This window comes from Gobio gobio (genome assembly GCF_949357685.1).
Source record: "Gobio gobio genome assembly, chromosome: 12".
Classification (NCBI taxonomy): Eukaryota; Metazoa; Chordata; class Actinopteri; order Cypriniformes; family Gobionidae; genus Gobio; species Gobio gobio.
In genome coordinates this window covers 12387509-12531687 of record NC_137105.1, presented here as the reverse complement: position 1 = coordinate 12531687, position 144179 = coordinate 12387509, and the positions used below count along the sequence as shown (strand labels likewise).

General features: G+C 39.0%; 3 protein-coding genes across 10 annotated transcripts in view; 1 reads left to right on the top strand and 2 right to left on the bottom strand.

The window, feature by feature from the left end:
- Positions 1-71875: 71875 nt before the first annotated feature.
- On the top strand, positions 71876-82829 carry hddc2 (HD domain containing 2). Its single transcript, XM_079830709.1, has 6 exons — positions 71876-71966; positions 72042-72163; positions 73274-73376; positions 73458-73526; positions 73627-73765; positions 82643-82829. The coding sequence occupies exons 1-6, from the start codon at positions 71922-71924 to the stop codon at positions 82777-82779; spliced, it is 615 nt and encodes a 204-aa protein (XP_079686835.1). The 5' UTR covers positions 71876-71921; the 3' UTR covers positions 82780-82829.
- Positions 82818-111960, bottom strand: tpd52l1 (tpd52 like 1). 8 transcript variants are annotated; one of them, XM_079830708.1, is made up of 10 exons: positions 111664-111948; positions 109945-109986; positions 109469-109492; positions 99128-99243; positions 98326-98474; positions 91395-91496; positions 89788-89833; positions 85991-86029; positions 84620-84680; positions 83429-84458 (listed from the first exon to the last, which is right to left on the bottom strand). In XM_079830708.1, exons 1-9 carry the CDS (start codon positions 111680-111682, stop codon positions 84669-84671), a joined length of 549 nt encoding a protein of 182 aa, XP_079686834.1. In that variant the 5' UTR covers positions 111683-111948; the 3' UTR covers positions 83429-84458; positions 84620-84668. The 8 variants fall into 8 exon arrangements, with proteins under 8 accessions (XP_079686832.1, XP_079686830.1, XP_079686833.1 ...); XM_079830701.1 differs by lacking the exon at positions 89788-89833 and having other exon boundaries at positions 83371-84455; XM_079830703.1 differs by lacking the exons at positions 85991-86029; positions 89788-89833 and having other exon boundaries at positions 83371-84455.
- Positions 111961-127011: 15051 nt separating this feature from the next.
- Positions 127012-144179, bottom strand: part of rnf217 (ring finger protein 217) — a 28110-nt gene continuing 10942 nt past the window's right edge. Inside the window, exons 2-6 of the mRNA XM_079830553.1 lie at positions 133685-133915; positions 133379-133543; positions 131701-131902; positions 129480-129551; positions 127012-127943 (exon numbers count right to left, since the gene is read on the bottom strand). Of these exons, the coding sequence (XP_079686679.1) occupies positions 127864-127943; positions 129480-129551; positions 131701-131902; positions 133379-133543; positions 133685-133915 (750 nt within the window). The 3' untranslated portion in view covers positions 127012-127863. The remainder of the gene's footprint in view (positions 127944-129479; positions 129552-131700; positions 131903-133378; positions 133544-133684; positions 133916-144179) is intronic.

The window sequence follows — 144179 nt, the reverse complement described above, 5'->3', positions numbered from 1 at the left end:
ATAACTGAAAACTACCAATTTCAACATTTATTTGGCTTTAAAAAAGAACAACTTTTAATTTAATTGAACTTAAAACAATCTTTACATAAACCCATTATAATAAATGTTATATTTACCCATGGCCTTCCCTGTTACACATAGTCTACACAAATAAAGATAAAGATTTGAATAAAGATATCAACACCTTTCATAACTGCATAAATGATCAATGAAATATAGATTAATCATCATTAAAGCTACAATTTTCACTGTTCCCGTTGTTCTTTGATAAACATTAATGCCAGACATCATCAGTGCAGCTGTCACTTTAAGATCGGCCGCTGCCGAACATGTGTGTGTGTGTGTGTCAGGGTGTCCCTCGATTAGCTTGCTAGCTTCCTAGGTGGTGAATCAGTATATCGTGTACATGAATGTGGCCGACTCCCTGATCAGTGCCCTGACTACTGAACTAGGGAGCAGATTGAGACACACCCACACAGACAGGACATTGACATACACCGCGTTCTCTTGTCTTGTCGCGCTTAGATGGTTTAAAAGCATTTACATGAATAAGAGGGTGATCATAAAAAGTAACGCAGGGCAAAAATGGATATAAAAACGGACGCTGCGTTAATTGCGTTACATTTTTTTAAATGTGTTAAACTGAAAAAATTAATTGCCTGTGTTAAAGCGTTAATTTGCCCAGCACTAATATATATACATACACATACACACACAAAAACAAAGCAAACAGAAAATATGCATGGCATTTCAGATTATATTAAATATTATTTACATATGCAGTATCTTTATATTAGATTTGTGAAAAGAAGCTTCACCCCTATTTATTTTTGCATTTCATCCTTGGCTTATAGAAAACAAGTGCTACTGATATCAGCCCGGGGCAGGACTACAAAACAAAAACCGGAATATGGCCTCCGCCAAGTCTGCTGACGGCCAGCGTGGAGCTAAAAGCTCGTCAGTGTCACCTCTGAGACTTCTAATAGCATGTGGCGAAGCAGGTCCAGACTTGGGAGGCAACTTAGTGCAAGCGTTTGTGGATGTCTGCGTGTGTTTCTTCTATTCCCAGGCAGGAGGAAGGATTCCTTTCATCCCAAGCATGCTTGCTTGGAGAAGGCGGGCGGCCCTGCCCCTAGGCCCGGCGAGAGGGGCCCAGCCCTGATGTGCCATGCTATCAGTGGTTCCCAAGGCTAGCCAGCCTGGGAAAAGCTGGGTGGACCCGTTCCAAAATCAGCATTACATGCATTATTGTTCTTACCCTCCCTGAGTCCCAAGCACACAATGAAAACAACAGCAACAGCCACAATCTCAAGCCCTTCTCTGAACACAAGGCTGCCCTTAGTCACTCGCAAACTGCCTTTTTAAAACCAAGTTAACTGCTTCATGGCAATGAACACAGTTGCCTGGGCAGCAGCTTCCTCAGCCTTGACTCTTCCTTGACAGTACACTGACCTGTTTTAGATTCAGGGCAAACAAACATTTGTCCTGTTAAATTAAAGTATAGTAAAATGGTTAGGAATACATGGGCATGTATTGCTCTTCAGTAAATTCACCTGAGAATCAGTGGCCGACTGAATCAACTGCTAAGACTAGTCTCTTTAATTTTTAAGTCTGTTAAAGGACAACTCCGGTGAGAAATTAACCTAGGGGTAATTAACACATGGTTACCGAGTAGATTGTTCTCTGGGATGCGTTTTAATGAAAATCGAATGTAAAGAGTTTTATCTCTAAAAACAGATTAGCTTATAACGCTAGTATATATCGCTAGTTAATACCACTAACAAGGCTCAAAATAGCCTCACACTTACACGGTACAAGTCGAGCCACGAACGCTGTGCTAAGCTGAACTTAATTCATATCGACCAGCTCACTTAGCACAGCGTTCGTGGCTCGACTTGTCGAGACTGTTTTCCAAGATGGCTCCTGTCTGTATCCGCGTAATGTACTGTCTTTATAAAGTATCTTCTTATTAAACTGTTTGTACACTTACAAAGTTATCAATGCTTCGGTTTGCATGTAGGGACCCTCATTATGCTACAGTGTGTGACACTATTTTGAGCCTTGTTAGTGGTATTAACTAGCGATTTAATTTGACTTATTCTGTGCCCCATATACTAGTGTTATAATCTGTTTTTAGAGATAAAACTCTTTACTTTCGATTTTCATGAAAATGCATCCCAGAGAACGATCTACTCGGTAACCATGTGTTAATTACCCCTAGGTTCACTTTTCACCAGAGTTGTCCTTTAATAACTTTATGTCAGTTACATTAAATCATAAATTGGTCTAATTTGATACCGAAAAGTAAGACTGATTGCCCCTTGGTCACACTAGTCTTAACATAATGGCCAAGTTTATGCAACATGTTCACAGGATTCACTTTTAAGCTAGTGTTATGATTCCTAATGAGGGAACCCTGCTTAAAAAAACAGCTTAAACCAGTCTAAGGTGGTTTTCTGGTCCTCAAGCCTGCCCATCTGGTCTGAACAGCTGGCAAGGGCTGAAAACCTTTCTAAAACTAGCAAAATCAGCTAGTTTTAAAGAAGTTTTAACAACGCCTGCACCAACAGAAGTAATGACTAAAGAGTAAAGAGATCATAATCTAGCTCCATCATCATTTCATGTTCCTCAAGGGATGCTCTTGTGATAAGTGAATGAGGTTTGCATGAATGAAAAATGTTTGCCAATCAAAAATAAACTTACTGATATCTACTGATCTTGCTGATCAGACACCAACAAAGATTTTAAGATTATGACTAACCTGATTATTTTCTTTGCTGCCTGGATTTGAACACAAGAAGGTTTCGTTTCAACGCCAAACTGAAACAATTAACCACTGAGTAAATAATCTACTTGTTTCTCATTGTTATCCAATCTGTCTAAGACAAATGGGCATCTGTTTATTTTTCCTGTCAGTGGAAGAGTGAACAGTCACAAACCGACGATATCCTAGGATTGTGGACTTCTGACTCCAAAGTCATATTATAGGCGCTTTATTAGTGTTTAAGGTCACAGAGAGACAAGCAAGTGCATCCTATATCAGGAAGCCTTGTGCGTCTCTGGAGTGAAATATTTGGCTTTTAGTCGGAGCGCCGGCCGTGAGTCGGAAATCCTGGGAAGCGAGTTCATGGCAGACAGGCTCCAGGCGTCGTATGGGCCAACGTTGAAGAGAATGGGTCAGAATAATAGGGCCCTTCCTGCCATTCTCAGATTCTGGGCAGTATTTCTGTCACGGCTTTCCATCGTACTGTGTCTGGCATTTTGCTTCGGCACCCATCAACACGCAGGCTACGCTCAGAATCACGCTAATCTGCACTGCAAGTGCCATCTGGCTCAACACAAAGTGTCTGTCAGAATTATGTCAGCGTCAGAACAACATCATTGTGGTGATTTTGCATGGCTATCAAGGGAGCGTATACTCATATAAACAAGTTTATCAGTCGTTATAAACTCTGCTATAGTGTGTACTGGTGAGGGTTTACAAAAAAACAAAAATTGCTTATATGGAGTGAGAACACACACAGACAGGTGCCCCTTCTCTACTTCCTGTCATATGACCTGAGCTTCCTGTCAGGATACATGAGCTAAGGAAGCCATAGGTTTCCCCCTTCTGCATTCAGCTCTCATTGTTCAAACATTGTTAACCAATTGTTATGCATCCCTTTTATTCACTGTGGCACCTTCGCTATTTGCACAACAGCTTTGTTTCCACTGTCAAAACCTGGAACCCACGGCTTTTGATACATTGTCAGCTATTCAGACAAAGTTCTGCTAAATACTAAAATAAATGAACATTGTGTGGCATTTTTAATGTCCTTACCTGAACATTTGATCCGAATACTCTAACATGCCACAGAAGTTCTTGTAGATCATTGTAATAAGTCAACGCTGAGTCGGCTTCGTATAGGGTTCCTACAGAAATACAAACATTTTCAGTTTTGTTCAGCAAACTCATCCATTATGGATAAATGTATTTATGTCATGTATTTTGTCAACAGCTTCATTTATTAATAGGGGGGGTGAAACACTCAGTTTCAGTCAATCTCATGTCAATCTTGAGTACCTATAGTCATATTGCATCCTTCATATCTCCGAAAAGTCTTTAGTTTTATTATATTTATAAAAGAAAGATAGGCTGTACCGAGTCTTTCCGAAAAAACCTGAGCGGTTGGAGGCGTGTCGTGTGGACGGAGCTAAAGAATGAAGAGCGCGAGCAGCTATTGCGTTGAGAGCGTCTGAAAGCTCTGACATCCTTAAACGTGGAGAAAAAAAACGTTATCCTAAATAAACCATGGAGATCAATCAGATTTAGCCATACATATATTATCCAGAATCAGATCTAGAGGCTGAAATTGAACAGGAGAAGCAGCAACGACGACTACAGCAGGACGTCTCAATGGTATGTACTGTAACTTATAAATGCTTAGCGGCTTGTCATGCTCGCGAGTTTTACAACATTTGTGTGTGTTGACTCGTGGTTTATGAAGATATAATTTGGTTTATCGACAGTATGCGATTTAATGTTAGCAGTAGCAAACGGAACGGCTTTGCACGTCAGACTAGTGTGTGTTTACATAGAAAAACAATGGAATAGTAGCGCATTTGAATGAACGAGTCGATAGCTAACAAATCGAAGACATTTGAAGCAGTTTTACTCATCGCCTGCTTCCAACATACGACCGTGAACCTTAATCGCTGGGACTGCTCCATCTTTCGGCATTAGACGAGCTACAAATCCGGAGTTGAACTGGGCCTTGTTTATAAACCATTGTCGCCGAAATGCATGGAACAGACAAAAATACTTGCACAACTCTGTTGCTGCTCCGGAAAAACAAACTCCATCCACTGTCCCATTAACGCTGGGTTCTTTGGGAAGCTGTGCAGGGTTGTCTTGCCCTGACAACCATAAACACACATCTTTGGTGACATTGTTGATTTCGTGAAGTCCTGTGACTGCAGCGCAGCCGGCTTCACTAAAGCGTTTGTGCTCTCGCTCTAGTCGCACACGCGCCCTTCCGGGAAAAGAGTCCGTACGGCCCTTACAAGGACATTCCGCCCTATCTGACGTCAGATATACCCATACGCGAAAAAAACTTTCCGAGACTTATGAGAAACCGGAAGGAGTATTTTTGGCACAGGAATACTCCATCAAACTTTTTTTTTAAAAACGTTGTCCATGTTTAGGATGGGAATCCAAGCCTTTAATAGTGAAAAAAGCTCAGTATGCATGAAACAGCATCCCCCCCCCCCTTTAAAACTGGTTTGGGATTTAAATTTTACGGAGCCCCGCACATGACATGCAGGAAAGAAATGGTAGGCTACATGCGCACGACTTAGCAAATCGAGGGAAATGCATGATTGTCGGATGAATGTGAACGATTTAGCAAATCGAGGGACATAAACAGTAAATTGAGGGGACAAAATTGTAAATCATCCGCATGATTTAGCAAATCGAGGGAACGAAATAGTATATCATGCACACAATTTATAAATCGAAGGAATTCATTTGTAAATTGTGCGCACTATTTATGTATATATTTTGCATGTCATGTGCGGGGACTCACACCCCAGATGAAGTTGAATTGGAATTAGAATAGGAATGACAGGAAGTGAACTTCACTGACTTGCAATTCAAAGAAATTCAACAAATTGCCTTGGCAAATGAAGTGTTCCCTACCCAGGATCACAAAAGTAGAAAATGTTTTTTTTAAATATCTATCCATCAATCCATCCATCCATCCATCCATCCAATCTAAATTTAATTTCAATTTCACTTTCTTACATTCATACAGTGACCTGCAATTCCATATGGTGTTTGCTACCTCAATTCAAATCAAATTTCCAAACCAATTAAAACATATTACACTCATATTAGCATTCTCAATTTATTAAATTCTGAATGTTGCACAACCCAGATTCAAATATTCATACATATACGGTACATGTATATTAAAACATATAAACAGTTCTCGCATTGCCACAATAGCTACTATTTTTCAATTTTTGAATTTAAGAGAAGTTATTTAAATGCATTGATGTTGCTGTTTGATGCCGAAAATCTTTCCAATTGCATCCAATTGCATAAGCAGTCTGGCTCTGCTCCCATATCAGTGGCTTCTGGCTAACTTTGCTTGCAGGGAAGCAGCTGCCCTGGACGCCCCCAGTCGGAGCAGACAGGCAAATGTGTTAAAGTAATTAACAGACAAGAAAGAGGAAGTCATCAGCTACACATTAAGTGACCTGACCACTGTGAAATCACTACTCTAGACGGCAGGATACAACCACAATCCGAGAAAGAGATATGCTTTCACACGTGGCACCAGTCAGTGAAGGCCAACAAGATAATCTTCTCTTCTACACTAAAAACAAACAGAAGAAAGGAGGGGTTTCCTCTTGGGACACCTGTGCTAATCATTACTGCTTTGTATATTATTATTTATTATACACATGGTAGCACTTTATTTTACAGTCCTTTTCCCCATGTACATATTTATTATAAATCTACCCCTAAACCTAACCCATGTAGTTACCTTATATTACCCAGTACTTCCACTGTAAGGACATGTGCATACATATTTATTATTTAACTATTTTAAAGTTGATATATAAGCCTTTTGAAAGATACATCGCCACGGTTAACCTTTATATGTGAAGGCAAATTTTTCAAAACATGAGCTTGTGCACAGTTTATCTTGTAAACACCTAAAAAAGTAACACTGTGAACTCAGTCTGGCCTCTGGGCAGTAGCCGCAGACATTCACCAATCTTCCCTTCAGTTTTAAGACAGGGCTTGAGGAAGCACAAGGCTAGAGAGAGATCCAGGAAAGAGCTTTCTGCTAATCTCTACCAGGGTAAGACCCCACAGAGCCAAAACATTGATATGGTGTGTCACTGCCTGGTGATAAACAATGCTGCATATTGTTGTTTTGGGCTGCACCCTCTGGTTCTTTATCAGTAAGCATCCTTCCACTCCCCATGATTGTGAAATGGCAATGGGTGTGCTACCGAGTGATGGACTTATATAATAAATGGCAATGAAGTTGATCATGGTTAAGAGAAATTCGTGTGACCTTTAGGGTGGATTTATCTGAAAAAGCTTAAGGCCCGTTCACACCAAGGAGAGATAACTATAAAACAAAGATATAGTTCTTAAAAATCATTCAAAATATAAAAGCCCACACCACAGCTATAACAGTAATGGCACTGAGAAAAGATAACATTGGAATCTCTTTGAGAATGCTTTTATTCCAGCTGATGAATGATAAAATGATTGAGCCAATGAGAATCCATTCTGCTTTAAAGAGCTTGAGCATTTAAAGCGGCAGACGACAAATAAACGCTAATATAGTTATCGCTATAGTTATCTTTATAGTTATTTGTTCTTGGTGTGAACAGGCCTTTATAGTGCAATAATAGACAGGAGCTGAAAAAACTGTACAGAAAATACAGACGAAATTGAGCATAAATGTATGAATCTGTGATCAGAATAAACGTCAATTCAAAAGTAATTCACAGATATACTTAAAAATTGAAGCAAAATATAAAATTGTGTTTGTGGATTTCTTGCCTGAGGCTGAGAATCAATCATATCATAAACTCAATCATATTATAAACTAAAGTTAGATCAAAAGTTTGGTGTCAGAATGTTTTTGTAATGTTTTGTCTTTTGTGCTCTCCAACACTGCATTTTAAAAAAATACAGTAAAACATTAATATATTGAAAAATGATCACAATCCATTCCATTTTAAAATATAATTTGTTGCTGTACATCTGTGTCACATGATCCTTCAGAAATCATTCTAATTCTAATGCTGATTTTGTGGTCAATAAACATTTTTTAAAAAATGTTGGAAACCATGATATATTTTATTCTGGATTCTTCAATGAGTAGAAAGAGATTTAAAAAATGCAGCATTTATTTTAAATATAAAACTTTTGTAACTACATGTCTTTACGTCACTTTTGATCCGTTTAATGTGTATTTTCTAAATAAAAGTACAATTTTCTTTAAAAATCTTACTGACTCCAAACTTTTGAAAGGTAGTGTACCTTAATGTAATGTTTGGACAATCATGTAGCATTAACAATTTGAATGCAATGAAAATGAGTAATGAACATATCTGTGGAAATCATCGATGAATCTTGAGTTTTAGTCTTAGGAGGACTGAGACGCTTATCTAAATATAAACTGGAACGCAAGAACTCAAACAGCAAATTTATGCTCAATTTACTTTTTGTACTGGTAAGGTAGGATTCTGAATGAAATAATATCAGATATCCTTCTCCAGCCACTATTTTCACATAATCACAGATTTTTAGGAGCTAAGATGAAAGGCAAGTTGGCCTGAAGTCCTGTCTGCGGTGATAATGAGTTTCAAGTACAAGATTCAAGAATTTCAGACTAATTTTGAACTAGCCTAAATCTGTGTGGGGTTTATTTTAGGTCTGATTGGCTGCCCCGTCATTGTTTTGGAAGTCCAGACACTTTGACTTATCAGTGCGAGCAGTTGAAAAGCAGTAGCGCACATGCTTGACCCCAGGCCCTCTGGCCGTACTGCTATCACCCGAGACAGCACTGTTGAATCTGGGGGAGAATGTGACAACAGCAGGCTCAGCTCGTCTTATCAAGCAGAGTGAGGGCCACCAGCTGACCATCCTCAGACCCCAGATCAGCAACACGTCTGCTAATTCTTCATACACCCTGCAGGGGAAAACCTGGACTGAGGGGGTCCGAGCCCTGGAAAATACCTGTCATCAGAAGAGCCGCGATCAGCTGCAGGAATCTTGCTACATTCACACCAGGAGAAACGCAGAGGGAGAGGTGTCCACGACAACTCCCAGATACTCTGCCGCTGTCTTTCCCACTGGCAGAAAACATACATGGACTTGTCACCGTATCAAAGCAATAAAATTGGTTATTTGTACAGAAACAGACATATAATCCTTATAACTGTAAGCCACAATTTAATTGATTTAAAGTGCATAAAGAAAAGAACAGTTCACCTATAAAGACAAGTAATCTGTCATTATTTACTGACCCATACGTCCTTCCAAACCTATTTTTTCCTGTTTAACAAAGTCCATATGTAGTAAGTCATATGATTGCTTTGAGGAACAGAAAATATTTCTGCATTTCAGTGATTTACAGTAGTTTATGTGCAAAAAGGCTGTACTGACATTGCTCCCACATACAGTTGGTACTGACTGCAAGAAAGCATCTAATTCAAGGGCCTAAGCTGGTTTTGGTGTAAATATTGTGTGGGTTTGTTGTTTGCATGCGTGTGCACTATATTTTGTAAATATACATAACACAGTCTGAAAATTGAATAAAGGCTACTCATAAAATTAAGGCTGATATAGTGGCCACTTATACAGAATCTTGCACAAAAATATTAAGCAACACAACTGTTTTCATCATTAATAATAATACGAAATGTGTCTAGAACACCATATCAGCATATCAGAATGATATCTGAAAGATCATGTGACACTGAAGACTAGAGCAATAATGCTGAAAATTCAGCTTGGCCATCACAAGAATAAATTGCATTTTAAAATATATTCAAATAGAAAACAGTAATTTTAAATTGTAATAATATATCACAATATTACCCCAAACATTTGAACAGTATATCAATGGCTGGTTACTTCACTCATGTGGCAATTCTCCACCCAAACTCTAGATATATTTCTAACATCTATTAATTCATGAACTTTCATTAGGCAGGAGGATAATTTAAGCCAAATTTTTCTTGCCTCTGGGTTGTGATGTAAATATTGTGTGGGTTGTGAGGGTTGATTGTTTGCTTATGTTTCAAGTATATATACCTCATAAAAGGAATATAGAAGCTAAACATTATCAACTTTAATTGCGCAAACTATTTACATGATAACTATAAAGTTTAGATTGTAAATGGCAGGTCAGTTTCCAGTTGATGATATCATTTTTGTCAAAAGACACTTTCGTCTCATTCATAAAGCCAGTGTCATCTTGGATGGAAGTGTAGTGCGCTACTGTGCAGAATGGCAACAGCTGTGGCTTTCATTGTTTGAAGGACACTCTCATTCTTCCTGTAATATAATGGTCAGCCTACATTACAGGTCAAGCTACTCTGGTCACTCTGGCTTTACTGCAGCAGAGGTTGGCGTTCGATCAGAGAGTTGGCTTCCAGAGAGGGTCAGTAAGGGCAAGTAGTTGGTGCTGACAGGAAGCTGGCAAAGACCACCCTGAGGATACATTGCCAAGCTGAAGAATGATCAATGGCTAGGAAGAACCGAACATATCAGCTTAATTTACATGATTACACTGATACTATACTCTTCTATTCAAAAGTTTTGGGTCTTGTTTTTGTTTTATAAAATTAATTCTACTATTCCACAAGGATGCATTAAATTGATCAAAAGAGACATTTAAGACTTTTACATTGTAACAAAAACAATCTATTTCAAATAAATGTTCTTTTGAACTTTATTCTGTATCTAAGAATCCTTCCCAAAAGTATCACTGTTTATACAAAAATATTAAGCAGCACACCGTTTTCAACATGCTAATAGGGCCCTATTTTATCGATCAGAGCACATGGTCTGAAGCGCATGGTGCAGGTGCACTTAGGACATGTCCAAATCCACTTTTGCTAGTTTAACGACGGAAAAAATGGACAGTGTGCCAGGTGCATGGTCCAAAAGGGTTGTACCTACTCTGTTAAAGGGATGGTTGATTGCCCCTTTTTTACAAGATTTAAAATAAAGCCACTTTTCCACCGAAATTACCCAGAACAATTTGTACCAGGAACTTTTTTTAAAGGAACTTTTTTTCCCCCAGACCTGCTACTGTCTGCGTTTCCACTGCGGTCTAAAGTACTGTGAAGATTAGGCAAATTAGTCCGGTGATGTAGGACTGCGCGCGACTTCTCCACCCAGTCAACAACGGACAGTAATCATTTTTGCGACACTGTCTTCAACAATAACAAGTGGAGGAGATTCAAGCAGCGCTGCTTTTGCTCGTTTACTAAAGAGGTAATTAACAAAACGGCGGAAAAGAGACAAGCACTGATACTAAAGCGTATTCTGAAAGCTCGTAAAGCTAAATTTAAAATAAGACAATGTATGTTATTATTAGCTATTACGGACATTGACCGTGAGATTGCCGAGACGAACGCAAGCCATCGGACAGAAAGAGCAAGACTGATATTTACTGAACGCAGAACGAACCTCGCAAAAGACTTTTAAAAATGCCGGTTGAAATAAAATGCTGCGTGGAGTCAACCAATCAGCATGTTCAGCGCCCAAGTCCCACCCCCGAAAGTTCCTGAACTTTGAAAAAGTACTACCTCGTGAGCAGGGCCGTTTGGAGGGGGAAATATTTACCCAGAACTTCATTTCAAGAGTTCACACTTACAAATAAGTCAGATAGAATAAATGGTATGTGTATTTGGCGTGCTGCCCGAGGAGAGGGCTCAGAGCTCGGTATTTGGCCCGAACCCAGAGTACTCCCCCCGTATCTCTGGTTAAGAAAGTAACCAGGTGAATGTGAGGAAGACGGGGTGGTGGAGGGATGCTGAAAACCTGTCAAGGAACTTTGTTGAGTTGACTGGGTATTTATATGATCCTCCACTTGTGCTGATTGGGTAGACATTTTGATTTCTGATTGCTGACAGCTGGTTGGAATGACATTATGATTGGATAGATCATTTGAACATGCTCCTCCCGAACTTTGTTAATGAAACATAATTTAGACCCTGGTTCCTGCGGTCGAAACACACCGAGTACCACCCCAAAGTTCCTAGTCCCTGGGGAAAGTTCCTGCGGTGGAAACTCGGCTTAAGTCTCTGATGTCCCCAACATGTGAAGTTTTAGCTCAAAATACACCACATATAATTTTTTTAATTGTCACTTTTTGAGGGTGAGCAAAAACATGCCTTTTTGTATATCCCTTTAAATGCAAATAAGCTGCAGCTCATGGGGCGGAGCTTCAAGAACTCCAGTTAGGAGCTCTGATAACCTCATGCGGACAGGCAATTAAACTGTTCAGCCTTTTATGTTTAAACCGGTGTTGGAATCAAGAAGAAATGACAACATGTAGAATGCATCAAGATGTTCCTGGATGGTTAGTTAATGAATTTATGTAGCTGATGTGGAGTTAACTATCTTCAAGTCATTGATTAGCATATTCTGTCATGCTAATCTCACCCCCTTTGTTGTGTGTTCCCGGGGGCAGGGTTTATGTAAACTTCAGGGTTAGTGATGTCACTAACCCGGGAGGAGTTTGTTGTAGTCCTTAAAAAGCGATTTCTGTAAAAGAAAATATCTCCCTTGGCTTTGAACTTTGAGTCTCGTAACTTTGCAGATACGGTTATGCTCAAACAGCAACATTACACACTAACTAAAGTTAAAAAAGTCAAATCATAATCAACCACCCCTTTTAATCAGGCATGGGTGTGTTTTGGGCGTAACATGCAATAAACCAATAAGAGTCTCATCCCCCATTCCCTTTAAAAGCCATTTGCGTAGAATTTGAGAGCGAAAAGACTGAACGCTTCCCCAGAGAGGAATCCTTTTATTTTTAATATTTAAAAATGTTTGTGTGCTGCTGCGCCAGGCCCGGTTCCAGAATCAAATCACTGAGGGTGCTTCTGAAATTACTGAGGGTGCTCTAGTAAATGTGCTCCTCCATAGCAGTGTACAGTGAGAAATGTATGATTATTTATTTACTATTCACTTTTACCAATAATTGGAATTTCACAAATATTTTGCTACAAATGGTCTATTCATCTATTTGTCTGCCTTTACATTGCTTTAATGCATTACTAGTATTTTAACACATCATCTTCCTGAGAACCAGAAAAAAAGGTTTTGTGAATTTAGATTTTTTTTTAGGTCATTACATTGTTTGGAGCATAAAAAAAACAAATGGATATTAAAAAAAAATCCTGTTATATGCTATATCCTCTGCTCTGTAGAGGACACCAGAACTATTTATTGAGAAAATGAAAATACTTTTTCAAGCTTTTTTTATCCAAACTTTGTATAAAGATGATTCTCAATGTTATGAAAGATAACAGAATAATTTGATATACAATTTTATTTTATGCAATATGTGTGTAAACATGGCCATATGCCATTCTCATTCTATGCAATGCATCTATACACTGTATTTAATTTGCATATTAATGTGTTTTGGGTCAATATGTAAATGTAAAAAGACGTGTAATAATATTTTCATAAGAATATCCAGACTTAAAACTGTGCATGTTGTCAGAGAAATTAGCTAAAATATAATTAAAACCTCTATTCTGGATCTCAGGAGGATATTTCAGTCTCGTGCAGAGTGGTATTTTTATTTAGATGTCACTTCCTAAACTTTGCAGCATTCGATTGGCCGTCGGTCCTCTTAGCAATAGTTTTATTCAATGAATGTAGCCTCGAAAGTGAGCCAAGATCGCCACGATCACTAAAATGCTGTTGCTTTGTCAGTTCATTGCGATCTCACAAAGCTCCGTTATAAAAATTAAGTTGTCAACAATAAATATCTTAACTACATCGTGTCTTGTCAATGAGAGGTTATGCGAGCCTGCATTAACTCAGCACTGCATAGCCCCAAAACGCTGCCGTTTTGAGCGGTGAGATTCTGCTCACGTTCAAGAGATCAATAACTATATCTGTGATTGCAATCATTGGCTACATTACTCACCGCTGCAAAAACACGCAGTAAATAGATGCATTTGACGCTCTCCAGAGGAAACAAATTTGCAAATCTGTTTCGCCAATATTATTACAGTATCAACTGAGGGTGATTTTGCTTGCGTTTGAGGGTGCTTGGCACCCTCTAGCACCCCCGTAGGACTGGGCCTGTGCTGCGTGTCCCTGTGTGTGTAACAAGCAGAGTGTACGTGCGTTGTGCACCCGCCTATAAATGCACATTGCTAACACGCCCTTTAAATAACACAAAAAAATACTGCGCTATTGACTTTAGACAAGGTTTTTGTTGGTTAATGGCCCAGTCGTAAGGGTAAGTCGTAATCGGTAAGCCCTGCCCCCCTTAGTTACTGTTGCTTACTCGGACAAACAAACGGAGTTGCTATATCTTACAAAGTACAGCTGTCAGTGTGAAAACCTTATCCCAAGATGTTTTTGGACACAGAATGTAGCGTATACTCCGTCCGAATGATGGCCAAACTTTACTGATGGTTTATGAAGTTTATTACATCGTTTTCCACAAAAAAAAAATCATTGTAAGAGCTGAACAAACAAACAAAGCATAAGTGCGCATTAACGTCTCATTCACAAACTCTCTCTCTCTAGCCCTCTCTCCGTGGCATTACCATTAACATACACAGCAAATTACACAAAACACTCACAGTAAACAAACATATACACAGACCTTATGCTTTTCGGGGGTGCAGTTAATAACTGGTGAACTTTGTATCTGCAAAACAACTCCGATAAACTGCGTGCGAGCTCTCCCTTTACTACCCGTAGACTGTAACACCCGTCAACATAGGAGTCCTCCTTATAAGACAGATAATGCAGACCTTTAAACATATCTCAACTCACAGAAATAAAATGGGAATAAAATAAATATGGTGAGAGATTAATTTGGAAGCGATGGTTTACAGATCTCAATGCAAACGGGAAAAGCCTCTTGTTACGATCGCAGATGATAACATCCAGGATCAACACTATTCATTTACCGCAGGGTAAGATTACATAAATTCACATTTAATCAGTTAAATATGGAGAGATGCACTGAAATGTAGACCTTCGTGTTTCTGACCTACACCGTTGCATGAGAACAGTTAGTTATAGTTAGCCGGTTTGTACGTTAGCAGGGAATTACTAACTTTAATAGTAACTTAATGAGAGTATGACAACCAGAAAATCCTCTCAGGATCCCTGGAATCAGTGTTGCAGTACCTCAGGCACGACGTCTGACCATTTTTGTAGCATAAGCACCATCAAAACGATGAGAGCTTCGGATTTTCCAATGTTTCTCTATGGCGCTGAAACCTAAAGAATAAAGATGTCCGAGTTCCGGTCCCAGCGCAACTGATACTCAACTGCCATTGGCTCATCGGCGTTCGATGGGAGGGGCTTACTGATAGGTCAATTGCCTCAAAATAACAACGCGCCTGAACACATCTTGTTTTCAGACCATTTGCTATTTAAACAACGTGGCGCTGGACGTGAAAATAATAACTGCGTCAGGCTGTAAGTAGCAAAAAAACTAGCAAAACTTGCGTTGCGCCTGGCGACACATTGCACCGGGTGTATGATAGGGCCCTAAATGTTTGCTGAAGCATGCAAATCAGCATATTAGAATGATTTCTGAAGGATCGTGTGACACTGGAGACTGGAGCATGATGCTGAAAATTCAGCTAACTATCACAGTAATAAATGACATTTTAAAATACATTCACATTGGAAACAGCTATTTTAATTTGGAACAATATTTCACAATGCTCTTCATTTGATCTTAAAAGGATCCAAAAATGATCTCATGTCATGTTATTTAGTAACAAAAATCTTTGGATAGATATTTTCCATATAATAACAGTTCATATGGCTCTCAAGCACCAATAACTATAAAAGCACCATAAAAGTAATCGATCAGGCAATAACTTTGTATATTGAATGGACCATTATTTCAGTCATTAGCCTTATACCTAAAATAAAATCTTGTATATGCCACAGGTTTGAGACGATGTCGTGTAAACTATCAATTGAAATGTTTGAGGGAAGTTTAGGGAATCCCTGCAACCCTCGACACTTCTTTGTGAATCTGATATGATAAATGACAAAAGAGAAGAAAGGGAAGCAAACCCTTGACAGGCTCTCACTGTCTGAGCTGCTCCTATCATAAGAGTCTCTCTCTCCTTCAGCCTGAATGTTTACTTTGGATTATACTGGATGCTTCCAGACCTCTGAGAACTCACATCCTGAGAGACAGGCTGATATGTCCTGTTGCACTCAAACACTCATACACTTCTCTATAGAACACCTAAAAAGCCCTCAGTAGCTAAACTAGCTGGATATAAAGCCTGTAAAACATGTAACAGACGCTTCGGCTAATCTTTAATGAAATATCCGTGATAATTAAAGCCTGTGTTGTTATGCATGACAGGTGCTGGTCAGGTCTTTCATGTGTGAATTATAGACTATAAAACAAGACATGAGAGAGTTTGTGTGATGTCACATTACTGGTATGAGACACATCTGATTTAAAGCATTACAAATATTATTTATGGCTTAAATAAAAAATTAACTACACTTGGAGCCCACTAGAAATGTATTTCATCTAGAATGTACTGAATTAACACAAATATTTCAATGATTAAAAAGATGCTGAAACTTTAAGCCAAACAAAAAACGATTACATACCAAAGTTGTCTATATGTGCCTCCTGTTCCATTAGTCGATCTCACTGGTGCGGCAAGAAATACATTAGCTGATTGGCTTGCCATCCCGTCTGCCAGAAGATAAACTGCATGAGAATGTAAAAATGACACATACTTAAAACAGTGAATGAAATAATAACAGTAACTATCTGCAAAAAGCATCCATCCATCATTTTTGTCTATTGTGTTGTTACTGATTACATTTCTCTCTATATATTTTTTAATAAATATTTTTTGGCCTGGTTTCACAGACAGGGCTTAGATTAAGCCAGGATTAGGCCTTAGTTCAGTTAGGACATTTAAAGTTGCACTGTGTAAATTTTAGCAGCATCTAGCGGTGAGGTTGCAAATTGCAACCGCCCACGCTCACCCCTCCCTTTCGAAGCACATAGAGAAGCTACGGTGGCCGACACAGGACAAAGATGTCATCGTCTGAGACAGCAGAGAGTAGCTAGCGCTCTGTAGAGCAGTTTGTCCATTTAGGGCTACTGTAGAAACATGGCAGCGCAAAACGGTGACTTCACTGTAAGGGGACCCGCGGTGTATGGGGATAGAAATGCCTCATTCTAAGGTAATAAAAACATAAAGGTTCATTATGTAAGGTCTTTATACACCACTGAAAACATAGTTACCATATGTATATTATAGGGCTGGACCAGAATATTCAAATATTCATTCCGTGGGTTGGTATTCGATTTTCAATTTTGGGATTTGAATATTTGTTTTTTTGTGGGGAGGGGTTTCTCGCAAACCCGGCATCCCCCTCGAAAAGGTTCTCATTCACGCATGAATATGTTTACACTATAAAATCTGAAATGCAATACTCTTCTTTTTTTACAATTATCTTATATATTATGCTGTTTTTAATAGGATGGACAGTTGAATAGTAACCCAACCTCGTTATACTTAATAAATATATTTGCTGCTTCTTAGCGTTCCCTGCAACTGAGTATTCTCTGTCTAGAGCGCACAATTGCATGAGCTTATACCTGAGCTTGCATTTTGGGTTAAGCTGGGTTGGTTTGACCTTGTGGAAAATAGAATTATAGAATCAAAATGTATTAGCCTTTTTACCCGTTAGGGACGTGAGAAAATTTTGTGCTTACTGTGCACTGTGCTGTGCGCATTTTAGTTTCGGTTTAGAATTAGTGCCAATTCGGAGGCGGTTTGCTTGAATGGTGGGTTCATTAGCCTATTATTCTTAAAAGAACACGCCGACTTTTTGGGACTTTAGCTTATTCACCATATCCCCCAGAGTTAGATAAGTCCATACATACTCTTCTCATCTCCGTGCGTGCCATAACTCTGTCTGACGAACCCACCGCTAGCCTAGCTTAGCACAAAGTAGGGATGGGCGGATCGATCCTAGAGTATCGATACTTCCGATACTGGCATTGTATCGAAAGTATCGATTCTCACATTGAAATATCGATTCTACCTGGGATTTATTTTAAACAAGTGATTTTAGAATATGTTTATAATAGTAGTAGGCCGTATAGTATATAAATTTACTTAAATATGAACGTCAGTGGGAACTATTTCTTCTTCCGCTGTGTCTGTGCTTATCATGTATTCATGTCAGCGGAACAGCGGTAAGCGCCACAATCTCTCAGCACACTCAGCACAAAATCGAGTGCATTGCTGCGGTCATGACTTGACTTAATGCACTCCAGTTAACAACGATGAAGCTTCATGTGACATTTGTCAACAAACAAGTCGCCATTGTGGCAATACCACAAACATGACAAAGCATATAAAAGTTAAACACCCTAAAGAGCACGAAGTAGTTGCTACAGCTGAGTCGAGCAGAGAAGGTAACACAGTCACGACCCTCATGATCTTCTGGCTTGAGGCAGAGTTCTTTAGCAGAATCCTTTCAGAGGCAGGCTACCAAGTGATGATTACATAAATCAAATTATTTGAATAAAATAGTCTAATCACGTTTATTTATATATGCTTTAGACCTATACAATACAGATTGTTTCAGATATGAAGATTAAATACAGTATTTCATGAAGAATATACTGATTATAATAACTTACTGGACATTTTAATTTAAACAGTAGGATTTAAAAAATTTTCATTAGCCTTTATCTTTTTATATTAGGCTACTTTTTGTTTATTTACTTTTAAAATTTGTTTATTAAATAAATTATAGTTTAACCTGGGAAAGATTTAGTAACATAAATTCTTTATGCCTGTAACACAGCCTTATGTATTATATTTTAGATGATTTCAGTGCAAATCACAGACATTCCTTTTCTTTTTTCAAAAGCAAGAGAGTTGATCAGAAACCGGTTCAAGAGGAACATTTTCATCATGCTCTTGTTCCATCACAAAAACTTTTTTGAGGAAAATTTTTTTGAAACATTATTTTACAATCATTGAAACTGGTTTGTGTGACGTTATATTTTTGTTATATCAATTGTTAAATGTTTATTTGATTAATAATGTTCAGTCCTTTTAAATAAATGTAACAAAAAAAGGAGTAATGTCTTTTGCTGTTTATTTAATATTAATTACGATGGCTTTCAAAATGCTTTATAAAATCATTCAAATTAAAATATTTAAAGTATCGGTATCGGTATCAGTATCGATATCGGCGATACTGGTCTTGAAAGTACTTGGTATCGGATCGAAAAGAAAATGATTGGTATCACCCATCCCTAGCACAAAGACTGAAGGACTACAGCAGCAAAGGAAGAACTTTGCTGCTATACCATGGGTGTAGCCGGCGCAATGATATTACAGCACGCTCTCTGTGCAAGCAGGTTGTCACGTTGGTTATGTTGACGGAAGTTAGCCTATTTTCAGGAGCTGGGTAATATCATGGTACGAGAGCAAAGTTCCTTGATCATTAAGCAGGAATGATAGTATAGTTCCTAGCCATATCGGTCTAGAAAATCGCAACTTTTCATTTTCCGTCGGTCTTAGTACACGATGTAACTATACACATCACAACATGTAAATAGGAAAATGTTGGCGTTACTTTGTCGAGCCGTTTACCTCCAGTCTTTGTGCTAAGCTAGCTGTGGGTGTGTCAGACAGAGTTATGGCACGCACGGAGATGAGAATGGTATGTATGGACTTATCTAAATCTGGGGGATACGGTGAATAAGCTAAAGTCCCAAAAAGTTGGCGTGTTCCTTTAATGAGAAACACAACAACAAAACAGTACAATGACAAACTCCCTTAAATAGGCACTTTTACATTTCGTGTTGTTGAAATAAAATCTTCCGCAATCATCTTGTCATTCAGCTCCTCACTCTCGTGATGAATGATATCTGACTCCTGTTGCTGGTCTGTCCTGAGACTTTATGTTTTTAATTGTAGTTAATCAGGGGCCCGTTCTTCGTACCTCGCTAACTCAGTTAGCTGGATTTGATTGTTGACGATTTGGCATGATCTTGGATTGTTTGGTTCTTCAAAGCTCATCCTGGACTTGCTGTCATAGCAACAGGTCCGTAAGCTTAAACCTACTCGGGAGCAGGCTTATTTCATGTAAACAGGATTAGATTGCATCTTGAGGTGATACTTAAAATCTGTCCCAGCCACTGCTACTTTATTACAAGAGTGCATTACTGAACCAGGGGCAATAATAATAATTTTAAATAATAATATAAAAATGTTATATTGTATATGTATATGAGAATGTATAATGTTGTGTATAATACTATAGACACAGCCACTTGATTGAGAGATTTATTTGTGATGGAATAATTACTTTATATAATTTTGTTTTTATTGGTTTACACACATGTTGTACAGTTAATCTGAGCCGTGCATTAAGTGATCACGGACATTATGGGAGTGGCTTGATGCAGCGCAAGAGAGGATAATTTGATCTTGACCCATAAGAAATTTAAATACTGTCACGTTACAAATCTGCTTCAAATTAAATTAAAAATTAAATTACAACATTGAAATAAAAATGTAAAGGGTGTACAAATACTGTATAAAATCGTGAATATAAATAATTGGTAATCATGTTTAAAAAAAAAAAAAAAACATTTATCATTTATCTATTATAACTTTTATGTTGGTTTGGTTTCCTTACAAAGGTTCAGAAATTCGTGGGGGTTTTGTGTGTAATTTGTCAAGTTTTTTGCCAGGTGGCTTTTTAATTATATGATGTCATTACGTTGCTGTCTTGACGCCAGCTAATCGCTGCAATGCTGATCGTGGTTTCGAGTATCGATGCATCTGCCCTCTTCAGGGAAAAAAAGAACGCTCAGTAATCTTAGATCATTTAATCCAGATATTTTAATCCAATCCGCAAGTTCGTTTGAAGAACCAAATTAGCCAGAGATCAGTTATCACGATTAAAAGATCTGGGATCTGTCAAATCATCTCAGATGTATTAAGCAAGGTACGAAGAACGGACCCCTGTTCTCTAACTGAATTATTTTTACTACTATAATATATCAAAATGATGGTAGGGGCGGTGCCGCAGTGGGCAAGTGATGTAACCGGTGTTATGCCTGAACACCGGTTACACCGACTATCGCAGCAAGCCCCATTATTATGAATCTAAATAAATCTACTGCGAAATATAGGAGCTTGTTACTGGGACGTTACAGACCTGTGTGTTTTGTATCACTAGTGCAGTGTCCTTTCTCGGAGCACATAAGCCCTGCCCATGTGAGGCGCGCCACTTCTCGAGATTCCTGTCTTTATTAGAGAGAAGAACATGTTCAGCCCCCTCCCTCCAAAGCTTTGAATATTCGGTGTTGAAGCTTCGAAGATCAAAAAATGGTATTTGGACCAGCCCTAGTATATTATACTGCATTTCTGTCAATAGATCCTCATAAATATTACACACTGCACCTTAAGTAGCTTTTATAAACGTGCCTTAGAAAAAAACATTACTGGTGTGCTTCTTGAGACAAAACAATGGCACTGACATATTTTAAGATAAGTCAGTGCATGTTGCTTTCAGTTCAAACATGCATTTTAGTCTGGGACTAGCTTAAGTCTTATCTGTGAAACCGGGGGGGTTATGTTTTTGAAACAAAAATATTAAGCAGCACAACTGTTTTAAATATTGAAAACAGAATTTTGACACTTGAGCATCAAATATGCATATTAGAATGCTGATTTTTGAAGGATCATGTGACACTGAAGACTGGAGTAATGATGCTGAAAATTCATCAGCTTTGCCATCACAGGAATAAATTACATTTGAAAACACATTCAAACTGTAATTTATTTTAAATTGTAATAATATTTCCAGAATATTACTGTACATAAGTATTAATTTATTTGTAGCCTTTTTAATTATCAAAAAAAAATACTTTTTTAAAATACTAATTTAATGGAACATTGAAATATTGTTTGCCAACACACCACTGAGAAACTGGCACAAAAAGTCCCTAAGACAGTGTAACAGTGCTCTCTGACCCTGTGTGGTGGTCTATGAGACAGAGGGGGTCAAAATAAAAGTCTAGATGTGGCTCTGAAGTTGAAAGTCTAAGGGGTGTCTGAGCAGCTCTGTTTGATGTAGCTCACCATGGTTGCTGCTGCCGCACGCCTGTGAAGATGTTTTTGTGTGATGGCAGCTGGAGACTCAATCGGGCTCTCTCTCTCAGAGAAATCTGCATGACCCATTCTGACTGAGGAAACACCGTTATGAGGGTCTTGACCCAGAGCTGGAGAATGCTGTGGGTTTGAGATGGTGACAGATAATGAGCACAGATCTTCTAGGGACAGTCTTCACTTAACAGGTTTTTTGCTTCTTATTTTAAAATGACAGGCCTATACAGATGCATTTTTACATCTGGCTGTCATTTATATATTGCATTCACAATATACATTTCCATGCATTCTCTGGGAATCAAAGCCATAATCTTGGCATTGATAGCATGGCTAACAATTTCTCTAATTTAAAAAAAAAAAACAGATTATATTATGTTGTTGAACTTTCAACGAACAGTTTTCGGTAACACTTTACTTATGTATAAATGCATTATATGGTATTTATATTGTACATAATAATACATTATATCTTTTCATAAATAATTGTAACCAAAGTTAAAATGCATTATATTTGCAGATTCTGAAATTGGTTGTTTGTCATGTGTTTTAATGCATTATAATTTATAAAGGTGTGTTCAATGAATAGATACGTTTTATAATGTATATAATAACTGTGGTTACAATTGTTCATGAGACTATACAATGCGTTATAAGGTGCATTACAAGGCATAATAACTGCATTATAAATACTTTTATAATGCATTATACATAAGGGCTTTAAGTAAAAATAAAGTGCTTTAAGTTTGAGGAAAAGTGTTGCCCAATTTTCATATTGCATTAATTAAAAAAATCAAAAATGATGTCTCCTTCATAATGTATAGGCTATTATATAGGAATGTTCCGAATCATTTCCTATTTCTTTCTATAGCCTACTTAAAGTTTCATATTTAAAACATGTCATTTTACAGCATAATTTCTTTGAAAAAGCATGATTGTCTCTTTCAGTCTGAAAAGTGTGCAGCTTCTATGCCACAATGAAAATACGGCGTAGACTAGCCCAAATCCCGCTCTTTGGTAAATATGGAAACAAGGGCCCGCTGAGAGAGGCCTGACCGACCGAGCGGCTGCTGCTGCTGCGGTGTCCGAGGCTGCAGCGGTCGGTGGTGCTGTTAACGCCGGTGAAGGGAGTGAGGCAGAGGGGGGTTATCGTCGCTCTGTTGGGAAAATAACAGCCCCAAGGTAGACCGCGGCAAACAGGAAGGGTGTGGACAGGATCCGAGCGCAGCTGCTGCCGCCGAGCAGCGTCTGTTCCCTCCGACTTTGATGTGTGGGCACACCGTGCTCTGTGCCACGAGATAAACACTCTGGGAGCGAGGAATTGTTTGTGTTACGCATAGCTCCGTAATGACATGCAGCCTGTGAGAAAGTCAGCTGCCGCCGAGTCGACAGCCCCGCGGGAAGCACGTGTGTAGACCGTCGACCCTGAGTTAATTGATGAGTGATGTCATTGATGAGTCATCGGTGGCTCCTTTATAACATAAATAATATTCAAAGATAGAACAAAATATTGTATCAAAATATTATTATTATTAGGTTTATTCCTCTGAAGCAGTTCATTTTCCGCTAATGTCACTTAGGGGCCATGCTGGCTTTTGGAAAATGTTTATCAATTTTCAATCATTAAAGGTCCCATGGCATGAAATTTTCATTTTATGAGGTATTTCAACATTAATATGAGTTCCCCTAGCCTGAATATTGTCCCCAAGTGGATAGAAATGTTGATCGGTGTAAACCCGAGTTCTGGCTGTCTCTCTCTGCCTTTGAGAAAATGACAGGCCAGACTAGCCAATCCTGAAGCCTCCTGGTTTGACGTCCAAGCAGGAACGGTTTCCTCCCTTTCCCCCGCCCAGAGAATCTGCCACGCCCATGCAAACGCTCGAGAGATCATTGCCTGTGAACGAGTGAACGCTGGCAGTTTCTCAGTGTTTGGATGTACAAATGAAAACAGAAGTCTTTCTTCAGTTCCTTCTGATCTGTGATCATTGATTTCTGATGTGTAGCTAATTATTTATTATTCGTGCACACGCTGCGGCTTCTCTCTCTCCCGACAGAACGGTGTTTTCGTGTTTTCTATCTTGTGAGTCAGTGTTTTGTACGTCCTCGTCGCGTCTATCTGTTCTAAAATGTGCATACAGTCTTTTCTGTTTAACATCAGCAGTAACATCTTTAGAGATAAACCTCACACACGCCGAAGCTCGGCCTTCAACATCCCCGACCCCCAGTACTGCATCTGGCCCACAGCGGAGGCACCAAACGCGGCGTGAGATTAAGCAGAAGGGGGGTAAGCGTGAGGGTATCTGGGCTAGGCTAGCCAGCTTTCCCCACAATAAACTGGATTACATTCGATTACTGCTGTTGTGTCTTTGTTTGCGCTGTGTAAGTTACTCAATGCGCATCACTGACGCTATTCATATGATTGGAACATATCTAGAAATAATGCTTTAATCAAACTTACTAACTCGTTCATCTCGCTGTAATGGTACATTGCATGTGCTACAAAGTTGGTAGAATAATGATGAAGAGGACTCGGTGTGACTGGGACTCGTGTTTATTCAGAACTCTCAGATACAAACACAATAAACTCGCGCTGACAGACAACGCTCTCATAACTCAGTAGTTACTATAAATAACTTTGTTAGCAATCGCTCCGTCTCCGTGATGTCCTGTTCGCGAACGAATCATTCTTTTGAATCGGTTCTTTTTAGTGAACCGAACCAGTGCTGATCCATAATTTACTAACTTTCTGACATGAGTGACAGCCCCTCTGACTAGAAATAAACTAATAACCTGAAGTATATTCTAGTAACTACAACAGTTCACCCTGAACTGAGACATGCTGAGAGAACTGATGTGAAGTGAACACAGGTCCATCTGTCTCTGGCAGACTCGTGCCTGCTCGTGCCTCGTTAAACCACGCCCCCTCCGCTCATTTAAAATGCAAAGATGTCAGCCAATCACAACAGTGGGCGTTTTTCCTGAAGTCTCACAGCAGACACGCCTCTTGAAGCAGGGCAGTCAGCCACAGGGCAAACAGCAGTATAGAAAAAATGCCTTTTATTTCTAAATTATGACATTTTATGATGTAAAAATCATACTAACAATATAAGTACACCTCAGGAAACACTATAAAATAATAGAAAAATGCCATGCCATGGGACCTTTAAAATAAAGTCCTGCCCTTCATTTCTCCTTGAGCCTGCAACAAAATTGCTGAGAATAAATTGGGTTGCTAATGACAATTCACATTGACTTTATTGTATTTAATTTTTGTTTTAATGTGAATGTAGTATTCTCAACTCTACTTTTAATACATTTTACTGTTTACATTCTGCAGATTTCAACATATTTTCCAAAATCACAGCAGAAACCTCAGCAAATTCCCACCTGGACCTGCTTGAAAATGTAAAAAAACAAACAAAAACAAAAACAAATATAATATTAACTTTTTCATTTGTATGGGATGGGGTAATGTCTTTTTACTTCACATTTTTCAAAAATTTCCTGTGAGGCAGGCGGTGTTGGAAAGCATCCCTCTTGTCCTCTCCAACACTCCATAAAGCATTACATTCACCTTGGGAATACTGGATGTGGAGAAAGACTTGTGGCATTGACTGGGAGGGAGGCGGACATTCTTCAAGGGTCTAAATAAAGTCTGTGAGACACTCTTTCTCATGAGCCCTGCATGTTGACTCATGAAGCATCAACAGAGGGCAGAGTGTGTGTGGCCTTAAATCAATGCTCAGCATTTGAAACAGAGTCTGTCTGACAGAAAACAAGTGACTGGTTTAGTGTTAGCAAAGCACTGCATGATCACATGGAAATGACCATATGAGTAGGCCTGCAGTTCTGCATGCTAGTGCTCTCTAAATGGAGGGTTGCCGGTTGTTTGGCTTCATCCCTCATTGGTCATCAATGGTCAGTTAGAGCACTGGCTTTTTAAATAGGCCCATGGGGTACTAAAAAACCTATTAGGAACAAGTCAGTTTGCTCAGTCAAGTACGTTTCAAGTTTATTTTAGTGGCACTTTGCACAAAATAGCACCTGAAATTCTTGAATTATTATTATTATCAATAATAATAAATGGTCACTTCAAAACCTTCAGAGCCTGCATGATTATCAAGGTCAAACTAAATTATTGTATGAGCTGTTTTATTTTTTATTCATATGAAGTTTGGAATTTTTACATCCTGATTTGTGTCCTTTCAATGAGCAACTTTATTTATTAATAACATATAATATATACTGTATATAATAAAATAATATACTGTATATAATATAATATACATTTAATATAATGTATGAATATTATTAAAATATAAGTGATGGATTTAAAAAATTAATTAAATGTAAAGAAATTAATAAATAAAATAGTTTATAATTTAATATAACTTAAAATTCAAAATGGGTAACAGAGTTGCATGTGTATGTATATATATATATATATATATATATATATATATATATATATATACATATATATATATATATATATATATATATATATATATATATATATATATATATATATTATATATATATATATATATATATATATATATATATATATATATATATATATATATATATATATATATATATATATATATATAATTATTAACACATTTTATTGACTCAAAAATGTAAAATGCAACCCTTTTACCCTTTCTGACAATTAAATAATTATATATATATATATATATATATATATATATATATATATATATATATATATATATATATATATATATATATATATATATATATATATATATATATATATAAAATGTAAGTGCTGTCAATTGATTAATCATGATTAATCGCATCCAAAATAAAAGTTTGTGTTAACATAATATATGTGTGTATTGTGTATAATTATTATGTATATTTGAATACACACATACATGTATATATTAAAGAAATATATGCATGTATATATATATATAAAATGTAAGTGCTGTCAATCGATTAATCATGATTATATATATATATATATATATATATATATATATATATATATATATATATATATATATATATATATATATATATATATATATATATATATATATATATATATATATATATATATATATATATATATATATATATATATATATATTATATTATGTAAACACAAACTTTGGTTTGGTTGCGATTAATCATTTGACAGCACTATATTCAATTCACACTGAACGCATTTGTGAAAAGTGCCTAATGTCTTTTTGTTTTACATTTAACTTTGATGCCTAAAGTAGCTACTTCATGTTGAATCGCAAACCTTATCAGTCACAGAAATGTAATGGTCAACATTTACTTACGGGGAAAAAACGGCGAGCCGTAATTGTGTTTTAATAAGAACTATACTTCGCTCATTAATTGTGGTCCGCTTTCCAAAGAGATCAGTGCATCAATGTCAGTATTGATGTCCTTCTTCAACACAATGTCTGTTTTATGCTGAACACAAGCTTTCCAGAGCCAGACCTTTCTTCCTCTGGCACTCTCCATTGTCATTTTCACTCTCTGGCTTGTGACACTTTTGCGGTCTACTGAGTAGACAATGGTTTTTTTGACCCATTGTTTGAATCTATTTATAAAGCGAGAGAGTGGTGAGAGACAAACAAGCTCTCAGGTCCCATAGGTATTGCTGTAACCAGTGCTTCCAAAGACGTTAGTGTGCCATAAACCTCTAATTAGGTAATTGTGAATAATGGAATATTGTGTTTGTTTTGATTAGTCACCATGAGTTCCCTGTTATTTTGCGGTATTGCATGGAACCAAGAACATGCAGCACTGGGAAATTGTTGAAGAATATAACTTTTTTTATAAAAATGTATTTTTATAATCAGCAGACAGATCATAAAGCACAATGGGAACCAACTGGCAAAGAAAAAAAAAAAGAAAAATGTTTTGTGGGTTAAAGCTCTGTAGTTTGCAGAGTTAAAAATGTTAAATATGATCTGTCAGACTTGGTTATACAGTATGGCACAAAAGCGATGCAGACAGCGGTGCCAGCGCAGGAATGGTTTCACAAGCCAGTGATTTGTTATTATAATGAAATCAGAATTATTCATTACAAATTACCATCGCAATAGGGCTTTTGGCTAGCTGCTCGCCATTTCCATATTTAAATCGGCCATATAAACCTAAATCTTATTGACAGTGCATGACAGAAGTGTGTAATTCGGTCACGTTTGATGAAGAAAAGCTCGATTATCTGAGTTCATGGACTACATCGCTGTCATTCAGGCATGTACAAAACCCTGGCCCACTTATAGAATGAGAGAGGGTGGTTCGTTTACGGGCACAATGGGCCAAGCCCGTCAGCGCGGTGCACAATTATGCAAAATCAACCAGCTACTTACACGACTCGGCCCTTTATTTGCGTGACCTCAGCGTGTCAGAGCATGCATTGTGGCGTTGCAACCCCACACGTTCCAGAGATGCAAGCAGTGGGGTGCAGGATGCAGAGTCTTAGCTCTTGCGCATTCCTGTGAGGAACGCAGGGGGTGTGGGAAAGACCTTGAGGTTGGATCAGCTGATTCATCCTCATGTTTTATTCTTGGTACAGTTTCCATTTGTGCTGGGGGTCTGGCTCCATCACACAGGGTTCAGCTCGATCAGAATATAGACAGTGTCTGCCATGACTTCTAAATTGCTTTGATTGTGCTCATGCAAATGCATGTAGCATCCTAAATAAAATGGCCTTTGTATGTTGGCCTGAGTTTCAAAGACTCGCTGAGAGATATACCGGGACCACCGCCACACTAATCAAAGCGAATCTCATAGAGAGAAGCCTGAACAAGTCAATGAGAGGGCTTAGCTGATCTCTAGTTCTTTTAAGGCGTTCAAAAATGGCCTTTTATTTTCCCCGGTTCGTAAACAAGCCATAGATATGGAGACGACGAAAGAGCAACGCCATAAATCAATTTATATTTTCACAAAATGTTTATTGAGTTTCGTTTCAAATTAGCATCCTTGAATTAAACTTTAATTAGTGAGTGAGAGTGTGACAGTGGAAATTAGAGCGTCTCAATGACGCACGAGAATAAGCCGAGGGAGTTCGCTCAAATGACTGCGAGAATTGTGTGGAGGCTAAGAATGTAATTATGCGTTCCATGAAAGAGAATGCTTGCGGTGGGTCAGTGATGACTTACTAGTCATTTAACAATAACCACTTTACTGCAGGAGATTTCTAAAAGATTTTTCAGACAGCACAAAGAATCCTGCTAAACGTACAGTAACAAAACAAAACACTGGCAGCTATGTCAAAATTACATTGACAACATGTATACCATTAACTGATATAAAGTTAAAGGACACCTATTATGCAAAATTCACTTTTAACATGGTGTTTGAACATAAATGTGTGTTGGCAGTGTGTGCACACAACCACTAGCCTGGCTCCGCCCTCCTACGTTCTTCCGCTCAATTTTCCTTTTCCTTCAGTAATCCCTCTGGGATTGCGGTATATTCTCTGGTTTTCTCCGGTCAAATTTTAACCGGTCCAATCAGTGAACAGAGGGAGTGGCTGAGAACTATGACGTTGATGTATGTCGTGCGCTAGTTTGAGATGACATATGTCACGACCAAACGTTAGCGATTGGTTATGGCAGATCCAGAGTGACTCTGGGCAGATCCAATAGTTTTAAATTTCAACAGAGTACCCACCTTCAAGGAAGTTAACGCTTGTCAATGGAGATTGGCCAGACTCTCTGTACAAATGAAATGTATGATAGTCTGGTAGGACCAGGCTACACAACCACCCTTTCACGAGTTCACACTTACAAATAAGTCAGATAGAATGAATGATATGCGTATTTGGCGTGCTGTCTGAGGAGAGGGCTCAGAGCTCGGTATTTGGCCCGAACCCAGAGTACTTCCCCCGTATGTCTGGTTTAGGAAGTAACCAGCAGAGGTGGGTAGAGTAGCCAAAATCTGTACTCAAGTAAAAGTACAAGTACTTACTGAAATATTTACTCAAGTAAAAGTAAAAGTAACAATCGTAATATTTACTTGAGTAAGAGTAAAAAAGTAATCGATGAGAAAACTACTCAAGTAGTTAGTTACTAGTTACTTTCGATCTGATTGATAAGCGAAAACCCTGAATTTCAGGCTACTTGGAGAGCTTTCACACACCTCTCTGTAACACTTTACAATAAGGTTGTATTAGTTAACATTAGTTAATGTATTAGTTAACATGAACTAACCATGAACAACACCTCTGTTCAGCATTAGTTAATCTTTGTCAACGTTAGTTCATAAAAATCCAGCTGTTCATGGTTTATTCATGTTAGTTCACAGTGCATTGACTAATGTTAACAATATTTTAATAATGCATTAGTAAATTTTTAAATTTACATAAAGATAAATAAGTGCTTTATAAGTGCAGTTCATTATTAGTTCATGTTAACTAATGTAAGCTAATGAACCTTATATATATATATATATATATATATATATATATATATATATATATATATATATATATATGTATGTATATATGTGTGTGTGTGTGTGTGTGTGTGTGTGTGTGTGTGTGTGTGTGTGTGTGTGTGTGTGTGTGTGTGTGTGTGTGTGTGTGTGTGTGTGTGTGTGTGTGTGTGTGTGTGTGTGTGTGATTAATGGTTAAACAGTGTAAATTAATGGTGTGCTGGGCTAACTAGAGCTCTTCTTAAAACATACTTTGTTCTTATATTTGTATAAGTATATAGGATATTCTTTAGGTAGGAATAAAATACAATACCGTTTTTATTTGTATGTATTTTCTACACTTCAGACAGGTGTCTGTCCGGATTTGTGTATAAATGCAAGACGTCACATTAGGCTATTCAATTTGTTTCGTTTTGTGAAGAAAAGGATATGTAAATGTGAAGATGAGAACGTTTATTCGTGGACGTGTGTTGTTTGGAGGATTCAAACGATTTGTCATTGCTTGCACAAGAGTGCATATGTGGAAAACACTCGGACAGTGTGTGAAATAGTATTATAATAAGGGAAAATTTCCCATAGTTACCAAATGACCGTTAATAGTGTTCAAATATAGGCATCATTGTGACACTTACCGCTACATGTTCTTTTCAGGGTGGAATTCTTGTATGCTGAGAGATGTCAGTTCGTTTTGGTGCACACAACATGCATCGCATTATGAAACTATTATTTTTGACATCTTGGAGTGAAAACATAGACTGAACTTGAGGCCACGGGCAATCTGCCTCCCGTAGCTCACACACATCTTCCTCTGCTTCGGCCATCATCTTCCGACTAAACGCGCGCTAATTATAAGCGGGTGATGCGTAGCAACCTCTCGCGAAGCAGCCTCTCCAACGTTTCGCGAGACTTGCGAAAGTCATATTCACTTATTTTAATATATATAATATAATTATTACCATTTGACAGTAACGGAGGAACGCCACCGAATGTAACTAAGTAAAAGTACAGTTTTTTCACAAGAAATTTACTTGAGTAAGAGTAAAAGTACCCATCTTTAAATCTACTCTAAAAGTACAAGTTACCCAAAAAATGTACTCAAGTAAATGTAACGAAGTAAATGTAATTCGTTACTACCCACCTCTGGTAACCAGGTGAGTGTGAGGAAGACGGGTGGTGGAGGGATGCTGCAAAACTTGTCGAGGGACATTGGTAAGTTGACTGGGTATTTATATGATCCTCCACTTGTGCTGATTGGGTAGACATGTTGATTACTGATTGCTGACAGCTGGTTTGAATGACATGATGATTAGATAGATCACTTGAACGTGCTCCTGCCGAACTTTGTTAATGAAACATCATATAATGGTAAAAATCCACCTGGCAAAGTGACGTCACATTTTACATGCCCCGCCCACGAGTGTTTATGGATACTGCCGTATAGAGACAGAGCGTATTTAGGCCACGCCCACACCAGGGGGCGGGGAACAATCCAACGCTCTCCATTGACTTTGCATTGCGTGAGGCTGCATCCTTGTCATTTCGGACTTATAACAAAAAACAGAACAATGTCTAAAAGCTGATATGTGACAAAGTGTACAGCAAACAAGCTAAAAAACACAGAAATAAGTTTTTATAAGCTGTCGACCCCAAAAAACGAGAGTTTAAGGAGACAAAAGTGGATAAAGGCAGTAAAATGTGACGCTTCAGCAGGAAGAATGGGTAAATTTTGGTATCCTGACACTGTGCAGTAAACATTTTGTCACTGTTAAGTCAAATATCCAAATGTCAGGTTTATATATTTCATTTCCTGTCGCTGATTACGTTCCCCTGTAGTGGGTGTACTTCTCAGTGTAATATAACGTGTCGCGCTCTGTCTCAATGGCCTGTATCCACTTTTTTGTCCTTAAACGCTCGTTTTTTGGGTCAATAGCTTAAAACAACTTCTGGGTTTGTGGTTGTGGGTTTTGTTTAGCTTGTTTGCTGTACAATTTGTCACATATCCGCTTTTAGACATTGTTCTGTTTTTTGTTATAAGTCCGAAATGACAAGGAGGCAGCCTCACGCAATGCAAAGTCAATGGAGAGCGTTCGATTGTCAGCATTCAAGTAAGAAATGTGTTCTTATTAAAGCTACTAAAGTTATTCACTAATCTGATAAGCAGTGAGTGATTTTATGTTTGTCGTTTGATTCATATTAACAGCGTAGCAATAGGTACTGTATATTACACTTTAGCACACAGATCTAATATACACACGGGACTTGCTACATACATGCACACACATAACCAACTGTTTTCATCTGAACGTTGTGTGTTTCTGACATAACCTTGTGTGCACTTGACAGTTTAATCGCAATAATACATTTGGTTCAATATCACTTATTGTGCTAAGCTAGGCTAGCGGCGGGTGCGTCAGACAGAGTTATGGCACTCACGGAGATGAGAATGGTATGTATGGACTTATCTAACTCTGGGGGATACGGTGAAAAATGTTTAACTTTTTTTTAATGTAGCTTTTTTCCCCCTTTAAAACAAAAATTAAATTACGAACATTTTACAGTACATTATTTTATTTAATTTCTTGAAAAGATAGAACAATGTTATAAAGGCAAAATTCATGGATTTAGTGAAATTGGAATTTTTCGAAAGAGCATCCATGTTTTGATGGCAACCATTTTACATTTTATTGTTACAGAAATGTTTTATTTACTATTAAAATAGACAGAATTGGGAATGCAAAATCAGTCTAAGAACAATTTGTAAATTCTATTATCTGCATGTTTAAACCACCTGCTCATGAACTCGTTTTAAATAAATTATTTTTAACCGCAAGGCTTGCTAAATGTAAACTGCCCTAACCACAAAGTCCCCTTGAAACTCTGGTGGTTAGCTCACATAACTAATGATCACATGACCGGGGAGTAGGTGAGCATATGCTCCCACCACCTGTTTAATATTTAACAGTGGGAACGAGGACTTTGAGGAAGCCCCATGGCATCTGCAGTGTCTGTGTTTCTGTGGTAACGTGATTGTTAGTGCTTGTTGGAAAGCGCAAGGCGGCACGTCCAACACAACACAATTAGGCTGGCCGGCAGCAGAGGAGCGAGCTAATGCTGATTATAATTACGTGTTGATCTCATCGCCTCCTCCTCCATCAACAGGCTCGTTTAAAAACAGATATCCGTTAGGATTGTTTTCACACAGAGTTCACACATCACACTGAAGTGATGATGTTGCACTGGACATTTCACTTTTGTTTAACACAAAGACATTCATCACAGTGAATTCAGGGTAACTGGGACACTTTTTGCCATTGAGCTGACTTGGGAAAATTGTCCCAATCACCCTGAATTCACCCTACTTATCAATTATTCAATATCGCCTGTGCGTCAATGATCGATCAAATATTTTTTAGCAAATAAAACGTCAAAATCATTCTCTATTCACAGATAAATTAGCGTTATAATAATTTTTGTTGCTGTTGCAAGAAACATATTATAAATAAATCATTTTTTAATGATTTCTAATATTCATTTTGGTAAGACTTTAGTTTATTAGCATGCATATTACTAGAATATTGGCTGTTTATAAAACACATATTCATGCCTTATTTTGCATGACCATATTCTACATTCCTTAATCCTACCCAGACTATCTAACTATTGATAAGCAGTAATTAGGAGTCTATTGTGAATAGGGCAAAGTCATGGTGAATAGTTATTTAATATTGAGAATTGGTGTGACCTAAATTGTATATAAAAATGGCATAAACATCATTAATAAATTAAAATAAAATATAACATTTATATAAAAAGGTAATATAATTTTGTATTATATTGTGCCTGTTCATATTAATGCAGACACATATACATGCAAATTAAACACACAATTTTTATTCATAAATATGTTTTAAATTACATATTTTTCTATAAAATGTAATATTAAACAAACTACATTTACATATTCTGTAATATGGAATATATATATATATATATATATATATATATATATATATATATATATATATATATATATATATATATATATAATTTGTCATTTAGGGTATGCTCAAAGAATGCATCTTTTTATCAACAGGTACTTCGAAATCTGATGTGATATTAGCTAAGGTTTTGTTTACTTATAAACTTTTGACTGTTTCTGATATCAGATGGCCACTTTGCATAACCAGGATGAAGTATATTTGCTTCACTGGAAATACTATCAGGTTGTGAAACATCTTCCACGGGGTCATTGGTTAGCAAGTCCGACTGGTAACCCAAAGGTTGCTGGTTCGATTCTAGTACTAGCAGGAAATTACCTTGAGCAAGGCACCCCTAATCGCTCCCCAGCTCCACAGCATAATGGCTGCCCACTGCTCCGGGTGTGTGTGTGTGTTCACTAATTACTACTCTGCTTCTAATGTGTGTGCACAAACTTGGATGGGTTAAATGCAGAGTACTTACTCCTAATGTGTGCTCCTGTGTGCACAAGGGTTGAATGTGAGTATGGGTTAGTTGGACGTCACATGTCACTTTCCCCATTTACTTTCATTGACAATGTTCTTTGAGTATGTCTGCACCGAAGGGTAAAAAGGGGTACAGTGAAGCATGAAGCAGCAGTGCAGACCATCAAGGAGCTCTACTAACAAAACTGTTCTCGTTTTTAACCCAATTCACTAATTCGGTGTTATGGTCAGTAAGACAAAATTTAAATTTTGTTGAGCACACCCCAAACATAGTCCAATCTCAGCTAAATTTGGTTTGTTACCATTTCTCCACGGAGCAATGGAAGAAGATGGCCTGGTCTGATGAATCATGTTTTCTTTTACATCACATGGATGGGTGGGTGCGTGAGCGTCGCTTACCTGGGGAACACATGCCACCAGGATGCACTATGGGAAGAAGCTAAGCCGGAGGAGGCAGTGTGATACTTTGGGCAATGTTCTGCTGGGAAACCTTGGGTCCAGCCATCCATGTGGATGTTACTTTGACACGCACCACCGAAGCATTGTTGCAGACCATGTACTTCCTTTCATGGAAACGGTATTCCCTGGTGGCTATGGCCTCTTTCAGCAGGATAATGTGCCTTGCCACAAAGCAAAAATGGTTCAGGAATGGTTTGAGGAGCACAATGAGTTTGAGGTGTTGACTTGGCCTCCAAATTCCCTAACAGTCCGATCCATGGAGGCCCCACCTCACAACTTACAGGACTTAAAGGATCTTCTGCTAACATATTGGTGGCAGATACCACAGCACACCTTCAGGGATCTAGTGTAGTCCATAGCAAAAGTGGGACCAATAGGAACATCATAATGTTATGCCTGATCGGTGTATATACAGGTGCTGGTCATATAATTAGAATATCATCAAAAAGTTGATTTATTTCACTAGTTCCATTCAAAAAGTGAAACTTGTATATTATATTCATTCATTACACACAGACTGATATATTTCAAATGTGTATTTCTTTTCATTTTGATGATTATAACTGACAACTAAGGAAAATCCCAAATTCGGTATCTCAGAAAATCAGAATATTGTGAAAAGGTTAAATATTGAAGACACCTGGTGCTACACTCTAATCAGCCAATAAACTCAAAACACCTGCAAAGGCCTTTAATGGTCTCTCAGTCTAGTTCTGTAGGCTGCACAATAATGGGGAAGACTGCTGACTTGACAGTTGTCCAAAAGACGACCATTGACACCTTGCACAAGGAGGGCAAGACACAAAAGGTCATTGCAAAAGAGGCTGGCTGTTCACAGAGCTCTGTGTCCAAGCACATTAATAGAGAGGCGAAGGGAAAGAAAAGATGTAGTAGAAAAAAGTGTACAAGCAATAGGGATAACCGCACCCTGGAGAGGATTGTGAAACAAAACCCATTAAAAAATGTGGGGGAGATTCACAAAGAGTGGACTGCAGCTGGAGTCAGTGCTTCAAGAACCACTACGCACAGACGTATGCAAGACATGGGTTTCGGCTGTCGCATTCCTTGTGTCAAGCCACTCTTGAACAACAGACAGCGTCAGAAGCGTCTCGCCGGGGCTAAAGACAAAAAGGACTGTACTGCTGCTGAGTGGTCCAAAGTTTTGTTCTCTGATGAAAGTAAATTTTGCATTTCCTTTGGAAATCAGGGTCCCTGAGTCTGGAGGAAGAGACTCAATCCACATTGCTTGAGGTCCAGTGTAAAGTTTCCACAGTCAGTGATGGTTTGGGGTGCCATGTCATCTGCTGGTGTTGGTCCACTGTGTTTTCTGAGGTCCAAGGTCAACGCAGCCGTATACCAGGAAGTTTTAGAGCACTTCATGCTTCCTGCTGCTGACCAACTTTATGGAGATGCAGATTTCATTTTCCAACAGGACTTAGCACCTGCACACAGTGCCAAAGAACAAGGAAAATCATATATAATATGTAAAACATTGAAATTAGGGAAACAAAAATTAAATTGTATTTTCTTTATGCACTGCCAAACACTGCATAAGAAAAAAAAATACATAAAAAATATAAACTTAATTTAAATTTTAAAAAGATAGGAATGCAAAAAGGGTGACAATCCTAATCAATCACAATCAAAAATATCATATTTTATGTTATAAATATACAGTGGTGGCCAAAATTATTAGAACACTTGGCATCTGGGAGTCGTCTTATTGGTAAAGTTTCCACAGTCAGTGATGGTTTGGGGTGCCATGTCATCTGCTGGTGTTGGTCCACTGTGTTTTCTGAGGTCCAAGGTCAACACAGCCATATACCAGGAAGTTTTAGAGCACTTCATGCTTCCTGCTGCTGACCAACTTTATGGAGATGCAGATTTCATTTTCCAACAGGACTTGTCACCTGCACACAGTGCCAAAGCAACCAGTATCTGGTTTAAGGACCATGGTATCCCTGTTCTTAATTGGCCAGCAAACTCGCCTGACCTTAAAGCTGCAGTTGGTAACTTTTGTAAAAATTTATTTTTTACATATTTGTTACACCTGTCATTATGTCCTGACAGTAGAATAGGTAGATAATCTATGAAAAAATCAAGCTCCTCTGGCTCCTCCCAGTGGTCCTACTGCCATTTGCAGAAATACACCGCTCCCGGTAAGAAACAACCAATCAGAGCCAGGAGGAGTGTCTTAGCAGTGTCAATCAAGCTTGTGTGCACGCTGATCACACCCCTCTCATGCACAGCGCGTACAGGCGTTCAAATTCAAGATTACCGGTGTGCCGCAGCTTTGCTTATGGCAGACAAACAATCCAAACTGCCAATTCCTCGAGTGGCACCTGCTCATAAAATAAAGATGGGTAAACGGAAAAAGACAGATGACGATGATAAAAAAAGACAAAAAGAAAGAATTAGATTGAGCCCGAATTAAAACAAGGGTAATTATCGGAGCAGCTTTTCCGAGGTGGAGGGAGCTACGTGTCCTGAAAGCATTAAAAACCGATGCAAAGTTAGCCACATTTCTGCTTGACAAGTAAGTAGCCTATCCCGGCTTCCTCTTCTCCCCGCCCGTTGACTCCTCGAAGTCGCTGTGGGTGTGAGTCGGAGCCCATTGACTCCCAGACTAGCCGCATAACATACAGATAATGTCACGCACTGTGCAAAGCAACTATTGAAACCTACTAATTCACTGGCTTGTCATGTTGCTGAAATAATGTACTAGCAAACCTTATTTGGAATTACATATCAATAGAATAATTACTTGCATACTGTAACGTTAGTTACCGTTATATTATCTTACTAGCTATTTATTACTTATAGAAATAGTGCAACGTCATATAGTTAGATTACATGTATTTCAAAATACGTAACGTTTTGAGGACCAAGTTTGTAGTCAAAGTATGGGCAGGCCATAGTCAATGTAAATCATATGGTTGATGTTTCGTCCGTACTAGTGAATGTGCCATAACTGTTTATCCGCCGTCATCGGTGGCCCTGCTACGTTCTACTAGCCTAGTTACTAGCCTGCGCGTTCACGGCAGGATCCGTTGTGATGGGGGAGGAGCTGTGGAGGGAGGGCTGTTGCGCAGCAGAGAGCAAGGGGGAGGGACCTGTGAGTTGTGCTCGTTCAAATTTTCAGGCTAAGTCAACGTTTTCTAAAAACTCCCTACTGCAGCTTTAACCCCATAGAAAATCTATGGGGTATTGTGAAGAGGAAGATGCGATATGCCAGACCCAACAATGCAGAAGAGCTGAAGGCCACTATCAGAGCAACCTGGGCTCTCATAATGCCTGAGCAGTGCCACAGACTGATCGACTCCATGCCACGCTGCATTGCTGCAGTAAATCAGGCAAAAGGAGCCCCAACTAAGTATTGAGTGCTGTACATGTTCATAATTTTCATGTTCATACTTTTCAGTTGGCCAAGATTTCTAAAAATCCTTTCTTTGTATTGGTGTTAAGTAATATTCAAATCAGTCTGTGTGTAATGAATGAATATAATATACAAGTTTCACTTTTTGAATGGAATTAGGGAAATAAATCAACTTTTTGGTGATATTCTAATTATATGACCAGCACCTGTATATAAGTGTGTAGAAGAGAGAGAGAGAAAGAGAGAGAGAGAGGGAGGAAGAGAGCTAGGTTTGCATTCTTAAATAACCGGAATCACGATCATCAATCCTATGGAAGCAAAAACATATTTGTGTGTTCAGTGCCTTACATCTGTAATTATCGACGACTTTCCAGCTCTGAACTGCGCTCAATTAAAACAAGCATCACATACAGCTGAGTTTATTTTTCCAAACCACAGATGAAAAGAGTGAGCAACTTTAACAAGTTACGGTTCTTCTGCCTACACATCCCCTTAAAAGCCATGAAGAGTGGTGAGTGTGACATGCTTTCATGACGTGCCTTCCCTATAAATGTGAGCCAAGTGCCCAACTAGAGACAAAACATCAGCTCTTGGCAGGTTACGAGGCTCACTGCAGTAAGTACCTGTGGGGGCAAGCGACCGAAGCTGAGAAAGCTAGTGTGAGTCCTTCAGGGCTCCTCTGCTTTGAACTGGGGTCCTGCCCACACCAGAGCTTCCTTCGCGGAGAGCTCTGACTCTGCCAATTTGGCATCTTCCCGTACTCACACTGCTCCGCATTGACAGCGAAATTGATTCTGGCACTGCGTAGTGCCACCTGCAGCTAGCCCTCTCCTCACCCATGCGCGGTGCTGTCAAACCAGTCTACTGTCACAGGCAGTGGTGCACACTTTTCAAAGAGTTGGCTGCAGATGTTAACTCAAGTGGGGAAACGTTTTTGTTTAAAATTATGATGAGGTTTTTGTTGCTTTGACAGATTCAGATCACAAGATGCTCAAAACGAGTGCAATTTGAGCTGAACTTGACACAAATTTCCAGGGAACTACAAGGGTCTCATAAGCTGTTTCCATCCAAAGTTGTGTATTTAACTTGTGCGCAAAAAAATTTTTGCAAATAAAGCACCGTTTCATTCCAAGAGAACAAAATTGTCACTTCCTAAATTGGCGCAAAATATCTGTAATAAAAATGGAAGTTGCTGCAATTGAAGAAGCCACCGTGGCACCCTTTGTGCCTCAGCGCGTACAGACGAAACACAATAAAATTCAGAGGCGTATGGCTGGTGTTTGGGTTTATACCAAACCATTTTGATAACAGACTTTGACTGAGGCATTTCAGAATGATCAAACCAACGTTTGAGATGCCGTGCAATGAAATTGGTTCGCTGGTCAGTCCAGTTATCCAATCAATCACATCATCTGCTGAAGAAAAGTCACATGATTTTTTGGGGATTTATTCGGTAAATGTGTTTCCATCGTTTTTGATGTCTTTAAAAGAAATTATATCCCTGACATCCCAAATAATCCATATTAGGATATCCCAAAGTCTGCATTAAAAAGGTGGATGGAAACATAGCTATATTGCTCTCCTTCCAATTCAATCTGTCTCAAAGAACAAAAAGATCAAAACAAAATAAGCATTGCGGAGCTTTGAATTGATGCTCTACAGAAGAACGATAAGGTTAATGGATAGACGTGCAGAACATCTGCCAGTCAAAGTTTCTGGGTCTGGGAAAGCATCCTCTATGAAAGGAGACCTTCATATATGTCACATCTCTCTGATTCCCATCACGTCTAAAATAGGAAGCATGAGAAGTGGCGGATATTGCCGTCTTTCATCTTTTCGAACAATACTGAATCTCTGTATGGGAGACAGCCTTCATGCCTTAATTGAATTACCATCCTGCCATTGGTCTGTGGGATACTGAATGTGCCATACTATGATGAGTCAGACAGTGGCCAACTTCTCCAACCATTTTCCCATGTCTCAGCGCAAGTGAATTGGCACAGGTCCTCAATGTTTTCCCCCTTAGCAATCAGAATTTTTTTGGTCAAGTTGGATGTGTTGAGTGATTGAGTTACTGAACATGCTGTATTTTCTGATCAGGCACCCCATTGGGAGTAGCCCCTTGTCCTCAAACATACGTTGGGTTACTAATAAGACTAAACATTCGTGCTGGAATAATGGGCCCTTGACAAGTAGATAGCATAACAACCACAGCAGACATTTCCTGGTCGGTCTTAAGAGCTCTGGTATTGCAGGCCAGCGTGTCTGGTTGCTGGGCATTGAGTGAGTTAAAAAAAAAAAAAAACCAGATTAATCTACCGTCTACACATTTCTGTCTGTCACTTATCTCTTATCAGAGAAGGGCTGGGTCTTTTCCCTTACAGGTTCACCAGATGAAATAATACTGGAGTGCTGCGGATTTTGGGTGGGGTGGGAGACAACGAACAAATGACTCTGATTCTATACACAGTAGCACTTACCAGCTGGAATCTCATGCACATCTGATGCAGATATGATATATCTTAGTTATTTGATGCATTTGGAGTGTTCGGAATGCTTGAACTTTATGAAAAGCATTCTTACAACAATATGGCAAATGTTTAGAAGCACTTAAAAAGAAAAAGGTGTGTCTGATTGTGAGCTGTCAAACAATTATGACAGCCCCTTCACCCATCTACACTCTTAAAAATAAAGATTCTTATAAGGTTATTTGGCAGGGTGTATGGTTCCATGAAGAACCTTTAATATCCAAAGAGCCTTTCCATTGCACAAAAGGTTCTTTGTACTGCAGAAAGGTTCTGTTTAGACTATAAAAAGGTTAGAAAAAATGGTTCTTTAAAGAACTTTGCACAAAACAGTTCTTCAGGGAACCAAAAATGGTTCCTCTATGGCATCATGTGAAAACCCCTTTTTGGTTCTTCCTGGCACCTTTATTTTTAAGGTTGTACCTCTGAACCCTGAGTACTTTGAACAAGGAAAACCATATAAAATATGTAAAACATTGAAATTAGGGAAACAAAAATTCAATTTTATTTTCTTTATGCACTGCCAAACACTGCACGAGAAAAAATGTACATTCAAAATATAAACTTTAATTTACATTTTAAAAAGATAGGAATGCAAAAAGGGTGACAATCCTAATCAATCACAATCAAAAATATCATATTTTATGTTATAAATATACAGTGGTGGCCAAAATTATTAGAACACTTGGCATCTGGGAGTCGTCTTATTGGTCCTGGATTTATTTTCCAAAAGGGGAATGACCGGAAACATTCTTCTAACTATTGCTGAAACTACCTGTGAAGGAAGGAATCTGCTGGAACATTGAAAATGATGGACTGGCCCCCTCAAAGTCGGGACCTCAACCCCATTGAGCACATTTGGGGCGAGCTGGAAAATAAACTGGACAGATCTATGATACATTCAAAGGAAAGCCTTTGACTTTAGTTGCAGAAGGCATGGGATAACATTAGTGTTGAAGTTCTCAGAGGAAATATATTGACACTGTGCCAGAGAGATGTGCTGCTGTAATTGCTGCAAAAGGTGAAAATACCAAATATTAAAGTTAAAAGTGACTCACTTCATCTGATATTTGATGGTCAGAGCAACCATCTGCATGTTTCATGAACATTATGAAATGAAATCATGTTTTGGAGGCAAAAAAAGGTTAATATTTTCAGATCTGTCAGATGTTCTAATAATTTTGGCCACCACTGTATATTGTTTATATTACATATTTGAATATAAAATGTACACTGGTAAAAATGATGTGTTGGATTTACTTAAAATATATATGCACCATTTTTGCATCACACTTTTTAAGTAAACCCAACTTGGAATAATTTTACTTAAATTTAACAAGAAAACCTTTGTTATATGTACTTAAATATTTGAGTTCACTCAACATTCTTTAATTAAAAATATATGTAACATGCAAGTATGTGCAAGTTGTGTTAACTTAACATTACTTAGTAGATTCTATCGTTTTACATATATTTTTAAGTAAAGAATGTTGAGTGAACTCAAATATTTAAGTACATATAACAAAGGTTTTCTTGTTAATTTTAAGTCAAATGATTCCAAGTTGGGTTTACTTAAAAATATATGCACCATTTTTGCATCACACTTTTTAAGTAAATCCAACACATCATTTTTACCAGTGTAATATGAAACAAATAACATATAAAATAAGTAAAATAAAGGTATAGGGATACTAAGAACAAAGAACACAATCTTAAATTTTGTGTCCTATAAAATAAAAAAAATAAAATAAATCATATATTGTTATATTTTTTATATGGCATTTTTATATAAATATATATAAATAAATAGATGTAATATATATCTAAATATATATATATATATATATATATATATATATATATATATATATATATATATATATATATATATATATATATATATATATATTTATAAATACAAGTAAAGCTTTATTTATTTTACTATAAATGTAATTCGTTTAATATTACATTTACTCATCTCCGGATTATTTTAAAGATTACTTAATTGCACATAACACAAACACTGAGAAAGCTTTGTGGCTTTGTGTCAACTCCTCTGGAGAACCAGGGATAATTGTATGTGATCTTATGAAAGAAAGTTATTCATTTTACAAACCAGGAGGAAAGTGGTGGGAGGTTAGTCAAACTCTTTTTTTCGTCTAATGAAAATCATCACAAGAGAGGTTGTTTGGAAAGCCAAATGGAAGATAACATATGGTTTAGGCCAGAAATATCACAGTGGATATTTTGTTGTTATTTGTGAACAGATTCTTTATGGATATTTGCTACATATGTGAAACATAAAAGACTAAAGGGATTAAGATTAAGTTAATGTATCTACTGATACCCATGTGTTTATTTCTGTAGGCTTTGGCTCTGTGACTTGACATAAAATACTTTCTAAGGGAAAGGCCCTAATGTAACAGACAACTGCCTGCACAGCAAGGAAACTAAGCTAAAGCAAGCAGCCCATTAACCATTTCCCCACTCATTTTCAGTTGGTAGCTTCATTTTAATAAACATTACAAAAAACTGTGATAAAGAAGTTGTGCACCATGTTGGAGAGTGAAGGTTAACACCCCTCCAATTCAACTCATTGCTTGCTGAGTCATTGGCCAAACCAACTAGCTGTTTTGATCATACTTTTTAACACATTGATGATTAAAAGTATATATTATTTAAAAAGGTTGGGGTTGATAAGATATTAAGAAAAAAAAGAAAATATAAAGAAAATATTAAGCAGCACAGCTGTTTTTTTTAACATTGATAATAATATAATAACAAATGTTTTTTGAGCAGCAAATCAGCTAGAATAATTTCTGAAGGATCATGTGACACTGAAGACTGGAGTATGATGAAAAGCTGAAAATTCAGCTTTGCCATCACAAGAATAAATTACATTTTAAAATATATTAAAATAAAAAACAGTTATTTTAAGTTGTAATAATATTTTACAATATTACTGTTTTTACTGTATTTTTGATCCAATAAATGTAGCAAAACAGGGACAGAGCTTAATTTAAAGTCTACACACACACACACACACACACACACACACACACACACACACACACACACACACACACACACACACACACACACACACACACACACACACACACACACACACACACACACACACACACACACACACACACACACACACACACACACACACACACACACACACACACACACACATATATATATATATATATATATCAACCAATCACATGGCAGTTGCTTCAATGCATTTAGGGGTGTGGTCCTGGTCAAGACAATCTCCTGAACTCCAAATTGAATGTCAGAAAGGGAAAGAAAGGTGATTTAAGCAATTTTGAGCGTGGCATGGTTGTTGGTGCCAGACGGGCCGGTCTGAGTATTTCACAATCTGCTCAGTTACTGGGATTTTCACGCACAACCATTTCTAGGGTTTACAAAGAACGGTGTGAAAAGGGAAAAACATCCAGTATGCGGCAGTCCTGTGGGCGAAAATGCCTTGTTGATGCTAGAGGTCAGAGGAGAATGGGCCGACTGATTCAAGCTGATAGAAGAGCAACTTTGACTGAAATAACCACTCGTTACAACCGAGGTATGCAGCAAAGCATTTGTGAAGCAACGACACGCACAAGCTTGAGGCGGATGGGCTACAACAGCAGAAGACCCCACCAGTACCACTCATCTCCACTACAAATAGGAAAAAGAGGCTTCAATTTGCACGAGCTCACCAAAATTGGACAGTTGAAGACTGGAAAAATGTTGCCTGGTCTGATCTGATGAGTCTCGATTTCTGTTGAGACATTCAGATGGTAGAGTCAGAATTTGGCGTGAACAGAATGAGAACATGGATCCATCATGCCTTGTTACCACTGTGCAGGCTGGTGGTGGTGGTGTAATGGTGTGGGGGATGTTTTCTTGGCACACTTTAGGCCCCTTAGTGCCAATTGGGCATCGTTTAAATGCCACAGCCTACCTGAGCATTGTTTCTGACCATGTCCATCCCTTTATGACCACCATGTACCCATCCTCTGATGGCTACTTCCAGCAGGATAATGCACCATGTCACAAAGCTCGAATCATTTTAAATTGGTTTCTTGAACATGACAATGAGTTCACTGTACTAAAATGGCCCCCACAGTCACCAGATCTCAACCCAATAGAGCATCTTTGGGATGTGGTGGAACGGGAGCTTCGTGCCCTGGATGTGCATCCCACAAATCTCCATCAACTGCAAGATGCCATCCTATCAATATGGGCCAACATTTCTAAAGAATGCTTTCAGCACCTTGTTGAATCAATGCCATGTAGAATTAAGGCAGTTCTGAAGGCAAAAGGGGGTCAAACACAGTATTAGTATGGTGTTCCTAATAATCCTTTAGGTGAGTGTATATACACACACTATATTGCCAACATTTTTGGGACGCCTGCCTTTACATGCACATGAACTTTAATGACATCCCATTCTTAATCCATAGGGTTTAATATGGAGTTTGCCCACCCTTTACAGTTATAACAGCTTCAACTCTTCTGGGAAGGTTTCCACAAGGTTTAGGAGTGTGTTTATGGGAATTTTTGACCATTCTTCTAAAAGCGCATTTGTGAGGTCAGGCACTGATGCTGGACGAGAAGGCCTGACTCGCATTCTTCGCTCTAATTCATCCCAAAGGTGTTCTTGCGGGTTAAGTCCAGGACTCTGTGCAGGCCAGTCAAGTTCCTCCACACCAAACTCGCTCATCCATGTCTTTATGGACCTTGCTTTGTGCGCTGGTGCGCAGCCATGTTGGAACAGGAAGGGGCCATCCCTAAACTGTTCCCACAAAGTTGGGAGCATGAAATTGTCCAAAATGTCTTAGTATGCTGAAGCATTAAGAGTTCCTTTCACTGGAACGAAGGGGCCAAGACCAAGCCCCGAAAAACAACCCCCACGCCATAATCCCCCCTCCACCAAACTTTACACTTGGCACAATGCAGTCAGGCAAGTACCGTTCTCCTGGCAACCGCCAAACCAAGACTCGTCCATCGGATTGCCAGACAGAGATGGTCACTCCAGAGAACACGTCTCTGCTCTAGTCCAGTTGCGGCGTGCTTTACGCCACTGCATCCGATGCTTTGCATTGCACTTGGTGATGTAAGGCTTGGATGCAGCTCCTCGGCCATGGAAACCCATTCCATGAAGCTCTCTACGCACTGTTCTTGAGCTAATCTGAAGGCCACACAAAGTTTGGAGGTCTGTAGCTATTGACTCTGCAAAAAAATTGGCGAATTCTGTGCACTGTACGCCTCAGCATGCGCTGACCCCGCTCTGTGATTTTAGTTGCTGTTGTTCCCAATTGCTTCCATTTTGTTATAATACCACTAATAGTTGACCGTGGAATATTTAGTAGTGAGTACATTTCACAAATTGACTTATTGCACAGGTGGAAACCCATAACAATACCACGCTTGAATTAACTGAGCTACTGAGAGTGACCCATTCGTTCACAAATGTTTGTAGAAGCGTCTGCATGCCTGGGTGCTTTATTTTATACACCTGTGGCCATGAAAGTGATTGGAACACCTGAATTCAATGATTTGGAGGGGCGTCCCAATACTTTTGGCAACAGTGTATATGATATTTTTTTTATATATTACCACATAAATATGCACTGCTTACTTATGAAACATGCCTTAAACACATCGGTTCTGCAGTAGACATCTGGGCAGCTCACTAATCTCAGTGTCCATAAAGGAAGGATATAATGGATATATGTTTTTTTCCACTCATTTTTGCTTTGACACTTCCCTCAGCACTTTAACACTTACAATTTTTCCACACACACACACACACACACACACACACACACACACACACACACACACACACACACACACACACACACACACACACACACACACACACACACACACACACACACACACACACACACACACACACACACACACACACACACACACACACACACACACACACACACACACACACACACACACACACATACACATACACATACACACACACACACACACACACACAGTGGTCAAACACTCTAATGTCCCGGTCTCTATGATGTTCAGACACTCACTATCTCTGTGAAGTCCTCCTCTCTCACACACACACAAACGCTCCTGTTTCACACACAACGCTCTGTGTGCACAGACAAAACCTCTCTCTTTCTGAGTCTCACATACAGCTCTCCCTTTCTTTAATCTCTCCAACCACCTCCCCCAAAAACACTCCTCAGCACGTACACACTCCGCAGACCTCCCTCAGAGCGTGTACTCATCTCATCTCTGAACTGCGTGAAAATAAGTTTGAAAGTAACTAAGTGGGAGAGATGGGAAAGGTGAACAGAGGATGGAGAGACATGAGACGAGTGGGACTTGAGCTGTGAGTGGCTAGAGAGAAATAACGAGAGATGCAGAGAAAGAGAGAGAAGAGGCAGGGCAACTGCAGGGTTAAGTGTGTCTGGTGACGGGAAGGGAGAGAAAGCTGTAGTAATGTTCAGTTCGCAAATTAATTGTTCAGTTGAATCAGTTGAACCGGTTCGCACATTCGGTCTGAATGATTCGGTCATGAAACAATTAGAGCAGTTGGTCACACTTTATTGTTTAAGTATTAATTAACTACGACTTTTGCCTCAATAAACTCCTAATTACTGCTTATTAATAACGTGTATGTTTAGGTTTTGAAGGGATGTAGAATATGGTCATGCAGAAAAAGGCATTAATATGTGCTTTATAAGCACTAATAAACAGTCAATATCCTGGTAATATGGATGCTAAAAAGCAACTAGTTAATAGTGAGAATTGGACCCTAACAGTGTTATTATTGTTATAACTAAAAATAAATCTATTAAAATTTTTGTTAATTAAAATAAAGATAAAATAAATGTGAATCCAAGCATTATAATGGCCATAAAAGTCCAAGCATTTGAAGTCCATAAAAGTGCATCTATGCGTAACTGCTCCACATGGCTCCGGGGGGTTAATAAAGGCCTTCTGAAGTGAATTGGCGCGTTTGTGTAAGAAAAATATCCATATTTAAAACTTTATAGACTAAAGTAACTAGCTGTAGTGGTGTGCGAGCCGACTTGCGCTAAAAGAGTAACCCCTGACGCTACATTTTGGAGCTGTGTGGAGCAGTTTTATGATGGATAGATGCAATTTTATGGACTTCAACAACGACCCATCAAGTCAATGCCATTATACACTCACCTAAAGGATTATTAGGAACACCTGTTCAATTTCTCATTAATGCAATTATCTAATCAATTAATCACATGGCAGTTACTTCAATGCATTTAGGGGTGTGGTCCTGGTCAAGACAATCTCCTGAACTCCAAACTGAATGTCAGAATGAGAAAGAAAGGTGATTTAAGCAATTTTGAGCCAGACGGGCCGGTCTGAGTATTTCACAATCTGCTCAGTTACTGGGATTTTCACGCATAACCATTTCTAGGGTTTACAAAGAATGGTGTGAAAAGGGAAAAACATCCCGTATGCGGCAGTCCTGTGGGCGAAAATGCCTTGTTGATGCTAGAGGTCAGAGGAGAATGGGCCGACTGATTCAAGCTGATAGAAGAGCAACTTTGACAGAAATAACCACTCGTTACACCATACTAATACTGTGTTTGACCCCCTTTCGCCTTCAGAACTGCCTTAATTCTACTCAATATTACATCAAAATTAAGTAATGTTAATAATTGTTTATGGAGCTGTCATTTGAAATCAGTGTCCTTTTCAGTCGTTATGTTATTCAGGAAAACAGCACTCTTGGTAATGTGACATTGCAACTGTATCATGTTATAAATATAAATAAACTCCACATTTCTACATTTTTACGGCAGTGTGTTAACTGAGTTTCTCTGTGTGAGCGGTGCACATATGTTTCGATTTCTCCTCGAGAGGCTGGGCGAGCGTCAACAGTTAGTTACCATCAGTTCATTATACATTATTATCATTCACTGACGATCGCAAATTACAGTAATGAATGCAGAATCATTCTTGCAATTGGGTGATTCCCTAGTTATTTTTGTTAATGACGTTTTATCAGGCTACTTGTCCGTCGGGCAAGTAAAATTCTCTTTCACTTGCCCCTTCAAAAAATCCACTTGTCCCGGACAAGCAGACAAGCGTTAATGTCGAGCCCTGGTAGCACGAGCTACTAAAGGTATAGGGAAAACATGACATGGATTTCAGGAGAAATAGGTTTTGTTAGTGTATAGTGTAAGGCCAGTTGAATGGATTTGGGAAATGGATCTGCCGGGATTTTATATTTTCGGAGCTGGAAAGAAAGATGTATTTGCAATCACATCCATATTGCCCGCATAATCATACAGTATGATCAAATATTGGGGGGGACAAATTGTCCTTCTTTGAATATTGGGGGGGACATGTCCCCCTGTCCCCCCATAGAATTACGCCTATGCTTTGAATTGTTTCATTGAAACAAACTGCTCAAAAGAACCGATTCACTGAAATTAATTGAACATCCCATACAGTGTAGAAAGGGGGAAGCAATGGCTTTCCTCCAGAACTCTCTCCTCCACCCTCTCTCAGGGTTGTTCTCATGGCTCTTTGGCCAGGGAGGGAGAGGAGCATCGCTGACTTTCTCGGCCCCTGTGCTACAACCACAGAGAGCTTTTTGTGATGGGAGCCCACGCCTGTCACTTGCATTCGATCCTCCCAGACACGCTGCAGTGGCGGCCTACCGGGGTCGCCCCCAGGGCGCTGATCAGGTGACCTTCCCACCGCGTTCACAACTCCTTCAGCAGCAGGAACAACAGCATGTCTCTAGAGGCAGGCACACATGTCTTTAACACACACACACACACACACACACACACACACACACACACACATCTTCCCTTTGTAGATTACAGCCACGTTCACAGATACATTAAAGCACACTCGCACACTTGCACTTGCACATGCTCTCTCTCTCTCTCTCTCTCTCTCTCTCTCTCTCTCTCTCACACACACACACACACACACACACACACACACACACACACTCCTCTTTCCCACGGATACACATTGTTCACTTCCCAAGCCTCATTAATTCGGCAAATACATGATTTATAAAATGAAGTACTTTCCATTTAAAAATCATGTTTAAAAATAGCACTGAAGCAGCAATTCCCAGCTTTGCACACCTTATATCTCCATCAGGCATCTTATGAGGAGCCATTACGTACGTCGGAATTACCTTCAATTTGTCTGATTTGACCATCTGGGATTCTCACTATCTAGATTGACTTCCTCCCATTCAACTTTGTTCTTTACTTCTATTCTTTGAAACTCTCCCATGTCCAGTGTGAATGAGTTACATGGAGGCACTATGTCTTGGCCAGGGCGCAGAGGGCTAAGGAGGGTCTGCCCGATCAATGAGCTTTCATGATAGACCTTCTTGGGCTGCCATGATCTCTCTCAGAATTGAGTTTCAGGGCATTATAGACTGTTGATATTGTCTTTTTATTGTCTCAGATGCTAGTGCTATACAGTTGAAATCTTATGAATGTCCATGTTTATGGAAGTTATAAATACTGCTGGTTATGCAGGAGAGATTTTGAGCACCTGATGTACATATTTTCATGATTTTGAACATGTCAGAAAAGTACATTGCAGCAAAATGTCTGCAGTGGAATAAATGCGATGATTGAGCTTTGTACTATTATCTGTGATAAAATATCAAATATTTTTTTGAAAATATGGGGGAAATGTTAGCATAACCCTAACCTAACTTAACCCTAACTCTAATATAGATTTCAGTTTAGCCTACTTGAAAAGTTCCCAGTAATTTTGTATAAGAATATAATAATGCCACAACAACAACAACAGCAACAACACACACACACACACACACACACACACACACACACACACACACACACACACACACACACACACACACACACACACACACACACACACACACACACACACACACACACACACACACACACACACACACACACACACACACACACACTCACTTGTACATCTATCTTTGTGAGGACATTCATTGACACAATGCAATCTGTAGCTCCTTATACCCTAACCTTAACTATCACAACTAAGTACCTAGTCTCAGCCTCACAGACCATTGGCTGATGGCACACTTTTCTGGAAACACTTCAGGAGTTTCGAAGTCGTCATCTGACAGGACAGATCAGACACTGACATCTGACAGGTTGAATTCTAGAGGATGTCCGCGAGACGTGTGCGTTCTTCAATGGTCAGCCTGGAAACAAATGCTGTGACGCCAAACCCACTCGTGGAAAATTTATGGGGACATTCTATATACACTCAAAAAAAAAAAAGGTTCTATATGGCACTAAAAGTGGTTCTTTGTCGTAATCATAGAGGAACCACTTTTGGTGCTATATACACCATATCTTAACATGTTCTGTATGGTAACGGTGCTATATAGCACCTTAGCAAAAGAACCGCTGAAGCACCAAAATTGGTGCTATACAGAACATAACCTCTTAACTGTCACATCCCTTTTTGAGAATAGTCATCAAAACTTAAAGGGCTGTAATTCAAGAATGCTTTGGAATATAGACCTACGTTTTGTTTGGGTCTTGTTTTAAAGAAGACACTCAGCAGATTATTGCTGAAGTGAAAGCATTTCAAAATATGAAAGTATGAAAAAGTTATGGAAGTTTAAATTTACTGTAAATGAAAAATACTGTAATAAATATTTTTATTTTATATAAAATATATATTTTACAATAAATGTTTTACTCTAAAATTACTATAAAATCAAAGCCATATGTCTAACCAAGTTGTGTTCCAAACTTGAAGTTGATATCACAAAAATGGAAGTCCCCATGAGATTTTGTTTAGGCGCTATACCAAAAAAAGCCACCGGGTGTCAGCCACATTCCATTGATTGTTTTTTTGATGCAGTTTCCTGTAAATTTCTGTCCAAATATCACTTCCATCACAAAACAGTCACCAAATATGGAACCTTGAGACTCAGACCTTTCCGACGATATGTGTTTTGTCAAGATTTTGATTATAAAGTAGTTCAAATACATTTTGTAATCCGAAACATAACGCCGCCCACTACGGGAGGAGCCCGCTAGAAGAATTTAGAGTACCGTTTCCATGGTAACGCAACGTCTGATTTCAAAACGGTTTTCACAGGATGAATTTTGAGTTTGTAAGCTTTCAAATGATACAGAATTTATGATAATTACTTAAATATATGATACGAAAAAGAGCGCTAAGCGCCACGGTGACAGTTTAGGGGTTAAAAAGTTTCCCCTATGATTACGAGCCAAGAACCATTTTTAGTGCCATATAAAACCTTTTTTTTAGAGTGTACATAATTATTTTTATACTGTACAAACTGTATATTCTATCCCCTAACCCTAAACCTACCCATAACAGAAAACCTTCTGCATTTTTTATTTTGTCCAAATAATGTAGGGTATACTTGGACCACACAACTACTTGTACAGAAGTTTATTGGTGTTCATATTAAGTTAATTGCTGGTAATTACTATGTCATATGTCACATTATTTTTCTAATCTTCTACTTTTTATATCCTAAGGACTTGAGAATACTATAGCAGAAGAGTAAATAGGCAAAAATACCACAGATGTACATATAGGAGACACTCTAACAACCACATAGCCACATGCTAAAAGCACTCAGAACACCATAGCAACCTCATGAAAGCATCCACAACCACAACAACCTAGCATTGTGACTGTGGCCTTTGCATGTGCATACACCACTCAGAAATGTCTATATTTTGAATATATATATTTGTTATATATAAAAGTGAATTTTGAGTTGCTATTGTTAAACATGTTTTCCCCACTACAGTGCACATTTCAAATGAAGCGCCCCCTATTGACAATAAAAAAGCAATGGCAATAAAAGAGGTCTGCACTTGCTTCATAAAACCTGCCAAGTTATTGGGTTCAGATTCATGTCAAAAATGTTCTTGCAGGCTGGTGTTTTAGGGCCAGCACAATGAGTCTGTGTGGCAGTGTGCTCACAGCACTTCCCAGTGTTGTGCTGAGCGATCCCCTCGCTGATAAACAGTGCCCTCTCCACCCTTACACGTCTCTATCAAGATCTGGAACCGCTGCCACTTTAGTACCGTTCCCACATTGGCCTGATGCATACGCATGCAACACACTCACACACTCCTCTTCAACATGTCCTTAGGAAATCCAAGGGAAGTTACAGTGCAGTTTACCAATGTAAAAATACCACTTTGTGTGAGGGTTTTATCACATCTTTTGGGTTTCTTCTGTGCTTTGGTTTATAAGATTGACTGGTTGGACTGCGATCTTAAATTGTTTTCAGGTTGTCTGCTCATAATACACTCCACTAATTAACATTTGATTAATAGTAAATCACTGCAGACCGTTAAAGGGGAACATTAAGCCCCTCGGGATGCACTGTGGTGGCAGAGTTTAAGTCCAGAATCATTGGGAGGTGGTTTGAGTGAAGAACAAGAGAAATGAGAATATTTCATGAGCTACATGTTTTTTTTTTCTGCCGCTGTCAGATCAAACATCCATGTAAATATGTAGCATAGTTCACACAAAAATGAAACTTCTGTCAGCATTTATCATCCAAAACTTTTTTTTTCCAAGTCAAGAGGTTCAGTGTTGTTTTGGACCTCAGTGTCTTTCATTGTATAGACAAAAATCTTTTTGTAATAATTTTCAGCATCATTACACAGTCTTCAGTGTCACATGATCCTTCCAACACATATGCTAATGAGCTTTTTCTTTGATGAATAGAAAGCTCAAAAGAACCGAATTTACCTTTTTATTTTTTGTAACATTATAAATATCTTTACGGCCACTTTTAATCAGTAGAACGCACCCTTGCTGGAAAATGCAATCCTGACCTTAACCCTAAACTTTTGAATGGTAGTGAAAATGTAAAAGCTTGTCACAGCTAAAGACGTTTTATATTCATAAAATGTTTGACATTTGTGAGGTTAGACTTCTTCCCATATAAATGAACTACAATCAAATCCTTAGGCCAACTTAATAAATAAAGGTCTAACGATGAAGAAGACCAATAAGAGAGAGTGGCCAAAGGGAAACATCCTAGTCAAAAACATGACTCTCATTACTTAAACCAATGATTTACTGCTGTCATATCAGGGTGGAGAAGTCTGGCTGGAGGGGAAAAAAAGTGTCGCCCTCTCATGAAAAATGGAGAGCTGTCGGAAACGGCGAGGGCGAGCAAGCAGTGCTGCGGGGTTGCCGGTGTGCAGCGCAGGGAGGAAGCGGCGCTCAGAGCCGCAGGGGAAAGGCTGCATCTGGTCGCTAATGAGCCGCTCACAGGCAGCGACGTTCTCATCAGCTCTGTTTGTTTTCACAGGCCTCTCTGTGTCCACTCCACGATTGTTTTGCTTGGTAGGCCCTACCGTCGTTCTCAGGCTCTCGGCCCCTTATTTATCAAGAGACTGCCCTGTTTTTTTTCTTTGCCTCGAGTTCATTGGGCTAAATATAATCTCTCTTTCCTTCTTGCCCAGTCACTTGCATTGTGACAGACAGTGGTTCTCAGCTACATCGGTAAAAAGAGATAGATTGGGGGTGTTTCCCATTGCTTTAACCTCCTCTGGCTGTGGTCCAATGAATGCAATGCGAACAGGATGTAGTGCAAACATTCTCTCAAATGCGTGTGTGTGGAAAAGATGCGGTTGCTTTTTCGATTTCTAAGGATTAATGGGTCTGAAGTTAAAAAAATGTACTTCCTGAACTATGGAACTATGAAGCTACTGTATGTAAAGTTTCTTTTAAACATGTTTTTCTTTTCTTTTTTATTTGAGAATGACACAAAACACCATTTTGACAATTAAAGTTTGTAATAAAATAAAATAAATAAATAAAGAATAATGGTCCCACTTTATATTAGGTGGCCTTAACTACTAAACACTCTAAAAAAAAAGGTTCTATATGGCACCAAAAATGGTTCTTCATCGTAATCATAGAGGAACCTTTGGTGCTGTATAGCACCATATCTTAACATGTTCTGTATATGGTAGCAGTGCTATATAGCACCATAGTTAGCGGTGCTATATAGCACCTTAGTCAAAGAACCAGTGAAGAACCTCTGAAGAACCGCTGAAGAACCACTGAAGCACCAAAATTGGTGCTATATAGCACTAAAAAAGTTCCCGATTACGAGCCAAGAACATTTTTGGTGCCATTTAGAACCTTTTTTTTTTATACTTTCATCAAAAAATAAGTACAATGTCACTCTAAAATAAAATGGTGCTATATGGCACTAAAAGTGTTTCTTGGCTCGTAATCATAGGGGAACCACTTTTGGTGCTATATACACTCTAAAAAAAAAAGGTTCTATATGGCACTAAAAGTGGTTCTTCGTCGTAATCATAGAGGAGTCACTTTTGGTGCTATATAGCACCATATCTAACATGTTCTGTATATGGTAGCGGTGCTATATAGCACCTTAGTCAGTGGTGCTATATAGCACCTTAGCTAAAGAACCACTGCAGAACCGCTGAAGAACCACTAAAGCACCAAAATTGGTGCTATACAGCACTTAAAAATGTTCCCCTATGATTTGGAGCGAAGAACCAATTTTAGTGCCATATACTATAGCACCATTTTTTTAAAGTGTACTTATTGTGTTCATAATTCATATTGTATTGCAAAACACTTTTGCTGATATTGAGGTGGGATAAGGGGCAAAGTTACGGACAGGTGTGGAGGTATGGGTAAGATTGAGGGTAGGGTAAGGTGTAAGGGAAGTGTCAACAGTGTAATTACAAATGTAACTACAGAAATTAATTACAGATGTTATTACATGTATTTTTTAAAATGTAAGTACAATGTAAAACAATTTATGTATACAATAAGTGCATTGTATCAAATGATTAATTAAAATGTTAGTACATAGTAGTTAAGGACACCTAATTTAAAGTGGGTCCAGAATAATTAATTTGGTCATAATTGACCTTCATGGTTCCAAACCCTTACGACTTGGCTACAGTTTTCCATGCAATGCAAGAAATAATTTTGTTTTGCAGTAATCACTTGCTGATTGGGCATTATTAATCACTTCAGGTGCATTTGCTTCATAAAACCTGGTGTTTTGAAATAATGAAATGAAATGAAATAAATAAATGAAATGAAATACAATAAAGATGCCCTTTGATGAACTGGCCATCTTTCCATTTACATTTTATGGAAAGGAGCAGTCAGAATATTCTGGTTAAACTGAAATAAAAAAATTAAAAACTTCCTGAACTATGGAACTATGTAAACTAGGGGTGTAACGGTACACGTATTCGTACCGAACCATTTCAGTACAGGGCTTTCGCTTCGGTGCACGCGTTTACCTGAATGCAATCTTTAACAGTTAACAGTCGGCTTGTTTTAAGCGCGGAACACACTTCAATCCTAGTTCCCACACGAACATATTAAGTATTAGTCCATTTTATCATGAAATTCAAACGATAAATGCCATTTTGACGCTCTTTAGTGTGACGTGACTGTATGGACTGTATCTCTTAAGGTATGTTGAGGATACATTACAACTTACTGAAATGTATCATATGTCGTGTAATCGCTCAATCTGTGTTTCAACTGCGTAAAGACAATTGTAAACAATGTCACATAGCATCACATTTACCTCAGGCATTCAGTGTCCACAGCTGTTAGTTTACTAGAGAAACCAACTCTTTTGCTAAATATATGCACTATATCCTATATATTCATTATATTCTACTTAACCTGTTAGTGATGTCTTGATTATTTAATGTAGGCCTATGTTTAAATAAATCTGTCATGAAAATGACAGCCACTGTGTATGATAATATTTCAACAATAATTAGATTTAGAAGTTATGTTAAAACTGCCTTATGTGAAGCTTATAGTTATATGAGTGTTGATTATTATATCCAAAAATAAATAGAAACTGAATATAATAGTTTGGGCTCTGTTGTTAACCTTTAATATTACAGTAATGTTTAAGTAAGGGCTCCCTATAGTTTACAGCAGTATCTTTAAGAAACTGTTAGTTATAATTGAATACATTTAAGGACAGACACAATTTTTTTCAGTAAATAAATAAAAAGCAATTTTGTAAAACTGCTGTACCGAACTCGTACCAAACCCTGACTTCAAAACCGAGGTACGTACTGTCAGTTTTGCGTACCGTTACCGTAAACCTATGTAAACCTAAAGCTATGTAAAATGTTCTTTTTTTTTTTTTTTTACATGCAATTTTCCAATAATTTTTATTGAGAATAACACAAAACACCTTTTTGACACTTAAAGTTTGTAAAAAAAAAAAAAAAAAAGAATAATTAATTTGATCATAATTGACCTTCATGTTGTTCCAAACCCATATGACTTTCATCTTTGGCAGCAGTTTTCCATGCAGTGCAAGAAATGATTTTGTTTTGCAGTAATCACTTGCAATTATTCATCACCTTGGGTGCCTCTATTCAGTATAAAAAACTTTTAAGAAAAAAAAAAACACCATGAAATATACTAAAATTAAAATACAGATGCCCTTTGATGGACTGTCCATCTGCCCATTTACATTGTATGGAAAAGAGAAGCCATGTCACCCTATGACTTTATCAAAAGTCATAGGGTGACATAGGGTGAGCAAATAATGACAGAATTTGTATGTTTGAAACAATTTCTTTAACCAGCCTTTTTCTCACGTTATATATCAAATTGTACAATTTTAACAAAGTGAATACATGTACATGTGAGGCCTTTGAGAGCCCTCCTTCACAATTTAACTTTCTTTCTGGCCTCATCGCCAGACATGAACTAAAGTCATCTGTTTTTACAGCTTGAAAAAACAACCACATGACTTGTGATCAGTAATCCCTCTTATCGTGGACATGTTGTGACTCCCCCTGCCATAATTCCTGATCAGTGATCCTTAAATGCTAATATTACTTCTGTGCTTTTTGGCCCTTTAAGTCCTGCACATTTCTGTCCACGGTGAACGCTTGAAACGCTCGACCAGCTTAGGGATAAAAGTTGGTCCTCAGACCCCTAAAACCCTCCTGAATACCCTTTCAGGCTGCCAGCGCGGGGGGTTTGGACTCTGATCCACGCTCCTTTTTACAAGTACCACCGTTCAAACGTGACAGCAGGCCAGCACTTCAGAAGGCTGATTCAAAGGTATGGCCATGGGCCGCTGTTCAATGGATCCTACCCATCACATGCTCTTTGGCTAAATCATCATGACCTGAGATTTCAACCACTCCGCCACACTCTTTCCCAGGCTTTTCTCCTTGTGCATGCTCTGGTGACAGCCAAACCGCCAGCCAGAACGAACCCCCACCCTCTTCCTTTTTCTCTTCAAACATTTCCTAACCAGACTCGTTCTATGAAAATACATAACCGATGCGTCCCCAAGAGAAAAGAGGGAGAGAAAGAGAAAAAGAGACTCCATGCATGTTGCATTATGCAATGGAAGGAGGGCCGTCGCTGGGCAGACAGTGGCACTCTGTGTGAGAGAGCGTGGGGCACGGCGGGGCGGCGTGGTGCTGGTGTTGCGCTGGGAACGGGGCGATCTTAGCGAGCCGTGGGAGCAACGGCGAGGAGGACAGGGCTCCTGGCGGCACTGTGCTTCTCTCCCCCAGCCCTTTATCTCTCACACGGGAGAAGTGGGTCAGCTTTGGGGGCCGAGGTACGGTTACATTTGAGAGCCTCCGCTGAATGAGCTCTACTCCCTTGATTACAGGGCAACGTTTCAAAACGCAATTTATCAGAAGTGTTACAAAAGATGAAATGAGAAACTGAAGGGAAATCTTTAGGCTTACAGTAAGTAATAAGGGAACAGGAGCTGATATGAGATATGAGCTGATATTTGTAGTCTCATTTGTGTTCATTGAAAATAAGGACAATATCACGTGTCCTCCAATCTCTTTGGATGTTATAAAAGTGCAGATAATTAGTAGCCTATTACACACACTGTTTGTAGGCCTATCACTCTGCATTTCTATTCACTAGCTAGCAACTGTAGCAGGACAAAAATAGTATTCTAATAGCCAGATCACTAATCAACTTGCCTGACAAGCCAGACCCACATCAAGATGTTGGGTCTGGAAACTCACCATTGACAGGGCTCAATCCGAAGGGCGGGATAAACGGTTGTCTTTCAAATTCCCTCTGCATGCAATTGGATAGCGCCATGAGCGCCACAACCAACCAGAGCGAAGAAGAAGGTGAAGCCGAGCTAACGTTAGTTGATAGACTTTCACCGTATCCGGTAGGCAAAACTTCGAACATATCTTCTTTTCTTAAGAATGACTTCAGTGTCGTTCTTTGTTCTTTTCTCAAAGAAAAGCTTAACTCCAAGTCTTCCAGAGTCGCGGCCAAAGCCGATTCAAAAGACCGCTGTTCGTCAGCTTTGTTTACGAGTAGCACGCAGAACCTCCGCAACTCTGCAGTGACGTGCCGTCATTATGTTAAGCCCGCCCACCGACTCTACACACGCTGTGATTGGCCTGACCAGAGTTTGGTTATTCCAGCTCTCAGGTCTACCGAGAATATAAAATAAAATAAATTTTCTGCCGCTAGGGTGCGTCTAGATTTCTAGGCTACTAATTAACCTAATTAAGTATGGAGTATAAAGCAATAAAACGCTCTCAATTGTGCTGTTGTACTGAATTTTAGAACATCAGTGATTCCCTGCAGCACTTGAAATCTTTAAAATCTACACAATATTAAAAGGAAAGTTCACCAAAAAGTTGTTTCAAACCTGTATGCCTTTCTTTCTCCTGCAAAAGACAAAATAAGATTCAAGATTTAAATTTTTGGGTGAATGATCCCTTTAGCCTAATATAAGTGAGTGAGTGAGTGAGTGAGTGAGTGAGTGAGTGAGTGAGTGAGTGAGTGAGTGAGTGAGTGAGTGAGTGAGTGAGTGAGTGAGTGAGTGAGTGAGTGAGTGAGTGAGTGAATGACAGACAGACAGTAAGACAGACAAAGAAACAGTCCAGAAAATGTCAATGATGGATCTCAATGTGCTTCCTGCAAACTCAAAAGCTAAATATTTTGGAATAAGGGTGTTTACATACTTGGTCCTTTTCAGGGGTCTGAGCGTGGTTTGCATGATTTTTGGCCCATATGTGATTGTGAACACTCCAAACGATCTCTGACTCCTTTAAAGCAAACCGAACGAAGACCATCTTTGGAGGTGGTCTGGGTACGGTTCGATCTCATCATATGGTACGGTTCGCTAAAAACACGCAATCTGAACACAAACCGCTCTGGGCTTACTTGATTTTTCTGTTCGCGAATTCCAGTGTAGTTTGGTCATCAGATGCCTCCGTACAAATCGGCTGTTCATCATGGCTGCTTTTTCTGGCAAATCTCTACAAATTATCCATCCATCCATCCATCCATCCATCCATCCATCCATCATCTTCCGCTTCTCTCTACAAATTATTCGTTCACAATTTACACTTTACAATTTACACGCAATTTCAACCGCTTCCGAACTGTGTAAGAAAGACACGGCTGCACGCCTTGCCATTTTAAAATAGTGTAACGAGCGCACACACACCTAAAGCGCAAGCACAGAAGCCAGCCGTCACAGCGCGTGTAATTTACGGAATCCTTAGTGTCTTATTGCATTTTTTTTAAGTGTCAAAAACACAAGTTTCGCATAAACAGGTGTTAAGTGAATGTGTTGAGTACGTCATACAGTGAAGTATATGCAGTTTTATTTTTTCATGTTATTATTACATTTCTTACTTGAATGCTGTTTATAGGTAGCCTAGAAATCTAGACGCACCCTAGCGGCAGCAAATCTAATTTGCAGCCAGGTAGTCTAGCAACTCTCCGTTGGCGTGCGAGCTGGAAAAACCAAACTCTGGTCAAGCCAATCACATTGTGTATAGAGTCGGTGGGCGGGCTTAACATAATGATGGCAGAGTTGACACGGTTCCGCGTGCTACTCGTAAACAAAGAAGCTGGCGAACAGTGGTCTTTCGAATCGGTTTTGGCTGCGACTCTGGAAGACTTGGAGTTAAGCTTTTCTTTGAGAAAAGAACAAAGAACGGCACTGAAGTCATTCTTAAGAAAGGAAGATGTGTTCAGAGTTTTGCCGACCAGATATGGCGAAAGTTTAATCTATGAACTAGCTCCGCTTCACCTTCTTCGTTGCTCTGGTTGGTTGTAGCGCTATCCTATTGTGTGCAGAGGGAATTCGAAAGACAACCGTTTATCCCGCCCCTCGGATTGAGCCCTGCCAATGGTGAGTTCCCAGACCCAAAATCTTGAGGTGGGTCTGGCTTGTCAGGCTAGTTTATAGGCATATCTACTTTACCAGGAAATTTTAAAGCAGTTTATTTAATTTGCATCTTTTTTTTTTTTGTATTATTTTATTGTATTGTTTATTTTTTGTATGCTGATGTTATCATTGCCTTCTGCACTAAAATAAACATGATTCAAGGAAAACAAATAATAAAAAATAATACATTTTATTTACAAAGGTGGATGTGTGAAATAGCTAGTGCAAGAATATGTAGTATTGCATAAAATATATATTTTTGTGTATAAAGATAAACTACTTAATTCAACAGTATTTGTAGCAATGTCATTAAAAAAATTATAATCTTTACAAATATCTTGGTTACTGAGGCACAAAATGTAAGTGAATGGGATCAAAGGTTGAAGGCTATAAGGTCAGCCAAAAAGCAACAGTATGAACACAAATGTGTCTGAGACCACATTCCTACTAAAGTGGACCAAAAAAGGACCTGAGTCCTCTTTCAGATACAGGGACAGTGTGACCGTGAAGATAACTGGGTCTTTTTTTCACTTGGTTCACCTCTTGGTCCACATAAAGGAGTCTGAGTTTGGTTCTTTTACAGAGGACCCAAGTGTGAAAACACCCTAAATATCTTAGCATAAAAACAATCTTTCTTAGTAGTTATACATTGCTGGCCAGCCTTAAATTTAAGTTTAGCATAGCAACATATCATGTCAGTATGTAATTTATGCCAGGTTGCTCTTTTAGGCGTCATCACTGGGGTTCAATTTCAGAGCCAAAATGATGGCATTTCAACATGTTTGTCGTCAAAGAGGACGTAGTGCTACTGCGTTTAAAGCGCGTCAATAATCGATTCCATGGCCGCCAAAGGCTTCACCTCCACTTTAACAAGAAGTGAGCAGAGCGGAGGCACAGACCTCTCACTGTGCGTCACCGCCGCAGCCTCTCAGGCTCTAAATCAAAGCTCAGGAGCCATGAATGACAATGTCCCTTTCTTCAGGCTCTTCCCTCTGAGGAAGAAAGGCCTGCGAGCCCCCAATGTGATCCCTGAGAGGGAACAGCGTGGCCTCCCCCCCTCTTTCCTCCCCACCGCTGAACTCAGTTTATGGCCGGGCTGAGGTTGCTCACTTCAAGGTAGTGTTCTTTTGAACAGTGGCGTTGCCGGGGCTCGTGTTACACCTGCCCCCGCTCTAACCTCTCCTCATTCACACGGCCCTCCGGGACAAGGCCCTTCTCTGTCTGCCTGCCCTGCCGCACAAAGCACCCACAAGCCATCACTGCCAGTGCTGTTTGTTAGCCACCATCGCCCCAGCACTGTCCGCTCACACAATGTGTGACTGTGGTGGAAAGGCCCCCCTGACACCCAGCATAGGCAGCCGGGGGGATTCCAGATCCATTACCCATCGCCATGGTAATCTACGGAAAAGAAGGTTTATGTTTTATTTATGCAAATGCATACCTTGAATGCACTGTAAGTCACTTTGGATAAAAGTCTGCCGAATGAGTCAATGTAAAGCTAGCACTTATTTTGGGATATAACGTTCAAATTAACCCATTGGTTCTTCAAAGTTTCTGATCCAAATATCATCCATTTGTTTTGTTTTTTTTGCATGCTTCACAGCTATTGAAATATACCTGTATACACTACTAATCAGAAGCCACTTATGCTCACAAAAGCTGCATTTATTTGATCAAAAATACAGTAAAAACAACTAATATTGTGAAATATTATTACAATTAAAAAAACTGCTTGCTATTCTAATATATTTTAAAATGTAATTTATTCCTGTGTTGTCAAAGCTGAATTTTCAGCAGCCATTACTCCAGTCTTCAGTGTCACACGATCCTTCAGAAATCATTTATATACTGATTTGATTAAACATTTCTTAATATTTTCAATGTTGAAATCAGTCGCAGGTTCTTTGAAAAAAGTTCAAACAGCATTCATTTCAAATAATTTTTTTTGCAATGATGTTAGGGTTAAAGGGATAGTTCACCCTAAAATGAAAATGATCCCATCATTTACTCACCCTCAAGCCATCCTAGGTGTATATGACATTGTTCTTTCAGACAAATACTAAGAGTTATATTAATAAATATCCTGGCTACTCCAAGCATTATAATGGCAGTGAATGGCAGCCCAAAATCTAAAGCCCAAAAAAGTGCATCCATCCATTATAAAATTAATCCACACGGCTCCGGTGGGGTTAATAAAGGCCTTCTGAAGTGAATTGATGGGTTTGTGTAAGAAAAATGTCCATATTTATACTTACGAAGAAAGTGTAATGCCTCTCGCAGTTCAAAACACTTACGCTACATCCGACGTCATCGTCGCACCAGTTACACTTTTTTCATAAGTTGAATACAGAAGGCGGTCCACCGGAAGCTAGATATTTTACCTTATAATGTGTCAAATATGGATATTTTTCTTACAAAAACCCATCGATTCACTTCAGAAGTCCTTAATTAATCCCCCGGAGCTGTATGGATTACTTTTATAATGGATGGATGCACTTTTTTGGGCTTCAACTTTTGGACTGTCATTCACTGCCATTATAAAGCATGGATGAGCCAGGACATTTTATTTATATAACTCAGATTGTATTTGTCTGAAAGAATAATGTCATATACACCTATGGCTTGAGGGTGAATAAATCATGGGGTCATTTTCCTTTTTGGGTAAACTATCCCTTTAAGGATAGAGTATTTAAAGTGACGTTTGAGCAATTAAATGCATCCTTTCTGAATAAAAAAATAATAATTTAAAAACAATTTCTCATATTGACCCCAACATTTTGAACAATAGTGTATGTGGCAATCAGCTTATTTTGAGTACATTTAAGACACGCACATTTTTATTACCCATTAGTATCATTGAAGAATCTGGCGAAAAAAAAAGAAAAAAAAAAAGTGATTAATAAAAGAACAGAGGAAGCACAATAAATAGTAAAATGTGCTACGAGCTATGGGACAAGTTACGTTTTTTTTGGGTTGTTGAGATTCTTCTATACCTGCTGCCAGCATTAACATCAATGGGAACTGCCCAGAAATATATGATATTACAAATTAATATTCCGTAATTGTCACATTTCCAAATAAGACTGATTAATACAGGAATATGCAAACACGTATTTGGATTTCTAGAAATGTGGACTTCTTGGTTATTGTAAACAACTTGACATGACAAACACAATCAGGATTTGGCCAAATTTTGATTCATATAAAAATATTATTGTGCCTGTAGATGGGTTACATTTCTGAATCGTAAAAAATGTGTCAAGTCACTTTCACTTGACTATGAAGCAGTATGTGGTCAGAGTTGTAGAGACTCTTTACTCTGTAAACAGAGCGGGCCAGAATCTAATCACAAACACAGACAACACAGCGCCGAGCAGGACGGCCTGTTAAAGTATCAGCGGGGTGCCGAGAGCAGACCTGCCGTCGTCCCCAACACACTCCTGTGAGTGATGCTCTGAAGACCCCACGTGCCCTCTGTAAACATCCCCCTGCGCCACTGATTGGACAGCACCGCACTCTCTCACGAGAAACCGTCGTCGCATCCCACTCTCCACATCCGAGGCAGTTCACACAACTTCCAGAGAGCTGCAAAATCCCCCAAAAGAGTTCCCAGAGCATTTTTAGCTTCTGTTTCTAATATTAGACCTTCTCTGGTCAACTGAGATCAAAGGTCAGCGGAACGCTTGAAATGTAATACAACCGAATGGTTAAATATAGAGGAAGAGACAATTAGGGAGATGAGCGGTCAGCAGCCCAGTGTCTTTCTGCAGTCAGCTCTAGGTCTATTTTCTGCTGCCAGAAGAAGAGAGGAAGGAACATTGTGTTTCCTGTAAATAAAGAGAGGAGTGCGGCTATCATTGTTTTGACAACGGAAGCTACGTCCATGTCGTTCTTTTTCTGACACCCGTCACATCTACGTGTGAAAAGAAGTGTTCCCTACTGGCCCAGAGGTCAATCAGAACCTTTCACAAGATGAAATGAAGATCTCTACGTCAGATGAAGTTGAAAACAACATGCCTCAAAGGGATGAAGTGTTTCAAATTACATCCGTGAAGCCTCATAAACATGTCCTATCCTGATCTCCTTTTCAAAGTGATCTAAAATACAGTCAAAAATTGATCAAAAATCAAATGATGGTAATATCTAATAATAATATTGCTAAAAGATTACTTGCAATAATGAAAATCACATCAAACAACCAGAAAGAATACAGCAATGTTGTTATACTTTAGATAAGATTTTATATTTATGCTGACATGCTAAAAGGTTAGAGAGAAAACTAAAGCACCATGGTACAACAGTGCTACACATGTTATCAAGAGAGAAACTCGTAACTTGGAGCGTAAATGGAAACAAACAAATTTAGAGGTCTTTAGAATCGCGTGGAAAGATAGTATGTCACGTTATAAAAAGGCCCTAAAAGCAGCCAGGGCTGAGCATCTCCGCAAAATAATAGAAAATAATCAAAATAACCCAAGGTTTTTATTTAACACCGTGGCTAGACTAACAAATAAACAAACATCGCCTGAGCAAAATATTCCGTTACAGTTTAGTAGTAATGATTTTATGAATTTCTTCACTGAGAAAATAGAAAGCATCAGAAACAAAATTGTAAATGTACAATCTTTAATGATGTCTTATGATTCAACCGCAACTATCGCCCATCAAGAACTACTACACCGCTTTACAACTATAGGACAGGAAGAGCTAAATAAACTTATCATTGCATCTAAACCAACAACATGTTTATTAGATCCAATACCCACTAAACTACTGAAAGAATTGTTACCTGTAGTGGAAGAGCCTCTTCTCAATATTATTAACTCATCTTTATCTTTAGGTCATGTACCAAGAATATTCAAGTTGGCAGTCATAAAACCTCTCATTAAGAAGCCACAATTAGATCATAATAACCTAGCAAATTACAGACCAATTTCAAATCTTCCATTTATGTCTAAAATACTAGAAAAAGTTGTGTCCGCTCAATTGTGCGCTTTCTTGCAAGAAAATGATATCTATGAAAAATTTCAATCAGGATTCAGGCCGCATCATAGCACAGAAACTGCACTCATTAAAATCACAAATGATTTACTTCTAGCTTCTGACCAAGGCTGTATCTCAATACTAGTTCTACTCGATCGGTCTGTCTAAATGGGGAAAAATCAAAGATGACGTCAGTAGACTATGGGGTGCCGCAAGGATCCGTGTTAGGCCCTCTGCTATTCTCTATATATATGCTGCCACTTGGTAATATTATAAGAAAACATGGAATTAATTTCCACTGTTATGCTGATGACACTCAATTATATATTTCATCACGACCGGATGAAAACGCTAAATTATCTAAACTGACAGCGTGTGTTGAAGATATTAAATACTGGATGACGTGTAATTTTCTGCTATTAAATTCAGATAAAACGGAGGTGTTACTTATTGGTCCAAAAAACTGCCCACAAAACCTCTCGCAATACAATTTTACCTTGGAAGGATGTCCTGTCACTTTATCCACTACAGTAAAAGACCTGGGTGTTATATTAGACCGCAACCTGACATTCGAAAATCATATTTCATATGTTACAAGAACGGCATTTTTCCATCTTAGAAACATTGCTAAGCTACGTAACATGCTATCTATTTCTGATGCAGAAAAGTTAGTTCATGCATTCATGACCTCGAGATTAGATTACTGTAATGCTTTATTAGCTGGTTGTCCTGCATCCTCAATAAACAAACTACAGTTAGTCCAAAACGCGGCTGCTAGAGTTCTTACTAGGTCAAGAAAATATGATCATATAACACCAATTTTATCATCTCTACATTGGTTACCTGTGAAGTTCCGTATCAATTACAAACTATTGCTACTAACCTATAAAGCCCTAAATGGTTTAGCTCCAGTGTATCTAACGGATCTTCTATCGCCCTACAATCCATCGCGCTCTTTAAGATCACTAAACTCTAGGCTTCTGGTCATTCCTAGGATATCTAAGTCCACTAAAGGAGGGAGGGCTTTTTCACATTTAGCTCCTAAACTCTGGAATAGTCTTCCTGATATTGTTCGAGGTTCAGACTCGCTGTCCCAGTTTAAAACTAGATTAAAGACGCATCTCTTTAGCCAAGCATTCACATTATAATTATCTTTTTATACTACAGTTAAATCGGATCAAAAGCATTAATTTAATATTCTGAACAGCAGCTACGCTAATCATTTCCCATCTGCTTTTCTGTTGTTATCTCGGGACACTAGTCCCGAGGTAAATAGTTCATCAGCTCCAGTTTGTATCCAGCCTCTCATGGAGACTTCGGATGCCCCGACACCTGTGATGAGACGACTCAACGCCAGCGTTGTTATGGCCTAAATTAATACACGATTGATTAACTTTTTCGAACATTATTCTTTAACATTGTCTTTCTAACATTTTTACTGTACATCTATGAAATGCACTTTCTGTAAAGCTGCTTTGAAACAATGTGTATTGTGAAAAGCGCTATACAAATAAATTTGAATTGAATTGAATTGAATTTACACTGTTCTGTTTAAAAGCTTGGGGTCTGTAAGATTTTTGCTTTTAAATTAATGCTATTATTCACCAATAATGTATTAAATTAATCAAAAATGACAAAACAATGTTAAAAAAGATTTATATTTCAATTAAATACTGTTCTTTTGAACTTTCTTAAAAGATCCTGAAAAAAATGATCATGGTATCCACAAAAACAGTAACCAGCACAACTGTTTTCAACATAATAATAAGATATGAAATGAGCAGCAAATGAGCATATCAGAATGATTTCTGAAGCATCGTGTGGCACTGAAGATGTGGTGGAGTAATTTTTCACAGGAAAAATTGCATTTTAAAATATATTGATTAGAAAACAGTAATTTTAAATTTTAACATTTCACAATATTACTGTTTTACTGTATTTTTGATCAAATAAATGCAGCATAAAACATGAAAAAAAAAATTCATCTGAAATTATAGTTGAGTTTTCCCGTTTTCGAATCCATTCAGCCGTTCTCTGGGTCTGGCGGTAGCACTTTTAGCATAGCTTAGCATAGATCATTGAATCTGATTAGACCGTTAGCATCTCGCTCAAAAATGACCCAAAGAGTTTCCATATTTTTCCTATTTAAAACTTGACTCTTCTGTAGTTACATCGTGTACTAAGGAAACAACGGAAAATTAAAAGTTGCAATTTTCTAGGCCGATATCGCGTAATATCATTGCACCGCTGCACTCATGGTACGTCTCAAAGTTCCTTGATTATTACGCAGGAATGAGAGTATAGTTCCTAGACAAATCGCAAGTTTTCATTTTCCGTTGGTCTTAGTACACGATGCAACTACAGAAGAGTCAAGTTTTAAATAGGAAAAATATCGAAACTCTTTTCTCATTTGTTTGAGCGAGATGCTAACGGTCTAATCAGATTCAATGATCTATGCTAAGCTATGCTAAAAGTGCTTCCGCCAGACCAGGAGATTGGCTGAATGGATTCAAAAACGGTAAAACTCAACTGTTTAACTCTAGGGGAGTTGGAAAATGAGCCTATTTTCAAAAAAAGTGGAGTGTTCCTTTAATGTTACACAACTGAATTATAATACTGCACTAGTAGACACATTTTTAGCTAGTATAGCACACATTAGCATCTTAAATGCTAAGCATTAAAAGCTCCTTCAGCAAAGTATTATAATATTAGCTTTCTCAATCCACAGCCTAAGCAAATGCTCCGCTCTTCTCCACATGGTAACCCATGTAATTTAAATTGTTCTAATAATTCCAACATCATTGAATATTAAACTCTATTAAACACAATCAAGTCCCCCCCTTTCTCATCTTGCTCAAAAATACATCAAATAACAACATTAGGCTGCGTCCGAAATCGTGTACTATCGAGTAGGTACTACATTTGAATTTGAACGAACTTCGCAACCGTTAAAAAGTATGTTCTGTGTAGTATGAATGAATGTAGTATGAATGTAATCCGGACGTACTACATCCGCCATGTTGTCATGATCATGTGACCTACCAGTGTCAATTGCGTCCCATCACCTTCATTCATAAATCATCTCCCGTGGCCTCATGGGATAGTAAAGTGTCCATCGTATGCACACTTCAGAATCTCGCCGAAGTAGTAGGTCATCCGGGTATTGTTCGCCTACTGTTTTTCGAATACTATGAATTCGGACATACTACTCTGTCGGTGTACTGTTTTTCATATACTATTTAGTAGAGAAGTATTCGATTTCGGAAGAAGCTTTACTCTCTCTTGATTTAGCCATATGCAAAGCATGCTGGGAACTAACAAGCCCCGCCCAGTTTCAGTTGATGCAACACAAATCATTCATGCAATCTCAACACAAACAAATTAATTAACTTCAATTTGACTTATATTTAAGTCAAGTGGCAAAATGTATAGCAATTGTGTTTCTTTAGCTCATTTTAATTAAGCAATTTGAACAAGCAGTAAAACATTTTTTTTCAGTGAATGTATTCACAGAAACTATAATTTTATATTTATAGTCATATTAAGCAGCCACACTTTCACTAAAAGCATCTTGGTAACACTTTACAATAAGGTTTCATTAGTTCTACAGCATTAATTTAAACATGTTCAGTTAATACATTAACTATGTTAACAAATGAGACCTTATTGTAAAGCCTTATATTTTCTGCAAATCACTTTAAATCGTATTTCAATAAAGCTGAGAGAAGGTATCCCACAATGTGCAAAATATCCACAGCACATCCTTCCTGGTGGATGTTCAAGAAGTGATAACCAGAACACCCACGAGCAGGATGTAGTGTCTACAAACCCTCTACAAATAGAGCGTACCTCCAGGAAATGGTGTCATGAGAAAACGTGGTGACATAGGTAGGGGAAGATGACCATCACAGAATAAAAGCTATATCTGTCACTACAAACACACACACCCAAAAAAAGATTTGCATGAGAAAGAGACTCGTATCCTGTAAATAATGAGTCACAGTGTCTGAAGATGCTCGTTTGCATCTTCATCTGTTTAATGAAATTGAAAATGATTGCAGTTCAATCTCAAATCACTAACCATACTGCAATACAAAGCTAAGCATTTCTTAAATCAGCCTTGAATCAGATTTGTAGTCTCTGAGGAATGTGCACATGGTGAGGAGGTGGGTGTTTCTCAATCCCACTCACTTACTTTAAGGAAACATTGTAGACAATGCATATGTCAAGGCCAAAACAACTGAGGGAAGAATTATTTTTATAACATTTACTAACAGACAAAAGATGGTTCAATGATTAAAATGTAAGAAGCGCATGATTTCAATCTAAGTAACAAATCTTGTATGGATTATGTTTTTCAGGTTTACATTGATATTTTCCCACAGAAACTTGAAAGAACAAGACTTGATACTGTGTATATAGGGGTGTAAAGATACCCTCATGTCACAATTCGATACATTTCACGATACTGAACTCACAACACGATATTATTGAGATACTCAATGACATATGGTAAAAGGTTAACAAAAATGTACTGTTGATTAAAATGCTAAATCTGGTATTACATCAGGGGTTGACATGAACAGGCTTGGACTTGGTGCTGGTAACCCAAATGCACAGGACAATGGTGACGCCAGAATAAAAATATAATGGTTATGAATTATGAAATTATGAATTATTTTAGATGAATATGCTTGCACTCTGTCACTGACTAGAAATATTAAAAATAATGCAGGTCCCTTTTTACTGGAAACATTAGGGATTATCAGGACCCACAAATATCCCCCTATTGCATTTTTATTATATTCAACATTATATAGAAAATCGATGTAGTACTGACACTAAAACGTTTTTTTTTTTTTTTTTGCGATATATTGTGACATGGTATATTGTTACACCCCTAGTATACACTGAGAAGTGAGTTTTAAAAAATATATAAAATGACAATAAAAATTCCAATAACAAATTATATTACAATTACACAAAATTTGGTGTAAAATGGTAATAAAAGTACTTTGATATAGTAGTGAATGATTGCCATATTCATGTTATTTAAATAACAAATATCTATAAATCCCATGACCTGTTGTATCATGATATGCTTTGATACTTTTTAATTGTTTTTTTAAACTTACATTTATTTCATGACAGTATGAAAATAATTATATTTTTCAAACAACATATAATAATTCATAACAAATCAATACATTTAAAAAAAGACTATTTAATGCACTGACTATGGCATACACGTAGGAATGTTATTTATATTCATAAATTATACACATATATTATTTTTGAAGTACTTACAGATTTTGTTCGATTTGTGTTTAAGACGCCATTGACTTCCATTGATTGTATTCTGTCACCATCTAGTGGCGGCTGCATGTCATTACGCTCTCGATTTTCTCTCTTGGACGCTCGTTGTGGTTTTACATCCGGGTCGTTGAAGTCGGGGTCCTATCGGTTGGCGTAACGGAATGGACAACATGTTACAATTCATGAAATTAGTCGGACAGCTAAAAGTGAGTGAAATTCGTATTAATACATTATTTTGCAGGTTAACTTATATGCAACATTAACGCTTGCTTGTGTTACAGCGTGTACCACGAACAGGATGGGTGTACAGAAGCATCAAACAGCCTGAGAGTGTGTCTGATCATATGTACAGAATGTCAATAATGGCTTTAACAATACAGGACATCAGTGTCAATAAAGAAAGGTCTGTATGAGGGGTCGTAAAATCGAGGATTATTCGCATATATGTCGACTATTTATTACCTGTTGTGTTTATCTGAATGAGGGTTGACGGTTTAATCCACAGCATCATGAGTTTATTCACATATGATCAAGAAAAAGATGGGGGGAAAAATCCAGGTTGTAACTTATCCTCTTCGGGTTGTTGTGTGCAACAACGTTGTAACGGTTTTTCGATCATTTCCATAAAATTGCGTATAAATCTATCCAAACAAACACAGATCCTCATTGTAAGAGAATCAAAAGTTTGTGTGTCAACAGATGCTAAAGTATGATTGGTTTGTAGAGATTTAAGGCGGGTCTTATAGAATAACGTTAACGAAAATAACTTCATACTTTTTTAATTAACCATTACAAAACGATAGACATGGTAACAACAAAACAAAAAAGACAAAAATATAACGTACACAGACACAGATAAGCTCTCAGGGTAAAAAATAACAACAACAATGTAATAAATGTACACCAGAGGACAAAATGGTTGTATATAGAGATACAGTTCATTTTGATTCATTCACAATTGTTCGGTTCACTTAGACTCACCTCATTTGTTTAGTTAATTTAGATTCATTCTCATTTGTGCACTTTATTGAGATTATTCACATTAGCGCGGTTCATTTAGATTCATTCTCATTTGTGAACTTTAATGAGAGTCCTTCACATTAGCGCGGTTCATTTAGATTCATTCACATTTGTGTGAATCATCTAAATTCATTTACATGTGTTCGATTCATTAAGATTCATTCACACTTGTGCAGTTCATAGTTTTAGCCACACTTGTTTGATTTATTTACATTCATTTATTCTTTTTCAGTTTGTCTAGATTCATTCAAATACGCTAGTCAAAGGTTTAATTTCTTAAAAAAATGGTTGAGGCTTATGCATAAATGTTCAATAAAACTAATTTCAAGCAATATAAATTGTACAAAATGTGTACATGTCTTTACAAGCTTAATAAAACATTTATTTTTTTAAAAAAATTATAAACTGTGCAAAGTAAATAATTATCAAGAATGAGTGGGTGTCTCTAAACATGAGCAGTTTGTTTAGATGGATTTATCTCTTCTCTTCACAGATGCATGAAGCTGGCTTTGGTTCATGACTTGGCTGAGTGTATTGTGGGAGATATTGCTCCAGCAGATAATGTTAGCAAAGCAGAGAAGCACAGAAGGGAAAAGGTATGATGGATTTAAGTAAAATTTGACATTTGAATTATTTTGTTTGTGTACACAATAAACATTGAGAATCTTTCTCTTTAGGAGGCAATGGTGCATATCACAGGCCTGTTAGATGATGGCTTGCGGAGAGAGATTTACAACTTATGGGAGGTCAGTTAATGATCAAAACGAAACAACTGGACCAAGTTCTTCTTCTTTTTTTTGGGGTTCGGAATGGCATTATAAACTGCATGGACTACATCCCTCACAGGAGTATGAGACTCAGTCCAGTCCAGAAGCCAAACTGGTGAAGGAGTTTGACCAGCTGGAGATGATAATACAAGCTCATGAATATGAAGAGTTAGAGGGCAAACCTGGAAGACTCCAGGAGTTCTTCACCTCCACTGAAGGTTTGATCTTGATTTCTAACTTCTACACGTTCAGGATCCAATTTTGCAATAATTTATATTTCATACTTGCAATGAATGATTTAAATGCAATACGGGTGATTGCAAAGTTTGACCATCGTAAAGTGAAAGTTTTATCATTTACACGTTTTTAAATCCTGCCAGTTTAAACATTCAAGCGATTTTACTGTTTATTGTTGTTTATTCAAGGCAAGCACATGATGACAAAACAACAAAAGACAAAGAGGAAAATCAGCTTTAACAAAGATGAATTATATTTAATACAGTGAAAACTATGCAGTGCTATTTTACATTTGATTATTCAATTTCTGTACCTCCTAAATACTACTGTTGGAACTACCTGAAAAAGCACTGTTTACTTGAATTTTATTAGTTAGGCTCAAGCACACTTCCTGAAAAGTGAAGCCAAAACGTCTCGATCGCCTCCAGGTGGTTGGTCCCAGTAGAGCTCATAAACCCCGCCCCCTCCATGTATTCTAATGGGACGCGAGACAAATCAAATTACACTTCACATACATTTTTTTCCAAAGACGGTTTCTATCATTTTAGGTAGTTTTTTATCACACTTATGTGTTTTGTTTTTTAAAATAAGTTTGGTTTTAGTTAGTTTGGTTGATGCAATAAAAATGGGGGTGTGACGTCATGATTGACAGCTGGGACTGAAAACTTGTCACTTTTTTTCGGGATTTTCGGGAGATTGGAGCTTTTAGCTTTCATTTCTACATTTCCAGAACTGTTTATTTCACATCGACATAATTAATTGTTTTGCAGTAAACTGTACTAACGGATACTGCGGGAGTGTGGGCGGGGTTTCTATATCATCACAGTTCTACTTCCTGCTCTCTAATGCACAGACTCAGGTCCCGAGGTCACTACTGCGCACACACAGGTCCAAAATCAGCGCCATATTCAGACTTTGGCTTTACTTTTCTACCATTGAAGATAGTAAAGGGGTGTCATCCATCTTTTTTAGTTTATGGTTAGGCTAGTAGCTTTTGCTGTGGTATTGAAATACTTAGTTCCCCTTCGAGGGAACTCGAACTGCGTCGTCGAGTGACAACACTCTGGGAACGCCCACAGCGTTACGCATCTGAAGTATGAATGAAATCAAGCCAATCTGATTGGTGGTGCGTCGTGACGTAGTAGATGACGGCATACCCGGAAGATACAAAAAGGAAGCTGATGCACACACACATTAGCTTTTTTGCTCTTCAGCGAAGCGCTATATGTAAAATTGTCTGTCTATTTGGTGTTGTTTTGTCAAATATATATCCAAGTTCAAGATGACTAGTGAGCAACAGTTCACAAGGTGTGTGCACCCGTGTCCGCGCTTCATTTCGGGCACGGACACACACCTTTTGTGTGTACAATGCCTGGGCGTGCAGCACGCTAAGGCGGCTCTCGAGGGAGCCGCCTGTAGCGAGTGTGAGAAGCTGCCGCTCAGGGTGTTGCGCTCACGGCTGGCTGTGTTCGGCGAGACCGGCCAAGCCCGCGAGCCCCAGGGTTCTGGGCCCGCTGTTGCTGAGGCACGGCGGCGCCGTAGATCATGGGGCTCGCAGCGGGACCTCGTGACGGGATATGGGACTGCTGAGGCACCTTCCCTATCCTCGTCCGAGGATTCCGATGTTCTCCCGCCCCGTGCGGAAGCCCGCGATGCGGCTTCTTCCCGCGGGGTGGAGAACCCGATGCTTCAGCTATCTGGCTCTGAGGAGTCGGATGTGCTGAGCGTCGAGGCGGGTACTGTGGAGCCTGAGCCATCGCTTCACGCACCCGCTCAAGAGGAGCTAGTGGAGGTTTTGTCTCGCGCCGTGGCCAAGTTAAACATCCATTGGCCACAGGAAGAACCGGAAATCCAGCCGCCCAGTAAGCTGGATGAACGGTTCTTCAGGCGCAAGCCTCAACCTCCACGCCGGGGTCTGCCTTTTTTCCCAGACCTACACAATGAGTTGTGTAGGTCTTGGGATAAACCCTATTCGGCCAGATTAACCAGCCCTCCAGTACTCGACTTCGGTAACGTGCTGGGGGCGGCCGAACAGGGTTATGGGACACTGCCTAGGGTAGAGGAGGCTCTCGCGAGCTACCTCTCTCCCGAGGCCGCTTCGTCCCTGAAGACCCCGGTATTGCCCGCCAAACCAGCGCGCGATACATCAGCGCTGGTTGGGAGGGCATATATGGCGGCTGGGCGGGCTGGTAGTTGCCTGCACACTATGGCGGTGTTGCAGGCCTACCAGGCCGACCTCCTCAGGGAGCTCGACGAGGGCAGGGGCCCGTCTCCGGACGATATCCTCGAACTAAGGAAGGCCACCGATTTGTCTCTCCGCATCGCCAAGGAGACGGCCCGTTCCATCGGCCGCTCCATGGCAGGTATGGTGTGTGTGGAGAGGCATCTCTGGTTAAACCTGTCGGGGATGAAGGAGAGAGAGAAACACTTTCTCCTGGATTCCCCGGTCTCGCCTTCTGGGCTTTTCGGCGGTGCGGTCAACACCGTCGTCGAGAGGTTCCAGGAGGTGAGAAAACAGGCGGCGGCCTTCCAGCAGTATCTCCCTCGTCGATCCAGCTCTTCGGGGAAGGCTGTCTCAAAGGGACAGCCTCGGCCGTCTGCTAGCTCCTCGCACCGGCAGGTGCAGAAAGAGAGCGTTGCTTCTCGCGCCCCTCCTGAGGGAGCTTGGCAAAAGAGGCGGCGCTCTCGTGGCAAGCCTTCAGAGCCTAAGGTCGATCTGAGGACCGTCCTTCAGGCGAAGAAGGCTGCCACTAAGCGGTCCTAGCTGCGGCTGGACCGCTCAGAGCTGCCCCCCCCCCCCGGGTTGGAACGACCGAGGTCGTCTTCCCCCCGGAGCTCTCGGGAGATCAGTGCTGTGTTCCCGCCGTCACAGACGCTTCGGGCCTCACTGATCTCCCGCACACGCGCGCTGTCTTCGCTGCCTCCAACAGGACTTGCGGCTGGACAGCAAACGTGTGCACCCACCGAAAATCGTTCCCGACTTCTCCCTGCCGGTCAGCCGCTTCAGGGGATCGGGAACGAGGCTCGGTTGACACCCGTGGCCAGCCTCGAGAGGCTGGTTCCCTTAGTAGATTATCTTGGCGCATGGACATGCCTTCCGAGTGTATCTACATGGGTCCTGCAGACTGTAGAGCTGGGTTACAGACTGCAGTTCGGTTCTCCTCCCCCGAAGTTCAACGGGGTGGTCCGGACTGTGGTCGGCCCAGAGCAGGTTCGGGTTATGGAACAAGAAGTACAGGCCCTGTTAGCCAAGGAAGCCATAGAGCGGGTTCCGTTGGCGAACAGGGACTCCGGGTTCTACAGCCGGTACTTCATAGTTCCCAAGAAGGATGGTGGGTTGCGTCCAATAATAGATCTCAGGCTTCTGAATCGGTCTCTGAGGAGATTCAGGTTCAGGATGCTCACTATTCCAGCCATCGTGAGTCAGATCCAGTCCGAGGACTGGTTCGTCACGATAGATCTAAAGGACGCATACTTCCATATTTCCATCCTTCCAACCCACAGGAGGTTCCTGAGGTTCGCTTTCGGGGGCGAAGCGTACCAATATCGGGTTCTTCCCTTCGGCCTGGCACTCTCCCCTCGCACCTTCACCAAGTGTATGGATGCAGCACTGGCTCCGCTGAGACTCCAGGGCATCCGTATACTAAATTACATCGACGACTGGCTCATATTGGCCAGATCGCGCGAGATGGCGGTTCGGCATCGAGATGTCGTTCTGGCCCACATAAGGTGCTTGGGGCTGAGACTCAACACGAAGAAAAGCGTGTTGACGCCCTCCCAGAGGACCACGTTCCTGGGAGTCGTATGGGATTCCACGTCGATGCGGGCACGTATGTCTCCCGCACGCGTGGAATCCATACTGGCGAACGTCTCCAGAGTGAAGTCAGGCCGCAGCCTCACTGTGAAGCAGTTCCAGAGACTGCTGGGGCTCATGGCAGCAGCGTCCAACGTGATACCTTTTGGCCTGCTGCATATGAGACCCCTACAGTGGTGGCTGAGGGCCAAGGGGTTTTCCCCGAGGGGAAATCCGTTTCGTATGATCAGGGTAACGCGCAGATGCCTTCGTTCCCTCGTCATATGGCGGAAACCTTGGTTCCTGTCCCAGGGGCCAGTGCTGGGAGCATCATGTTGCCGGAAGGCCGTTTCAACAGATGCCTCCCTCACTGGTTGGGGCGCGGTCATGGAAGGCCGCTTTGCGAGAGGTCTGTGGGAGACCCGGCATTCTTCATGGCACATCAACTGCCTGGAGATGCTGGCGGTCTACAAGGCTCTGAGGAGCTTTTACCCGGACCTCCGTGGCCACCATGTCCTGATACGCTCAGACAACACTTCGGTTGTCGCGTATCTCAATCACCAGGGGGGTTTGAGGTCGCGCCCTCTATGCAGACTGGCGCATCAAATCCTCCTGTGGTCCCAGGGGAAGTTATCGTCCCTCAGGGCGATTTACATTCCCGGGGACCAAAACCAGGGAGCAGACATCCTGTCGAGGCAGGGGCTGAGGCCCGGGGAGTGGCGACTCCACCCAGAGGTGGTGGAGGCCATGTGCGAGAGATTCGGCCCAGTGGAAGTGGACTTGTTCGCGTCTCGAGAGACGTCCCACTGTCCACTGTGGTTCTCTCTCAGGCATCCAGCCCCGTTGGGACTGGACGCCATGATGCAGACGTGGCCGAGGCTGCGTCTGTACGCATTTCCCCCGATCACTCTGCTCCCGGGAGTTCTGGAGCGGGTCCGCCGGGAGGGCATCAGCCTGCTCTTAGTAGCACCCCGGTGGCCCACTCGAGTATGGTTCTCGGACATCATAGCTCTGCTAGACGGCTCTCCGTGGCAGGTTCCTCTGAGGAGGGATCTGCTCTCTCAGGCAGGGGGCACAATATTTCACCCCCGGCCGGAGTTGTGGAGCCTCTGGGTCTGGCCCCTGAGGGGGCTCGGTACCTAGAGGCAGGCCTGTCAGCAGAGGTAGTCGAGACCTTACTCAGCTCCAGGGCTCCTTCTACCAGGAGACTGTACAGCCTCAAGTGGAATGTATTTTCCACTTGGTGTAGAGAGCGTGAGGTGGATCCAGTTAACTGCCCAGTGGCTTCAGTGCTGGAGTTCCTCCAAGATCGCTTCTCCGCTGGTCTTACCCCGTCCACCCTGAAGGTGTACGTGGCTGCCCTTGGGGCTTTCCACGCACCTCTAGGTGATGGACCTTTGGGGAAACACCACCTGGTTGTACAGTTCCTCCGTGGGGCTCGGAGGATGAGGCCGGTAGCTCGCTCCAGAGTCCCAACCTGGGACCTGGCGGTGGTTCTGGAAGGGCTGGCTGAGGCCCCCTTCGAGCCACTGGAGCTGGCTGAGCCTAAGAACCTGACCTTGAAGGTGGCCTTTCTACTCGCCATTACCTCTCTGAGGAGAGTGGGAGATCTCCAGGCTTTGGCGGTCACGCCAACCTGCCTGGAGTTTGCCCCTGGCAGAGTAAGGGCCATTCTTCACCCTAGACCGGGTTACATTCCCAAGGTTCCATCTCAGGGAGCCCGGTCTCTGGTTCTTCAGGCTTTCCATCCCCCTCCCCACCTGACGGCGGAAGAGGGGAGACTTCATCTGCTCTGCCCGGTCAGAGCTCTGGGTATTTATCTAGAGAAGTCTTCCCATTGGAGGAGGTCAGACCAGTTGTTGGTGTGCTTTGGCTCACCCAAGAAGGGGCTGCCTGCGTCAACTCAGACGATCAGTAACTGGATCGTCCAGGCTATAGCCACGGCTTATAGGGTGCGCAATTTGCCTTCACCCATGGCCGTGAGGGCCCATTCCACCAGGAGCATGGCTTCTTCAGTGGCCCTCCTTTCTGGCGTCTCGCTTCAAGAGGTATGCGAGGCGGCCGGGTGGGCCACCCCGCACACCTTCATACGTTTTTACAGTCTGCACCTCCCGGTGACGCCTGGTGCTCGAGTTCTTGCGTCCTGAGTGTGCCTGGGTCTCCAGCTTCACACTGGGACGTGGGGTGATTTCGGTGTGGCCTAGTGGGTATTAACGTTCCCAGAGTGTTGTCACTCGACGACGCAGTTCGAGTTCCCTCGAAGGGGAACGTCTCGGGTTATGACTATAACCCTTGTTCCCCGAGAAGGGAACGAGACACTGCGTCTCGTCGCCACACCTATCACGATTAGAGCGCTTGCTTCATCGCAAAAGAGCTAATGTGTGTGTGCATCAGCTTCCTTTTTGTATCTTCCGGGTATGCCGTCATCTACTACGTCACGACGCACCACCAATCAGATTGGCTTGATTTCATTCATACTTCAGATGCGTAACGCTGTGGGCGTTCCCAGAGTGTTGTCACTCGACGACGCAGTGTCTCGTTCCCTTCTCGGGGAACAAGGGTTATAGTCATAACCCGAGACGTTTTCTTTAAATAGTAAATAGAAAGCAAAGTTATATTTGTCTCCCCCCACACACTCTTTTTTGCTGATCTGAAAAATGATCCGATCAATGACTAAAAAAATACAATATGATCCGAACCATGAGTTTTGTGATCCATTTCACCCCTACTTTATATTGCATATTGGTATCTAGATCAGGGGTGTCAAACTCAGGTCTGGAGGGCCAAAGCCCTAAATAAACACGCATGATCCAGCTACTCAAGTCCTTCAGGATTATTTGAAAACTACAGGTATGTGTGTTTGTTTGAGCAGGGTTGAAACCAAACTGCAGCACTGTGGCCCTCCAGGAGCACAGAACCTGGGGAACGTTCAAGCTCAAACCGGTGCGCACCGTTTTGCTACGGTTTCCGGGTTGAACAACATGTTTCCTGGAAACGGTGTGCAACGGGGTTTGACATATAAGTTTTCTCTTGTTCGGTGGGTGTGTCAAAAATGTCAGCCCAATCAGCAGCAACATGTATATAAACCACGCGGTATTAAAGAGAGGTACTAATGTGTGCTGCAGCTCGGTATACGCAACAATTGAAGATATGACATATTTGTCGTTTTATAGTAAAAATATAGCATATCAACATGATGTAGTTGTTTATATTTTTAGCTTCATTGCAAGGCAAGTTTATTTATATACCAAATTTCATACACAATGGTAATCGAGTGCTTTACATAAAAATTAGAAAGAAATGAAAAGGTATTAAAAAGTAAGAACTAGAAATAAAATGATTTCAATTAGAATTGATTACCAGGAGATAAAAAAGTTAATTAAATGGGATGGGGATGTTCTCTTTTATTCTGGACGGCAAGGGCAGTGACTGCATCAAACGTATTTTGCAGTATTACAGTTTTTTTTTTACAATAAGCTATGACAATTTTTTCAATACTTTTAACAATTTTCCTAAACTCTTAACGCAGTTAGCACAACATCTGTCTGTGTAGGCTATACAATTAACATATTTTGTGTTGCTTTTACACAAAATGCATACAGTTAACACAAGCTCAATTGCCCAAAACAATGGATTTTTACTGCCAAATTTACCAATGCTTTAACACTGTATGTCAGAAGAGATAACACCATGTTCTAAACCCTAACCTTATAAGCTAAAGTTATATCTATATCCTGTATTTTATTTAATTGTTACTGAGAAATAGCTGATTGAAGTTATGCAGAGAACATAAGAGAACATGTTAGGGTTTTGGTAGACATAGTGTACTGTGTTAGTGAATTATTGTATTTTGAAAATTAGTGTTGGAGTTTAGTTTACAATGTGTGGTTTTGAGCATGAAATTAACCGTTTCGGCAATTGTGTGATGTAGGTGTGTTGGTGCGTTAAGAGTTTAGGAAAATTGTTAAAAGTATTGAAAAAATTGCCATAGCGATCGTAAAAAACTGTGAACACGTATTTACACCGTTTTCCTTATGCTCTGAAAATTCTTCAAAAAAGAACACAAAGAATGGCCTTCTCAGCTGCCATAGTTGCTACTCTTCCGTCATCAGAACAGGGTGTTCACCCAAGCGGCAACCTCCCGCAGTTTCTCTTGAAGCCAATACGGAAGTGACATATACTGCAATTCGTCGACTGGCCACTAGGGACAGGCTCCAGAAGGGAGCAGAATCTCATTGAGCCCCATGTTAAAATGGCCAACTTTACAGCAGATTAAAACATGTTTACAAACATGTTTACAGCCTGGTACAAATTGTGGTTTTGGTCTATACGGCTAATTTTGCCCTTCATGACAACTGTGAGGGGGGTGAATTTTTTTATAACTCATTCGCTTACATTATATAAAGCATTAAAGTTCTGCATAATTAAGGGCGTGGCCATTTCGAGTGACAGGTGGATAGCCATTTATCTGCTGTCTGTTAGTCATTGCGTCACTCCAGCTCCGCCCACGTCCCGCCTTTTTGCCCATTTTCTGTTATCCGGGAGTGACGCGCGATGACACGCTGCCAAGATGGCATCGTCCATACTTTGCGCTTCAGAACGGCTCATCAGAATCCTATGGGTGACGTCACGGACATTACGTCCATATTTTTTTACAGTCTATGTGTTCAACGCACCACCGTTTCGGTGTAAAAAATGTTTTGGAACGTTTTGTCGGAGCCCTGATTTCACCAAGTGATTCCAACCAATCAGATTTGAGGGAGAAGTTTACAGTTTATGTCAAGTTTAGGCTTACAACCAGGGTTAGGTGCGTCTACATCAGTGTTATTCACCTGTCAATTTATGGATAACTTATGGGTAGGGTTAGGTTTAGGTGTAGGAATATGGTTAGGACTACATTTTCAGACCGGAATCAACCAGGATCAATGCTTCTAACTCTGCAAAATCAGGACGTGCGAGTTTGGCACCCGTGATCCAGACAGATAAAGAGACCTTTGTCTTTTGGACATACACTAACTCTTTTGACCGCTATAGGACTCAGGTGTATTTTCCTCTCTCATCACAGGAAGGTTCCATCACCCAGAGGTGCTGGGTCTGGTGAAGAGTTTGAATGAGGAGAGAGCTCGGCATATCGCTGCCAAAGGAGATAGTTCTGCTGAGAAGACCACTGACACAAACTCCCACACCCTTGCAACACCATGATCTCCATTCCTGTCACGCAATGAAGCTACCTCCACACGTCTGTGCACAAGAGTGTTTATTTAGTCGAGATGCACTGTTTTATTATAATCTTCTTTCATTGTACAGAAGCATCGTTTGTGGCTGTGTGATGTCCCCGTCCTGTTTGTTTGAACGTTCTGCAGGACATGATTTGATTCCACGGTTGTAATTTTATTGATAAAAATCAATCTTTTTATCAAAACCAAATATGTGACGCTGTTTTTTTTTTTTTTATCCTTACAGAAGTAATTTTTTTGTTTTGATCAGCATTTTACTGCCTTCCTGTATTACATTCTTTAATAAAAAAGAATGTTTTATGACCACTGAACCTGATTTTACTTTGTAAAACGCATCAAAACACAAGAGAAATGCACAACTCATCCTAACTTTCAAAATATGTTTGTAAACACATTCAGTTCTGAATTCAATGCAGTTCTTTCCAGAGAAAGTGGAAAGCAAAGCATAAAGCAGGGGCTACAAAAAAGTGATTCGAAGGTCAACATTTTTGCAGCGACTTAGCCACACTTTACCGTCTTAATGATGAAATAACAGTAAAATTAATCTTCATGTTATGGTTTATGATAACGGTTCAGTTCACCTTTATTTCATGACTGATGAGCCAGGACTTGGTGACTTTGCAAAAAACGTTTAATGAATGCAGCTCAACACTGAGTATGCATTTAAAGAAAGATTTCTGTTATGAAATCCTTTTCCTTAAAACAACATTGACTTAAATATCAATGTTAAAGATGTAAAGCTGCAACACATTTTACACAAATGTATGAAGAAAAGACAAAAACAACAGGACATAATAAAGCTATAAATTTTTGGTCAGTGACAATTATTGTTACCAATTCAAAACTAATAAACTGCAATAAAACATGAATCCATGTTCTATAATTAGCTGTTTGCATCAGCAAATGTGCTCAAGTTGTGGGGTATACAGCAGGAATAGGAGCATTCACAGATTTATGACAGAAAAAAAGCAAGTTAACATCAATTTTGTTAAACATACTTTCAAGTACTTCTCTTAGGATTGGATATGCAGTCATTATTTTTGGTCCTGGAAATGTATCATGCTTTGTTACTGTTAACACAATGTCGAGTTAGTATAAATAATGATAAAGTAACGCAGGACTACACCAAAGGCAGTCTCCTTGAAAAATATACATATTTTGAAGAAAAGTTATACAATAAACATGCTCCACTTGGTTGTTTTCCTTCCATACAAAAGATAATAAATACTTTGGATGGATAATCCAACAGGGGCCCGTTTCAGAAAGGAGATTAAGTGAAAACTCTGAGTATGTTAACACTGAAATAAGGGAAACTGGGTTTTCGGTTTCAGAATGGGAGGTATGTCAAACCCGAGAAAGCAGGGTGAGTCAACTCAGAGTTGGTTGAACCTCCTTATTGAAACGGGCCCCAGCACACATATGAAAGGCATGTATTATCATGGCCCCTGGTGCGATTTTCACTGTGGTCTCCAGACCACTAGGGGGCATCAGAGTTCCACCTGTTGACTTTTAACTCCTTCAGCATGAGCGCTCACTTCTCTCGGTTATGTTGTTAGTAGGGGTGTCCTGGGCGCTGGCGTGGGCCGCTGACGACAGGACCTCTTCAAAACTACCTGCACCTCCCGTTCCTCCAACCTTTGACTGCTTGCAACACAAAACTCTCATAACATTGGATAGTGTGGTTGACATCCAGCACAGTGAAGTTGAAAACTCCCAATGATAAGCAGATCAATTATTAACAGCGCTGAACTAAAGGACAAAGTTAGTGTTTGACCACTAAAAAGGTCATTTTATGTCAGGCTTACCTTAATGTTCGAAACTGTGCTTTCGACTTTCTCCTCAAAGGACTTGAAACTAGGGGAGTTCCTGTAGAATAAAGACAAGATTATGTTTTATGCATTTCACTAAACCCAATTCTAAACTTGGTCCATTCAATAGGGGTCCTAACATCCTCTCCAGTTTTCCAAGTTTTTTGTTGTGTAATGAAAAAGTTGGTATATGCAGGTATTACCATTATTTACAGTTTTTTAATGCAACACAACCACAACAGTTTATAAATCTGACACACCAACACTCAACAATGTACTGTTTCATACATGCATATGTGATATACACCGATCAGGCATAACATTATAACACTGATTATCTCTTCATCATGGCCCTTGGGTGGGTGGGATATATTGGGCAGTAAGTGAACATGTCCTCAAAGTTGATGAGTTAGAAGCAGGAAAAATGGGCAAGCGTAAGGATTTGAGCGAGTTTGACAAGGGCCAAATTGTGATGGCTAGACGACTGGGTCAGAGCATCTCCAAAACTGCAGCTCTTGTGGGGTGTTCCCGGTCTGCAGTGGTCAGTCTCTATCAAAAGTGGTTAAAGGAAGGAACAGTGGTGAACCGGCGACAGGCTCATGGGCGGCCAAGGCTCATTGATGCACGTGGTGAGCGAAGGCTGGCCCGTGTGGTCTGATCAAACAGACGAGCTACTGTAGCTCAAATTGCTCAAGAAGTTAATGCTGGTTCTGATAGAAAGGTGTCAGAATACACAGTGCATTGCAGTTTGTTGCGTATGGGGCTCCATAGCCGCAGACTAGTCAGGGTGCCCATGCTGACCCCTGTCCACCGCCGAAAGTGCCAACAGTTGGCACGTGATCATCAGAACCGGACCACGGAGCAATGGAAGAAGATGGCCTGGTCTGATGAATCATGTTTTCTTTAACATCACATGGATGGCCGTGTGCGTGTGCGTCGCTTACCTGGGGCACCAGGATGCACTATGGGAAGAAGGCACGCTGGCTGAGGCAGTGTGATGCTTTGGGCATTGTTCTGCTGGGAAACCTTGGGTCCTGCCATCCATGAGGATATTACTTTGACACGTACCACCTATCTAAGCATTGTTGCAGACCACACCCTTTAATGGGAACGATATTCCCTGGTGGCTGTGGGCTCTTTCAGCAGGATAATGTGCCAGTAATGTCTTGGTGCCAGATACCACAGCACACCTTCAGGGGTCTAATGAAGTCCATGCTTCGACGGGTCAGGGCTGTTTTTGCTGCAAAGGGTGGACTAACACAATATTAGGAAGGTGGTCATAATGTTATGCCTGATCGGTGTATGGTGTCACATGCATACATAACATAAAAGAACAAACATGCAAAGCAAGCAGTCGCACACATTTACCTCATTGCAGGCATGCTCATTGAATGGCGTATAGAATAGCTGTCCCATGAAAGCATGGCCAAGCAAGAGAGAGGTTCAATCATCATCATGGACAAAGAAATACATTGCAAAAAGACAAATAACATGCTCATAATTAAAGAGCTATAATTCTAGCTATATTTAAGTGTAGCCTGCCACAGTAGTTTTCACTACATCTACACTACCGTTCAAATGTTTGGGGTTGATAAGATTTTTGTAATTTGTTCCTGTGATTAAAAAGTTGAATTGTTAACATCATTACTCCAGTCTTCAGTGTCACATGATTCTTTTTTTGCTGCTCAAGAAACATTTCTTATTATCATCAATGTTGAAAACAGTTGACTGCTTAATATTTTTGCAGATTTTTCAGGATTTCTTTATTGAATAGAATGTTCAAAAATCATCTATTTGAAATATAAATCTTTTGTAAAATTATAGATGTATTTACTGTCACTTTGTATCAATTCAAAAAAAGTATACAATTCTTCCAAAAATCTTACTGACCCCAAACTTTTGAACGATAGCGCACAAGCCAGTGACTTTTCAATGGGCTATATACAATAACTATCCCATAAAGGCAAATATTCCTGTAATAGCTATACTGGGAAGAAGGTAACTGTACAGATCATGTTGCACTTCCTGTTTTATATGCATAATGAAAACATCTACTCTATCTAAGCAGGAGGAACAAATGGCTTCTGCTATTTCTTTCATAAACTATCAAAACACTATTACATGCATTATTTGTCATAAATAGTTCACAATAGCTCTATATTGATTCGCTGAAAATAAAAATAAATAAGACCTTCTTATAATGCCAGACACATCGAACCATTTCAGATCTTCTAAAGAGTTTACGACTCCACACAATGTTTAGCTGATACTCATTGAAATGGTATTGAAATATTCATATTAACTGCTCAGATATTTGAATGACCCTTCACACCCATATTGATTATTTATGGAAGCACCGTGTCTGAGTCCTGTCTTGAAGTCAGATTTAGTTTCAGCACCATCACTGTTCTCATGCATCATGCAGATGCTAAAAGAAAAGCAGCTATCGCTCATCTCTAACTGGGATCTATGAATACAATATCTTACCCAATAGAATATGACCTTTGGTGCGCATCAGAGATAGGGAAAGAACATTGTAAATTATTTTTGCTGACAGATTATAGGCCATGCAACAACATTTTTGGTCATATGAGACTCAAACCATAGTTTGAAGACATATAAAATGCATGCAGTTAGTTAAGAACAACTATACTGGCAGAACTTTCAGGTTAATTCACTGGGCATAGAATCAGATCAATTTTATCAGAATTATATACAAACCTCAACAGCAGTTGAACCCCATTCAATTGATTTTTTAAAAATGTGGTCACACAACTTAAGTTACACTTAAAAATGTCAATGGCATTGCATTAGAAAAAAAAAAATGAACCAAATGATGCTTGAACTTTTCTCAGAATTCGTTTTTAGCCAACTGGTGTTATAAAGGTGCCATGAACTGGCTTTTTTGATTGTTGTCTGAGGTCAACTTATGACGTTCGCGTGGTTTTTACATTCAGAAACATCATAATGAATAAGTAATAGGCTATTTTCTGCCTTGGTTTTGAGGCTCTCTGAAAAACGCTCGGTTTTGATGGGCATGCCGCACTGAAGACTTGGAAGTAAACGCCCACGGCTACGATTGGATAAGATTTGCATATTTAATGAGCTTCAGCTCCCCTCAGTACATGTGGGAATTGTTTTGAAAGCGTCTGGGGAAACACTCACAGGACTCGCAAAATATCTTTATCAAACAAACACAATGATTCATCTCTCATCCACCCGCGATTGATTTGAATGTTGTCGCCCGATCAGTGAATATAACCGCGAACCACACACATATAAGCCCCGTTTGCATCGAAATTACCCATAACTATTTGTACCAGGAAAATTTTTTCCCCCAGACCTGCTACTGCCTGCGTTTCCACTGCGGTCTGAAGTACCGTGAAGATTAGGCAAATTAGTCCAGAGACGTGGGACTGCACGCGACTGTTCCTGCCAGTTAGCGACGGACAGTAATAATTTTTGTGCGAAACTGTCTGCAACAATAACAAGTATGGAGGAGATGCAAGCAGCGCTGCTTTTGCTAGTTATATATTGGTTTACTAAAGATGTAATTAACAAAACGGCGGAAAAGAGACAAGCACTGATAGTAAAGCGTATTCTGAAAGCTCGTAAAGCTAGATTTAAAATCAGACAACTTATGTTATTGTCAGCTATTACGGACATTGACCGTGCGATTGCTGAGACAATGTGTGCTATCGGACCGAAAGAGCAAGACTGATATTTACTGAACGCAGAACGCAAGACTTTTAAAAATGCCGGTTGAAATAAAGTGCTGCGTGAGCTCAACCAATCAGCATGTTCAGCGCCCAAGTCCCACCCACGAAAGTTCCTGAACTTTGAAAATGTACTACCTCGTAAGCAGGGCCGTTGGAGGGGGAAATATTTACCCGGAACTTCATTTAGACCCTGGTTCCTGCGGTCGAAACACACTGAGTACCACCCCAAAGTTCCTAGTTCCTGGGGAAAGTTCCTGCGGTGGAAACGCGGCTATACACACACACAAGTGCGCACGCAAGAAAGGAATGTTATTTCACTATTTAAGATAGCCCATCGGCAGGCTGAAAAACACATAGCCCCGGGGACGTTGGGCTTTAAAAAAAAAAAGTCTTAGCCCTGCCCCATAACGTTACAAGTTACAAGATCACGAATGAAGCAATAACACTTAAAATAGAGGATTCTCCAGCCTGTGACCGCGTGTTAAGGTAGATTACAAACGATCTGTAACAATGCAATACTAACACATATAAAAAACATGTTTTACTCATATAAGTGTGTGTTGCACCGTTCCTGTCGGATCCAATATAGGAGGCTCAGCATTGTGTTTTAATCTCAATATGTCTGCAAATCCAGTCTCGACCTGTATCTCGTTTACAATCGATTCCGTGGTCAAATGAAGTGAACAAACGCAATGTCTTACGCACGTGAGCTGGAACCGGCATGTTTATTGCTCCACGAGTCGGTGGACGGGCTTGAGGCGGTGCTTCTGCATCCTATTACGTCAGTGGTCGACATATTCTGAGATCTCTCGTCTTCTGGGCCTGGTGTCTATAAAAGCTTTTCTTTGACTAACAAGGACGTTTTCAGCTCTGAAACTTACAGGATATTCTTATATCACGATGAACTTTTATATATCAAAGGCTCAAGGGAAAGTTGATTTCTCAATTCATCACCCCTTTAAGTTCTTTTTTAGTGGATGCATGAAGTCGGTTTCCCTCAAGTTCACACACATTAAAAGTGTGCATCTACTGCAATGACATTCATACATTTTAAAGTGTGACTTAAGTGTCCAAATACTTTTTATGAAATTTGCTAATGGACATAATCCATTCCCAATACTGCCATTTTAGGACTGATGCAGAAGGCTGAACACAGCACTCAGGACACACAGAGAAACTCCATAACTGTTATAATAAGATTTATCCTTATTTAAACAGAAAAAAAGTGATTTTTTGAAGAAGAAGATATTGGTAAACTCCTAAGAAGCAAAACGCATTACCATCATACAGAACTATGAGCTGTATCCTCATGCGCTCTGCTGCTATAGCTAGGAGCCGATGAGCATGCAAGGCTACACATTGTTCTTTGAATGTTCACTGCAAACATGAGGTAGAAACCCCTCAGAGAGAAACACATGCAGAGAGACAGCGTTACACACTGGCAACCAAACACACATACCTCCTGGGATACAGTACCTGAAGGCCATACATGCTGAAGTAAAATAAGGTAATGAGGTATTGGGTCTACAGTAAAATCAACACTACTTAGAACTGGGCATCATGCATTGATTTTCACTATTATATCTCTGTAATTCATTGATGAATAAAACTCTGTCTTTAAACACACTAATAAGAGAATATAACATAATGAAATATCCTAAAACAGTTCTGAAAATGTTCTTTTATTTTGCCAATTATATATTTTTAATCTATATTTTCTTTTGTTTTCTAGTAAAAATACCTAAACATCCTTAAAACAAGAAACATTTAATTTGATAAGCACTAATACAAATTATAAATAGGTATATATAAAAGAAAGAATACATATGCTGTAATGTGAATAAACATACATACATATTCATATACGATTATTAGATATTAGGAAAAATAAAAATGCACAACATATTTTTTCTGACAACAGTCCTATTATATTACATAATGTTGTTTCTCAATATCTAGTTTTAAAAATATATATTTATTAAGAAAAAAAGGCCAATAATTAAAGCATAAAGCGGCGCCATCTTCAGTGGGATGTACCAGGTAACCACCATAGACATTGAGGACAAGTCCCCCCCAAATAATTGGATATGGCCAAATTGTCCCCCCAATATTTGATATTTCTTAATGCTGCCCTCCATTACGCACCACGCTGCTTGTTGTTAAGGCGACAGACTGTTAAAAGGTAACATTTTTTGGCTGGTCTGTCTGAGCAGTCTAACAGTGCTTGTCAATGTCAAAGTAATGGCCAATCAGATCAAAGAAGGCAGGACTTACTATTCACTGAAGTGAAGACGAGTGTGAATTCCATCGCGGTGCTTTTAATTTTTACAGTGAAAGAGTGTGTGCGTGATAAGATACAGGTAGCTAAACATTTAAGTTTTATGATGGATATGTTTAATTAGACCTGGAACTTATTTAACCATTCTCAAAAAAAAAAAAAAAAAAAAAACTTTGGTCCCCTCCCATGTTCAAGACATGGTTACGGCCTTGGGTTGTACTGTTATTTAATGCGTTTTTGGATTGTTCTGCTAATGAAACACAGCAAAAATATATTTCCAAGAAATTTCAGGAGCTTTGTACAGCAGATGTCATTGAAAACACGGTAAATCTATCCCTCACAGCTTTGCTTTCATACCTGTCATGGAGCTGCTCTCAATAAGGTCTATTATAAAATAACTCAAACAAACTGTCAACAGCCAATCATTTATCACCCTGTTGTAGCTTGTGACACTTCTGAAAGCATCTGAAAGTCTCAACCATCCAGGAGCCAGTGAAGAGGAGCTGGTAAATTCTTCATGCCAGCACAAGCTCTTATTTCTCTGCGAGCTGGACCTGCCCCCAATCTGGCCCACTGAAAGCTGCTTAAATGAGGCTTACATAACACAAACATGCCTCTCAAACAGACTGTCCGAGGTAAACGCCTCAAAACCACTGCCATTTCACTGTGCAACATACATAAACATGTGAACTATGCGTTTGTGAGAAATCCCTGCAGACAAAAACAGGAAATGATGGGACAGCAGAAAGAGGCAGAGGGGGAAGTGACATTGTACCTCATATCCCCAAACTTCCTGGTGATGGCAGTGCCCAGGTTACTGAAGGCAGCTGAGGTCCGCTGTCCTGCCGTGCTCAGGGTCTCAGATGTCTTTTTGTATCTGCCAGAACAGTACAAAAATAAGAAATATTGTCATTGATAAATAAAAGTAGAAAATTGATAAGAACAAAATATTTCTGAAAAATATGTAAATACACAACAAAAACATTTATTTTTTTAACGTTACAGAGTTTACAACACACTACATAGCATATATATATATATATATATATATATATATATATATATATATATATATATATATATATATATATATATATATATATATATATATATATATATATATATATATATATATATATATATATATATCAACCATATATATATACATATACATATACACACACACACACACACACACACACACACACTCAGCAAGAAAAGAAGCATCCCTTTCAAGAAAAGAAGCATCCCTTTTTCAGGATACTGTATTTTAATGATAATTTTGTAAAATCCAAATAAGCTTTACAGATCTTTATTGGAAAGGGTTTAAACAATGTTCTTCACGCTTGTTCGATGAACCAAAAACAATTATTGCACGTGCACCTGTGGAACAGTCCTTAAATGGTAAATGGTAAATGGACTGCATTTATATAGCGCTTTTAACAGACCAATGGCCATCCAAAGCGTTTTACACATTGCCTCACATTCACCCATTCACACACCGACGGCGGTGTCAGCCATGCAAGGCGCCATCCAGCCCGTCGGGAGCAGCTGGGGTTAGGTGTCTTGCTCATGGACACCTCGACACTTGGTCAGGTGGAACCGGGGATCGAACCACCAACCTTCCGGTTTGTAGACAACCTACATGAACCACTGAGCCACTGCCGCCCTCTGCCGCCCTGCCGCCCTCTTAAGACACTAACAGTTTACAGGTAGACAATTAAAGTCACAGTTCCAATAACTTATGCTATGTCTACATTAATCCGGATACATTTGAAAACAGAGTTTTCGTTTCAAAACGCTCCCCGTCCACACTAGCCTTTTCAATCGTTTTCCAAATGCTGCTCATCCACACTGAAACGTCTGAAAATGCTTAAAGGTCCCATTCCGCATGATCCCATTGTTCAAACTTTAGTTAGTGTGTAATGTTGCTGTTAGAGCATAAATAATACCTGTAAAATTATAAAGCTCAAAGTTCAATGCCAAGCGAGATATTTTATTTAACAGAAGTTCCCTTTCAAAGCCTACAGCGAACGGCTGGCTTGGACTACATCCTGGTACTTCCTTCTTTAATTACGTCAGTAGAGCAGTAGAACAGACTAACCTCCGCCCACAAAGAAACGCGAAAAAGGGGGCGCGGTCTTGTTGCTGTCCCACGTGGAGAAGCGGACGTGTCGCGTGGAGAAAAGGAACTGTTGCGTTGAGTGTGTTTATCGCCATGTCGTCGAGACGCTGTTATTTTCATCCAGGAGTCAAATCACCTTTGTTTGGCTTTCCCAGGGACGCTGTAGAGATTATTGAACGCATACATCTCTCCGTTAAGAGGCGTGACCTTTCCAACATGCGCTAAGCTGCTGTCGAATCACAACACAGGAACTGCTGGCACCTGCGCTAAGCTGCGGTCGAATTACAACACGGTAAGCGCTTGCACAATCAGAACTCGTTACGTGTTTCTGAAGGAGGGACTTCATAGAAAGAGGAAATCACCAGCCGTTTTTAGGACAGTGAAAACAGCGGTACACAGATAAGTACATTGTATGAAAAATACTGTGTTTTTTTACACGCGAAACATGAACACATGTTATATTGCACACTGTAAACACAATCAAAGCTTCAAAAAAACACGAAGAACGGGACCTTTAAATCACCTTACTGCGCTGATACAGAGAGATGATACACCTTACTAAGATGATACAGAGAGAGCAGACATAATAAAGTTCTCACGCTATTCTTCTGGCACAATCAGTTTAGTGGCAAAATAAACCACTCACTGTTGCGCTCAAGTCACACTCAAAATCTTATGGGCTAAAACGCAATAGTGGTCATGTTTTGCTGCATGTAAATTTTCACTCGTCTTTTCAGCAATGTAATAATAAGACTCTACAAATGAACATTTATCTGTAGTATCACTATTAAAGTAAATAGCAGGCACAATAATGCCGGTTTAACCATAGATATTATTAGTACAATATGAGTTACATGACTAAACATGCGTCATCGTTTTCAAATACCTCCGTTTTCACAGTCCACAGTCCAAACGCGGAAACAACGTTTGGGAGAGCATTTTAAAAATCTCAGTTTGGACGGAAAGCCAAAACAGAGAGAAAAAAATGTGTTTTCAAACGAAGAAGAAGACTCGTGGAAGAGAGGAGTAACATCTCACACACAGCAAGAACTGACAAATCTGCTGCAGTCCATGAGGATGAGATGCACTGTAGGACTTAAAGCAACTGGTGGCCACACCAGATATTGACTGTTACTTTTGATATTTTGAAATTTCACAAGTATCTGAAATTAGGTGTTATAACCTTATTTTTTCCTCAATAAACACCTAATTTCTGCTTATTAATAGTTAGTAAGGTAGATGTTAAGTTGAGGTATTGGGTAGGATTAAGGATGTAGGATATGATCATGCAGAATAAAGCATTAATATGTGCTTTATAAGTACTACCGGTAATCAACAGTCAATATCCTAGTAATATGCAGGCTAATAGTTTATGCATGCTAAACTAGTTAATAGTGAGAATTGGACCCAAAACCCAAAAGTGTTACCAAAACCCATCACATTTTAGACAGCAAGTTAATCTAAACCAGTGCACTGAAAATCCGAACAAAACCCACACATTCAATAACATTTTACACATACAGTATCCAAAGTGGCTGAAGTGGCTCATTATGATCAGTCACAAGACTTTAAAAGCCTACAAAAAACTTCCTTTGGGTGTTCCTCAAACAAAGCTATCATATGACTTCAGAAGACTATAGTACTGGATTAGTTCTATAGAGACATTATGTTGTTTCTTTGGCATTTTAGGAGCTTGATCATTCCTATTTACCTTCATATTAGGGAAAAGCGCAGCGTGAATGAAAACTATTGTGTTCTATGGAAGACAGAAAGTCATACAGGTTTGGAATGACATGATGGTGAATAAATTAAAGAATGTTTATTTTTTGGGTGAATGCTACAAGGTACATTTTGCGGTCTAATTATGTGAGGTGGATCACATTGTGGTTCACATGCTTTGTATAATTGCACATCTAGACTAACACTCTAATCCAGACTAATACAGAAATCATCCATATCGGTCAGCAGACGCCATCTGATCGGTTTGTCCCTCTCAGCCCACAACCTCCACGCCATGGCAACTGCAACATGAGAAGGGCTATTCATCCGAGATGCTAGTTACCATGTTACTATAGTAACTTAAAGGTATAGTTCCCCCAAATATGAAAATTAGCCCATGATTTACTTACCCTCAAGCCATCCTAGGTGTATATGACATTCTTCTTTCAGAAGAATACAATCAGTTATGTAAAAAAATGTCCTGGCTCTTCCAAGCATTATAATGGCAGTGAATGGCTGTTTCTGTTTTGAAGTCCATAAAAGTGCATCTATCCATCATAAAAGTGCTCCACACGGCTCCGGGGGGTTAATAAAGGCTTCGGAGGCTTCAGTTTCTGAGAGGAGTGCTGCAGGCTTGGTCCTACGTCATACGATGGAATGCCAGTCTCTCATGAACGTGCGTACAACAGTTAGCGTTTAATGTTATTATAATGATTAAAATACTAAACAGTAATACAAAAAAAAAGAGAAAGTGTCAATAGTGAAAGATAATTCTGGGGATTTAGAATGTTAGTTTATAGAATTGTTCTATAAGTACACGTTCTAGCACATTTGATCTGACAATATGTACCATAGCTTACATACCATGTAAATCAATCCACCATAGCTAATGAGAATGACAACAATCTCAGAACAATTTCACATTGGTGAAGTAAAAAAACTTGACTGTGGGGTTTGAAAATACGGTTACACTTTATTTTACGATGTCATTGTTACAGTGTAATTATATATTTAAGTAGCGAGTAATCAAGTCTGCAAGTCTACATCGAGTAATTAACTACATGTACTTACTATAGGGTTATGGTAGGATTAGGGTTTGGTTGAGGGTTAGTTGTGTGCAATTATGCATAATTTACTGTTATTACTATGGTAAGTATATAACATAAGGACACTAAATTAAAGTCTTACCGAAAATACGAAATACTCTCTTTAAAAAAACAAAAAAAAATAAAATAAAGGGATAAATCTATATTTACTAACCCATAAAGTCATTCCAACCTGATTTTTTCTCTCTCACTCCAAAAAAATGGAACATTTAACAATCTTTGTGGAGATTTTTCCAGACAATGACCAACCTCCCAAGCCCAAGCATTTGCATTATTGTTTTCTTTCTTAGATTAAAGGTGTACTATGTAACATTTTTTGTGTAAAATATCCAAAAACCACTAGGCCAGTGTTATATATTATGTTCAGTTGAGTACTTACAATATCCCAAATGTTTCCAACTATTTGTAAATCGTGAGAAATTGCTATTTTAACCAAGGAACCGGGACGTGTGAGGGAGTCGCCTGTCAATTGCGTTATATCTGCGTTACCCTCGTTTTCCGTTTTTTTTTCTGCAGAAACGCTTAAGTGGCGTAGCAGCCGCCAAGCGAACACACAGAGTAACGTCATAACATAATTTTCAACACACTCTGATGTATCTAATATGATAAACAGAGCTGCGCTACCTCATACTCATGACCGGAAAACCGGAAGTGGCGCCGGCGACTGTGTCATAATAAAAGTCCCGTCGAAGACTGTGTCATAATAAAAGTCCCGCCGCTCTTCTCATTAACAATAGCTCCAGCGGCTTTGCTCAGCTCCACAACACTCAGTCCTGCTCTGCTTCATACTACAGTAACGTTAATAATCGCATCCATGAACATGATTTCTGCCCGAGTCCTATCCTAATTCTTTTCCACCGGCTGTGAGGTAAAGACCACAAATCCCAAGATTCTGCGCTCAAACGTGGCGTCATCAAACTACGCCTTTGTTTTAAACAGGCGACCTCTAGTGGACTGAAAAGTTACAAAGTGCACCTTTAATTGTTTCTTCTTGTATTATTGTCATTTGTAAGTTGCTTTGGGCAAAATTGTCTGCTAAATTAATAAATGTCCAATAAATAGCAGTTCTTTCCTCATGAATGGTTTCCCTTCATCATGCTTGTAATCGGTGTGTTAATCTGTGTAAAAACAGAATAGCTTTTATTCCTGAGGCTAGTGATAGTAGGCAGTTACGCACGGCACAACATTGTTATGATACTTTGTGAGTCATAATGAGATGTGATTTTATTTAAGTAAGCCTCTCCACTATTTCCCTTTCATTGACAATAATAGGCCATTTGTTCATGTCTATGTTCAGTGTGTGTGCGTATAAAGTGAAAGAGAGATGTGCAGCAAGCCTTGTCACAATGACGCTATCATCGTGCAAATGGGCTGAGTGTCTCAGAACGGCACTGTAAGTGAATGTGAACTGAAGCAGATATGGATCACATCATGATTGCAATAACCTAAATGCACATTGACCGAGGGAAACACAGCGGTCTCAACACGCTCTTTCAGTTTGCAATTCATTCTAGAGAAGGAAGCATGTTAATAAAAAGCAGGTCAATGTAAATTTTGGTCTGCAAATGCAAAGTACCGGATTGTATTTGGAAACAATAACATTGCACGTGATATATATTGTTGAATTACTATTGCTCATACTGCTTGTGCAACAGACATGAAATACAACAAAATACAAGGTCATGTAAACTTCACATGTAGTGCCCCTTTTATGCTTTTAAAGGTTTCTAAATTGGTTTTGGAGGTCTCTTACAATAGGTTTACATGTATCAGAAACACTAATATACATTGCAGAATTACCTCTTTTCTCAAATGTTTCTGAAACGGTTCGATAAGAGATCTGGTCTCTCAAAAACCCCTCCTTCCTGAGATCCGACTCTGTTCTGATTGGTCAGTCGGCCCAATCTGTTGTGACTGGTCTATTACAGCACGTTTCAGAAATTAAATTTCGGATTGGGAGGCTTCCTCAGCACGTCTTCTCAACGTGTCGACTACATGAACCAAACTCTTCCAGGCCTCAGCTACAACTACAATGTTTGAGGGTCAAAGTAGATGTTGTTCACAGGCAGACAATGAAGATTATAGGCTGGCATTATGCAAATTTCCTCAACCTACATAAACTTGTAAAGGAAGTAAGACTGGAATTACTGACAACTCATTGTAGGCAGTTCAGAATTGGTTCTTTCTTTTGGGAGACAATAGCTATGTTTCCATCACGCATATTTTGAAGTATGGCATCAAAACCGAGTGCGACGTCAGGCGTAACTTACACAAGTGTTTTTTTTGCTAGTTTCAGCCTCACGCAGTTATCATTTTCATGTACAGCGCCCATGGGTGTGCTGGTCTGAAAACGAGGTGTGTTTAGGCGCATTGTTGGCGCGTTGCTTTTTTTGAGGCAACTGAAAACGACGTATTTTATGTGTTATTTAAACAGCGCGTTAGTAATGTGCGCCTATAGGCGGGTGCACAACGCGCATACACTCTGCTTGTTACACACAAACATTTTTAAATATTAAAAATAAAAGGATTTCTATTTGGAGAAGCGTTCAGCCTTTCCGCTCGCAAATTCCGCCATGTAAATAACGAATCCGCCATGGTGCAAGCGCAACTGGGTTGTTAAAAAGTGTTTTATTTTCACCATTTTGGTCATGTGTTATAACCACCGCTATTGTCCTCTTAAAAAGGTGCATGCCTCTGTAGTCACAAGCCGCAACAAAAGATGACATTAATCACAGTGTTTAGCAAACACTACTTACGCAGTGCTGGTCTGCATGTCGCACCAGCTCCTGCTGAAGTTCTGTCGTAGTTCACTCAAGGGTGTGATCCCAAGTTTCTGTTTCAATTCCAAGTGACGCTTTTCTTTGGAGGCCAGGACTTGTTTCAAAGTAGTGATTTCTTCTTCTAACTGACAGAAGGAAAACAGGTCAAGGTTGGGGGCTGAAAAGCTCTTGTGATGCTCTTCAGATTTATATATAATATAAATATATATATATATATAACAGCTATATGAAAATGTACAACTGAACAACTAATAATGCAGTTTTACTATGAACTGTCTACTCTTTTTGTCCTTTCTGTCTCACACACAAACTGTCTGTGACACAGTTAACGCCAGCCTTGCATGGCTCAATGGACTGTGAAGATCTAGGAGGATCAAATAGCCCAAGGAAAAAAAACGGGTAAGCTTAGGTCACATGATTTTCAATCAAGGGTGTATGTTCTGGACGAGATAATGCAGACTGTTTGTGTGGCAACAGCACAGTACATTTCTACAGTACAGTAGACTGGATCACACGTCAATACTAATTACTTTACTAGGATTGAATCAACCTAACTACACCTTTACACAGATAAAAGCCATTTTGAAGGGTCAGAACAGGTATAAATAGCTCCTTTGCAATTTCATAACATGCAAAGAAGGAAAATGCAGACAGATCTGCAGGATTTTCATAATGTTAAGACAATTTCTTCTTGAGCGTTGTGGCCTTTGACTTCATTGTTTGATGTGCCTGCACCTCATTTTCCTAGTTTATAGCACTACAACGGTGGAGAAAGTACCTTAATCAGTTCATTCTCCATGTCCTCTCGCTCCTCTTCTGTCATAGTGTTGTCGAGGTCCACCTCTGACACCAAGTCCTCATCCACTTCCTTTAGAGGCTCTTTGTCCAATAAACCTGGAAATAAATGTACAAAAATAGAAGAACAATGACAGATATTGTTAAAATGTCAAATGTACAAATATACGAGAACACATTCTTCCAGAGATTTGATTTCACAGAAATATCTTGTGTAAACTCGATCGACCATTGTGGATGACAAAAACTCAAACTCATCATTAAAGGATAAGGTTATAACAATACCTAATGAAATTAATCCTGATGAATCGCATTAGCTATGTATACATTTATATATTTATTTTTGCCAGTCCAACCTACACTACCATTTGAAAGTTTGAGGTCAGTAAGATTTATTAATGATTTTGAAAATCTTTTATGCTCACCAAGGCTGAATTTATTTGATCAGAATACAGTAAAACAGTAATATTGAGAATTTTTTATTACAAATTAAAATACTTTTTATATTTTTATACGTTTTCTATTTTAATACTGTATACGCATGTAATTTATTCCTGTGTTGGCAAAGCTACATTTTCAGCATCATAACTGCAGTCTTCAGTGTCACATGATCCTTCAGAAATCATTCTAATATGCTGATTTGCAGCTCAAAAACATTGCTTATTATTATGAATGTTGAAAATAGTTGTGTTGCTTAATATTTTTGTGGATAATTTTTTTCAGAATTCTTTAATAATGGAAAGTTCAATAGACAGGCATTTATCTGAAATATAAATGTTTGTAACATTATAAACATCAATTTTGATCAATTTAACGCATCATTGCTAAATAAAAGTATGAATTACTTATTGTTTTTAAATCTTACTGATCCCAAATTTTGGTAAGTGTATAGGCTACATTTCCAAAACTATACAAGTAGTCCATACAACTTGTTTATAAGTCTTCTGAAACATACAATAGCAATACAAATAAAAAACAATAAAATACAATAACATTTTCTTTAGCCAACATGTATTCAAATTGTGAGATTGCATAAAAATGCTGGATGTAAACACCCAGATGTGAATAAAACTGCCATAATTTGAATAAAATGTACTTTTTTGGAATTAAATCACTACTTTACATGCCGTTTATTTTTTGCGATATGATTTTTCACAAAAAATAAATTCAGAACTTGGATGGTAACAGCCAGTTTTAGGTCAACTAAAATGCAAGTTCACCGATTTTATCTAATTGGCATTTGCCAGTGAGAAACTACCCTTCAATCAGTGTGACAACAGTAGTGAAGCCTTTAAACACATTTAACCATCACCTTCTCTATGTAATTATCCTGCCTCACCCCTGAATGAAGGTGTATTTTTGCAGTTCTAATAACAGGTTGTACACAAAAGACGGAAAGACTGAAAACACCTGGCAAACTAGCCACATCGATCATCTGAAGGTAACAGTTACATGTTTCCTTTAAGATCACATTAAGGTTCCTATGAATTGGTCGACTGATTTACAAAATGATGGCATTTTACAAGCATCATGGGAAGTATGTTTTGAGGCAACAAATGGCTGATTTCAATCTAAAGCACCTCACAGCCGACACACAGACTAGAGACCAAAACAGTAGTATTCTCTCATGCATTTAAGGGCTAAAACCAAACTTAGTAAAGAGAAGAGGACATGAAAGTAGGAATATGGTTTGATTACCACACTTATCACTGAAAGCTCAACCCAGTTCCCTAAAATCCCCTATTTCATTTCAGCACTGCAAGACATGCCTGACATGGCTTACATAATTAAATATTTTACATTAAGGGTGTTTAACCGAGAGTGAAATTACATTGAAATAATGGCTTATTTGTAAACCACGACCCCCTTTAAAATTGCACTGTGAACACACCCTGTGACTTTTAAAACCCAATGTTCTTCAAAAGCATTATGTTGGAGAGTCAAAAACTAAAACCTTACAATAGCTAGAAAATGAAAGCTCAAATGATGAAGCACTAATGCATTTGATATGGCTCCAGTAATGTGAATAAACGTTGAGGTTGTTTTTGTCCAGAAGGAAACGAGAGTCACATCTCGGAGGTCTGGTCAGTCATTACTTGAGAAACTGATTAGAGTGCTGTGGTATGAAACGCGTGATACACTTTCAGAGGCTAATGCAATCAGCAGGTAAAAGAGCGGAGCAGAGCGGTTTTAGCAAAGTAAAGTGCTCAGGAATGAGATCCCAGATTCATAATTTACACCACACACAATGCCTATACAGAAGATCACATATCTACATGTTTAAAACTAAAGCAAGATGGTTCAGTGCTTGCTAGTGGACATTCAGCCTAAGTATGCATTTTCACCTCTCTTCAACTATATTTGCATTTGGATTTTCACTTCTCATTAAACCATCTAACATCTTTCATGCTTTACATAATTGTTTCATTTTGGAGGAGTAATAAAATAGCACAGATAAATACATTTCACACGGTACTTTAGCACAATTAGTTATTTAAAAAACATACTTAAAACATACTATTTCGATAGTCCACTTTAAACATTCTACTAACTATAAGTAACTTTGCAACTACATGTCAAGATGTCTACATGTAGACTGCTTAACATCGGCTAACACTTTATTTTGATGCTCCCCAACAGACATCCTACTAGCTATAAGTAACTTTGCAAGTACATGTCAACTTATTCTACTAATCCTAACACGAACCCTAACCTTACAGTCTGTCTTCTAATACTCTATTAGTTAGCTGACATGTAATTACAAATTATTGAGAGTTAGTTGACAAGTAGTTGCAAGTTACTTATAGTTAGTAGAATCAAACTATCAAAATAAAGTAGAACTATCAAAATAAAGTGTAAACACAACAATATATTTACTAAGCACATATTAACTTCAAAGTCCCTTTTAAATAAGTAATTTCACTTGGCGGCCATCTTTGAAACGTCTCTCGGGCATGCAAGTGCAGCTCCTATCTCTTTGACTGGGGAAACATCAAATTCTCCAAAACGGTTCGCCAAGCTTATGATTAAATTTCATATTTGAACTGTCTCATAAATTTTGCTTCTAAATGCTCAAATCATAACAAAAAACAGAATTTTTCAGCCTGGACAATGCTAATGCGCAATCCCAGAGCCGGCCCAAGGCATAAGCAAACTAAGCGGCTGCTTAGGGCCCCCTTCTTGCTGCATGTTATTTTTATGATGATTGAAATCGCGAAATAGCCTTAAACAATTACTAAATAAACTGCAAAATGTTCTAATATATGCACGGATTGATTCTGACAGCGCTGCACAAGCTCGCGCCGACATCGGCTGTACACTATTAGCTTGTTAGCCAGGGTTCAAAGTCCAAAGTGCGTGAAAAATCAGTGCTGAAACTGTGCTACTCATTAGTTGCTCGTAACCTTTTTATGAATGGAGGGATTTGAGAATGTTATATTGTTTAGTGCGAATATCTTATCTGACGTGCTGCATGTTTTGGACGGAGTACAGCATGGCTTTCAGTTTCCCAATAAATGTTTTTTCTGCAAGTGCTATATCGTCCCCTTGGAATTTAAGGTTCTAACTGACGTTTTTTTGTCAAAATTTAGCGATTCACATATTCGTGTTCTGTGACAACTTATTTACATTATGTGATGTTTTTTTTTAAGTTGTGTACATTTTGGAACTTTTTATTTCGAAAATAAAAAGGTTCTTTCTACACAGTCGAATGGAATGCAAAAAACTTTAAAGCTCAGTATTTCAAAACCAGTCAGAATGCAGATATAATCTTATAATTCACATTTTATGAGTCACTTACAATTAACATTTGGGAACGCAACATGCGTCAAACATCTTCCCAAATTCATAATGAGAATAATCAACGCAATCTCCAATTCGTACATATTTTACGAGGTGGCTAATTTGTACAAATTTGTACGACCTCACTTGTATGAATTTGTACGTTTTGTCTAAACCCCAGTGACGGGTAGGTTTAGGGGCGGGGTTTGAGGTAGGTCATTCGTATGAATTCATACGAATTTGGCAAATTGTCAAACATGTACGATTCAGCAAAAATTTACGAATTAGCCACCTCGTCAAATATGTACGAATTGCCGTGAGATCGGGTTGGAATAATTTATAAATCTGTTGTTGTCAACAAAAAGAAGCACTAAGGTTGCGTTCTGCCAAAATAAAATCTCTGTTTAATGTTTGAAAGAAATCAACATCAACAGAAATCAACAAATTAAGGGGTCGTTTACACAACACTATTTTCAACTAAAAACGTCAAAAAATGTATGTGTTTTCGTTCATACAAGTTTTTGAAAACAATACGGTTGTCACCACTGTGTAAACTACAAAAAAAAAAAAAACATTTTTAGAAAACTGTGACATCTTGAACATGCGTATAACACGTTCAGTCTATAGGTGCATAGTGTTTCATCGCCAACTACTGGTCTGGCATGCATTATGTAGTTGTTTTTATGGATCTGAAAGAACGGGGATAATTTTGACAATGGTGTCATCTGTACGTGAAAAATTCAAAGGAAAAACGTTTCCGTTTTTACTACATCGTTGTCATGTAAACGTACCCTTAATTAACTAATCAGCATATTATATAATTTAAGTAAATGGTAACAGACTTACTAAAAATTAGCTTTGACTGTTTCAATTTTTGTCTGGATATTTACAGTAAATGTCTTATTATGATGGGGAAAAAGGGTTAATCTCCAACATAGTGCATGTGTGTCTGACCTTTTAAAATATGAAAATAATCAGTATTGACAAATCCGAAACACAATTACTTTTGCAGATGAAAATAACTGATATTAAGATGTTAGGAAATAAACTAACATGTCAGTATACAAACATGCAAACACTATCTGAGACCCTGTATACTCCCCTAGGTCTCAAGTCTATAAGATGCCATCACTGTTTATTTGCTTATCATAATAGATTTCTTGAGATTAAAACTGAGGGTTGGGTCTTTGAGCATAAGTTACTTCAAAAGCAATTATTTCACAGTTCCACCACCTCATTGTTCAGGTTGCCTAGCAACTTTCCTGATACCTTGCTTCAACCTCCCAATTATCCCATGAATCAAATTCCCTAAATCTATTTAAGGGCGAATAAGAGGAAGTACAGAGGATCATTTTCATGGTAAATATGTAAAATTATACCCTTTCTATTCCATTGCCTTAACACTGTGTCCTCAGACACTGAGCAAAATCTTTGTTGAAGGTTAATTACAAGGGAAAAAGAGAACTGTGTGATATTAAATAGGTTTATTTTACACCACCAAGATGAAATGCGGAGATATCTGATTTAAGTCAAGATAATAAAAAATAAATAAATAAAAAATTGCTATGACAAAACAAATATTTTTAAAACCAATTAAAATAATAACATGGTTCTCGGAACATGGTTAATAACATGGTTATCGGATTAGCTACTAGCTAGTGCAGCTGAGATCAACCTTGAATCTTGACTAACTGAACTTAACCTAACTGAAGCTGGGAACCTGGCTGAGTTAAATAACCAAAGACAACTTCAAGTGGTTGGTCATCGTGATCACCTAAAGCAGTTTCTTTTCATTAGATGGCATTAAAAACATTTGAGTCTATTTTTGTCATTAACGGGCCATCAGAGTTCATCTTTCTCATGTTCTTATGTCTGGGTGAGCGAGTCAAAGTCGTGCCATGGTGTTTGGTGTGTCCTCCGAATAACTAAGTGTCCCTTTAGGGCAGGGTGCTCGACGGTTCAGCTTCTTCAAGCTCACTGGACTATGCACTACTATTCTATCCAGCCCTCTCACTGTCCTCATTTTCCTTCTTGACTCACAAAGAATCACTTCACTGTCCTCAGAGAAAGATTGCTATGTGTGGAGGAGGAGGCCATTCTTATCATCATCATCAGATGCACAAAACACAAATGTGTTTAAACACAAATCAGAGATGAGTGGGGAAGAAAACAATATCAAACAATCAATCTTGGGTAAATCTTTGTATACCACTGCTGCCAATTGATTAAACCAATCAACCCAACAATAGTTTTTTTTACTATTTACATGTTACTGTGTTCATACTTTCAGTTGCCTAATGGAAAGAAAATGTCTCGGTTACGTATGTAACCCTCGTTCCCTGAAGGAGGGAACGGATTACGTTATGTTTGAACGTCGAACGTGACCAACTGAAAGGGAACGTCTTGGCTACATTTGTAACACTTGTTCCCTGAAGGATGGAACGGAGACGTTACATCGGAACGTTGAATGTGACTGTCTGAAAGGGAATGTCTCGGTTACATATGTAACCCTCGTTCCCTGAAGGAGGGAACCGATTACGTTACGTCAGAACGTTAAAAGTGACCGACTGAAAGAAAACATCTGCGTTCTATGTGACCCTCGTTCCTTGAAGGATGGAATGGAGACGGTTGGAATGTTGAACGTGACCAACTGAAAGGGAACGTCTTGGTTACATATGTAACCATCGTTCCCTGAAGGAGGGAACGGATTAAGTTACGTTGGAACGTCGAACGTGACCAACTGAAAGGGAACGTCTTGGTTACGCATGTAACACTTGTTCCCTGAAGGAGGGAATGGAGACGTTAAGTTGGAATGTTGGACATGACCGACTGAAAGGGAAAGTCTCGGTTACGTATGTAACCCTCGTTCCCTGAAGGAGGGAACAGATTACGCTACGTCAGAATGTTAAAAGTGACCGACTGAAAGAAAATGTCTGCGTTCTATGTAACCCTCGTTCCCTGAAGGAGGGAATGGAGACGTTAAGTTAGAATGTTGAACGTGACCAACTGAAATGGAAAGTCTTGGTTACGTATGTAACCCTCGTTCCCTGAAGGAGGGAACGGATTACGTTACGTTGGAACGTCGAACGTGACCAACTGAAAGGGAACGTCTTGGTTACACATGTGACACTTGTTCCCTGAAGGAGGGAATGGAGAAGTTAAGTTGGAACGTTGGACATGACCGACTGAAAGGGAAAGTCTCGTTCCCTGAAGGAGGGAACCGTTTACGTTACGTCAGAACGTTAAAAGTGACCAACTGAAAGAAAATGTCTGCGTTCTATATAACCCTAGTTCCCTGAAGGAGGGAATGGAGACGTTAAGTTGGAATGTTGAACGTGACCAACTGAAAGGGAAAGTCTTGGTTACGTATGTAACACTTGTTCCCTGAAGGAGGGAATGGAGACGTTAAGTTGGAACGTTGAACATGACCAACTGAAAGGGAAAGTCTTGGTTACGTATGTAACACTTGTTCCCTGAAGGAGGGAATGGAGACGTTAAGTTGGAACGTTGGAGATGACCGACTGAAAGGGAAGTCTCGGTTACGTATGTAACTCTCGTTCCCTGAAGGAGGGAACAGATTACGTTACGTTGCAACGTCGAACGTGACCAACTGAAAGGGAACGTCTTGGTTACGTATGTAACACTTGTTCCCTGAAGGAGGGAATGGAGACGTTAAGTTGGAACGTTGAACATGACCAACTGAAAGGGAAAGTCTTGGTTACGTATGTAACACTTGTTCCCTGAAGGAGGGAATGGAGACGTTAAGTTGGAACGTTGGAGATGACCGACTGAAAGGGAAGTCTCGGTTACGTATGTAACTCTCGTTCCCTGAAGGAGGGAACAGATTACGTTACGTTGCAACGTCGAACGTGACCAACTGAAAGGGAACGTCTTGGTTACGTATGTAACACTTGTTCCCTGAAGGAGGGAACGGAGACGTTCATCTCAATGACACAAAAACTTGTATCAAAACTTGTATCAATGGAAATCCAAATATTTAACTTAATGCAAATCTGCAGAAATTCAATAAAACAGCTAAATTAAACAGTTATAGGAGTATTAGAATGATTTATATACTATTATAGTATTTTAAGTATTTTATTAAAATTTTTAATATTTTAATATAATATTATTAATATTTTTAATAACTTTATTTTTATAGTTTTATTTGTTTTCAATTAAATTTTAGCTTACAATTCAGTCATTTTGTTAAAGCTACACTGTGTAACTTTTTTAGTTTATTCTTAGCTAAAAAACACTAGTTCTTTCAAAAATATATGTGCTCATTAATGTATATTTACTTCTTTCAAGTAATAAAGTATAAGTTTATAATATACCATTTAAAATACATACGGGTAGGGGTTCGAATGCAGGTCGCCATGTTGCCCCTCCATCTTGAAAGTACATTAGCCAAAGAGGGACATACCCGTAAATTCAAGCTTCGCCTTTCGCGTTTTAACACTCGATGGCACTGTACAAAATTCCCTGCCTCGCGCATGTGCGCGTCAAGTTTTCATCTCATCAGCGTCCAGTAACAGAGTTATACAGAGTTTTCCTGGCTTGTTTATTCCTCAAAAGTCTGTTTTTCCTTGTGTGGTATTTCTGTGCGTTAATAACTCCGTAAGTAATAATAGTTATTGTCATTGTAGATGTGTTTCAGAGTGTGTCATCGCGTAATTCAGTTGATGTCACCTCAGAAGTATTTTTGTGTCAACATACAATAGTGTAATGCTCACCTATTTGAATAATCATTCAGTTATTTTGTTATCAACAATGTTTAATAGTTTATAGAAAATATTTGCTTGTAATGTATGTTGATGGAAATATGTATCAGGTCTGATCGGCATATTAACAATTGTTAAGGCCCGGGTATACTTCGGCACACCCCGTCCGCGCGCAGCCCAAATTTTGAGACCGCGCAGACGGTCCGCGTGCAACAGCGCATGCGCCAGCAGTACAGAAGAGTCCACTAGGTGGCAATACGCACAGTATTGAGCACAGTGTTCAGCCGTCGAAGAAGAGTGTGCAAAGACCAGTTTAAAAACAACACACTTGAAAAAAAGAGAGAATTTTTGATTCTTCAGTGTTTCTTCCAAACTATGTTGCAATGGTGGATGCACTACAGTTCTTCTCCGATCATGCACAGCGAATGTCCCGTTGATGACAGGACTCAGTGCTGCCCTCCGATGTCTGGTAGAGCATAGACATTTTTTTACTGCGCATGTGTCGAACGCGATCATCCGCGCGCATCCGTTGTGTAGTATACTTTGAAAGACGCGCGGACAGGGCTGCGCGCGTGACAAGTCCGGGCGCGGTAAGTGAAGTATACCCGGGCCTTTATACAGAGCGCACTGCAGTGCTAAAGCTGCGCACACACTTTTGTAATCCGACACCGCTTGTTAGCAGCAGCAGCGGCAGCTCTGCTCCTTTTAATGCAGCTGCATTTAGCGCCTATATATGGTACAATAAGCTCTGGTTTACGGTTACATTATACAAATGTAACTTATAAGTATAGTTATACAGTTCTTAACTGTGTATCTTCTGTCATGTCATTATCATGTATATTTACCATCCTTATTTGTTCTCTCACAGAAACCACATTTATGTACATATCCACGCAAACCTGTTTATGCCTTGCAATTGGATGACTGAATAAACATTACTATCATCAAAGTTCACTCTGGATTAGCTGCAGTTTTTTCTAGCCGAATAATTAGGCCAGTTGAGTTCCAACCATCCCTCTGCGCACAGAATATCCCACAGGCACCATGTCGAATGTGGACGAGGTCGAACTGGAAGCCATGTTAATCTTGGACTAAATCAGCCACCGTAGGAGTTAAAACGAAATCCGAATTGAGAGGAACAGAAACTAAAATTCACTGGATGGTCATATACCTTTTCACCACTAGATGGGGGAAAATATCACACAGTGTAGCTTTAAGTATTCTTTGTCATTTTATTTTAAATATTATTCTATTTTTGCTTTAATTTATTTGTATTTCAGTTTGAGTAATTTTAGTACTTCAACATACAAACTTATTTTATTATAGTTATTTAAGACAACATTTCTAATTTTCAGCATTTTAACTTTAAGTTTTTCATCTAATATTTGTTTTATTTTATTTCAGCCTTATATCAATTAATGTGAATGAGTTTTAATAATAATGACACTAAACAAAAAGTCCTAGAAAAGTGTTTTCTGTGACTAATGGAACAAATCCTGCCTTTTTCCCCACTAAATAACTCCAGTTCAATAGTGCAACACAATCTATTCGGAGCTTGAAATGAAGCAGTATAATTTAAGAGCATGGTTTCAGTGAAGAATTGCGTAATTTCTGGCCTTGCCGAAGTAATCTGAGGGATTTCTCCTTTGCGATTATCTGACTGGATTTAACTCTGAATGACTGCTGCACAGAGACACAGCAGAGTATTAGTGACTGGCACGAAATTCCAGATGGTGAGCATGCAAAGTGTGTAATGGGTTGTTTTTAAAACTCAGCTAAGGTACATCCTTCAGATGAAATAAGATGTTTCTGAGACGTACCTGCATGGAAAGTTTCTCTGTCTTCTGTGGTTCAGCAAATTGAAAATAAGAAGAACACTGCATGAAATGATTCATAAGCTGATGATAGACCAAATCCAAACAGATTACAAATGGCACTCAAATTTCAAAGAACATGCAAACAGGCTGCATTCAACAATATGATTCAAAAACAAAATGTACACAGACATGCATATCATTATCAAACCCATGCTTTCTCAACATGACATGCATTTGAAGAGCAACAAAGAGTCTACGTCTCTCAACCAAATAATATCACAATTCTAGGGTTTAGCAGTGTCTAGTTTTGAATGTGCTAAAATCTTGGACATGGCTGTCTATATCCATCTAAAAGCACCTATGTGTAAAAGCTGTAGACAACCCATCAGCTAAGAGGTGGAAATAAGTGATCTTCACACAGACTACAGAGGTTGGGTTTGTCACATTCGCTTTCATTACATTACACAGCAAGCTCTTACCCCAGTCTATTGCTTCAGAAGTAAGCACGCTAGAGTACAGCTCTGTGAAGTACGATAGGCAAAACAAACAGATGTTAAAGGTTAAGTGCACAAATGCACAATGAAATTGTTCATGTTGATTTAAATAAATGTATTAAAAAACTACATATAATAAATACACTGTTTTCAGGTGTGTGTATTACTTTTACAATTACTACAATTACTTACAATAATTTTATTATGCACCTATTGTACACCTATACTATGCCATACTATACTATACTATACTACACAATATATTATACTATACTATAATGGGTGCAAAAATACATTTGCTGAGTTCAGAACTGCATACTAGTATACTGCTTGTACTACTATTTTTCTATCTTTCTATGACAGAAACAGTAAGAGTACACTCTTAAAAATAAAAATAAATACCAAATGGGTATTTTAACATCCATGCCATTGAAGAACCATTTTCAGTTCCCCAAAGATCTTTTCAGTGATCAGTTCTTAAAATAACTAATTAAAAAAAGTATTATTTTTTTTATTTCCCCCCTTAGTGTGAAGAACATTCTAAAAATCTGAAGAACTTTTTCCACTATAAAGAACCTTTTGTGGAATGGAGAGGTTCCATGAATGTTAAAGTTTCTTCATGGAACCCCCTTAATGCCAATAAAGAACCTTTATATTTAAGAGTGTATGCTAGTATGTGTTTCAGAATTCATCAAACTGACTTTACATTTCCATTTCACAAACTGAACTAATAGGTTATACATACTAATAATTTACTTGTATTTTTCAAGTCAAATACCGCACTTTACTACTATACTACACCAAAGCTACGTCAAATTCACATTTATTGTTGTAAATGACTCACTGACATGATTTCATTTACTATACAATAACTTCATAATGTTTACTGTTCTATGCTAAATAGGTTTTCTCATGGAGCACATATCAATGGTCTTGTTGGTACAGGTGATGGTCCTTGACTAGATCTCAAACATAGACAGGCCTTTCTAGCTTCAGTGCAAAGGGGAACTACAGTATACCAAGAAGTCTTATCACACTGACATAGATTGATGATATTAATATGACTTTTCATTGCCCAACCCTGCAATTACAGCTTGTTACATTACATAGATGGAGCAATGCAGTACCATGTGCCAACAGGATGTGTACTTCTACTGTACTTATACAATTTTGTTTAGTTAAAGGCCTGCCAATTCACTGGTACTGACACTGGAACATATCTAGTCACAAGATTTCAATTATTTAGCTTAGGACTGTCACGTGGAAATGAAACGGAAAGGTCACATGGTTGTCCAGACCAGTGCACCTAAAGGAACATGAGAGAGAGAGGGAGGAGCTGCATCTAATTCAATTCCCTCATTTGTTTACGTGTTTTGGCAACAGATCCCCGGAAAACTTGATCACGTGTCTGACTTAAGCTCATGCACCTCATTAGAATGAAGCCTAAATTAGAGATACAGATTACTTTTAAGATGATATTTATATAAAAGAGTAACATTGGGCTGTTAGCTGTCTGGTTATGTTTTAATCTATTAGTATATTTATTTATTATGGTATGCAAAAATAAAACCAACAAAACGAGCCTCATTCATCAAGTTATTTAAAGATACACAAAGTGAAACGATATTTACAGAAGTATTCAAACACATTTCCAGTATTTTCAAAGAACAATAAGACCAGAAAGTGATCGGAAAGTAAGCTCACCCTGTTGTCTGGGCTCCATATCAGCGGTACTGTGCAAATGCAAGTCCAGTAAACGTAAACACACACACAGCACCTCTCAGTTCAGTGAAATATCCCGTCCTACACAACCGCTTCACACACGCGCTGTCTGCTGTCAAAACCCCACCCATTACCGGGACAGCTTCAGCCAGAGACCAATAGGAGCGGCTAGTCAGCATATTATGATTTAGTAATATATTTTATGGTAAATATCAACAAGCGAAAAATACTACATGAAGACTACAACGGTTGTCCGATTTCTACAGCACGTAAACTTGCACCCTTGTGGGAGTTGTAGTCTTTATTTAACAAATTGTTAACAACATGGGACTTTTTGTTTTAAAAGACAACAGCTTTAAAATCCAGGGTGTGATTGTGTGCAAGTTATGTTGTAGAACTTGTAGAACCAAACGGTTAAATCAATTTAAGTAGGCTAACGTCAACCACGTAATGTTACTTTTACTCTAAAATCAAAAATAGCCACTCTTCAAACCCAAATTAAAATCCTGAGGGAACCCATGGCTCAAAAATTATCTTCCGGGTTTTAGAGCAACAACCTGCTCTGTATCCCTGGAATTTATAATCAATAATTGGTAGGCTAAGTTATAAATAAAACAAATAGGCATAATATAATAATAATAATAATAATAATAATAATAATAATAATAATAATAATAATACAACAACAACAAGCTAAATTCGCACAACCTAATAGAATGTATTGATTAATTTATTATTATTATTATTATTTTTATTAGTTTAATACAAAGGAATGCCAGTTTGGCATACCAAAATGATGACGTCACGAGTGACACGTGTATCCGAGAGTTCACTGTCGGTTAAATTGTCCTCGCAGTCAACAGCGGCATCTCCTGCTGATACATGGAAAAACAGGCTGGACTGAGAATGCAATGATATTAGCCTATAACAAGAATAGAATAGAATAGAATAGAATAGAATAGAATAGAATAGAATAGAATAGAATAGAATAGAATAGAATAGAATAGAATAGAATAGAATAGAATAGAATAGAATATGCTCAGTTTTCAATTGAAGTAGCCTACTGCTTGTGCCAAGCAAAGCTCTTAATAACAGGAGCTAATATTTACTGATGTGATTTTGGCAGCTTTAAGACAATTATTAAAATTCCTTATTGTAATAAGCACTTCAAGCATGGATATACAAACACAGAACAGATGATCCCACAAAATAATAGCACAGTTTAATTAAATGAGTAGTTATCATACGGGAAGCACAAGGCAGGTAATACAATGTCAAGAAGGTAATCAGGTGTGTTGTTTCTTATTAGCTGTTTACATGTATGCCTACTTGTGCTGAGTTCCTTAAATATACTACAGGTATTTGGTTAATATTTACAATGATGGTATTGCTGTTTGCTAAGCTTGGCTTAGTGTTGTGTTTGCAATTTCGCAATACATACAAAAGGTTACTTTTTTCTGTTATTTTGACCACCACCGGGTGTCAGACTTGTTCAAAATTACCACTTCAGCAACCAGCCCCAAATTCATTTGAAGACATGGACGATTTTGTAAATATGCATGGGTACTTTGCTGGTATTTATTATATTATTGATAATAAAAAAGTACTGGGAGAAAACTATGAGATATGACTGATATGACGAAAGGAGTTTTTTTACGACATTTTATAAATAAATATAGCTATTTTTGTCATGTCCTCCCATGGTTTTTATATAAAAATGCTTTTATTTTCAATTAAACGTCTATTTGAAAGAGTAAATAAAAATAATTGTTGCATGTATTTGTTAATATTATACACTCACCTAAAGGATTATTAGGAACACCATACTAATACTGTGTTTGACCCCCTTTCGCCTTCAGAACTGCCTTAATTCTACATGGCATTGATTCAACAAGGTGCTGAAAGCGTTCTTTAGAAATGTTGGCCCATATTGATAGGATAGCATCTTGCAGTTGATGGAGATTTGTGGGATGCACATCCAGGGCACGAAGCTCCCGTTCCACCACATCCCAAAGATGCTCTATTGGGTTGAGATCTGGTGACTGTGGGGGCCATTTTAGTACAGTGAACTCATTGTCATGTTCAAGAAACCAATTTGAAATGATTCAAGCTTTGTGACATGGTGCATTATCCTGCTGGAAGTAGCCATCAGAGGATGGACATGGTCAGAAACAATGCTCAGGTAGGCCGTGGCATTTAAACAATGCCCAATTGGCACTAAGGGACCTAAAGTGTGCCAAGAAAACATCCCCCACACCATTACACCACCACCACTAGCCTGCACAGTGGTAACAAGGCATGATGGATCCATGTTCTCATTCTGTTTACACCAAATTCTGACTCTACCATCTGAATGTCTCAACAGAAATCGCGACTCATCAGACCAGGCAACATTTTTCCAGTCTTCAACTGTCCAATTTTGGTGAGCTCGTGCAAATTGTAGCCTTTTTCCTATTTGTAGTGGAGATGAGTGGTACCCGGTGGGGTCTTCTGCTGTTGTAGCCCATCCGCCTCAAGGTAGTGCGTGTTGTGTCTTCACAAATGCTTTGCTGCATACCTCGGTTGTAACGAGTGGTTATTTCAGTCAAAGTTGCTCTTCTATCAGCTTGACTCAGTCGGCCCATTCTCCTCTGACCTCTAGCATCAACAAGGCATTTTCGCCCACAGGACTGCCGCATACTGGATGTTTTTCCCTTTTCACACCATTCTTTGTAAACCCTAGAAATGGTTGTGTGTGAAAATCCCAGTAACTGAGCAGATTGTGAAATACTCAGACCAGCCCGCCTGGCACCAACAACCATGCCACGCTCAAAATTGCTTAAATCACCTTTCTTTCCCATTCTGACATTCAGTTTGGAGTTCAGGAGATTGTCTTGACCAGGACCACACCCCTAAATGCATTGAAGCAACTGCCATGTGATTGGTTGATTAGATAATTGCATAAATGAGAAATTGAACAGGTGTTCCTAATAATCCTTTAGGTGAGTGTATACCAGTCCCTCCAGAAAAACGCGATTATGCGATCGCGTGATTTAACGCATAATCAGCCAAAGTCCGCATATTCATGCGGGGGCCGCATTTTTTCAAATACGCCGCACTTTCGCCGCATAAATTGCCTATTTCCGCGTGCAAAATATGCGGGGCTATCATGATTTCATAATCCCCGCATTTTCGTTGCAAAAAAAGTCATATATATTAGCAGAAAGTTGAAAAATTTTCGTTTACTTCACACAAGAGCCGCCATTTCCGCCTATTGCCATGGGAACGTTTTGAAGTGACGTGATTACCCGACGTGAACCTCATCGAAAAGCTTCAAACCCCGTGGAGAAACCATAGAGACCGGTGAAACCATGATGAAGCACAAACTCCCATTGGCCAACAAAAATAACAGCAAAAGAGCAAAGCAGTTTCCCTGTGTGCTGACTGATTTCAAAACACAGCATCATGAAGCTTTGAAGCGTTATGAATCAATGAGTCGATTCAGCGGTTTGAAGCGTTATGAATCAATGAGTTGATTCAGCGGTTTGAAGCGTTATGAATCAATGAGTCGATTCAGCGGGTTGGATCGCCAAAGTCACGTATTTCAGCAGTTTGACACGCGATCCGAATCATGAATCGACTCGATGATTAATAGCATCATGATGCTGTGTTTTGAAATCAGTCATCATTATATAAGTCGTTATTTAGTTTTTTTTGCACACAATAACTATTATCGTCGCTTCATAAAGTTATTGTAGAACCACTGTAGTGAGATGGACTTTGTAACTTTAGTCTTTAGTAGGCTACCTTTTATGGGTCTTGAGAGTGTACATTGTGCCAATGGAGGCCTTTCTGAGCCATCGGAATTCAACTAAAATATCTTCATTTGTGTCCAACAACATAAAGGGAAGTCATTAATGACAGAATTTTCATTTTTAGGTGAACTAACCCTTTAAGAGATTGCACTTTGTGCATTGGAAGCACTCAAATGTCTGTTTTGTATAGCGACATCTGTAAAACAGGAAGTTATTTATTAATTTTTTCAGAAGTTGTAGCATATTCCTTTTGTAAAGCTACAGAACTTGATTGACTAAATGTTTTGTAAATTTGAGCCATTATTAAGGTCTTCAATAAAACAAGATGAGAACTTAAATATTACAGCACTTTCTGTGATGTAGTGCTTTTTTTCTCTTTCTCATCAAACCGCAGTTTTTGCAAGTTCCCGCAATTTTATCGCATAAAAATCCCGCATTTTTCATCACATTTTTTAAGAAAACGTGCCGCATAATCAAGGATTTTTGCCCGCAACAATCACAAAAAAAAGCCGCATTTTTCTGGAAGGACTGGTATACCACAAGATCAATTCTGATATCTTATAGCCCATGCTCAATAGTATTTGCTCATTAGATTAAACAAATATAATATTAATTTGTTGGGGAGTTGTGCCCCAGAGAAGAATATCCTTGCCTATAGACCATAAACTTTGATTTTTCATATATTGTAAACATATATTTAGTCATTTAGCATACACTTCATCCCACAAATGAGAAAGCGTCATTAATGAGTCAATAATATTTGCAGCACCAAGTTTCAAGAGCAAGAACTACAATATTGCAATGTGAGTCACTTTTATTGTATTAACCTGACAGAGATTGATATTTGTTGTCATTCTTCATTGGTCTGCGCTGCCATTAGAGTCTGGTGGAGCAGCGGGTGGCTGGTGTCAACAGGATGTCAGTCAGTCAGCTGACCTCAGGAAGCAGCTCTACGGCCAGCAAACCCCTAACAAAGTGCTTAGACAGGCAGGAAATTGACTGGAATGTGCATTATCAGAGACTACCAGCAAGGAGGGACAAAGAAGGAAACCTGAGGAAACTGTGACTCAAGTGACAAGTTGTAATCTCAGTTTGCTAATGCTGTTCTCTGTGTCCAGATGGTGATCTTCACTTATGGACAAACAATTATGTTCTAATGGAATGGTTTAGATGCTCAAAACTGCATGTAAACATTACTGTGCAGATAAGGCTGTATTAATTCAAATATTACAAGAGGCAATCCTTGACTTGCTGTGCTGCAAGTCACTGCATTATCACCAAATATTAGATTACATTTTTTGTCAACTTGTTTTCTTTGAGTTAAATGGACTGATTGACTGTAGGCCTCGTTGATCTGAGCTTATGAGTGAAAAAGCATATTCCTCGAAAACAAGTTCAGATTAATGAGGCCTACGATCAATCTGAATACAAAACCTTTCCTAATTGAAAGTTTATAAACTATTGATTACAATATTTGGGAATAACTAAGCATAATGAGAAAAATGTAAAAAGTTCACAAATTATCAACATTTTTTGGAAAGTTGTTAGACACTGTGTGAGTTAAGTCAGTAAGTTTTAGTCCAATGCGATAACAGTAACTATAGCATTTTATCGAAAAGGAATATCCGCTCCAGGTCAAAATGACCGGAACACAAAGCACATCCTGATTTTGCCGAGTTAGAGTACAAATTTGTACGAATTAGCCACCTTGTAAAATACGTGCGAATTGGTCATGAGATAGCCTTGGTTAGACGCGTTCCTGCCCTTATGAAAAAAAAAAGCTATTTTTTAAACCTAAAAATAAGAAAGTATAATTTCTGTCTACTTTTTACATACTTCTCAGAAAATGGAAAGAGTTCCCCAAAGTACAATTAAAGGTATATTAAAAGGTATATTAAAGTACAAAAAAAGGAACAGTGGTACACTTAAAGTGCAAAAATAATATATGAATAGTAAACTATGAGTAGGATATGTTCACTTTAAGGGTAACACTTTAGAATAATGGTCTATCATTAATAGGTAACTATGCAGGAAATAATGCAGGACTAATGAGTAGTAGTAGGACTACATTAAAACTTCAGCTACTACTACTAACTAACATAGAAAAAAGCTTAACTAAGTAATATCAAATTTAGGACTAAGATAGTTCCTTAGGTAATCAATAATTACTGAATGGGATTGGCATCACTAAGAAATAATAGTAACTATGACAATTTATAAAGAATTACTAATCACAACATTAACGTGTCTGAGATGTGAGAAATTGTCTTTTTTTTACTCTCAATGTGGTCATAAAATGCATCACTAATTACTCAAGGGTTACCTAGTCACTATGCAGGAACTACTAGTGATCTGGACCATTATTTTAAAGTGAAAGTTTTTCACTTTAAAATAATGGTCCAGATCACTAGTAGTTCTTGAAGATTGTCCTTCTTTACTCTGAATAAAGTCAAAAAATGTATCAGTAATAACTCAATTACCTAGTCACTCTTCAAGGACTACTAGTGATCTGGACCATTATTTTAAAGTGAAAACCGATCTTTTTCACTTTAAAATAATGGTCGAGATCACTAGTAATTCCTGCATAGTGACTAAGTAACACTTGAGTAACTAGAGAAGCATTTTATGAATTTATTCAGAGTAAAAAAGATGATTGATTACATCTCAGACACACAATAATGTTCTTTATAATTTGTCAGTTAGTTAATAGTTATTAATGAGGCTAATCTCATTCAGTAAGTATTGATTACATAACAAGGTACTATCTCCTAAATGCAATATTACTTACTGATTAGTTAAGCTTTTTTCTATATTAGTTAGTAGTAGAAGCTGAGGTGTTGATGTACTCATTAGTCCTGCATTACTTCCTGCATATAGTTACCTATTAATGACGGACCATTATTCTAAAGAGTTACCACTTTAAGTACAACCCCAAATCAGAAAAAGTTGGGACAGTATGGAAAATGCAAAAAAAAAAAAAAGAAGAAGTGATTTCTAAATTTACTTTGACTTGTATTTCATTGCAGACAATATGAACACAAAATATTTCATGTTTTGTCTGGTCAACTTCTTGTCATTTGTAAATATGCATCCTTTCCTGTCATTCAGACCTGCAACACATTAAAAAAAAAGTTGGGACAGGAGCAATTTAGGGCTAGTATTGAGGTAAAATGGTTAAATAATGATGTGATTTGAAACAGGTGATGTCAACAGGTGATTGTAATTATGATTTGGTACAAAAGCAGCATCCAAGAAAGGTCTAATCCTTAAGGAGCAAAGATGGGCCGAGGATCGCCAGTTTGCCAACAAATACGTGAGAAAATTATTGAAATGTTTAAAAACAATGTTCCTCAAAGAAAGATTTGGATATTTCACATTCAACAGTGCATAACATAATTAAAAGATTCAAGGAATCTGGAGGAATTTCAGTGCGTAAAGGACAAGGGCGCAAGCCTAAGCTGAACAACCATGATCTCCGATCCCTCAGGCGGCACTGCATCAAGAATCGTCATTCATCTAGAAGCGATATCACCACATGGGCTCAGGACTACTTTGGCAAACCTTTGTCAAGTACCACAATACGTAGTTACATCCACAAATGCCAGTTAAAACTGTACTGTGCCAAAAGGAAGCCCTATGTTAACAGTGTCCAGAAGCGCCGTCGACTTCTCTGGGCTCGGAGGCATCTGGGATGGACAATCACACAGTGGAAACGTGTACTGTGGTCAGATGAATCAGTATTTGAGGTATTTTTTGGGAGGAATGGACGCCGTGTGCTACGGACCAAAGAAGAAAAGGATCATCCAGACTGTTACCAGCAACAAGTCCAAAAGCCAGGGTCTGTCATGGTATGGGGTTGTGTCAGTGCCCTTGGCAAAGGTAACTTGCACTTCTGTGAAGGCACCATTAATGCTGAAAAGTACATAGAGATTTTGGAGCATAATATGCTGCCTTCAAGAAGACATCTTTTCCAGGGACATCCATGCATATTTCAACAAGACAATGCAAAACCACATTCTGCACGCATTACAAAGTCCTGGCTGCGGAGGAAGAGGGTACGGGTACTTGACTGGCCTGCCTGCAGTCCCGACCTGTCTCCAATAGAGAATGTGTGGCGCATTTTGAAGCGCAAAATGCGACAACGAAGACCCCGTACTGTTGCCCACCTTAAGACTTGTTTGCAGGAAGAATGGGACAAAATTACACCTGAAACACTTCATCACTTGGTGTCTTCAGTCCCTAAATGTCTTTTAAGTGTTGTGAAAAGTAATGGCAACATTACAAAGTGGTAAATGCTTTACTGTCCCAACTTTTTTTAAAATGTGTTGCAGGTCTGAATGACAGGAAAGGATGCATATTTACAAATGACATGAAGTTGACCAGACAAAACATGAAATATTTTGTGTTCATATTGTCTGCAATGAAATACAAGTCGAAGTAAATTTAGAAATCACTTCTTTTTTTTTTTATTTGCGTTTTCCATACTGTCCCAACTTTTTCTGATTTGGGGTTGTATACTAAACTAGTAGTTTACTGATACTCCAAAGTGTACTTTCATAAACTAAACATGTGCTACAAGTATTTAACTAGTAAACTATTTGTTCACTTGTTGTATAGTTGCAGTACAAATTAAAAACGTGGTGTAAACTAGTTGTGTACTCAAAGTTTACTGTTACATAGTATACTAAGTAAACTTTCAAACACTATGAAGTAGTATTGAAACAGTACACTTACAAATATAGCAGGCCTATACTACATTACTATTAGTATACTTACTACATGAAGTAGGCTATACTTAAAAATATACATGAACTTTACTATACTTAATAACATTTACTTGAAGTATACTTATTTTTTGTAAGGGTGGGTCAACATCTTTTGTTGATCCTAGAACAACACTCCTGTCCGAAAATGTAATCACAACAACCATATTCCAACCCCTAAACCTAACCCTACCCTAAAGGGAGGGAAATGACACTGATGTAGAAGCACCTAACTCTGGTTGTAAGCCTAAAGTTGACATAAACTAACTTGTCCCTCAAATCTGATTGGTTGATTGTATTATGTTGATCCAGGATCAATAAAGATGTTGATACAGGAACATGTTGCACTTGGTGAAATCAGGTTCTGCGGAACACAACATGAGGGTTAAATGGATAGTTTCAAAAAAGGAAAATCCTGTCATTATTTACTCACTCTCATGTCGATCCAAACCTGTATGACTTTCTCAAACAAACAAACAAACAAACACTTTTTATGGAGTGGAGAAGAGTTTGGAGTGGAGTTTGGAGTGACGAGGAAGTCACTATGATGACATTCCGTAATATCAAAATATGCTTTCATATATGTCATCGTAAAAGATAGTAGCCTGCCACACGGGTGACATATCTATACTTAGCTAGCAACAGCTGCTAGTTCAGCTGACAGCTGCACCCAGACCACATAATGAGAGAGAGTGACAACAGCTCTGTAGATGAGAAAAAGAAGACAATGGTTATTTTACTCCAACGTATGGTCAGACTTGCATACTTTATCTCGCTGCACATGCAAATCACAGCAGAAAGCCTTCATTCAGTAGTGACCACTGTCACCACACTTCCTTGAGGTAGATATAGGTCACGTAGTCATCTATAGGAGATTTTGTTAGGTGATAAACTTGTCGACTTGTTTTTCTGGTCTTACAATATGATCTAAAATAAACATTAGAATCATTGTTGCATACCAAAAGATTCACTTTTTTAAAGTTTGGGGATGGTGAGATGCTTAAATGCTTTTGAAAGAAGTCTCGGTAACACTTTACAATAAGGTTCATTAGTTAACATGAACTAATAATGAACTGCACTTATAAAGCATTTATTTATATTTGTTAATGTTAATTTTAACGTTTACTAATGCATTATTAAAATCTTGTTAACATAAGTTAACCCTTAATTGCATAAAATAATTGCGTAAAATAATGCCGGTTTTTCCATTCATTTTTTGTAAAAATTGTATTGGGTCGCTAACGACCTGGGGCCTCATTTATAAACGTTGCGTACGCACAAAAGAAGGCGTACGCCACTCTCTACGCAATAATTGGTATTTATAAAAAGCAAACTTGACGGGAAAATGTGCGGTCCTTCACGCAAGCTCTGACCCAGGCGTACGCACAAAAACGGGTGAAATGAGAAATGGCGACACCGTCGGCAGATGGAAGAAACACGTGAAAGTGTGTGAAACTGCAGACCGTTGTGTAAAAGAAATGGCAATACTGCCTCTCATAAATAACTTGAAGACTTCACAAAGCAAGTATTACAATTAACAGCCTACACAAACACCCGTTTGATCGATCTGCAGTGTAAAACAAACAAAATCAAACGAAAATTACAACAGAAATGCAAAAAAGAAAAAAAAGTGAAATATGTTCTGCAACAATATTGCATGTTATGCAATTCATCCTCATAAATAATATGGTAAACAGAACGAAATAATGTACAAAACTGATATTCTCGTCAATGTGTCCGTCTGGCGGAGCAGATGCAATTAGATAGACAGATAGATAGATAGATAATCAGGGAGATATATAGATAGATAAATGTATTAATTGTCCACTGGGGAAAGTTGTTTTCATAGTAAAAATTTCTTCATCAGCTACGGAATCATGGTATTCATGCAAATGCCTTTAGTTTGTTTTATTTTCGATAAAATAACATATGATGTATGTCTCAACCATTCAGAAAGCTGCAAGAAATTACATTTGCACTGAACTATTTCCCATTTCCACGTAGATAATAGGGATAGGGATTAATAGGGATTCCCCAATAATTGCTGGCAGTCTCTCATCAAGAGGGGTCAGCTCCGGTGTCCCCTTTCCCCACCCGTGGCAGACACACTCTGGCGATGGAGCGCTAGACGCTTTATTGCCTCGACTTTGATGTCCGATCATTTCTTTTTTTTTCCGGCCACAGTCCGAGGTTGTGATGCTACAGCATTTACGGCGTCTGCAAACTTTTGCCACTCAAGTGCCTTTTTGGCATTAGTAGGCTAATGCCCACACTGTGCCCTCCAAAAAATATTTTTCTCCTCTTTTCCACCTCGCCAACGATAATTTCTACTTCACATTGAGTGAAGTTACGTTTTTTTGATTTCCTCTCTGTATTTGCCATGATTTCGCAATTGATAAATATTAACTTGTGGGCGTTTCACGGACTATTTATGGGCAACTATGGGCGTGACATGAAGCCGCAAAAGCTGCGCTACATTTAGAATTGATTGTGATTTATTAAGGGAAAACTGCGTAGGATGTGCGTGCGCACGGTTTTATAAATCCAAATATTTCTTTGCGTACGCATGTCCTATGTTTCATCCGTACGCCACTTCTGACGCAAATCCTACGCAAAGTTTTATAAATGAGGCCCCTGGGGTGTGTAAGAGTGTACGTATATTTTTTTTCTGCACAATAATAATTTAATCTTTAATAATCGAATAAGTGCAATTCACCTTTATTCCACAAGGTGGCTATGTCTGATACTCAATGATGAAATGACGTTTCACTCATAGTTACCTCAGACAGAAAACGAAAGCATATTAATTATAATCTGCAAAACTTGAAATGGCTCAGTGATATACTGCAGCACAAGTACTGAACACAATCAATTACTTTCACTGTCACTGATGGTGGATCTGGTGAAGAAGCTGTCAGTGATCAAAATATTGATTTTGAAGATGTTGAAAATTGTTTGGCGAATATGAGCCAGATGCTGAATGAAATGAGCTCTGACGAGGACAGTGATGATGATATAAAACATCCAAAGATCCAAAAGGTAACGAAATATGCTTTATTTTATTCTTCTGTAATTGTTACACTGATATCAGTAGAATTTTCACATGTTCCTTCAGAAATCATTCTAATGCTAATTTGATGCTCAAGAAACATTTCTTATTATTGTCAATGTTGAAAACAGTTGTGCTGCTTAATATTGTTGTGGAAACGGATACATTTTTCATGGATGAATAGAAAGTTCAAAAGAACAGCATTTATTTAATGTAAACGCGATAGGCTAGACTGATGTCTTTAACCCAGGGATAGGCAAACCTGGTCCTGGAGGGCCACTGCCCTGTAGAGTTTAGCTCCAACCCTGTTCAAACTCACCTGCCTGTAGCTTTTTAGTAATCCTGAAGGCAAGGATTAGCTGGTTCAGGTGTGTTTGATTAGGGTTGGAGCTAAACACTTCAGGGCAGTGGCCCTTCAGGACCGAGTTTGCCCATCCCTGCTTTAACCGTTGCACTCATGTCTTTTGTATGGAAGGCCAATAGGCCTTTCGTCTTAACACGTTTTGGTCCTATTGGTCTTCCATACTTTTGCAGCGTCTAGCGCATGACATTCTAAATATGCGGTGCTCAAATTAAAAGAAGTTAAACTTTTATAAAGCACGTCTCGAGACCTTTCCATCATACATTTCTTTACTGTCAGTTTTGATCAATTTAATGCATCCTTGCTGAATTAAAGTATTAATGTCTTTAAAAAAAGACTGGACCCTAAACTTTTGAATGACATTGTCTCTGTAGCACCCGTGTATCATGGGATACATGCAGAAAACTTATTTCAGAAGGCTAACCTTAAGTATGAACAATTATAATAGTGAGACTTTTCTTAGCAAACACCACTAATAAAATGCAAGTGAGACCAAATGTTGGCAGCTCCATTTAATTCTCAATTAAATATGATAAAGATAAATATTTGCTGTCTGCAGGCCTGAATTGACTTTTTAACTCTGAAAATAAAGTGCAGCAGCAAATGTAACAATGAAAAAAAATTACAATGTGCATTTTTTTTTAAAGAAAACATGTATGTAACACAGGTGTTGTGCTATAGATTCAGACACATAATTCAATATATTTAGGGAATAAAATATTACAGGTGTTTGGAAATCAATCACAGCAGATGTGCTCTCAAAATACACAAAATGAACTCATTCATAAAGTTCATTTGAGTACATTTCAATCCCATTGGTAAAAGGCACCATCTGAGGATAAAATAAAATAAAAATAACACAATCTGACTGGCAGTCAAAGCTTTCAGTTCATAATGTTAGCAAGTTGAAAACAGCAGACGTTTAACAAGCTAGAATTCGGATTCTGACTGATTTCTGTTATGTCTTCCTCAATATAAATATATGTAGCTACAGAAAAAAATCAGTTATCCGCACTAGAGTGATAATATAGCAGAGGTGACGAAATTCTCCCTGAGAATAAGGGGTCGTTCACATGGAACGCATTTTTCCATTTCACTGCGCTGCTACTTTTCCATTGTTTTTCAATGAAAACACACGACAGGCTAGACTGATGTCTTTAACCGTTGCGCTCACGTCTTTTGTATGGAAGGCCAACAGGGCCAAAACGTGTGAAACCAATGTCTAACGTCTTAAATGTGCAGTGTGTAAATTCCGACGCTCACCCCTCCCTTTCGAAAGCACATAGAGAAGCTACGGTGGCCGACGCAAGACAAAAATGTTGTTGTCGGAGGGAGTAGAGAGTGACTAGTGCTCTGTAGAGCAGTTTGTCTGTTTAGGGCAACTGTAGACACATGGCGGAGCAAAATGGCGATTTCACTGTAAGGGGACCCGCGGTGTATGGAGATAGAAATGGCTCATTCTAAGGTAATAAAAACATAATGGTTCATTATGTAAGGTCTTTATACACCACTGAAAACATAGTTATGTATATTATATCGCATTTCTGTCAATAGATCCTAATAAATACTACACACTGCACCTTTAATGGTGTAACTAGGTCTTAACACGTTTCGGTCCTATTGGCCTTCCATAAAAACCCAGTGCTCAAGTTAAAAGTTCAACTTTTATAAAACGCGCCTCGAGACCACTACCACTTTTTTCAAAGCAAAAACGCTTTCTGTGTGAACCGGCCCTAATAGTGGCATTCACTACCAGCCTGAGTGCATCTTTATAATTGATTGTCTCCGAAATCCAATTGATATCTGCTTAGAAATTATACCTGGCAACCACTTATAACCAGAATTGAATTAGATGGCATTACACGGATTTTGTATAGGGCATTTACCAAATGAGTATTAGACCAGCAGGTCTACAAGTATCTCCATGCATTAATACTCATATTCCTGATACTCCAACCGGACCATGTTGCTATGGTTACAACCTTTCCTGCAATGCCTTTCCCTGCACTTTATGGCTTTCCTCCAGACCAGCCTTTTTGTGAGCATTAAATATATGTAGCTAGCTCAAATCAAATCAACATGGGACGTTGGACTTTACAGGTTGCCTTTTGTTTAAATGTCATAGCATGTACCCTAGTGAATGTAGCACGTCTAATGGTCAAGGTTATATATTTGATGGCATGCTACGGTATTTGGTTTTTGTAACAGCATGGGATTGGAACAAACCTAGCACATGGCAATGGATTACAGTGGATATGAATCTATAACACTGTGCAATATACAGCAGGGTTGCCTATTGGGCTGATAGTCTCGAGCATTGAGTCGCTCAGTGGCTATGTCTCAGTGTGCAAAGCTCAAATATACTACAAATGAACGTCAAAATGTGTCCATGGACTTTAAATTTGAATGAACATTTCTAATTATATACACTCAAGTAGAACATGTAATGCACCTAACAGTTTGTTCAAGGCATGCACTATGCTTTCATGTAGGGTTTGAAAGACTGAGACCATGCACACTTAAAATCTGCCATTCAAAAACAACATTATTTAAACATTTTTCACCATTTCTAGGTCACTAATCCCGAATCAAATTTCGTATATTAATTATGTGAACTCAAAATATGCTCTTTGGATAATTCATCATAATTCTCACAAAAAAAATTTCCCTTTGGAATAACAACATGAACAGCTAAATCGCTCACATTAAGAAAGTAAATAGGGTGAATTATGTTTTAATGTTGATTTGATAATAAAACAGGACTATGAAAAAAATATTCTTAAATTCAGTTTCAGTTTTCACTGTAATTGTGACGCTGATAAAACTTGAATAAATATTTGAATACATTTTTATATATATATATATATATATATATATATATATATATATATATATATATATATATATATATATATATATATATATATATATATATATATATATATATATATATATATATATATATATACACATTTATGTATATACAGCTCTGGAAAAAATTAAGAGTCTTATTTTTTTTTTTCCAGAGCTGTGTGTGTATATATACACACTATATACACACTTCCATTTAAAAATATATATATATATTATACGTGTATGTATATACTTATATAAACATTTAAAAAAATGATTATTTATCTAACAATGCTAATATTATATACATGTGTATATAATATATATATATATATATATATATATATATATATATATATATATATATATATATATATATATATATATATATATATATATATATATATATATATATATATATATATATATATATATATATATATACACAATATATATATACACACAATATATATTTATTACAAGCTAACAATTTTTTTTTATATTTGTTTTATATGCAAGTACATGTGTATATACACGCACACACTCACACATTTAAAATGTAAACAAATTTTTGAATATTACAAATGATATTATCAGCATAACAATTAGAGTGAACTAATTTAAATGTAAATACTACATTAGAAAAAAGAAAAATAGGTTATCGGACTTTTGACCCCACAGTGTATTTTGTGTTTGGCTTACAGCTTTAGATTTGTGCAAACACAGAGCGTGAACACTTTTGCATGACACTACTAATTTGCATGACCTAGATGACCTATATGTCTTGGCGTGGAGCTCTGGGTCCCGTGTAAAACCTTTTGTTTTCTACAGTGTAGTAGACAGAAACGTTTTGTTTTGTTGATCATGCAAATTCCAGCGGATGTTGGCACAGCATGAAGGGAGGGAGGGATCGAGAGGGGATAAAGAGGGACAGACATTAATTCATCAACTCACCATCATCAAGCACTAAACGCTTACAGATTATAACATCTGATTCACGTCATAAATAGATTGAAGAACAATATCATTCACACTTTGTGGCTCCACTGCATAACACATCCTACAGGAAATTATTACGAGTCCATTCCTAAAAAACTGAATTCAAATCAGTTTGGGGCTTATAAATAAAACATTTCAAAAACAAAATCTCCTCGAATAGTCTTTGATCACTATGCCAAAGATGTCATGTGGAGGAAAGGATCACTGTGCAATTGAAGATATTCACGAGATGCAACGAACAGGAAAACTGCACGTTGTGATTGTTGTATCTAAGTGGCCAGTGTTTGGTCACTTGGCACCCAGGGCTATTTTTGGGGTGTGTGTCTGTGTGTCCAGGTCCTGAGCAGGATGACCCAAGCTGAATCAGCACAGCCAGCGGCCCGATCCCTGTGAGCGCTTCCTCCTCCGCTTACAGATGTAGTAGATAGGCAGAGCAAACAAGCCTGCAGAGAGATCAGTCACAACACAGGACAGCTCGGTCACACTGCCATCATCAACTAATCTAGTCATACAAGTCTGAACTAATGTGTACCAGAAAAATAAAACCAGTAAGACCAGTAAGATTTTTTTATGTTTTTAAAAGAAGTCTCTTCTGGTCACCAAGAGTGCATTTATTTGATCTAAAATACAGTAAAAACTATACATCAAAGAATCCTGAAAAAAGGAAAAAAACTGTTTTCAACATTGTTAATAATTAGGAATATATATATATATATATATATATATATATATATATATATATATATATATATATATCGTATATGTATGTATGCATCTATGTATGTATGTATGTGTATAATGTATATATATGTATATATGTATATGTATATATATATATTTATATATATATATATATATATATATATATATATATATATATATATATATATATATGTGATACTATACACACACACACACACACACACACACACACATACATATTTCTTATTACCGTTATATAGTAAAAAGAAACATTAAATTTAAATATGCATGAATTAAAGGCAATGTATTAATAAATATTACCAAGATGTATCTAAATAATTCATTCCATAATATAAAAATATACATTTCTTGGGCCATACAGTCTTGAATGATATGCCTAAGTACAAAAAATGCTGCATTTTGCCAACATTTTGTCATATCAAGATGTATTTGGCGTAAGGTCACAACTAGGGATGTCACGATACCAAAATTCCTGTAGTCGGTACCAGTTACATAAACATTTTACAGTACTCTGTACCAATTTCGGTACCACAGCAACATTTTTATTATTAATTTTTTTAATTTTATTTAACTATTAAAAAAAAAATCTATAAGTTTATTATTTATGATGATAATCATTATAAGTAAATAATACATAAACATTTAAATGCTGTATGCTGTTTAAAAGTAAACATTGTTTATAAAAAAGATCAAGTGAAAAATAAGCAACCATCTAGGCATAATTATTATTATTAGTAGAGATGTATTATTATTACATAGAGATGTAGCTAAACGTTCATTATATATACAGTATATGACAGTTTTCTCAAATGAAACGGTAAATTCAATAAAGTGACACGAGTGTCACGCGTGCATCTGTGCCCGTCATTCACACAGAGACGCAGAACATGCAGGAGTAATATTTAAATAGTCTTTTGCGGTTATATAATCACAGACACTAGTATATATTCGGCTATAGTCTGGAGCCCTGTGCTTAGATAAACACGGAAGCGACTGAACGCAACTGCGGGTACTGAATATACTCGGGAGTCGTACTACCGGTACTACAGAAAGGCTGGTATAGTCACATTTTACCGGTACTTGTCCATTACAGAACTGATTTTGTTAATGAGAAGAGGGGTGCTTAATTGTCATAAAAAATATTTTTAAAAAAAGCAAATACTATTTTATAATCATTTTTTGGGATGCAATATAACCCAGATATGTTCCTGACGTGCTTTGTGAGATTCCCTTAGGAAGTGTTACACAATCCTTACCTATGACCAAAGCCAGAGCTCCGACGACCACCACGAGTACAATGACCACTGGAGCCACCAGCACTTTACTCACTGTGGAACGAGCAACAGAAAAGCATTCAGGCTCACAAAAACAAACACATTTAGAATTCTTATCTACTTCTGGACTAAAGAGAAATGGATGGAGTGCATTTATCTTCTGAGCAAGTCACTTGGTTAAAGTGAACCCTGTGACCTGTGGACCAAACACTTGTGTCTGTGATGTATGGATGGTTGGGTATCACACTATGGTTCACTGCACTAGCCTGAGGACACCACACAAACACTAGCTCATGTAAAGTATACACATAGAGATATGTAAACTAGAAGCAGATCATAGAGCCGGTCATATCTCGGTGCCATTAATAACCGCTGTTATCAGGAGTTTTTAAACTAGAATGGTCTGGATTTGTGTAAACTGTTCGTTCGGGTTCTCTTGTTGAGTCCAGACATTTTGTTTTTGTTAACATAAGTGAACTCATATTTCATCCCTGGAAAAGGAAGTGTAGCGTTTGTGTACAAATACAATACAAATATAAAAATATAGATGTATAACTTTATAGTTATATACACAATTGTGTGTATGTATACCAATGTTTAATGGTGAGCTTGAAGTCAAGATAATAAACAGATGATACATATCCTAAATAATGCAACTTTATATTGTGTTGTCTTTATGCATACTTCACAACTGTATGCAAATGAACTTGATGAATTGCTGGCTATTTCTATTGAATAGAGCGAAGCACTTCACGGATCAGTATTAAAGTATCAGGCCCAGCTGAATTTTCTCACTTATTCACTTAAATGTTGGGTCGGATACTAAATTAATTCTTACACTGCAAATCACTACATTTGGCCATGTCTGACTTATTAAATCTGCCTTAATTGTTGGCTAGTTGTTTCTAAAAACTGCAAAAACAAAACCCTGTAGGAAAAATTGGCATATACACCGATCAGGCATAACATTATGACCTAATATTGTGTTGGTCCCCCTTTTGCTGCCAAAACAGCCCTGACCCGTCGAGACATGGACTCCACTAGACCCCTGAAGGTGTGCTGTGGTATCTGGCACCAAGATGTTAGCAGCAGATCCTTTGAGTTCTGTAAGTTGGGAGGTGGGGCCTCCATGGATTGGACTTGTTTGTTCAGCACATCCCAGATGCTCGAATGGACAGCCACCAGGGAATACCGTTTCCAGGAAAGGATGTACATGGTCTGCAACAATGCTTAGGTAGATGGTACGTGTCAAAGTAACATCCACATGGAGGGCAGGACTCAAAGTTTCCCAGCAAAACATTGCCCATAGCACCACACTGCCTCTGCCGGCTTGATTTCTTCCCATAGTGCATCCTGGTGTCATGTGTTCCCCAGGTAAGCGACGCACACGCACCCGGCCATCCACGTGATGTAAAAGAAAACAGGATTTATCAGACCAGGCCACCTTCTTCCAGTTCTGATGCTCACATGCCCACTGTTAGCGCTTTCGGCGGTGGACAGGGGTCAGCACGGGCACCCTGACAGGTCTGCAGCTATGAAGCCCCATACGCAACAAACTGCGATGCACTGTGTATTCTGACACCTTTCTATCAGAACCAGCATTAACTTCTTGAGCAATTTGAGCTACAGTAGCTCGTCTGTTTGATCAGACCACACGGGCCAGCCTTCGCTCCCCACTTGCATCAATGAGCCTTGGCCACCCATGACCCTTTTGCCGGGTCACCACTGTTCCTTCCTTGGACCACTTTTTATAGAAACTGACCACTGCAGACCGGGAACACCCCACAAGAGCTGCAGTTTTGGAGATGCTCTGACCCAGTCGTCTAGCCATCACAATTTGGACCTTGTCAAACTCGCTCAAATCCTACGCTTGCCCAATTATCCTGCTTTTAACACATCAACTTTGAGGACAAAATGTTCACTTGCTGCCTAATATATCCCACCCACTAACAGGTGCCATGATGAAGAGATAATCAGTGTAATTCACTTCACCTGTCATATTGTTATGCCTGATCAGTGTATACACTATACTTTATATATTGGAATCAAGCAGGTTCTCAGAGCACCTAAAGCACATTATGATATCAATTGGACAAGAAAGCTCAAGATAACCCGAGATATCTCAAGATATGTCTCTAAGGTAACCTCTAAAATTCCAAAAAAACTTAAAATGAATTAGCATCCTCTGCTTATGCACACTTACTACAAACAGAGCCTCGGACCAGCCGCCGCAGGTGGGGTTTCTCAGGCAGGTAGCGGTACTTGCATCCAAACACACTCAGGTTGGAGGCGTGGTCCCCAAAGAAGCGCAGATGCCTGTACTTCTCCCCACATCGATAACAAAAGTTTGTGTTGCACTGCGTGCAGGTCATGTGATCGCAGCCCTCTGTTTTCTGAATGTGGATCTGTTGGCATAGAGAAGAAATAATCCTGGCAATGAGTAATCTAAATCACAAAGATGCACCATCCCAGCCATCTATTCTTTTTACAAATTGGTTACATTTTTAGCCTGATCTAAGAGCTAATGGGGCAGATTTACCTGAATCTGGGACAGTGACTGACATGTTTAATTAGTGAAAGCCTAGAGCTCACAAAATGATAATTTAGAATGATTACACTGTGATTATCCCAACAAACAATCCACTTTTCAGAATTATAGGTTGAGAAACTCGCTCACAAAGGAACGATCTTAGCTAAGCCCTCAGGTATCTGGCTCAGGTATGTTGAGGGAATGCCAAACACTCATGTTACGATGTGTCCTCCAAAACAACATGAATGCAATGCACCGATGTCTGGATGGAAAGCAGCAACGCCTTATAGAGCTTGTTGTCTCTTGAAATTGTGTTAGTGGAAAGAAAATGGTCTCAAGTGAACTTTAATTCAGGATCACTTTGCCCACACCCCAGTCTTGTGACTTCCTGCAATTTCATGTTTACCAAGACCGTAATTAGAATTAGACAAGAGGAAAGGAAAAGAAAAACACAATCCTTCTTCACTATCTCAGATGGGAACATTCAGTACTTACACCGATTGTTTCTGTTTATCTGAACTACGCAACTCCTATTAGTTTTAAATGGCCATATTTTATATTTCTGTTGCATGGTACCTTACCATGTAGGTCAAGTTTCTGATACTAAATGTGTGATAGATGGGTTTTACATTTACATTTTCCACTCTCTCTCTGATTCTTAAAATTAAACAAGCTCATTTTTGTTACTGTTCCTTTAAGACTTCAGGAAGACTTTACAATAAGGTTCTAGTAACATTACTTAAAGCAATAGTTAATATAAACCATAAACAATTATTTTTGCTGTTATCTACATTTTCAAATTTTTTAAACATTTCAAGTTGTATAAATTGACATGAAATGAACATGAATTAATGAACAAAAGTATATTTATTAACGGACATGAATCTAAATGAATAATTGCTGTAAATAATGGCTGTTGTCCATTGTTTGTCTATAATAACCAATACATCCATGTTAACAAAATGAACCTTATTGTAAAGGTAAAAATCAAAACTATATGCAAATGACCTACACTACTATTCAAAAGTTTGTGTTTGGTCAGCAAGATCTTTTTCTTGAGCATCTGTCTTGAGCATTAGCCTATAATAATGTTTTCTGAATGATCATGAGGACTGAAGACTGGAGTAATGTCTGCGGAAAATTCAGCCTCTGAAGGAATACATTTGAAAAAACATATATTTATAAAAACAATTAAATTGTAAAAATATTTCACAATATTAAGTTTCTTACTGTGCGTTTAAAAAAAAATGAATGCAGCCTAAAAGATACTTTTTACCAACCCCAAACTTTTGAACAGTTGTGTACATTATGATTGGCTAAAATCTGCATTTTTGTAGAGCACATTCATTACCTTACAGCGTGGGCACTTCTGAGCGTTCCTCTGGCCATGTTCAATGACGCTGGCCCAGTGACGCAACAGTTTGTCTCCTTTCTTGTATTCTCGACACTTCAGGCCTTCGTGCCAGGGCGCGTGGCATTTAAAACACCAGACAAACTGGCACTTTGTGCACTGAATCTGTTGGGGAACATTTAAAGACATAACGAACACAGATAGTTTGCTTACTCAAGTATATCTTTTACCAAAGAAAGTCACATAATTCCAAACTTACAATCATAAATGTAAGGTTATTAAATGCAGAATGGACAAAAACCCAACCTTATACTTGTGTTCAATCTTGGTAGACGTCTGTTGGCCACGCCCCCTCAAGGAAGAAAAGAGGCTGCACTGGGGACACGGTTTTGTGCTGGAGTCCAGTCTGCTCAGCTCCAAGAAGTACTTGTATTTTGTAAGCTCCTCACTGGTCAGGTGTGAAATCACCAAGCTCTCCTCCAAGTATCCACTGCACTCCGTGATGGGACAAACCAAGTGTGCCCGACCCACGTGAACCTTAAAAGAAACCCAAATTTATACATGACTAAAATGCAAACAACCGTCTGTAGCATTAAAAGGAATCGTTCGCCCAAAAATTTAGATGTAAATGTAAAACTAACGCTGAAGCACAGAGGATAGAGCAAATCAAAACGACGGTCACAAATTAGAAGGCTAAAATTAGAGGTTTTACAGAAAAATGTCAGAGGATTTTGATACAAGAGAAGAGAAGTCACCCTTCTGCCGGAAGCCAGTGATTATAGTTTGTAAAATGTTAAAGATGGCAAGCGATCCTGGGTGGAGTAACTTCTTATTGACGTTCGAAGTGTTGTCAGACAAACAGAGGCTAGCTAGACTCTCCCTCCTCCTCCTCTGTAAAGCCGCTCTGACGTAAATTTTCGGATTCACGAAAATGTTCGTATTTTCAAAATATTAGTTGGTACGAAAGAAATTTGCACCTGCTCCATACCACGTGTAAATGGTGCGTGAAACATTTGAACGTTCTATGTTCTAATTTAGGCAAACTGACGACATTGCATTTTGGTGCACTATGTACCATAATAATATTTAAAGAGTTTTTTTTTTACTGTTCAACGTTGGGTAATAGGCAGCGCTCCTCACTGTCACTTTTTACCTTGCCGTCCAATCACAGTGGAGGAGGGGCAGGACAAAAACACAGACCAATCATCCCACTTGTACACCGACTGAATAATAATGAAGTTAATAATACTGCTTTTTACTGCATTTTTTATATTCAGTAATATTCTTCAAAATTACATACTAGTAACACATTACTGCCATGGATATTTTATATCATATTCATAGCAATCAAAGTATCTCAGATGGAAAAACGCTGCCCTTGCAAAGTGCTCTCAAGCGCCACCAGCTGGCCGTTTTCAGAAGAGCACCAGGCATTTTTTAGCTGGCTAAAAATGCTTTGATGGACACATGATAATTTAATATGTATTGCAAGGCATATGGTCAATTAGCATTTATGCAATATACTGAGAAAGAAGTCCACGAGATTCTATCTTATTTGCAGTTGTAACTCATGGGCGGGGATTATGCTAATTATGAATGAGCGTGCACTCGCGTCCTATTTACGAATGTTTGGAATTCATTAATATACACACGTTTAACTGCCGAATCCGTGGTATACGAAGCGTTTGTGAATCTGGAGGAGAGTTTTCGTAAAGGTCCATTTTATGCGCAAATTACTCCGAATTTGCTCATATATTTACGAACGTTTCATGAATGAGGCCCATCGTGAGTAAATGTATGTACTTTTAAATAGAAAAGTATGTTTTAATTTGAAGTCTTGATAAATTACATGTGCACGCGCACTAACCCCAAACCTCCACCCCCAAATCATTCTTGTCGGTTATTAGCTGGAGCACTGTTTATTATGTTTCGTTGTTCAGACTGCCCAAGTTTGTTTTTGTTGCCGTTTGTGGAGCTTGTGCTGACTACAGAGACAAAAAATGTTTTGGCCTAAAAAACATCGCTTCCGAATGCATTTATTAACACACTGGATTACTTTTATGATGGAAGGATGCACTTTTTGAACTCTGAAACTATTCAATGCCATTACAAAGCTGGGAAGAGCCAAGATATTATTTAATATAACTCAGATTGTGTTCAGCTGAAAGTCATATACACCTAGGATGGCTTGAGGGTGAGTAAATGATGGGATAATTTTCATTTTTGAGTGATCTATTCCTTTAATGCAATGTTAAGCCTTCAGATGACTCCATGTGCAGTTAAATATGTAATCCACCCTGTTTGAAAACGGTTAACTGCACAGTGACGTGTGGACGAGTGATTTAGCGTTCTTGGAAATTGTGGGTTTTAATCAGTGATTACAAGCTAGGACACAAGCAGCAGGAAGTCTAACCAATCTGTGTACACAAGCAACTCAAATAGCCTCTGTACAAGCGGTACTTCCAAGTCAATGATCAACGTTACCTTCTCCAACAATCACTGAGCTCCAGTAAATTGTGACTGAAGACGGCTCAGGTAGGAAGGTACCCTAGGGGCTCGTTCTAACTAGTTTGTACAGGTTGAATGTGGTATGATTTGTTGATAAATGGATCTGTGTTGAATGACCTTTCCCAGTCTCCTGTATGGAGTTAAGGGATCTCATGGATCAGTGAGATCCATTTCATTCTCATTGTTCATACTACAGCAAGGCTTTGGTGCAGCCCTACAGCTGCAGGACAGTGACTATCGGTACCTCCCCTGTGAGAGGATTACGTCCCCACCCATGTTGTTTCGCCCCCCCTTTGGGACGACAGGATTACCGAGCACTTCCATCGCAAGAACTAATCTCCTCTCTGCTCTCCTATTTTTATGCTGGGATATCAATCAAGCAACAGCATTTAGTGGACATTATCTGAGGTGACAATAAAAAGAGATGTCAAGAGATGTCTGTAAATTTGAGTTTTCGGTAGTTACAAATCAGATGGAATAAAATCTGCCATGATATCTGGAACCAATGCACTCTGGACCAAACTAGACAAGACTGGGTTCCGCCTGTCACTGCATGATGTGAGCTCCAGGAAAGGTTGACAACAGTTACCACTTACAGTTTACTACTACTACTACTGCCACAATGTCCATCCCTAAATATGGCTATGCTAGATAATCACCCTTGTTCTGTGGAAACTCTTGAATTAGGGTTGGTTAATGGTGTAAGAGTTTCACAGAACAACAGTTATTTTTTAGCGATGACGAGTCACAAAATCATACAGCAACTGACTAGTCATTTAGTAGGCTAGATTTAAAAAATATTTTTTAGGGCTGGTAAAACTCTAAATGGATACATTTACACACAAGAAGAAATACTTTGAGATTTTTTCACTCCATGAGAACAGGTGTGTCCCAATTTGCGTCATTTTGTAGTATAAATAATGTGAGTAGTGTGTTCACACTAAAAAATCCAACAAGAAAAAGTGCACTTTCAATGCACGAATGACGCACTTATGCATCCTAAAAAACGAAATGTTGGACACTTCATGCACTCAACTCAGAGCTTTAGGCACACTAGAGCAGCCATATCACCCTGTAGCCATAGACTGGTTTCCCACTGAAGTGAAGCAGGGTTGACCCTGGTCAGTACCTGGATGGGAGACCTCCTGGGAAAACCAGGTTGCTGCTGGAAAAGGTGTTAATGAGGCCAGCAGGGGGTGCTCACCCTTACCCCTTTTCCACCAAAGCAGAGCTAGAGCTAGATCGGAGCCAGAGCCTAGTTTCAAATCGGTTCTTTGTGTTTCCACACCCAAAGCCCCAGCTCCGAGCCAGGAAAAGTGGTTCTTAAGTAGCACCAAAACATTGCTGGGCTAGAACAGGGCTAGAAGAACCGATTACGTCAGGCGCTGGGGGCGGGGTCAACAAGACGAACACAAACTTGAGATCCGCCATGTTTGAAATAGCAGCTAATGGAGCTAACAGCTGCTGCTCGTTTGTAATCTCCGTCTATACAAATTAAGGCGAACTGCATGAATGCGTTGGATTCGCTGTGTTTTTGTTGTGTTTTGATGCCGATGTAGGATCGTAAAGCCATGTGAATCAATAGTAACGCAACGTTTGCATTGTTGATGGAAGGCTTGTTCACAGCGGCGCTGTGCAGAGACCAATCGCTGTATGACAACGAGTCCAGCGAGAGCATACGACTCCTTATGCTTTTGATTCACTCATGCGTTTTATATATATATATATATATATATATATTTATATATATTAGGGGTGTAACGGTTCGCGTATTCATACCGAACGGTTCACGGGTTGAGTTCCAAATGGAATCAGTATTCCCTATTTGATCATCCCTATGTGAGCAGGACACGCGTGTGCCGTGCCGTATGTAGCAGTTTGGAATGCACTTGGCAAAGGGAGCGGCGTAATTTCCTCATTATCTTCAGCTGGGATTTTCAAACATTTTCGGCTTCAGTTTCGGTTTTCGGCCAAGTGCATACTAAATTTCCGGTTTCGGTCCAGAATTTTAATTTCGGTGCATCACTAATCTGCATAATTCTTTTCTTTTTTTTAGCCTAACTGTTGCAAATAAAAATATATTTTTATTTTAAAGAGTTTATAAAAATATGTTTTGTAATAGGCTGCTGTATATAAAAAGTAATATAACTCTTAAAAATATGAATTATATATTTATTTATGCCGGCGCTGCGTTGTCACAGGAAAATCCCAGCTGAAGATAATGAGGATATTACTCCGCTCCCTTTGCCAAGTGCATTCCAAACTGCTACATACGGCATGGCACACGCGTGTCCTGCTCACATAGGGATGATCAAATAGGGAATACTGATTCCATTTGGAACTCACCCCGTGAACCGTTCGGTACGAATACGCGAACCGTTACACCCCTAATATATATATATAATATCATACGTGGATCGGTCTGCGCAGTGCTGATGCATCTCGAACAAGCCTGGTGTGTTTGTGTTTCCCCACTGACCAGGGTTGCCAGGTTTTTACAACAAAACCCACCCAATTGCTACTCAAAACAAGCCCAATCGCGTTTCAGGGGGGCTTCCCCGGTAAAAATCGCATTTGGGGGTAAAATATGTGTTTTTTGGCATGGTTGCCTACTAAAATTCGCATTCCCGGGCCTAAATATCACATAATTGGGGTCGCTTTATCCCGCGGACATGAAAAAACAGCCCGCGGCAAAACCACAGACTTGGCAACACTGCCGCTGCCTCGCTAGCGTTGCTGAGAAAAGATGAGACGTATACAGTGGCGTAAGACCTTGCTCTGTTGTGGCTCTCAGCATGTGGAAAAGCAAACGGTTCTTAGAAGGCTCCTTAGTCGAACCAACTATGAACTGGGACTAGCTCTGGCTCTGAATTAGCTCTAGCACTGCCTTGGTGGAAAAGGGGTACCTGTGGTCTGTGTGGGTCCTAACACCCCAGTATACTGTCAGAAAGCACCATCCTTCGGATGAGACGTTAAACCGAGGTCCTGACTCTCTGTGGTCATTCAAAATCCCAGGATGTCCTTCAGAAAAAAAAAAAAGAGTAGGGGTTTAACCCTGGCATCCTGGCCAAATTTGCCCATTGGCCTCTGTCTATAATGGCCTCCTTTTTGGCTTCATCACTCTGTCTCCTCTCCACCAATCAGCTGGTGTGTGGTGGGCGTTCTGACGCAATATGGCTGCCGTCGCATCATCCAGGTGGATTCTGTACATTGGTGGTGGTTGAGGAGATTCCCCCTTCCATATGTAAAGCACTTTGAGTGCCGAGCAAAGCGCTATATACATGTAATAAATTATTATTATTATTATTAGAGGATTTTCACATCTTAACCGATTTTAAAAATGTGGGAGACCACACATTTTTCAACCAACAGTTTCAACTGATTTTTAACATTATAATCCTCCGAATGCACAGACAAGAAGATTTGTCTGGGCAGTGAGACCACATACCTGTTGACAGTAGTAAGATTGTCACAGTAATGAGATCAAACGTGAGTTGATAAGAAAAACTAATTGGGGACGATCGACGTTGTCATCTGGTTTTCCTGACGTGAGTTTGTTTAAATGGGAAGAAAAACAAAGGAGAAAAAAAATGATAGAGTGATCTTTCTCAATACTCCCCTTTCGTGGCGTGTTTGTGGCTGCCAAATTTCAGCTTTCAGCTCTCTCTCATTGGCTACTGAGGGTATCATATCAGAGGCAGCCCAATCAAGATTGGGATTTGGTATTGTGCTGGCTCCAATGCAATCGGGAGCAGTCAAATAATCGCAATGACACCACAGTTTTTTGGACAAAAAGTTGTTTGTGACAAGCCTCGAATCGGTCTAGGCCCCCCGATCGTTTAGAGGTGCAAATCGGGCTCAAAATCTGGCTTAAAATCTTCAAGTGTGTGGCCAGCCTTACGTAGCCAAAGGGGAGGGTCTATCAGACTGTTGGATGAAAAAATAACCATTTAAACCTTATACACTCACCTAAAGGATTATTAGGAACACCATACTAATATTGTGTTTGACCCCCTTTCGCCTTCAGAACTGCCTTAATTCTATGTGGCATTGATTCAACACGGTGCTGAAAGCATTCTTTAGAAATGTTGGCCCATATTGATAGGATAGCATCTTGCAGTTGAAGATTTGTGGAGATCTTGGAGATTTGTGGGATTCACATCCAGGGCACGAAGCTCCCGTTCCACCACATCCCAAAGATGCTCTATTGGGTTGAGATCTGGTGACTGTGGGGGCCATTTTAGTACAGTGAACTCATTGTCATGTTCAAGAAACCAATTTGAAATGATTCAAGCTTTGTGACATGGTGCATTATCCTGCTGGAAGTAGCCATCAGAAGATGGGTACATGGTGGTCATAAAGGGATGGACATGGTCAGAAACAATGCTCAGGTAGGCCGTGGCATTTAAACGATGCCCAATTGGCACTAAGGGGCCTAAAGTGTGCCAAGAAAATATCCCCCACACCATTACACCACCACCAGCAGCCTGCACAGTGGTAACAAGGCATGATAGATCCATGTTCTCATTCGGTTTACGCCAAATTCTGACTCTACCATCTGAATGTCTCAATAGAAATCGAGACTCATCAGACCAGGCAACATTTTTCCAGTCTTCAACTGTCCAATTTTGGTGAGCTTGTGCAAATTGTAGCCTCTTTTTCCTATTTGTAGTGGAGATGAGTGGTACCCGGTGGGGTCTTCTGCTGTTGTAGCCCATCCGCCTCAAGGTTGTGCGTGTTGTCGCTTCACAAATGCTTTGCTGCATACCTCGGTTGTAACGAGTGGTTATTTCAGTCAAAGTTGCTCTTCTATCAGCTTGAATCAGTCGGCCCATTCTCCTCTGACCTCTAGCATCAACAAGGCATTTTCGCCCACAGGACTGCCGCATACTGGATGTTTTTCCCTTTTCACACCATTCTTTGTAAACCCTAGAAATGGTTGTGCGTGAAAATCCCAGTAAATGAGCAGATTGTGAAATACTCAGACCGGCCCGTCTGGCACCAACAACCATGCCACGCTCAAAATTGCTTAAATCACCTTTCTTTCCCATTCTGACATTCAGTTTGGAGTTCAGGAGATTGTCTTGACCAGGACCACACCCCTAAATGCATTGAAGCAACTGCCATGTGATTGGTTGATTAGATAATTGCATTCATGAGAAATTGAACAGGTGTTCCTAATAATCCTTTAGGTGAGTGTACACTAGATGGCTGAATACATTTTGCACTGTATAAGTGCATAGAGTATAGTACGTCATTTGGGACAACTTTAGATTACCTAAGCTCTGCTGGAACAGGCTCGTACTAGTTTAGGGATGCTGCTTGAGTCATTTCTGAATGACGCACTTGACTAATGTAAAAGATGGTTTTCGTAAACAGCAGTAACAAGGCTCATGTTGGGAGAAGGGCTCTCGTGGCTGATTGTTTGGTGTCTTGTGCTCACAGCAGGTGAGATTCTGCAAGCCGGGTGTGCTTGGAGTTTACTTTGGGATACTAATGAGATCTGGCACTCCCACGAGAGCCCTTACCTGAGTACGTGGCACCCAGGTGACAGCACTCCCCCAGAGCCACCCACCGGTCCTTTTTACACCTGTCAGCCTGCTGCTAATGGGCCGACCGTACAGCTAGCACAATAACGGCACACATTCACCGCCGCAGGCATGAACAATCCTCTCAGTATGGGTAGAGAGTCTGATTTTCAGTCTGCCATGTCACACGCTGACATCCTGTATCAACTTTCGAGATGTTTTCTGATTGACCAGCACCACCACTTGAGCTGGGCTATCTTCTCAGGGAGGTGTCTTTTTGATGGATGTGCAATAGAGTGCAGAATTTAAGCATAAAGCTGGGTTCACCAAATTGCTGTGGGAAATACAGACACAAAATTTATTTTTACATCTAGTTTATAATATTAGCACTAATCAGGTATGGATTCCTATCCTTAGATGACTTTTAAGAAAACTATGCTGCATATGTAACACACAAACAGCATGGCAAACCATGCTTATCGTGAGAGGATGAACACCTCAGGGTGTAAATTGTGTGTCAAAACACTTTCAGTATAGCATCCATAAAAAAAGTAATCAACATTTTTTTTCATTTTCTCAGCAGATTCCTTGCATCACCTTTTTTCAATCTAAGACCTCATGCATCTAAATTACAGTAGGTTGTAGGCAATATTCAGTCTAGCAGAAAGTGTATACATTCATACATTTAAACGGATCACTTATTCTGCAAGCCTACAAAAGGTCAGTGAAACCAACTAAACAGTACTCCTAAAAAAATCACATGATTTGATTCCATATAAAAGATCAAATCTAATGAAGCATATACAATACTGCAAGGCAAATAGTTAAAAGCCAGTCACAGATGAAGCGAATATTGTTATCTCCTAACAATGCCACATATTAAATGTCTGGGTAGATTAGAAGGGGAGCAAACAATCAGTTTGTGTTGGATGTAGGAAAAATGGAAGGATAAAGATCTGAGCGACTTTGACAAGGGCCATATTTTTATGGCAAGGCGACTGGGTCAGAGTATCTCGGAAAAGGCAAGGCTCGTGGGTTGCTCCCGGTCAGCAGGGGTGAGAATTAACCAACAGTGGTCCGAGGAGGGACAAACCACAAACAGGCAACAGGGTGTTGGGCGCCTAAGGCTCATTGATGCACGAGGGCAACAAAGGCTATCCCGTCTGGTCCGAGCCAACAGGTCTACTGTGGCACAAGTCACACAATATTTGAATGATGGTTATGGAAGGAATGTGTCAACATACAGTACATCACTCTGCTGCGTATGGGGCTGCATTGCCGCAGACCAATCAGAGTGCCTATGATGACCCCTGTCCACCGCCAAAAGGGCCTATAATGGGCATGTGACGTAACTACGCGTTGACACTGGACCTTGGAGTAGTGGAAGAAGGTTTCCTGGTCCAAAAAGTCTTGTTTTATTTTACATCACGTGAATAGCTGTGTACGTGTGCACCATTTACCTGGGGAAGAGATGGGACCAGGACGCACTGTAGGACGTCAACAAGCTGGTGGAGGGAGTGTGATACTCTGGGTAAAGTTCTGCTGGGTCCAACTATTCATGTGTACCTAAACATTGTTGCAGGCCAAGCACACAATGTTCAGAAATGGTTTGATGAACATAATAAAGAGTTCAAGGTGGTGCCGTGCATGGCCCCAAAATTCCCTAGATATCAATCTGATTGAGCCTCTGAGGGATGTGCTGGACCAACAAGTTTGATCCACCTGGCTCCACCTCACAACCGACAGGAATTGGAAGGATTTGCTGCTAACATCTTGGTGCCAGATACTACAGGGCAACTTCACGGGTCTTGTAGAGTCCATGCCTTGGAGGGTCGTGCTGTTTTGGAGGACCAACAGCATATTAGGCATTAGGTCATAATGTCTTAAAGAAATCCTGAATAATTAAGTTGATTATAGGGTCAATTTAAAATTATCAACTTAATTATCACCGGGTTCAAAAACAGCTGGACGGAGCACAACAGAATATAAGGGAATCCAGGGATCTTGAGACACATTATTTTTTTTACTATTTTTAACTTGATACGTTCATGATGCTAAAAATATAGCAATGCTTTTGTACATAGAGCAACAATCAAAAAATAGTGCAGACTGAATTTAAGAAGTCACAGTTTAGGCATAATAATGAACAAATCACTTAGAGCAGTCAATCACAGTAGCTGTAATTTATTGTTGAAGGCTATGTAATTGTTAGAAAAGCAGTGTTTTGATGGCTGTGGCAGTGCTGCTTTACAGGGAATGATTTTAAAAAGACACAAACTCTCAGAAATAGTTTACCGTGCCAAACGCTGTCAGCGCACTAGACAGCTCTGAGAAGTTGTCTCTTTATTTATCCCCTTTGAAACAACGCTGCTAAAAATATTAACTACAAAAATCTAAATAATTAGTAGACTCAGATCCCTAAATGACATTTTGGATAAAGTACTCTGTTCGTTGTTGGTGGCTATGGTTACATGTTTATATATGCAATTTATACTTACCCATAAGCATGTTATCATACACACAATATGAATGAGTATTTTTTTATCACATAAATTCATATTAAAAATTACAGTTCTGGATCCTGTTTTTGAGCTTGTGTTGGGATTATAGTGGCATACCATATATTATGACTATCCATGTCTCTTTAAGCATAAGTAAGCCGCTAATGGATTCAGTACAAGGCAAGCCAACATTCTGAAATATTACTCCAAAGAATGAACCAAACGCCCTTGCCATAGGCACCTGACATTTAGGCTGGTCACCCC

What these genes read in the sequence shown, in the direction of transcription:
- tpd52l1 (XM_079830701.1), bottom strand. An exon ending in TGGAGAATGAACTGATTAAG is followed by an intron (nt 98,475 to 99,127) that starts GTACTTTCTCCA and finishes TCCTTCTGTCAG; the next exon opens with TTAGAAGAAGAAATCACTAC. An exon ending in GCACAGTTTCGAACATTAAG is followed by an intron (nt 84,456 to 84,619) that starts GTAAGCCTGACA and finishes TGTTGCAAGCAG; the next exon opens with TCAAAGGTTGGAGGAACGGG.
- hddc2 (XM_079830709.1), top strand. Translation starts at nt 71,922, where the DNA reads ATGGACAACATGTTACAATTCATGAAATTAGTCGGACAGCTAAAA. An exon ending in ATCAGTGTCAATAAAGAAAG is followed by an intron (nt 72,164 to 73,273) that starts GTCTGTATGAGG and finishes TTCTCTTCACAG; the next exon opens with ATGCATGAAGCTGGCTTTGG. An exon ending in AGATTTACAACTTATGGGAG is followed by an intron (nt 73,527 to 73,626) that starts GTCAGTTAATGA and finishes CATCCCTCACAG; the next exon opens with GAGTATGAGACTCAGTCCAG.